This window comes from Anolis sagrei, chromosome 4 (genome assembly GCF_037176765.1).
Source record: "Anolis sagrei isolate rAnoSag1 chromosome 4, rAnoSag1.mat, whole genome shotgun sequence".
NCBI classification, from domain to species: Eukaryota; Metazoa; Chordata; class Lepidosauria; order Squamata; family Dactyloidae; genus Anolis; species Anolis sagrei.
Genome location: NC_090024.1, coordinates 183,283,812 through 183,427,990, shown reverse-complemented (window position 1 = coordinate 183,427,990; position 144,179 = coordinate 183,283,812). Strand labels below are relative to the sequence as shown.

The 144,179-nt window shown below is 40.6% G+C and overlaps 2 protein-coding genes and 1 pseudogene across 5 annotated transcripts; 1 reads left to right on the top strand and 2 right to left on the bottom strand.

The window, feature by feature from the left end:
• Positions 1 to 25,966: 25,966 nt before the first annotated feature.
• KCNA2 (potassium voltage-gated channel subfamily A member 2) lies at positions 25,967 to 41,487 on the bottom strand. The gene is made up of 2 exons (XM_060773272.2): positions 40,720 to 41,487; positions 25,967 to 39,486 (listed from the first exon to the last, which is right to left on the bottom strand). The coding sequence occupies exon 2, from the start codon at positions 39,339 to 39,341 to the stop codon at positions 37,842 to 37,844; it is 1,500 nt and encodes a 499-aa protein (XP_060629255.1). The 5' UTR covers positions 39,342 to 39,486; positions 40,720 to 41,487; the 3' UTR covers positions 25,967 to 37,841.
• A 45,577-nt stretch (positions 41,488 to 87,064) lies between these two features.
• LOC132775234 (5S ribosomal RNA) lies at positions 87,065 to 87,182 on the top strand (annotated as a pseudogene).
• Positions 87,183 to 88,540: 1,358 nt separating this feature from the next.
• On the bottom strand, positions 88,541 to 127,509 carry KCNA3 (potassium voltage-gated channel subfamily A member 3). 4 transcript variants are annotated; one of them, XM_060773274.2, is made up of 4 exons: positions 123,439 to 127,509; positions 116,996 to 117,067; positions 98,832 to 98,911; positions 88,541 to 89,671 (listed from the first exon to the last, which is right to left on the bottom strand). In XM_060773274.2, the coding sequence occupies exon 1, from the start codon at positions 126,999 to 127,001 to the stop codon at positions 125,199 to 125,201; it is 1,803 nt and encodes a 600-aa protein (XP_060629257.2). In that variant the 5' UTR covers positions 127,002 to 127,509; the 3' UTR covers positions 88,541 to 89,671; positions 98,832 to 98,911; positions 116,996 to 117,067; positions 123,439 to 125,198. The 4 variants fall into 4 exon arrangements, with proteins under 4 accessions (XP_060629257.2, XP_060629256.2, XP_060629259.2 ...); XM_060773273.2 differs by lacking the exon at positions 98,832 to 98,911; XM_060773276.2 differs by lacking the exon at positions 98,832 to 98,911 and having other exon boundaries at positions 124,969 to 127,509.
• Between the last annotated feature and the right edge of the window lie 16,670 nt (positions 127,510 to 144,179).

Below are 144,179 nucleotides of genomic sequence, written 5' to 3'. Positions count from 1 at the left end.
TCCTCAGGAGACAGACAGGGTGATTTGGTATGCCCATACCACCAAGAACTTGCCACAATTTATTATGATCCACACATGCTTTAGAATAGTCAATAAAACATGCAAGGGTGGGGTATCAAAAATGTGATATAGGGTAGTATTTCCCACTTCAATTATTTAGAATGAGAATGATTAAAATTAGAGTTTTTAAAGAACTTGCAAATATACAAACAGTCCTAAAACTGGGGATGTAAAGTCTTCAGTCATGGCTCACAAACTGAAATAACCAAATACAGGGTGAGGCAGCATAACTTCCTTTTTTCAAAACTTAATAAAAATTTTATGAATCAGAAATTTCTATTTTTTTATAATGTAGGTGCATACCTAAAATTTTGTTTTATGTAGTTTTGAAGATCAAATTAAGTACGTGACATCCCCCATTCTCCATTCACTGAGTAAACTGATTTCTGGCATTTGTCATGACTCTTGCCAGCATAGCAGGCGTTATGTTGGCAATTTCTTCCTGGTTGTTGGTCTTCAAATCTTGTAGGGTCCTTGGATGGTTCACATAAACACAGGATTTCAAAAACTCCCATAGAAAAAAATCACAAGTAGGTCTCAATGGCAAAAGCGCACTCTTCACTGTTCCAACGCATGATGGCGACTGAACTGTGTCAGGACCAAATGTTATACTCCCTCCTCTCAAACGAGACCACTAGCGCTCCGCTATGTTATCAATAGACTGAATGGCGCACATTTTAAAAAAGGAAGTTATGCTGCCTCACCCTGTACATCAATTTGAAACTGGAAAGCGTAAATTCCTCTGAAAACACATTTAAATGTGTATTTGGATATATTCAAATCTCCAAGAGCTGCATGTTAACAATTGGAGAAGTGTGAATATCATTGGGTTCTAGTCTACACAATCATCCAAGAAGGGTAGATTGCCTTATTTCAAATAGGAATTCAACAAGATTGACAATTTCAAGCACTCTGCAAGACAGTAATCTATTCAGAAAGACACTTGTGAAAACCTGCGGAATGATGCTGTTACCTTGAAATCCTGGAAAGAGTAGTGTACACTAAAGCAGTCAGATCCTTTGATTTATGGGCCATTTGGCTCCGTGCTCTGTTCTTTCTCATGAAGCTGTATAAAATGTGATCGCTATGTAAGACACATTCTTTTTATTAAGTAACTCCTTATGTAGAAGTTAACATGGTTTGCATCCCAAGAGAAACACATCCTTAACCACTGCATGTTATAACTGGCTGATGACAATATATTATGAAGATATCAGAATTGCTGCGGACACATTTTTTGAGAAGTAAGTAATGCCAGTGTTGTCGTTGTGCACCTTCAAGCAATTTCTGACTTCTGGTGACCATATGACAAACTTATAATGGGGCTTTCTTGGCAATGTTTGTTTAGAGAAGGTTTTGCCTTTGTGACTGAGAGAATGTGACTTGCCTGAGGTCATCCAGTAGGTTTCCTTGGCTCAGTGGGGACCTAAACCCTCATCTCCAGAGTTATACTCCAATGCACAAGTCACTACATCACAACATCTCTCAAAAATTTGGTACAATTTGGGATTATCAGGAAAGAGCTGGAAATAACACCAAATGTAATATAGATGTGTTACATTTTGTGTTGTGGATACAAATCTGGAAATACTACTGCATTGAATTGCATTGTATCATAGGCTTTTCTGTAGGACATTTCCAACCTTCATTAGAAATCGTTTTTTCTGTCCTCCATATGCGAAGTTTCTAAATCCACAAAGATGCCCAACCTTCTGTGTTTTCCTAGTTGCCATGCCTCTCTGAATGACTGTGTATATTTGGTGAGTTTCCACTGCAACTTTTGAAAGTGTGACTGGGCACAATGCCATTTTAACAGATGACTGAAAATGGGGGAAGCCAAAAAGCAAAGATGCCAACATTTAATATGTGTGCTGGGGGCATGAATCCCAAAAGAGAGCATTCACATGAATCTGCAGCTCTAGAAGCAAATGTATATCACACCTAGCAGAGGAATTGTATCCACAGGCTGTGACATTTGCATTCTGGTCCATCATTAGAGCACATAGATGCTGAATTCTGTACACGTGAGGTCTCTGGACTGATATAAACTTCCCCCTTCTATGGGGAAGATTGCATTCCAAAATCCTGCTTGTATCATGTTAGCCCTGCTTGGCAAATGTTAGGCAAACATAGGACAAATAATCACTTTTAGCCAGAGGGTTGTTAATGCTTAGAAGTGCAGCAATGCTCAGACAAGTTGGACTGAAAGCTTGGCTATAGAAGTGCTCTTAAGGATTCCAGTTCATCCATTTTCACACATTGAATATATAGAAAAATCCCAACATATTAATGTTATATAATGTGTTGATTTTATGTCTGGAAAATTTAATAGCTATTATAAGCAGAAAAGGGGGGGGGGGAATCCCACCATGTATGTGTTTTACTGCTACTAGAATTGAATAGAAGGTGTGCACTAGAATAGCCCAAGCATTGGATTTTCCCCTTCCTATAATTATTTAAATCTGTTTCCAGACTTTGTCCTGTATTGCAGCGAAGGGTCCTTCCACACAGCCATATAACCCAGAATATCAAGGCAGAAAATCCCACACCACAATATGTGCTTTCAACTGGGTTATCTGAGTCCACACTGCCATATATTCCAGTTCAAAGCAGATAATATGGGATTTTATTCAGCTGTGTGGAAGGGACCAAAGTAACTCCTTATGTAGAAATTAACAAGGTATCACCTTAAAGAAAACAAAAACATTTTATTCTTTTTGAGACCAGAGCAACTTTATCAAAAGGCAAGAAATATACATAGAGGGAAAACTGCAAATACAAGGAGTGAGAAGTGAAGACACAGAAGAAGTAAACACTGTGACCATCTCAAGGTTATTAGAACATATACAAAACAAGTATAATGCTGACCATGTACAACAGCAGGAACAAGAGAAGTCTTTACTCTGGGTTCATGGCATGCGATAATAAAGAAAGGTCTATATTGGACAAAGTAGAAAGTCCAGATGCCAGTGAATGGAGTGAACAGACTTGTCAGTGTTAACACAGTGGCACTGTGAAATTGCATTTCTTGCACATCACTTTTTATGGGAAGGGAGTGTCTCATTTTTCAAGCTGTGACTTTGCATTTTTGTGCTGAGCAGGTGGCAGGACTGTATCGATGAGAGCGAACGGAGGAGGATTCCTGAACATCGCTGACTGCAGTGGCAGCTGCAGTGCAGAGCAACAAATTTAACTCTTTAGGAAAATAACAAAAGGGATTCACAGATCAGAAACGCCGAAACAGCTGCTGTCTGGAGTGTCTTCAGCTGTACTGAATGGGTTAGAAGGCTGTGCTTTGATCTGAACTTCAACATTATTTGGAGATATATATATATATATATATATATATTGCAAAAGATGGGGAGTGAGTGAGAGAGAAGAAGGATGAAAGTGAGGAGGGAAAAATGCAAGGGGTTCATGATGCTTTTTTGCGGCTGGGGTTGTTCTTGGGGAACTATGACTCAAAAGCTGGGTTTGATCCAAGCTGCCCTGACCTGTAGTCAGCTTTAGGAGATCAAAGAAGGAGCAGAAAACAGACATTCAACATGTAACTTGAATGTGCCCTATAGTGAGAGTTATTAATGTTCTACAATTGCAATGTGTTGTTCTTTTATTTAAAATACAGTCCGGATACCACAGAACCTTGTATTTTATATTATAAACAAAAACGATGTCAGATCTCACAAGATTCTTTATTGCTTTTGATTTAGCAGAATGGCACGGTTACTCCAGGTTACATTTCATGCTTCAGAAGGTCTTCTATGGGTTACACATTTCAAAAGGGCTTCTCTTCGATCAAGGATGTCACATTTCAGTACCACGGTCAGCTCAGTTCCTCGCCTCAGAGCTAATAAACCCCAAGCAGTAAAATCATCTGTCACAGTTTTTCTGAGGCTGTGTCACTTTTACTTTCTCTCATGCACACACTGCAGGATGTGCAGCACCCAGTACTGGGGATTATGCCCAGGGTTAAAGGGTTCAATTTTCCATTCGTATGAAATAAGAAAGCACAGATTCTTCAAATGATAGGGCATTACTTCAGGTGAAGCACTGCACTGAAGGGCTAAACAGCAAAGCAGATATGAACTCACCCTTTTCCAAACTTTTTTCAGGTGGTGGGAGGATTGAGGAAGAGATGGTAGCTGATTTTAGCTGGATCATGGCAGCCCAACAAATCACAAGCATTGGATGTTTAATTATATTTTGAAATTTGCCTCTTGTATGATTTTTTAATTGAATACTTTTTTATAAAGTGGGCCAGTTTAGGTCTCAATCCTGAGGGAAAATGTGGGGTATTAACATTGATTAATATGATACCAGTTGTGTGCGTGCATGTGCCTCTATTAACTTGATTAACTTGAGGAAAGCAACAAGGGTTACTAAACCCAAGCACTATGAAAAATGTAAAAACAGGTATGCCAGTGATTAAAACAATTGGAGAGAGGATACTGCATGAAACACAGGGTTTTCTGAGCCTCTAAAAATATATTGTCTGTGCAAGTCCCAAAGAGAGATGATGTAAGATTGCGGGAGAGTGTACTGTGGGTACTTAGTGGTCAGAGCTCTCTAGTTCATTTCTTGCACAGCTTCCTGAAGCTTGGCCACGGATTTGTTTCCTGTTATATTCCACCTCCTCCTTATTGCTATGCTTTTAATAGCTAGCTTCAAGTACATGACTTGCATAAGTAACTGGACATGTGCTGCTTTTCCAAGCATGGAAATACACTGAGTACTGGGGCATGTTGTACCTCTTAGGTTGCTGCTTGAGACGTAGCTTTTAAAGGCATAGAACCTTTGCCAAACTGCAGAAGTAGGGCTGTATCTATTTTGCAAAATTATAGCAGTTCGACATCACATTAACTGTCATGGTGATGTCCTTTGTGGTTTCTTGTGTCACTAACGTTATCTGACACAGAAGGGTAAATATCTCAGAAATCCATAGCATTGAGCCATGGCAAACTGTGGTGCCAAACTGCTATAATTCTGCAGTGTAGACACAGCCTATATCTAGTGATGCATTGATGATTTTGGTTGAAGCCATTTGTGTCCCTAAGGACTGTTTCTTTCTATGTAGCTCATGGCATACTGATCTGCATTTGACAGAGGAGGCTGAAACAAATTATTATTCAGTTTATGTTATTAACTTGGGGTGTGAGGGGGAGCACTCAAGTATCTCCTTTTTTGTTGCTCCCATTGACAGGCTTGTGGCCTATGTGCACAGTGGTGCAGTTCTCCACTTTAAATTTACCAATGAGAACAGGATATACACAAAGCTCAGTATAAGGAAAAAGAATACTCCCATCCAATATTCTTCAGTGCTCATTTTTTTTTGTAAGAAAATAATCTGGGAATTTCTGTGAATTAAACAAATTCCAGTCTCCTGTGGAAGACATGTCCTTAGGAGTGTAGCTATGATATGACAATTGCAGATATGCAGGAATCAAAAAGGAAGCCCAAGGTAGCTAAGGGCAAATAAGCTGCTGATGGCACAGCTTCATACCTTATTCATGGTGAACTGCTGAATAACTTGTAACTCTTCATATTCTATGGATCTCAGGGGCATTTGACTGAAAGTGCATGCCTTCTGCTTTCCACTACTTCAATTAATAGCCTGTGCTTTGAAGCCATGTTTAGTTGTAATAGATCAACAGACTATGGTCCCAGTCCTCTGCATGCTTATCTGGGAACCAGTTTCATTGAACTCAGCTAGACTCAGTATCATTGAACTACATCTGAGTTATGAGCAATCTAATTGTTGGAGCAAGCTCTAAAAGGGACATTGAAGCCTCAAATTGCCAAAAGCTTCTAGAATCCCATGACTGAGAAGCCACACAAAAGGTGGGGTAGACAAAAGGGGGAAAACAACAGACTCTCCCTACAGAGAGTCTTCATAGAGCAGTTGTGGTGAATTGGGCCTTCCAGTTATTTCAGCCGCAAACTCCCAGAAGCCCTGACCAGACAGACTACCATAGTGAGGGAATGTAGACAATGTGGCCCAAAAATTATGAAGGACCAAAAGATCCCTAGCAATGAGGGACATATACTTGTTTCCAATACTGTTTTCCAATAAACTCAAAAGTACTCAAAACCTGGGATAAGATAGGGATAATTGCCACATTAGAACTTATGGTTGGGAACATCCATAAGTTGTGGGCTTGAAGAATGGCCTCCCTATCTGGCAAGGTCTGTCCTTTATGTAGATGTCTTATTATCACTGTCCCAGCTGCAATGGCGAAATGGGGATTTTCTGTGCATAATTGTGCCCCAGTCCTGCAACTGAGCACCTCAGGTCAAAAATGTCAGTTATCTGTCTTTCCTGCTTTGTGGTGGACTTAGTTATCTCTTCTCTGCACCAAATGTGTTTCCAAAAATTAAGGAAGGAAAATAACCGGGGAGAGGAGTCACCCTTCCTTAGTTTTTAAAAAAAAATAAAATAAATTATATACCTTTCAGAATTGGCAACCAAATGAAATGCATCTTTCATTGCTTCATGTCATCCCCATATTAACCATACAACTACAATTTTCAGGATTCCATATGACAGAGCCATGGCAATTAAAATGATGGCATACTGCTATATGTGTGCAGTATGGATACAGCCTTAGATACTTAAGGGCAAGAATGGAGAACAAATCCCATCCATATTATTGTAGTGAGGCTTCCACCATCTTCTACTAGTGGCTATGTGGTACGAAATACAGTCCTACAACTGCAGGGATACACATTCCCCAGATGTGTTCTCCACCTTTCATTATCTTGACATAGTGGTCTCTTACCACTCTGCAGGTAGGTGTAAACCAAGATATAAAACAGCTCTGGACAATAGGCAGCTGAATTGCCCTCTCGGGCCCCCCTATGACCAGTCAAAGCCTAAAGGAAGGCTTTATATAAGATGAGGTCATAGCTCACACACAGTGTGGAGGAGGTGATCTCTAGAAGGCATGCGAGGACGCAGGCAGTTCAGAACAGTGTGTGTCCATCAGCAGCAGATTTCTGCCACTGTAAGTATCGAGGTGGTTCCCTGGACACAGCCATTCGTCTGACTCCCAGAGAAAGGGAGACGTCTATGAACAAAAATCTCACCCACAGATGTGAATTAACCTGGGAAATTAGCATAAAGCAGGACTGCACTTAGTCGAATCTTGGTAGGTTGTTTGAGAGAGCTTTCTGCATAGATAAGAGTCTCGTTTGACTGGGGTGCGGGTGGTTGTCTCCTGGGCATTGAGCGTTGACAGCAAGGAAGGAAGAGCTCAGAGAAGGAAATGCCCAGAAAGTAGGTCACCTACCACAAGCGTAACCAGCCAGCCTGTGCTCTGTAGGGGATCAGCTGTTCTCTGCAATCATGCTTATTGGCCACGAGCAACCACTGTGCATCTTAGGGCCGAAAGGCCTTTTGTGTAAGCTGAGGGAGTCCTTTGTGTTTGCCTGCCAGAATAATTAGCCTGCAAATATCTCTGCCTACTTTAAATTATGTAAATGTGCCAAACTGCCTTATTAGCAGTAAGACATAGATTACTGACTGCCTTTCTGTGGATTTGCATCCTGCATCTGCTTCTGCTAATAGTTGGACTTTTGGCAACAGAATTGTCCTTATACATTTCTTCGTGCAATTGTGGGATGGCAGCTCTATGGCATCCTCGGACAAATTTATATTTTGTATTTCTTATACTATATAGCCCAACAGAGTCAGAGGGAAAGGGAGTGGGGAAAGCTCTTTGTAAACATTCAGAAGGGCTTAATGGTTATATTTATGAGAAGTCAGCAATCAAAATAGTTTTTGCATATGCTTTGAATCACAATTCAACTAAACTATATGCACTATTTCCTGAAGTATCTCCCTATTCCTTTCAAAGTGCTCTGCAATTGAGTGTTACTTTGGAAAAGGGGAAAGCATGTAGCATTAAGGCATCTTATTTTGTCCTATGTGGCTGTATGCTACCATTTCTGTGTCTTACTTAGCCTTGTTGATATTATAAAAGCGGAGGCCCATAGAGAGCAAAAAATTCCTGCAAGGCCACAAGGAAAACTCCTGGCACTGTCCAAGATTGAAACATGGTGTATTTGCTGTGCACAAACATGCATTTTAATTGTTGAAAGATGATCCAGACAGCTGCATTTGTTATTACTGACTCATTAAAATATAGGCTTATGTTCTTGATGCTGGCAATAATGAACTATACATGGTAGTAGAGTCATTGACAGCAAAAGAAAGAATATTCCTAGTGCTGCTATTAGCTATGTCTGGACCTCATGGATTTTCTTGCTTGGTCCCTCTTTCTTGAACCTTAAGTAAACCATATTCCTAAGCAAAAAAATTGGAAGTTGGCTGTATAATACAGCTTTCTCTTAAAATAAGCAAGGCTGGCCATTTCTATAGCGGAGCCTTTGCCATGACCTGTCATCTAAAAGCCATTACTTAATGGATGTATTGAACGTTGACCAGGTTCCATCCTATTAAACTAACTAGTCCTGACAAATGCTGGAAGCGTGAATCTTCCCAAGACTTCATAATCACATTGGTATGGCACTGCCCCAAGGTCCCTCCATCTTTGGCAGGGTGTTTCTGACAGCATCAGTCCAGGAGTAAAAAATCAAAACTAGTGACCATGTTTTCCTGCTGGCTAATATTTGTTGAATTCCTTTCTCTGCCTGTAGCTAACTGTATGCATATTCTCACAACCCATTGCTTAGCAGAGACACATTAAAGGTTGGTCTGGGAATGTACTCTTGTATTTTAGACCACAGTAATGATTCCTCAAGAGCTATTCTCATTTTTGTTTTCACATAGAGATGTTGCCAAACCTAGCATTTCCTGACTCAGAAGTAAAAGTCTTGGGGACTCATAATATTTTTCTCAAATATAATGCTAGCATTATAAAGCCATAACTCTATCCCAGATGTCAGGAGTCCTAGGGAAAGCCACATTTCCTAGGTCTACATGGGATTAGTGACCACAGAAAAGATTGACGTAGAGGACTTCCCTACCACTTGCTGGAGTAGGCTTAGTCACAGACTCTGTGATTGCATTGTAAACCCCCACAAAAAAACTTTTGTTATTTAGTAGCAATTATGATAATAAAGGGTGGAGTTAGGCAAGAGTAAGAAGGAAGGAGATAGCTGGAAGATAGAAGTGGGGTTGGCAGAAACTAGACTCTGCTTTATATCTAATCAGTCACAATGGAAGCAGACTATAACAAAACTAGCTTAGTTAAATTGTGTTATTTCCTAGTTAGAGGGAAATTACCTTGATCTCAGTCTGAGTCTGAAGAACCTGAAGGCATCTCATGCCGTTATCTATGTCTAAATTAACTTATGACTGTTATTGTGTGTTGTTTTGGGCAACATAATATATTGACAAGGTGGAATATGTCTAGAGAAGGGGAGTCATCATGTTAAAAAATCTGGAAACCGTGACACTATGAGAGACAGTGTAGGGAACTCTGACTTAGCTTGGAGAAGAGATGCCTGGTTGGCAAAATGATAGTCATCTTTTAATATCTGAGGGAATGCCATGTAGAAGATGGAAAGAGCTTTTTTCAGTTGCCCCACAGTCAAGAACAGGAACCAATGGATTCAAAATTGCAAGAAAAGAAATTTAATCTAAGCACTAAGAAGAGTTTCTTGGTGGTTAAGACCTAAAGACTTAACCCAGGCCCTTAAATGAAAGGCTGAATGTAACCAACCACTTATCACAGTTGCATACAATTTTATATTCTTTCCACAACTCATGGGCCTGTTCTTTTCTCTGTCCTCATTGTATCATCTTGTTTGCAGCAACCTTTGGACATATGTAATTCATTCACACTCTGATTTGTATGAAGGTCCTTCTGGTCTCCATCCAAGGAAATATGGAATATGTATGTGTATATTTATATATGCAGGAAGAACAAAGACTATGTGTGGATGCAGGCAGTAGTATTTAACTATTACTCCAGTTCTTGTAAAATAGACAAAGTAGATATATATGGAAGCTAAGGCGAGCTACAAAACATAATGCAGACCTCCTGGCCTGTTACCCAAGCAGAACTGGTGAAAGACGCATATATGCAAATAATCTGAATTATTTTGTGTTAATGAGCAGTAGTGTAGCCCCAAAATGAAATCTTCCGTCATTCCCCTTATTACTATTATTTCAGCAAATTCGATATTGAAAATCAGTCAAAACTAGATCTCTTCTATATGCTGTGTTCACATTAATCATAAACTGAAATATTATCGTGATAACTTTGCCTCGATTCTTCAACAACTTTGGATTTTTCAACAACACTACTTCTAAATGTCCAAATGAAATTGAGAGGACAAAATTCTTATTTGGTGGGGAAATAAGAATTTTTTTGTTCTCCCACCCCACCCAAAGTACACAACTTGTCAATAGGATAACCTACTGAATTGTTTGTAGAATCTTTTTTATTATAATTATTGTTTTTAACTTGTATTTTGCTTTCATCTATCTTTTGAGTCAACTATACCGGGAGGAGGATGCAGTATAAATCAATGCATAAATACATGTGTGGCCTTTGGTCAATGTTCAACAGACCCAGTGCCTAAAGACATCTACTTAGAACGTGGTTCCCAACCTGTGGCTTGTGCACCACCAATAGTCCACAAGAATGAAAATATGGTCTGCAGGCTCACCATTACTACACTGTTGCCTTGAAACCACGTGGCAACAAAAGTGACTGGTCTGGCAAAACCCTCTTATAGTGGCAACAGGGATGTCAGGAGAGGAAAGACTGCCTGCCCCTGAAATATTACTACTACCATATCAGATCTGGATTATTCAATATGGTTTTCTGTGGGCGAGCAGATGGTGACTACTGGATGGTATATGTTCTGCATCAGAAACTAGAGCTGATGTGGTGTATCTAATGCAATTTTCTAAATCAGCACCCCAAATAACCAAAACGAATCTAAAGTTGACCAAAAACTGATTCACAACCCCTTTGGTCCTAATGTTGGAGAGTGGTCTCTGGTCAAAGTGGTCCCTGGCCAAGTGGTCCCTGGTCAAAAAAAAGGTTGGGAACCACTGGCTTAGAATGAGCATGTAGAAGAGTCCTTTAAAGCCAGCTGCATATTTGCAACAAAAAGCTGGCCAAGGCTGATGCAGCAAGTGGTATTCTATTTCACCCTTAAGTGCTTTTTGACTTTTAGCCCAATATATAACATTTCTTAGTTCTTCAATGTTTTTGTTTAGGGTGGGGATAGGGTGTGGATTAAATTGGTGCAGTAGAGTGCATATAGGGGAGAAGGAACCAGATTATATTTCCAGGAATATTCCAATAATGCACAGTTATGAATTATCTCCAGTAGTACACATTTGTCAACATAAGATGGGTGGAAGCTTTTGGAAAATGAACTAGATTTTTAGGAACACTGGACACTAATTCAAAGCAGGTAAAACAATTTTCCATCAACCACAATACAATTTTCTCTGATTGTGAGATGTTACCTGAAAATGTCAGGCAGAGGTTTTTCCTATCAGCACCATAGGAGATGTCCATATAAAGGCTTCTTCAGGCATAGCATATGGTTAACTATTGTGTTCTGGACCCCAATCCTTTTTTGGAGATTCACCAAAAATGTTCATAGCTACTTGGCTAATTCCAATTAGATCCAAAGATCTCCACCACTAATTAAGACTGGTAGTCTTCACTACTTAGCAATAACAAGGTATGGCTCTGATGAGGCCAGCGTGAATTCCATAGAATGCATTGCTCAGATGTAATTTAGCAATGGCCATTTATTGTAATATTTCTACCTAGAGAATAAAAAGTCAACATCCCTTGACACACAGAAGAAAGAACTGAGATGACTGTGGCTGCTATCCTTGAAACTGCACTGGGATGGTGGTGGTGGTGGTATATCCATATTTATGCTTCACTATACCTATTTATGCTTCAAAAAACATGGGATGAGACAAGATCATTGATATTTATTGTCTCTGGTTATCTGAACATCAAAATAATATTGGACTGCAAATTACATTTGTGAGGACACTGGATTTGTTCCAGCCACTAGTTCCTGGATCAGAGAATGCAAGATTTCTCTTTGCATGCCAACTCTAGCTAGACATTTGGTGCCTTCTTCCTGTAACATCCTGTTTGTCAGAGACTGGGGAGAGAAATACATGAACTTGCTAGACAATGTGTGAACTACTCTTCTATATATCTTGACTAAATTAGAGGGTAGACAGCATTGCATATTATCTCTCTCATCCCTCTCTTTGACTTGTTTGTTATTGTTATGGCAATAACTTCAAAAAAAGGGCTAAAAATGTCTAGGGTACATGCTTTGAAATCTATAACCTATGTCAGAAGTCCACATAGCCCAGTTCTCTCCCTTTTACTTTATCCTCCTTGGTTTTGGACCCAGGACAAAAATATGTGTTGTTAACATCACTTTGTTTTAGTCATCAGAAAGACAAAATATGTTTCATGCCATAGTGAGGACAACTGTGACCAGGACTGTCCATATTTACAGTATATGTTGGAGTTGTATTACTTAAGAGCAGGATTTAGAATTTAGCACACAACAAGGCATCCCCAAAATGTTTGTAATTATTGAAGTTTGTAAGGTTGGGCTTCCATACACTCATGTTAAAGTAGCCTAACATATTTTGAAAATTAAGCCAAAAATGCACACATTTGCATAACTTGCCCAGTCTATTCTGCAATTACATTTCAGCTGTTCTTGCTGCAGAATGTATGTAATCCAAATAAATTTTTGAAGTTCAAATATATTCTTTTTCCTATCCTGGACAAACTCCAGAGGGGTTTGTCCAAATGCATCCCCCTCTATGAACCGTCATGGAGATTAAGATCCTCTGGGAAGGCCCTGTTCTCCATCCCACCACTGTCACAGGAGCGATTGGTGGGGACGAGAGAGAGGGCCTTCTCAGTGATTGCCCCTTGGCTATGGAACTCCCTTCCTAGTGAGATTAGATCAGCCCCCCCCCCCCCCGTCCTTCAGAAGGATGGTAAAAACTTGGCTGTGGGGCCAAGCTTTTGGGACAGTGCACTAAGGCAGCAATGGAAAACCTTACAATGCCAATTAGATTCAATGTGGGTAATCAAGATGGTTTAAACAATGGATTTTAATGTTAAGATAAATGTTTTAAATGTTTATGTATGTGTATAATCTATTTATATCCTGGTATTGGATGTTTGCCGTGCCTATGTTGTGCTCTGCCCTGAGTACCCTTCAGAGTGAGAAAGGCACAATATAAATGTTTTAAATCAATAATTAAATAAATAAGTATCCATTGATCCAGGAAACCTAGGGCGCTTCCAAACAGGGCCCAAATCTGCACCAAAATGAGTTTTAAAAACCCTCATTGGAGCGGATCTGGGTCCACACACACTTCGCGAAAGTCTGGGCTTTCCCAGAGGAGTGTCTAGATGCTCTCCTGGTAACTACCAGAAGGGCACTCAGACACCCAACCACCCCTCCCCCCCCCAAAAAAAACCCCAGCTTTAAAATAAAATAAAACTTACCGGGTCACAATTATGACTCTCTGGAAGGCCTCTTGCTCATAGAAATATCATGCCAGGAGGTGGGAGGGAGAGTGATTTTCCCCCTTGTTTGGATGCCTCAGGTAAAAGCCCAACTGGTCCCACATTTTGGGACCTGTCTGGATGCCCCCCTAGTCTTTATGAAACCTTATACAATAGTAAGATACTAGTTCTGATGTAACAGACCAATGAACAATATGTCAAACTTTGTACCCACATATTCACTCCTTCCTCAGCACTTCTTTTATATGGTGCAATTGAAATGCAATTGAAAATTCCTGAGATTTACATTGGACTTAGAAACTGTGATTTAATCTTATACATTGGTTTCATAATAATCATTTGTAATCTAAAAGTCAGCTACAATGTCATGGTCCGTGTGTAATAAGAAACTGTGGTTTAATTTACATTAGAGGTGTGTGTTTTTTTTTTAGTTTGTGTGCATGAGAAAGGGAAATGGGAAGAAAGAAACTGCATTACCTAGCTACAACACTCCTTCATCGTGTCTGGAATGGATCACAGTGTACACTCCAGTACAGAACACACCCACCTTCTTATATTCTCTGTGTTCACATTTCTACAAAGTAAATTTCCTTTTTTCTATAGCCCATGTCATACACTTAATATATTCATCATCTAAATTCAATATACTCACCATGTAGGTTCCACAAAAGCCTATGGTCCAGAATCAGATACACAAAAATTCTTAGAAGACAACATATTTTATTGTTTAAAACAAAACCAAAAGTATGGGGATAGAGGAAGATTATAATAAAGTTAATACATTAGAGAATCAAGGAAATGTTATGGTGGGGACAAAAATGAGACTCCTATTGCAGTTTCTCAAATATAGACAAAAATCAGATCTCTGGAGCATATTTGATGTATGAAGTTGCTGACCTTGTATTCCTCCCTTAAGACATTTAATTTGTAAAATTTTCTATATGTATAACATTCTTACATTGACAAAAAGTTGATCAAAAAGACTTTCAAGAGCAGGACTAACAAAATACTCCATGTTTCTTTTTCCTGTCTTTTTAGTACATGCAGAGATAAAGCTTCTTTCCCCATTGCTTCCCATGGCCCTGTTGTTGGATCCCTTCCCTACATGCAATATGCCATTCTTCAAGTGGGTGGGTGAGATGAGCGATGAAAGTGTTAATGGCAAAAGTCTGGTTTTTCAAAGTCCTAGTTCACAAGTGATTTAATGATGCTTGTGTTAGGAATCAAAAGCTGTTAGGCTCAAAAAAATAACCCTCACTTGGGGGTGATTCCACAAAAATATAGCAGAGTGCCAGAAGCACAGTTCATTACCAGCAGAAGCTTAGGTGTAGAGATCAAGGATTGGTTTCCATTCAGCAGGATGGAGCAGGATTGCAGATACACAACTTCATAGGTTCTAAAAATAATATGTTTATTAAAGTCAAAAGAAATCCATTCTGGATAGGAAAGATTCTTGGAGCTAACCAGCTTCACTGAGCTATCTTCTAAGGAAGGAAACAGGAAAAATAGCAAAATGGTATCCACGAATCTACATCTTGCCTGGAGAATGGCAAGATGCATCCTCACTCTAGGAAAACAAAGGCAAGAAAGAGACCAAAATGGAGAAATGACCACATGGCATTACCAGGGCAGTAAAAATACCTTTAAAGATGAAATTATGTCTTCCCTGAAGATATCACATTGCTAAGTATTCAAAGGGGAAGAGATAGTGGCATGCAGGATGAGTAAGACAACCCTCCTTCTAAGCCCCTTCTTGAGATAAGCATGCATAGGGAATGTAGAGGAAGGAATCCCTTATTCTAATTTATCTAGGCTAACTACTCATTCAGGGCTGGAGACTTGTGCAGCTTGAACTTCCATTTTCTTTGTCGGAGACAGTGTATTAAGAAGAGTGAATCAGATGATTTCTGTAAGTTCATACTGAGCTTTAATCAGAAATGAGTTTCCCTGTGGTGACACAATAGCAAATATGGGAAATATGATTCTTGTATCTGTAGGGAATATGTTCCAAGTCCCTTCTCCCATCCTGTGGAGACCTGAAATTGTGAATAATAGCACACCCTATAGTTTGACTACTTGGGCAAGAGACATACCATACACTGGAGAACCTAGAAAGGTCCACCAAAAATTACAAGAGAATATAACTTTTGGAGAGTGAGTAACCAGAACCGTGAATATTGAATCAATGGATAAAGGGATTTTACCCTATATTAAGAGCAAAACAACCCAGACATGCCTATTACAGGACCATGACCAAGAAGGAAAATGCTCCAGAAAGCAAATTGTATATTTATATATCAAGCACTGAAAGCCAACCTATGTTGAGCTTTCATTATGGAGATCCAAAGACATCCCTTAAGACATATCTTAAAATATGATGGAAAGGAAACACAAACTGGCTGACAGAAAGACACGAACATTGGACAACAGCTCTAGAATATTGCTTTTTCTAACAATGAGATTGTAAAAGAATGGCACCTGTTTATCAGTTCAGAACTGGAAGAAAAACACCAACAATTTTATTTTCAAACTAGAAAGAGGTTTTCCTTTCTTTCCATCAAAAGAAGATTAAAGTGGAATAAAATGACAGCATTTCTCCAATACGATCATCGCCTCTGAAGCTTTGATCTTCAAGGAATTCCATTAGGCAAGTGCTGAGCTCATTGCAACAGTGCAGAGGTCACAAGGCACAAATCTTAGTGTTCAGCATCTGTAAATAGACTGGATTTTGAAAAGCATTGGTGGCAAACATTCCCCCCCCCCCCACACCCCCGGCCTCATATCATGCAATTTAATGTGCCATTGGCTCCAAACAAGAATCTTATTCAATCTAAACAGAAACAATATTGGAGCAAAGTTAATCCAGAGCTTGCTATTAACGTTCCCAGATTCCCCCAGCCAATATAGGAAGTCTCTATGCCAGCTGGGCAAATCTGGGAAATATAGTCCAAATAAAATAACATTTCCAAGTTTTGCATTAGTTTGATGCTACACAATGGACAGAGCTCTCTGCATGAAACTGACCTTGGGATCAGGTATCTACACTGGTATAGCAGAATACATTGCATTGGCTTTGTGCTAACATTGGATTTGAGATCTATGTACACAGAGTAGTGTGCTGACTAATGCAACAGCCCATAGATTAGCATTAAAGTTTTAAAAGTTGGTCATGGTACCAACTGTACACCGCCCCGAGTTGCTTGCAGGCTAAGAGGGGCGGTATATAAATATAGTAAATAAATCTATATATACTGTATAATAAAAGTCAAAGTTTGTATGTGACGTAGGGCAGAGGTAGGTAGGATGTAGGGCGGACGTGTTTGGCAGCTTTCTGATTGGCTGCCGCTGTGGTGCTTTTTGCATATGGTCTCTGATTGGCCAGCTTCAATAGGAGCCCCTGGTGGAGAAGAGGGTTCATGGCAGAAACGGGGCATGACAGAAGGAAATTTGCATATGGTCTCTGATTGGCCAGCCTCAAATGCAAGATTCCGAGAAGAGAAAGAGAGGAAAGGAAAGGCCGGGGGCTGGGTCAGAACACTACCAATACAGACCGAAATAGGCACACAGAGCCCCCATGACCCACTCTACATCCTACTGCAGTTTGGAAGAGGATGAACCATGGATGATGGGACTTGCAGTACCACCACTCACATTCTGAGACCGCTACTAACCTTATCCAATGACTGATCAGGACCAAACTTTGCACATAGACCTCTCATGACCCACTTTACGTCCTGGTGTGGTTTGGCCGGGGATGGATCGTGGATTATGGGAGTTGCAGTACCGTTGCTCAATTCTTCAGACCACTGCAACCCTCATCCAATTACCAATAAATACCAAACTTGGCACACTGAGTCTCCATGACGCACTCTACATCCAGGGCAGTTTGAAGGAGGATGCACCATGGACGATGGGACTTGCAATACCTGCACTCCCTTCCTAAGACCATTACAACTGCCAACGATGATGGATCAGGAACACAATTTACACATAGACCCAGCATGACCCACTCTACATCCTGGTGCAGTTTGGAAGAATTTAACAATGGATGATGGGACTTGCAGTCACTTCACTCACTTCCTGAGACCACTGAGACCCTCGCCAATGACTCATCAAGACTAAACTTGGCACATGGAGCTTCAATGACCCACTCTACATCCTGGAGCAGTTTGGAGGTCAACAGACCATGGATGATGGGACTTCAAGTACCTCCACTACCCAAGACTGCTGCAAAACTCATCTAATGACCAATCAAGACCAAAGTTGGCACACAGAGCCCCCATGACCCACTCTACATCCTGTTGCAGTTTTGGAGAAGGGTGGACCATGGATGATGGAATTTCTAGTACCTTCACTCACATTCTGAGACCTCTGCAAACCTCATCCAATGACGGATCAACACCAAACTTGGCACATAGACCTCTCATGACCCACGTTACGTCCTGGTGTTGTTTGGAAAACTTTGGAGATGGATGATGGGACTTGCAGTACCTTTGCTCACTTCCTGAGACCACTGAGACCCTCGCCAATGACTAATCAAGACTACACTTGGCACATGGAGATCCAATGACCCACTCTACATCCTGGTGCAGTTTGGAGGAGGACAGACCATGGATGATGGGACTTCAAGTACCTCCACTCCCTTCCGAAGATTGCTGCAACCCTCTTCTAATGACCAATCAAGACCACACTTGGCACACAGAGCCCCCATGATCCATTCTACATCCTGCTGCAGTTTGAAAGGGGATGGACTTTGGATGATGGGACTTGCAGTACCTTCACTCACTTACTGACACCACTGACACCCTCATCTAATGACTGATAAAGACCAAACTTGGCACACAGAGCCCCCATGACCCACTCTATATCCTGCTGCTGTTTGTAGGAGGATGGCCCATGGATGATGGGACTTCAAGTACCTTCACTCACTTCCTGAAAATAATGCAGCCATTATCCAAAGACCAATAAAGACCAAACTTGGCATACAGAACCGCCATTACCCACTTTCTCTAATAACCCGGGCAACACCGGGTCCCCAAGCTAGTAAATAAATAAAATCCAAGGAATGTCAAATTCATTGTTACAACTACCTTCCACAGCTGTACCTCATATTCTACCTTTAATGGTTATGTTCAAGAGCAACTTTCAGTTGGTGCCTCATATCCTATCCAAATATTGGAATAGCCTTATTTGCACAAATTCCATCTTATACATTGTTGGGTATCTTCAAGTCGTGTCCAATGTATGGCAACCCTAAACTGAGTTTATGATGATGTTGTCTTAGCAAGATTTATTCAGAAGTGGTTTTGCCTTTGCCTTCTTTGAGGCTGAGATAGTGTGAATACGTTTCTATGGATAAACAGGAATCTGAACCCTGGTTTCCAGAGTTGCAGTCCAAAACTCCACTACACTGTGCGGCATATATACCCAGTTATAAAAGCACTGAGAAGCCAGCTCCTTACACTTAATGTTTGATCAACTCTCACATATTCACACAAGGGTGTATTCTTTCATGGCAGGGAGTTGAACTGGACGGCCCTTGTGGTCTCTTCCAACTCTGATTCTATTATAGTACTCGCTGTACCTGCCACACGTTGCTGTGGCCAACTTTCCCTTCCTCTTTCTCTCCTTTCTTTCTCTCCTTCCTTCCCTTTTTTCTTCCCTTCTCTCCTTCCTTCCTTTTCTTCCTCTTCCCTTCCTTCCCCCATTTTCGTTCCCTTCCTCTTTTCCCCCTTTCTTCCTTATCTACCTATTCTTGGACTGCAACTCCCAGCATTCCTCCTGATCAATCTACCTACCTACCTATCTATCTCTATCTAATCTATCTGGAGGATTGCTTGGAGTTGCAGTCTACGAGTAGGAAATTGGAAATATGCAGGATTTGGAATGCTCCCAAAGAGATCCAAGGAGAAGAAAACTTGCATCTTGAAAGCTGTGCATTTGGATCATCCTCCTCTCCTAAAGGGTCTGGTCTAGGGGATGCTGGGAGCTATAGTCTGGAAGAGAGTTTGGATATGCTATTGTGTGCTTTGTTTGCCGGGGGAGTCATTTTTGTGCATGCGCTGTAGTGTCTTTTTGCTTTTGGGGGCTTTTAAATTCCCTTCTGCTGTGTTTTTCAGTGTTTTTATGAGTGATGGTCACTCATTGGCCTGATAGGTGTATTGTGTCCAAATTTGGTGTCAATTCGTCCAGTGGCTTTTTGAGTGATGTTAATCCCAAAAACTAACATTGCATTCTTATTTATAGAGATAACCAGCTTAAGAGTGCTATATTTTAGAAATATTTCAGATGGCACCTCACCATTCAGTAATTCCTTGCTGTTTTTTGTAGTAAGTTATAGCAACCATTATACCCGCAGAGCAACTCTGAGTTAGCTCAGAAGTAAATCCCATAGTGTTAATGGGGCCTATTCAGGGACAAATGAATTTAGGAATGCAGCTGGAAAGTCAATATGAACTTCAGGTCCTAAAAATTATTCTTGGCTGTAAAGTGACCAGCAATTTTCAGATTTACACAAAGAAGTCTACTACTAGACTTGAAATTCCTTAGTATTCTCACATGGGGGAACCAGCTTTTCTCAGACTGGTGCCTTTCAGATATGTTTGATTACAGTTTCTATAATCCCATAGCCATTATAGGATTATGTCGTCAAAGGCTTTCATGATCGGAATCACTGGGTTGCTGTGAGTTTTCCAGGCTGTATGGCCATATCCCAGAAGCATTCTCTTCTGATGTTTCACCCACATCTATGGCAGGCATCCTCAGAGGTTGTGTGGTCTGTTGATGCCTGCCATAGATGTGGGCAAAACATCAGAAGAGAATGCTTCTGGAACATGGCCATGCAGCCAGGAAAATTCACAGCAACACATTATAGGATTGTGGAAATGTTGGTACTAACTAGCTGGGGGGGCAGCATGTTGAAGAACGCTGAAGTATATTCACTGTCCTACTGCCATTCCAGCCTTCCTTTGCTGAAACTCTGGTAAAATTACTACATAGTCAATTCACACTATACAATTACAGGGGGCGATTTCACTTAGCTGCATCCTATGGAATTTCAGGGAATGCAGTTTAAGGGGGCTGTTTTGCATTATTATCCAAATAGTTCCAGTGCCCAACCAAACTGTAAACCTCAGGATTCCATAGGAAGCAGCTCTTGAAGTTAAGGTGGAACCATAGTGCTACCATCAGTGTGGAAGGACACCAGGGCAGTTTTTTGGTACAATTGTTCAATGGTTCTTTGTGTTTTTAAATGACACTAAACAGAGACATTGGGCACCATTGGTCCTTTGCTTCTCCCCTATCCTCCATTTTACGTTATTTGTGCAAGGGGAGTAATAAGTTCCTGCAACGTGATTTCTAAGAAATTACTTCAATCACCTGATCCTTCTCTAATAAGACTAAAAAATAACCACCACCATTGTCGGATTCTTTGAACTTTGCTGCTATCCCATACCTTTTCAGATAGAATCCTTGGAACCATTTTGTTGTGAAAAGATAGGCCCTCACCTGTCCTACTCCTGTGTATGTTACTAAGAAGTTGAATTCAATGTGATCGGGATCCCAAATCTTCCTACAAGATCTGTTCTGTAGGAAGCAATAGTATGTTGCCATGTATTTACAAGAGACTGAAAACAACAGGAAGCACTTTTGTTCAGAAAGATATTATAGCTCATCATAGCACTGCTATTGATTTGTTTGTACAGCATCAAGAACAATACATCATTTATTCAATAACCAGCTATTATTCTTTCAGGAAGCCTCTGTTGAAAATAGCCCCCCTGTTGCATTTCTCCCTGCCCCCATGTTTTGTTTTGATCCATTATTTTTATTCATTTCTAGGACACTCTATCATATAATTATATTCCAAGGACAATAAAAAGCAAATGCAAACTATTTACAGTGCAATCGAGACTTGGAGCGTATTGCCAGGTACATGAGCACAGGACTGCAGCATAAACAATATAAAAGGGGTAAATAATCTCAACAATAATTCAACCTGGCAGCATTAAAAATAATCTTGGCTCAAAAATTAAATAGACAGGAAAATAAAAAGGGTTTTAACAGCAGTTATGAGAAGAAAAGCAAAATAGGAACTGAGCAAATATCTGTGACAAAATAATGTCCTAAGCACGTCCCACAGCTGAGAAAGTACTCTCCACATTTGTCTCTTATCTGAAGGGAAAGATGCTCAGACAGCATCCTTCCACAAAGTTCCAGTATATTGACATCCTGGAGTTGAACCTGCAAAAAAATACTTTAGGTTGGAGATTCCTAGTTTAATTACAACTAGAGTAAGTAAAGAACAAGCACAATCAACATTTCTAAGACAGATACTTGGTGTTGACATTAAGACCACCGCTGCTGCAGTCAGAGCAGAGCTAGAAATATATTCTATCGAAGGACTTGCCAAAATCAGGGCCTTTAATTACTGGTTTAAAATAAAAAATCTCAAAAATAATAGACTTCCAACATTGTGCTTTTTTAGAACAATCAAATGGTCAAAATCAAGCTTCCTGGTCAGAACAATTAACAAGGTTCCTCTGCACCTGTGGATTACAAATTGCCTCCTTAGGCCAGAATAGGGATGCTGAAAAAAGGACAGTAATGCAAAGGATCCTAGATATTGAAGCCCAGAAAGATATAGCCATCTTGTCAAACACAGGATCCTTGAAGTGATTAGGACACTTTAGACATAATTTCCAGGGTGTGCTGTACCTAAAAGCTGATATGCCAAGACATCTAAGAATTGCTTTTACCAGGACAAGATTTGAACAAATTGAGTTGATAAGGCCAACTGGCTAATCAATAAAATTGTTCGTTCTTTTGTTCGTTCCTACAACTAGAGTACATATATTGCACCAGTTGGACTAATTTTTCTGTTGACTCACAATGCATCAATTTTTTAAAAATCTACTCTAGATCACATTAACAAGTAGAACTTTGGCCTTGTACTAAAATACCCAGATTTACCCATCCCGGTTTGATTATTGTTTGCACTCAAAAGCTTTTTGGAGAAGTAGTTTTTTCAACTCTGATGTAGATATAATCATTCCTTCAAGTACCTTGATGCCAGGCCTGATAGATAAGCCCCAACATTTTTTGAATTGCACTCAGAAACAGATCAGGTAGCACCAGATATTTTTTTTTAAATGATGTGACATATGGTCTCTCACCCGCTACTCCTAGAGAGAAGCTTTCCTTCTGTGTTTTGAAGTAATTTCTTTTTATAGTCTTCAAAAGCAACCCACATGTACAGTAGATAGATTGGAATCATTTCATCTGAAGGCTACCAAACCATGGAGAATATGGCTTGTTGGTTTCTTCTGTCCAGAGAAGGGTATACACATTTCAATTGAAAGACCTCCATGGTCTCTGAGTCATTAGTAAGACTTCAGTGACACAGAACCTTCCCTTTTCAGTGATGGCAGTTTCTCACAGAATACCCTTTTCACAGAAGCCTGTCTGGTCCCTGTATTGTTGTTTTGGGAGGTTAAGAGACCTTTCAGGTCTCCTAGGCATTTTAGTCTTCCAGGTGAGTGAAGGTGCAGCACAAAAAATAAATACAATCAGCAAGGAAAACTAAATAAATAATAATGAAAAAATGGGCTTTCACTGGAGCACCAGAGAAATTAATGTAGTCAAAGCTACGGCTTGGGTTTCCTGTAAAACTGGTTGAATATCCCTTATGCAGGAATCTTAAATTTGAAATACTCTAAAATTGAAAATTATGCACATGGATGGCTGAGATCGTGATATCTTTGCTTTTTGAACGTTAAGTGTACACAAACTTTGTCTCATGCACCAAATTATGAAAAATATTGTATATATGTGTATATAAAACATGTGAAACATAAATGAATATAGACTTGGAACCCATCTCCAAGATATCTAATTGTGTGTTTGTGTGTGTGATATATATATGCAAGTATTAAAAAAATCCAAAACCCATGTTGTCTCAATCGGTTCTGATAAGGGATGCTCAAACTATAGGGCAAATCACTTAAAAACTTGACCTTTGAGAACAAGGTAAATGAACTGATATAGGTCATTCGCCTCTTTGTGAAACTTAGGTACAAGGTAAGACTGAGGCACTTGGGCTGTATTTGCTTCTTAAGTCCCGTCCTTACAGTTAGCAATGATAAATGTTGCCCTTTGTACTATATTTTGAAGAGGGATGCTCTCCATCTGTTATTTATATTTGTTTGTTTGTTTGTTTGTTTGTTTGTTTGTTTATTCTCTGGGGATTTACTATGTGCCAGATTTTGGGCTTTTCCCTGGCAGCCTTATAGAAGGAGACTGCCAGGATTTTAAGAATATATGCTGTCAACCTTAAGAATTATAATAATGGCCTACGCAGTTTCACTTATAGAGGCTGAAGAAGACCTCAGAAGTTGGCATACACACATTCACAAGTTCCCTGTATTAAGTATTAATTATGTTTGTCACATATATTTTAATGATTAGGGTCTCAATATGGGGTCTCTAATGGGATGACAATTCCCATCATCCTGTGCAACCTTTACAGTGGGCATACTAATGAATGATGATGGGGGTTGTAGTCTAATGGTGGATTGTGTGGGGCAAGTTTTAAATCCACAAGTTGTAAGGTAGCTTGGAGGTTTCCTGTGTTCAACTCCAGATGCTACCGTGAGGCTCCCAGGTATCTGAATTTCATTACTGTGGAATCTTTGCTGAAATGCATGTGAAAATCTGTAATAACCATGGACAGGACGTTATCAATATTCTGAAAGCCAAGTATTATTCAATCCAGAGCTTCCTTTAGATATTTTACACTGTATTTTTTTCCTTCTTGTTTTTAGGCAAATCAAGACAAAACTGAGAGGGAAAATTGTTGCTTCTGATTTTCACAACTTTATCTGAGAATGTTCTGGACCTTTTCAATTTCTCTCTGCCCAATTCTTGCATATTATATTGAAGATTAAGAGTGAGTATCATGTACATGTTTGAGAGTTGCACTAAACGTATAGACCAGGATTTGAATCCCTGCTCAGTCATGGAAATCCACCTTGGGCAAGTCATACCCTGGCACTCTTAGGGAAAGGCAAACCTCCTCTAAATAAAATTTTCCAATAAACTCTTTTATAGGATTGCCATAAGTGAGAGTTCACTTGAAGGCACACAACAACAATAACAATGATACACTGAAGTTGCTGGGTGGAATCCATTCTGCAGATACATCTTTCAACAGAACTAGAAAGTCAACAGTCAGGGGTATCGGTGGTGGGGGAGACAGAGTAAAAAGGCCTTGTCATGCTTTGGGCATCCAAACATGACACTTTGTTTAAACCTGCTTTATGTGCAGAGGGGTTCAGTTGTGATTTTATGGATCCAACTATATTCAACTCTATCCACATTTTTAAAGTTAAATGAGATACGTTTCTCTGAGTTAACAAGAGATAATCCCGTCTTACCTGACACTCCGTGAAAAGAAAGGTAGTTCAAGATGCTGCTGCATTTAGAATCAAGTGCCACTGTAAGTCCAGTAATGTTCTCAAAACAAGTTAGTAAACTTACGCAGTTCAACTTGTGACCCTCCAGATATGGTTGGACTGCAATTCCTATCCACCCTTTGTGACAGTGCCAATGGTAAAAGATCACCCTCAGTGATGATGCAACAGAGCTTTGGAGAGGAGAGGGACTTCACTGAGGGTGATCCAGGGAACAGAGAGCATCTTGCAAGAGTAAGGGGGCTTTCACATCATCGGGGGAGGGGAGGGGGTTTAGAGCAGAGAGGCTAGGGAGGCACTTTCCATGCCAAACCATGTCAGCATGGTTGGCCTATATGTCCAGTTCCCTACCAATGAGGTAGGTTTTGCAACCATGTATGACCAAGATGCCGTGCCAAACTGGCATTTTTAATGCCGATCCATCCTGCATTTTCTGCCAGTGTGGAAGGGCCTTAAAACTCACAAGGACAGAGTAGAATGGTTATTCTGAAGGAGCCAACATTTCAATAGCCTTTCCCCCCATCTTACTTTTATTTAAAGCTCAGATGTGCTTTTTGTGGACTACAACTTCCACAATCTCAAATTAGCGTGACCAATTTTATTGTGCCACAATTAGAAATATTGGGGACCCCTCTTTTTCTTCACATGGGCAGCATTGTTCACATTCTCTATCTGAGGTCTTGGCACCATTACATTTGTAATGAATTCTGGAGAGGGGGTGGAAACACTTTGGGACTGTTACAGGCCACTTATGAGAAGAATATAATCATCTCTATTGCTTCTAGCAACTAGCAACAGAAATATTTCACAGCAAACAGAATGTCACAGAGTGGTTGGATAATACTGTTTAAAACAAAAATGTTGTTGTAGGAGGAGATACCAAGAGGTGTATTTCCAGTGTACAATAAGAATTTGACTTCATCAGCTGTCAAAAGTTTATTCCTCTTTTGTTTTCACACACAATGTATGTCAAAATGAATTCTCAGTAATATGCCAGTTTAATTTTAACGCGTGTTGGTATTTACAAAATTGGTGGTACTCTATGAAGAATTGAGTATGTACACATATGAGCAACCAGACAGCAAGTCCCCATTTGGGAATGGACAATGTATATTTGTATGTACACGTATACACAAATAACTATCCCTATATACAGACAATTCATCTTATTGACAGGAAATAGCTCAGCTCTTAGTGTCCAGTCGATGCTGAGCATTCCTGAAAATTGTCATTAACAATGAACTATACACATTGTGCAATTTTGATACAGCTGGTGTCTAAATGTTCATCAAGCAACACATGGTTAAAAGATTTGACATTCCCATGAGTTCTCTTTCTTTCATGTCCTCTCACCATTATTGGTCCCATTCTTCTAGTCACCATGGAAACAAAAGATTCAGTTCCATGGCATCTTTATTATGAGTCCTTCTTGGATTTCCTTTTCTTATTGATTATCTCAAATTAGGCAAACACACGCTTATTTGATCCAAGATCCTCTTTTCTTTTGCATTTCAAGCAATAATTAGTAATATGACTTTGGAGGACATCTGCAATGTCTCAGGTAACGGGGAAGCAGGTGCAGCTGGCTAATTACATTCCTCGCACTCAGTAGAAAACAGCCTTACAAATCTTGAAATAATACACACAATTTCATTACATATTTACACATACACATAGATTTTGGAATTAAATGCTTAATAGCACAACATTAGACATCTCATAGAAACCGAAATGTACCCGAGAAGATCAATGAGAACTAAGGGATTCATTTGCCAGCTCTCACCTTAAGGTCTTCAATTGGCCAAATTATTGGGGACTAGTGTCAGTCAGGATAATGTCTTCCAAACCTAAGCTGTGCCTTGAACTATGTTTTAAGTTCATGATCCTCCTCATGAGTAGCAGAAACTTTGAAAGAGAAAATGAGGGGCAGGTGTTGATGCTTGCTACTTTGAAATTTACTTTGTTGTTTTGGAGTGCCTTCAAATCTTTGCAGGTTTCTGGTGACCCTAAGACAAACCTATCATGGGGGTTTCTTGGCAAGCTTTCTTTGAGAGAGTTTTGCCTTTGATTTCCTCTGAGTCTGAGAGAGTGAGGCATGTCCAGGGTCACCCAATGGGTTTCCATAGCTGAGCAAGGCTTCAACCCCTGGCCTCCAGAGTTGTACTCCAATGCTTAAACCATACACCACTCTTAGGACATTAGAGTAGAAGCTCCAAACAGATGGAGAAGTATGCAAAGCATTGCAGAGGGAAAAAATCTTACAGTTTGGGTGGAAAGGGATATGAGGACTCAAAGTACATGTGCTTTGTCAAAACTATTTGAGGATCCTACTGCGCAGGACCCTGAGTGAGGTCAGCCAGCCATAAAAGGCTCTTTGGGGTTTTGTGCTTAAAAGAGGTCCTCATCCTTTGGCTCCAGAGTTTGGGAATGTAAAACTCCCCAGAATGCAATTCCCAGAAATGCCATTCTTGGCTGGGGGATTCTGAGATTAGAGTTTGAAGAAGTAACTTTCCCAAGCTCTGTGAGTAATAGAGAATCATATAAAAGACTAGGCGATGGGCTTTGTTGTAGATGGGAAGAGAAAAGTCTTGTGACACTTTCAAGACTAACACCTTCTTGGTGGCATATGCTTTCTTTGGGCTGCTGCCCACTTGGGTAGATACATGTGACAAAGTGGGCTCTAGCCCAAGAACACTAATGCCACAATACATTTGGTAAACATCATTCTGCAAGAGAAGCAGGAAAGGACTCTAGAAACTGGAGAGGAAAACAGGAAGAAGTATGTCAGTTGTGAAAGTGGACTTGTCCTTTGGGGAGAACCAGGCGTCATCCTACAGCCTGGCTACTTGAATTTACCATCTTTCTAGAGTGCTAGAAACAAACTATCTCTTCCCTTTCTAACCTCAAGAAGGATGGAATATTAAAAATTGTGCTTGGAGTCAATGTGTTACTACTCTCTGAAAAATCACCTTGAACTTAGAGTAAATGCGCCTTTGTTTGTGACTCCTATCATTTTTCTTTCCCTTAAGATTGGGCAGTTGCCCCTGAAATATGTACCGGTATTAAGCTTTACTAAAAAATAGGTGCCCTACCCAGGTATGATGGGACTGCTACATCCATCAGCCCTGGGCTGAGGGGCAATGGGGACTATAGTTCAACACCAATTGGAGAATCACACATTCCCCACCACTTCCTCTTTTGCAAAGCATTCACTGAATGTTGGGGAACCCTGAACATAAACCTAACTAGAGGCCACATTCTCAACAATAAGCCTCACTAGTAGAATAGAAACAAACAACGGTAAGGTGCTTCTTTTGATATGCAAGATAAGAAAATGATAAGCAGCTTAAATTTGAAAGGTGTACTGCAAACAAACAAATGCCTTAGCTCATGATTTGGCTTCACCTGCATAGTAACATAAATAATAGGGGATGGGACCAAAACTGCAGACTTCAGATCCAGATCAGAGTTCACAAATGCCCCTAAGGGAGGATTTTGTTTCACTTATATGAGAAAAAGGAGAAGAGGGAGATCAGTACGTTTCTTCTGTGTTGGAGAATGGTTTGGGGGAGAATCACATTACAGATAGCTTGACCTTGCAAAAATGATTGGATCTGTAGTGAGATTTGGACCCTCCACTATTATATTGCAAGCTCCAAGGAAAGGAGATTTCAGCAGTAAATTCAGTAGCTGAGCCACGAACAATCTGCTTACAAAGCGTGATCCTCCTTCAAATAGTTCTTCCAGTTCTATCTTTCACCTTTCTTCTCTGGGTTTATATGCACAATATCTTCATATTTACACACCCTCATGCTGCATGCTCTTAACACCCATTCTGGGTATAGCACAGTGTTATGAAGTTTATAGAAACAATGCAAAAGATAGCTGCAGAAATATGTACATCTATAGACATTATTCTAACAGCTGCAATGATGTCATGGAAGTTGACTAGGTCTTCATCTTCCTCCCCTAAGAATGCATACTTTGTTCACATTTTTGGTGATTATTGTATAATTCACTGCTATTCACAATAGTTGTACATTTGTGTTTCAAATAAACAGCAGCAACAAATCTGGTGGAAGAACTGTATTCTTGCAAGCATGCACTATAGTAAATCCAATGCTGGAAAAATACAGTATTTTAACATTAAGCTAACAATTGGGGACAAAATATGCCATATTTACTACTAGGAAAAGACAGACTTGAAAGTCCTTCCTTGAAATGGTGTGTTACAGTTTAATTTCCTGTTCTACTTGGAAAATATAAGTCCTTCCTGTATCTAAAATCAACGCAAATCAAACTGAATGTTGAAAATAAGAACATTTTGTTGTTGTCCTACAGGATAAATTCATGGAGTTAACTGGTTGTATATCCCACTTTTACAAACCACCCTGTCAATGGGTATAACCAGAATCTCAACCTAGAGCCCTCATTCATCCTTATTTGGGTGATATAGAATAGAATCCAGTGAAAAGTCTTTTCACCTGATGCCCGCATTGTCCATCTCCTAGTCTAATTATTAATCCAAAACATCGCTATCTATCAAATAAGACTCAGTTTTAAGGCTTTTTCCAATGATAGCAGGTGGATCCCATATCAATAGGATGGTGGATCCACTGTGAGTTTTGTCTGAACTGTAAAGGGCCTATCCATAGGAGATAAGGTCCAGCACTTCAGATAGCTCAGATGAAATCCCACCATGGATTTGCCATCACACTGATATGGAGGCCGCCAGCCATTACTGGCCTTTTCGAGGATTTCACATTATAATCCACACTATAGTTTCATGGTTGTACAGAAATGAGTAGACAACATGAATATTTTCTACTGCTTAAGAGTAATGCACCATTGTGAACTACCTTCATCATTCTTGCTAATGCCAGAGGAGCCTGAATATTTTTGCTTATGTTAGAGAAGCACTGAATATTTTGTCTATCTGATATATTGGCCTATGAAGAACAGGGTTTAGGCTTGCTTGCCAATTGCAGTCATGATTTTAGGGTCACAAGCTAGGAACATAGCCCTGGTCAATGCATGAGCTGCAATGAGACAGCAGAATGGGCCTGATAAAGTGAAGGGGGTGCATGTTTTATTTTTATTTTTTTTAAAGCCAAAGCAAATCACCACATCAGAGAGCTGCAGCACACCACCCCAGTCTATTCTAGTGCAAAGTGATTGTCATATCAAAAATGGGATCTTCTAGCTGCCATTTGAAATGGTGCAAACCATTATTTCACCACTTCAATGTTCTTTCTCCTTTCACTCTCAATGTGAGCCAAGCACCACTGTGCATATGCATAAAACCACATCACTGACACAGAAGAGAGAGGTTTCAAGAGACTCCCAATGTAGAGGTGCCAAAGTGATGAGAGGAAAAAATGAAGAAGAAAAAACCTAAAGTGAAGAAAGCTGAAAAACAGTTTTGTGATGTGATTGTGGATAAATGATAGAGAATGCTCAGTGAATGGGTAGGAAATGGAGTACAATGGATAAGGGCAGAAATGGCCAACTGAAGCAATGAACAGGAGCATTCCAAACTAAAATATTTTGTTGCAGGTCTCCCTTGATCTTTTCTCATCCTGTTGCATGTATAACCAAAGACAAGATAAAAGAGGATTCAGGCACACTCATATTATGCTTGGCCCGGGATTTAGCCAAGCATTGTCCAGTAGTGTTTCCTAAATAGACATTGTGGGAAACTCAGCTATAGACATTGTGGGAAACCAAGAGGAAAGAAGAATGACACTGAGCACACACTGCGTGCCCTGAGTAGGAACCATCAAATTCTTAGGGCTGGGGACAGGAGAGGCATTTTACAGGAATCGGATGTTATAAGAACTAATACATTTTCTTGTAACAGATCCAAGATAAGCAGCCCTTTTACACTACATAGCTATAACGCCATGATTCTATTTTTAATTGCCATGGCTACCTCTTATGGAATCATGGGATTTGTAGTTTGGTGAAGCACTAAAACTCTCTGGCTGAGAATTCTAAATGGCCCTGAACCTTCAATCCAAGAATGATGTAGGAGTTAAAGTGGAAACATAGTGTAGTGCAAAAGAGCCCTAAGTTAGTATAGCAACAACTAAATTATATACCTTTCAACAGCCAACACTGTTTTACCGCCTTCCTTTTCCTTTCCTGTTTTAAAATCACTCTCCTATCATTTCACCCACTTATTGCTTCCTGAGCTGTTTTTGCAAAAGATGGAGTAATATACACAAAGCCACTTCTCCAAATTATAATCAACCTGTTTGCTTTAGCAGAATTTGGGGGAGAGATGTTATTGTAGTATATCTGGTTTGCACATGCATAATTCCTGCTTAATTTTTGAACTGCCTGAGAAGATCTTCTGAACTGAGGCCATCTTCTATGTTGCACAGTGCTCCTCTTGCTTGGGAAGATAGTCAGCATCCTCCCCAATAGCCCCAATGATGCTTCCCCACATTTGTCTGAAGCATCCAGGCAGGATGATGCAAGAGGTTTTTGAGGCGCTTGTTTATCCAAGGCTAAGCTCATAGAGTACTCCTTTCATGCTCATCGGGGATATTTGCTACAAGTGTGCCCTTGACCCATGAATAGCTTCTCCACAATCTCATCAAGCAACACCTACTAAAATGTTCGTGGATTGCAATCTGAACACAGCACAGGCAAATCTCACAAGATGAAGGTGTGAGGAAGCCCCTGCCTTAAACCTGCAGATCTTGTCATCCTTATTTCAGCATTCATCATAATGCTCCTGTCTTACCATCTGCTCCTTCCCACCTGCTGTGGGCTGCAGCTTCAGCTCTGCACCACAACGCTCTGCAAAGGTATACATGGTTAAGAAGAGAGCTCTAGCCCTATTCTTGGGCGAGGCCAGATTCGTCAGTTAGTTGTGCTGCTGGCTTCCAGCTGCTGCGATAACAGTTCAGGTTACCTACACAGTGTCTGGGCTGCAATATGATAGGCAAAACAATAGCACATTAAATTTAATGTACAATTAAATGTGCCCATTTGACCTTGGTACGAGAGAAGGGTGCAACTTTTTTTAGTATCTCCTGCTTATTCTTGGCTTCCTCTCTCCCTCTGCCCTAAGATGTTCACAATGGCTCAGTCCTAAAACACCATACGAGTTATTACAACTAACATAGCTCAGTGGTGATGATGACAGGATTGTGCTGTTTTTATTATGCAATGCCTACACTGATGCACTGTTATCAAAATTCCAGCATATAAAATTAAACTATGTTTGATATTCATAACCTGAATTTATATTTATGTTTCCTAGTTTCAAGGTGGCCATTTGTTGTTTTTTGAAGCGTGCAAATACAGTGGGCCCTCCTCATTCACTGAGTATGCAGGACCCTCACGAAAATGAGAAGACTTCAAATAAAACAAACCCCTTTATAACATGACAGACTCTATGGACTCTTCTACAAGAGATTCATAGAGAGAACACCTCTCTCAGTCCATAGGTCCTCAGCATGATTCTATGTACAACTTCTGCTAGAAATCGCCCATACAATCACAATGAAGTACCTACAAATGCCTAGAGGAATGTTCTCTCTAGGAATCTCTGGCAGAAGTTGACTATGGAATCATGCTGGAGGACCATGGGATTCCTTGAGAGAACATATTAATCTGCAAAACCGAAACCTGTAAATGTGTTTAGGCTGACTGAATAGTGAAGGCCTACAAAGTAGATAGATCTCATCTAGGTCATCTGCTAGGGCTTCCTCTTAATTGATTTGATAGGCTATAGTAGAGAAAATAGGGATATCGAGCAGCCCAGCCTTACAATCCATGAGACTACGGACAGCCTTTTCTTGTCATTTTAACCTCTCCAGAAGGTGCAGATATTCCTAAAGTTCTGACCAGTAATGGTCCTTTTGCAAAGTCACTAGCCAGAACCCAGATCAAGTGAGATACAGTTTAACCAACTGCAAGTGACTGCCAGCCACCATCAATGGGATGGAATAGGCAGTAGATCAACAGCTGTAAGAACACATCTAAACCATCATGAAATGCAAAGCTGTATAGCTATGTTGGGTTCTATGTCAGGAGAAAAGCAGGATAAAAATAAAATAAATTCAAGCTGCAATTCATCTCCTGCCAACCTTTTAGTTAGTTAGTTAGTTAGTTAGTTCTCCACTTCCAGGTTTCACTTCTCTTTCCTCTCTTCAAGCTGCTCTTTTTCCGAGATACTGTTCATTCATTTGGTGGAAAATAAAGCTGACACTGAACTCACATTGTTGCACTTTGGCACCAATTCACCCTGAATATTCCTAACTTGCCTTGAGAGATAATTAAAAACTATCAGATCATGGTCTATGAAAGATAACTCTAATCCAAGGGTGAAGTGTTCCTTCACTGAAGAAAACATGGATGACAAGTTGGTTTTACTGTAAATTACCACCACGTTAGCCTTGACCTATGGCAACCTTAGGCATGAAAGACCTTTCACATCAATAGCCTACTCAGGTCCAGCAATCTCAGAGCTCTGGATTCCTTAACTGTCCATCCACATGTAATGCAAACTCCCAATTTCTCCTACTGCTTCCTATTTTACCTAGCACCATAAATCTTCCTAATAAGTCATATTACCTCATTATATGACCAAATACATAAATGAGTATCAATCTGTAAAAAGGTAGGATTAAAAGTTCAAACTCTACCATTTTAAGAGGAAGATAAAGGTGGGCATGAAAACAAGTGTGGTCTGGAATCATGAAAAGGTAGTGGTGGCAGAAAAGCAAGTGAAATTCAATGAAATGTAGTATTTGATGTTGGTAGGATACAGCTAAATGTAATGGTAAAAACAAGCACTTTATACCTCTCTCTACAGTGTTTGGTTTCATGCTCACAATTCAGTAATGAACCTGGGCCTAACAATAATTATCCCCAGTCACTATGGAAAGCCAGTAGGTTTATGTCTGGTCCCCTTGCTCCCTGGGGGCCCTGTGGATTTTGCTCCATAATTACATCAAGACTGAATCCGGGGGAAGTCCCTGAAGAAACATCCGGTCTCCCGACCCTCCTCCAGTGCATTTTTGCATAGACTGATTTGCCCTAATCTACAGGACAGGCAGTCTGTCCTGCCTAAATCTTTAAACAAGTATATTTCTTCCTTTATATTGATGGAGGGGCGGAGAGGACAGAATATTTTTAGCCATGGCTTAAGGCAATAGGAAGGATTATTCCATCCCTGCTCACTGCAATGAAAGATATTCCAAAATTAGCCTTTTAAATTCATAGCATACTTGAAGAGAAAGTAATTAGAGATGTAATGTCAAGCTATTCCTTTGTCAGCATTCTACAAGAAGGGTACAAGGCACTATGAGGTTGGCGAACCGAAATCCTGCAATGCAAGCTCCAGGACTATTAATAGAGTTTTAAGGGTACTAAAGCCCCTTCAAATCATATATGGTTAGAAAGGCCATCACAGTGGGCTTGCTTGTTTTTTTCTTTATACATGTCAGTGTTGTTTGATGCTTTTTGAATCTTTATAGCACACATTGCAGTTACTGTTAAAGGCAAGAAGATAAGTTCTTTCCTTGGCATGAGTGGGCAGCAAGCACGTAATCTAAGAAATTTAGGAGTTTAAGTACAATAATTTAACATTAGGATTGTAAATCCACTTTCATGGGAATTAGGGCATAAAAAGCCAATGAAAGTGGAAAAAACACTATCTTTAAAACCTGAGATAATACCTCTCTAGGTCATCCAGTTGACTTTATATTCAACCTCTCTGGAAGCTGACCATAAAATTATCCTGCCAACCTAGAGATATCTAGAGAGGTGTTCTCTCTAAGAATTCTTAGGTCTTCCAGCATGTTTCTATGGACAGCTTTTGGCAGAAACTGGTCAGAGAATCACCCTGGAGAACCAAGAGATTCCTAGAGAAAAACATGTTAATCAAATCCATGAATTATCAAATCTGCAAATGGAGGACCAACTGTATATGTTCTATGCTCCAGCAAAGGACTGGACAAAAGACCTGGACAAAGTACTAGTTTGGCACATAGATGTCTTAACATCTTCTTACACTGAGATTGTTGTGGTATTCATTTCCCTCTTGATGGAAACACTTATTTCATTTGGAACCAACATACACATCCAGGATGGCTTGCTAAACTCAATGGATTTGTATAGAGTTCACCATATGGTCAAGTAGGATAGTGATCACTTCAGCATGTATCTGCCTTGCAACTCAATCTGTATCCTTCCTCACTCCCACCTTGTCCCGCAGAGCTGCTAAAAGTGAGCCAAATGTAGCACAATAAGGAAAGGACAGAGCTAGATGCTAATAAGTTGGCTTTATGATCAAACCCACTCTGAAGCCATGCTTTCCCAAGTTCTGAATTCAGTGTAAAGCCATCTGTTAAGGGTGCTTTGATGGTGTCTTCCTACATGGTTAGGGGTTGGACTGGATGGCCCTTGTGGTCTCTTCCATCCCTATCATTCTGTGAAAACATCTCAGCACACATTCTTACTTTTGTATGGTGAATTGTTGACCCTAACTGGATTCTTCCACCATGAGGCAAAATGAGCACTAGTAAGCAAGATGCCCAAAGGGATGCTTACAGGATCCAGCTTATTGTTTGTCATGGTGAATTTGAATTGTACTCCCTTATCAGCAGAGTTTCTTACTACTCTAGAGTCTATACTATGTACGATATAATTTAAAAAATACATAGGCAATAAACTGGATCCAAATTTAGCCATATGCAAATAAGCTGGCAGCAACAGACTTCTTTGCCTTTCTTTCTCAAGGCAACACTTCCAGCCTTCTTAAAAGGCTGCAAAAGTGCAACTGATGAGAAAAATGGATTTTGGTCACAGAGTTTTTCTTGTTTATTTCAAATGCAACTTTCTTGTGATATTGGTAGCAAAATGGACCTCTCCTGACCCTGGAGAGTTGAAGCTACAGCAGTGAAAGTCTGCCAACCCCAGGGCAACAATTTGTAAAATCTGTCTATTGCTATAGTCCACTTGCTCAAAAACAAATTCTGCTGCCATATAACACTCTGTTAACTGCAGGGAACATATGGACCTCTGGACTTTGTTGGACAATTCTGCCTAGTGCTCTAGCTAGCATATCTGGTAGTGAGAGAATGACCAGAACTGCAGTCCACCAAAATCTGGAATGTGTTCACCTCTCATCTAGAAGGACATGTGAACTCTCTTTAGTCTAAGAACATTGGGTTCACCACATGACAAAGATACCAACAGAAACCTAAACTCCTAAGCCATGCATTGCACTTATTCACATAAAGTCAACTCTTCAGCTGCTGTTGACAGCTGACAGAGCTCTATTAAGACCTATTTTCAAAGGACAAAATTGCCCACACCTGAATAAATTACTTTGGGCTGGCATTATTGCATAATCCCATGCACTTCCAGAAGCAACATTAAATATTTGAAGCCAGATAAGGTCCAGGTCAATACAGGTTCAGATAAACTCATCAACACTCTGTAACTTCTCATCTTAGTTGCAAATTTCAACTAGTCTACATTTTTAAGTAGCATGAGTAACCTCTGTGGTCTCTGTGAGCTTATATATTTGTATATCAAATATTTGCATAACATTTGCTTGACATTATCATTCGAAGATCCTTTAATCACAAACATGCCCAAATATTTCACTTTCACTGGGTCAGCTGTAAATCTCAGATAATGATACCAACTATTAATTAATTACCAGTTATACCCAACATGCAGAAGACAAGTGGGCACTTTTCATTTCATCCTCGTCAATGTGTACATTCATGCAAGCAAACACTTGCCTTACTTATCAAATTTGTGTTCAGCATACATCATTCCCAAGCCTATTGTTTTTCCCTCCCTCTTATATGTTCATTACTCTCCTTCAAGCCACTGGAGAATCTAGAAATACTACAAATAGATACACTCTATGGTCTACTTAAGAAAATAGATAGATATATATTTGTATTAAATATTAAGTTCCATGCAACAAATATCCATGCAGCTGTACTGTAATACTGGTTAAATTTCATTGCAGTATAAATATATTCTAGGCCACAGCTTAGTTGCTCCAGCATTTGAAACAAGATGCTTTTCAGTTCTGAATATGTCAGTGACCCCCAAACCAGCAAAGAATGCATGTGTTATTATAAAAAAAATGTCTCCAGGCTCTTGATGTATCTCTACCAAAGCAACAAAAAATGTCCTACTAAACAGTGCCTCCCGCGAGCCTTACACTGACATGCTGCAGTGGATGAATCCAATGCAGCATTTTTGGTTCAGAAGCATGACCCTGCACAGCATATTCTCCCTTTGGCATTTCTGATCTGGAAATCTGAACCTTAAAGTAATTTGGACGGATGTTCCATTAATTAAACTATGCATGACCTTTTGTATAATTCCTGAAGCTTGAAAGCTAGAAGTATAGTTGCATACTATTTCCTGGGGATATATTTTTGCATGGATTGAGTTCTGTATTACATGATACATATCTTGTTTGCACTTGTTCATTATTGTGGTTTACATGGGGAGATGGTTGCTCTTGTTTTTCTCCAGTGCCTTTCATTTGATAATGTGACATGGTTTTGTCTTAAATGCTCCATATACTCAAAAATCTGTGTTGGAAAAGAAAAAGTTGCATGAAAGCTTTTTGAGCATCAAATGTTAAAAAGAGTCACTTACACAACTATTGCTTTCCATGCATAACCAGTACATATTGTAGAACATATTGTATTAGCTACAATGCAAGGTATTATGCAACGTTTGCAATTGTTCCATTTTTTAAATATATGTTATTAGGGTTGTCTTGCTTTTACCCCCTCATCACCTAGACATCAGTTAGCATTTTGGTTATATTAACATAGTTTGTGTTAGCTAGGGTGCAATTGGCTGTTTTCAAGTTCTCCTCTCTAAAGTCCTCATTGCTATTATTCACACCTTCTTGTATCTCCATGTAATCAGACTTACTAATAGTGGAGGCACTTCTGCTTTTCTTTAGGTCAGGGGAAGAAGGGATCTTTGGGCAGCTGGTAACTTGCAAGTACTGAGCTTGCTCCTCTCCCTCTGTCTCACGGTGATAGAAGTAGTTGAAATTGGACACTATAACCGGCACTGGTAAGGCAATTGTTAATACACCTGCAATGGCACACAAAGAGCCAACTATTTTTCCACCTATGGTTGTGGGGACCATGTCTCCATAGCCAACTGTTGTCATGGAAACCACGGCCCACCAAAAAGCATCAGGGATGCTGGGGAACTGAGATTCGCTCTCATCAGCCTCTGCAAAGTAGACAGCACTGGAGAACAGGATGACACCAATGAAAAGGAAGAATATCAAAAGGCCTAGCTCCCTCATGCTGGCCTTAAGGGTTTGCCCCAGAATCTGCAATCCCTTGGAGTGTCTGGAAAGTTTGAAGATCCTGAACACCCTCACCAGACGGATCACTCGAAGGATGGCGAGAGACATTGCTTGCTGGCCTTGTTGGCCATCTTCTGGTTTATCAGCCAGTTCTGTTCCGAGGGTAATGAAATAGGGAATGATGGCCACAATGTCAATAATGTTCATAATATTGGTAAAAAACCCAGCTTTGCTTGGGCAGGCAAAGAATCTCACCAGGAATTCAAAGGAAAACCAAATGATGCAAAGAGTCTCAACTATAAAGAAGGGATCTGTGAATGTGGTTGGCTGATGAGACCCCATTGTGCTGTTGGGGTAAAGGCTTGAGCTGCTACTGCTGCTATGCATGTCTTCATTCTCATCCCGGAACACAGGCAAAGTTTCCAGGCAGAAGCTTACAATTGAAATTAAAATGACCATGACAGAGACAATTGCTATAATCCTGGCAGGTCCAGAGCTTTCTGGGTACTCAAAGAGAAGCCACACTTGTCTTTGAAACTCATTCTCTGGTAAAGGCCGTTCTTCTTCCTTGATGTAACCTTCATCCTCCCGGAACATCTCCATAGCTTCTTCTCCAAGTTCATAAAACCTAATCTCTTCTGAGAAGATGTCCAAGGGCACATTGACAGGCCTCCTTAACCTGCCACCTGATTGGTAGTAGTACAAAATAGCATCAAAACTGGGTCTGTTACGATCAAAGAAATACTCATTCCGGAGAGGGTCAAAATATCTCATTCTTTTTTTAGGGTCTCCTAACAAGGTATCTGGAAACTGAGCAAGTGTCTTCAGCTGTGTTTCAAATCGCAGTCCAGAGATGTTAATGACCACCCTCTCACAACATTCATGGTCAGTTTCTGGGTTGTAGGTGTCCTGAGGGTGACCAGGCAAAGCTGCTGCTTCATCTGTGGGGTCTCCAGTAGCAACGGTCATATTTAGGCCTTTAATCTAAATGTTCCTGAATTTCTGGCGGTGGGATGAGGTTCACAGGGATTCTAATATCTGCTGGGAGGGTATGCACATGGGCTCTGAAGTGGCTCATGAAAGCGTGGAAAGGAGATCAAAAAAGCCTGCCCACCTGAAAAAAAGGAATAAATAATGTGAGCATTTCCCCATACTTTCTTAGCAATGTGTACAGACACACAAGCAGACATTGCTTTGGTTGATTTTAATTCCCCCTACTTAGTGTGGCCTTTTAAAAAATTCTCTGGTCTCCCTACGTCACACCATTTACAAAATATTTAAAGATGCAAGAAGAAATGTTGAAATCACTTGCAATCAGCACATCCCAACATGTTTTCCCCAACAACCAAGTGAAAGAAAGAACTTCAAAGACTTTGTTATGCATTAAGGCATTAAGATCTCCTCATGCAACACCTGGGACTCCTGCATTCACCTCTAGGAATACCCCAAGGGTTCGGTTATAGAGTTAAGCATCAAACACTCTGTTGCATCAAACAGAACTTGCACACTTGAGGTGATGCTTTCTTGATTCAATCTTTGGGATGATTCGTCCAGTCTGGCTGTCCCCGTTCCCCCCCCCCCCCCAATTGCCATTCCCACTCTGAGCTGTTTTTAAGTTTGCAAGTATTGTCACCATAGCTCTCTTCTCTTGCTGCATTTCTGCGCTGAAGCACCTCTCCTACAGTTGCCTAAAGAATAATAGCAAGTGAAAAACAACTCGCATTACCTGACAGAGGATAACACTGTATTTCACGCGTCAATTATCTGACCTTAGAGAAAACACAGAGACTGGTTTCCAAGATTCCCATAAGTTTGTTGGACAACATGGTGAGTCATGAAGGAAGAAAGAACGAAAGAAAGAAAGAAAGAAAGAAAGAAAGAAAGAAAGAAAGAAAGAAAGAAAGATCTTGAATGAGGAGGTTATATCTACTAACAGGGTGGGGAATGGACAGAGGCTGTTGTAGTCTCTTCTTCAGGGCAGTCTGTGACCTGAAAGGCTTCTGTATGATAGTAGGAAGATGCCATACTCAGCAAAAACCTGATGTCCCCAATGTCCTCAAGAGGTGTGACGTTGCCTGGAAAAGCAGCCTTAAGATAGAACTGGAAAGGCTTTACAACAACATCTGCAAAGACCCAGTTTTCAAATGCAGTCTTTCCCTCACTGAGCTCCATTGCAGACTCTAGCTATACTGTGTGAAATGAGCAAAGCATTTGTGGCAGCATGAAAACAGAGCCTCATCCTTCTCCATTCTCTCTGTCACACACATGCACACACACATGCATGCACAAAACACATGCACACAGTGTTATATATTGTTTCAAGGTAGAGAAGCAGTAATCTACACACCCTTCCTCCTTTGTGTTGTTCACGCAGCCCGGCTGGCGCAGGCTCCTCCGCAGTGTGGTCTCCCTCTCCCCTGGTCTTCCTTCTCAGCAAAAGAAGCTGCCTGCCACACAGAGCTCACCCAGCTGCAGCTGGGTCCACATCAAAGAGGCACTGGACTCCATTCTGTGTGCAGGACATATCCTGAAAACCCTTGGTCCTATGCACCTGAAGCATCCCCCATGTGGGTTCAAGGGCTCAGCCAGAAATCTCCCCTGAGATCCCCAGCATCTCAACACAATGCTGCATTGCCAGCTGTCCAGCCTCTGGCTTGGTCTAAGTGGAGGCTTGGTCCCCTGATAGCCACGGGAGGCTATTCAGTTCTCTTCTTGGGTGTCTTGTTTTTCCCCTCTTCTTGTTGCTAAGCCCAACCAAAGATTTTTTCCTTCCCCAAGAGAGACTCCCTGGCATCCCATCCTCAGCAGCAGACAGCCGCCTTCCTTACCCACTCACAGTCAGGATTCAAGAACTAAAGGAGGGGAGGCAAGTGAAATACCATCTTTTAGTCTGAGTGCCTAATACAGAGATTTTTCTAAGCACCTGACCTGTTATCCTTCTCCATGCCCTACACCAACACCATCCTTTCAGGCTAGGTTTCAAAGGCTCCTTTCACTGGATTTTCCTTCTGTTGCCTGATTCCTAGCCTCCCTTCTCCTTATGCATTAGAAAAATAGTACAACCCTGTCAAAGCTTGCAGCCTTCAACTGCTATACTTAACCCCTGGTTTACCAAAGCAAAATCATACAAGGTTATCATATGGTCCTTTCTCTCCTCCTCCCCCCTCCCCCCTCCTCCCTCCTCCTCCTTTGAATTGCTAAGAGAATCCATCCCCCTTGGGCTCTGAGGGTTTTTAAGGCAATATTTCTGAATGCAAAATGGGAAGTGTCGTTTACAACCATCCCTATGTGCACAAAATGGAACAAAACAAAATAAACCTGATTTTTAGACGTATGTTTCCTTGGCTTAATAGAGAACAATTTCACAATGTTTCATTAGCCAAAAGGAGGAATGGCTAGAATCTTCAGGCAGGTTAATTATTATTTTCTCTGCGACATAAATTTCCACATCTTCATAATTATGGAAATGTTTATCACATAATGTTCACAGTGCCATCTCAGTTTAACATCTATCATGCACTTTCCTCCCTCTCCTGCCTATACTATATTTCAGTATTTCATGCAGTCTTGCCTTAGTGGATGGAAAGAAAAAAATGTTTGGTGCTTCATGCAAAGGGAATTGGATAATAAAGATTTATTGGGGTCCTTATAGGAGGTGATGAAGCACATCAGGTAAATGCATGCAAAGGGGAACCTGGCTCAAGCCATAACTAGTGCAGGCATGAGGCATTCCACATGCTACAGGGTGTTTAGTATAATTTCCAAAAGGGCATGCATGAAGGAAAAGGCCATGTTGGATTTACCCTTTTCAATCTAAATATGAAGGATCCATTTTCACAGTTTGTGACAAACCTCTATTTAATTTGGGGGGGGGGGGGGTAGAAGGTGAGAAGCTTCCTACAATTGGTTCTGCAGCTAGGCATGCAGGGAATACATAACAAGCTTTCAGTGCTGTGGTGCCCCTCCTTACCTGCAGATACAGGAAGCTAAGCTTAAAGGGGACAGAGCTTAGAGACAAAAAGGAAATGGAGAAAGAACTCCACAATTCTTCATAACAAGCTAATGAACTAGAAAAGCTTGGGTGTTCTTTCCCCCCCAGGAAGGAATCTCTTAGGAATAATTCAGCAAGAAATCTGGTGATCTATTGAGAACTGCTGATGTTGGTTTTACTGAAACACCCGTCTCTTATATTATGTTGTTGAAAGCTATCCATTAACATGGTAAAAGCATAGAAGTGATAGCATTTAATGGGAAAGGTCTATACCTACGGTTGGCAGATCAGTAACATCCCATACCACAATGTCAAGGCAAGAGCAAGTCCTTATGATGTCACAGGGCAAGGCTATCAAGGGTTAAGTGGGGATGAGGATTGCTTCTGGGAAATCCAGGTAAAACCTGGCTAACCTGATAATATTGCAACCTAGAATAATGGCACTCTCCACTTGATGGAGACATTTCCAGGACAAAGCCAGGACGGAGCACTTCACACGATAAAGCTACTTCTGGCTGGGCCCCATCCTGGAAGTATCCTAGGATGGAGCCCAGAGAACACAGGAGGCTTCCTGTGTTCTCATTACTTAGAATGGGACCAGCATGGGGGAAAGCTGGACAGTAACACTTTCCCCCGTGTGATGGGGAAAGGACCAATGCAGACAAAGTGGGGTGATGATTTCTCCCGCTGCCCCATGGATTCACCATGCTGATCAGTGAACCCCCCACTCTTGCCTGTGTTTGGGACCTCACTGTGATGAGGTCCCTAGTGCCTTTCTTCCAATCCTGGTGGTCTTTTTTGTGGCATTCCAATGTTGCCCAGGCAAAATACAAATATGAAGACATTTAAGATCAGCTTGTGTGCCTTGGTGCCAGCTAGAAATGCATGGGGATGGGCCTTGGGACACTCTAATGGCTGCAAGGACTTCCCAAAAAAAGCCCCAATTGAATAAAGCAAAAACAAGCAGAGATGTCCTGGTTTCAAAAACTAGTTTAAAGAGAAATAGCGACTGGACCTAGAAGAAACAATTTACCTTTTTATCAGAAAAGCTGCAGTCTATGGCTCAATCGATATATAATCCCATATCTGATCCCAGGTCATCTGCTTTGAACTGGATTATATGAGTCTACATTGCCATATTATCAAGTTTAAAGGTCAAAGCAGATAATCTGGGATCGGAAATTGGATTATATGACAGTGTAGAGGGGGCCTAAGAGCCCTAGGAATAAGATAAACAGCCTTAAGGGAAGCACATGTGGGCCCAGGTTCATAACCAGTGTATCCTACATGGTAAATTTCAAATTTATCAGATCCTAGAAAAAAAACTATTATTAGTATTGTGATCTTTGAGTCTTCATGAAATTGCCCTGTCTCCATTTTGGGATTTTATAGGGAGTGCAGACACTAACAGGCATTTCCACATGGAGGGTTCTCTGTGCTAACAATTGGATAATACTGTGTAAATATTCAAACTGAATACATTTTTCATTCTAATAAACAAAGTGGGGAGTGTTGTCTTCATCCTCTTATTACTCTTTCCCCCATTTGCTAAACAGGCTGATTTTCCTTTTTATAGAGTACACAATCTCCATTTGTGTAAATAAGTGGCATTCAGAAACCTTTTATTTTTTCCACATTTTTCATGACTCAATATTTAACTAAGGGAGACCCATTTGGGACTGGGACCCACCCCTGGTCTATGCCTGCAAAATCATTCATCCCGGCTTCACCCCATCAGTGCCACACCTTCTCCAAATTAACCTCTACTCCAGATGTATCAATAGCCACATATTTCCCATGCTTAAATTTCAAAGCATACAGAAAGGTGCCTTTTATTTTTCTCCCCAACACGCACAACCCTATGGACAAATAGCCTTTATTGCTTTCATCTACCTTGTGCTCTCATTGGCTGCTTCCATTATCCAATCTCCTTTCCCGTTGCATGTCCCAAGGCAAGATCATGAGAAAAGGAGGGAGCTTTAAATGTCCCCCAGCACATCCACATGCACATATATATTGAAAAGAGAAAGAAAAGGATAAATATTTCTAACTTTTTCTCCATAGGACCATTAGTCATGAAATCAATAGTCAGGGGATACATTAGGCTATCCCTTCACTATTGATCTCATGGTTGGGCATCTCATGCTGTCGGATGCCTTTAGCTATTTGACTATGAAATAGTAAACATTTAATAAACTATACATACCTCAGCAAGCACAGAATCTCATACCCTAGGAAATGGGAGGTGGGCACAGTTTTTCCTAAAACTGCAGAGTTAAAAGGCAAGTTTTTAAAATTCCATATTAACACCCAAAAGAAGCACTTTCACTGCGAAACCAGATGTGCATTGAATGTTCCAAAAACAGTGGAAATGAGATGAATAGAATTTTGTTCATCTGTATAGACAACCCCTGAGATTGCTTGATGTTTCCCACTGAAAACCTGTCTTAAAAAGGGGGGGGGGCAGCCAGGAAGGGACAGCTCTGTCATGTCTCCTGCAACATCACTTGGGAGCCCCTCAAAATATACAATATAATAATCTATAAAAATAATAGCATCGTAATGTAATAATGCTGCTATATTGTATGTAATAATGTTGTAATATAATATATTGTCTATTGCATGTATATGCTACAACTTATGCTATGGTAAAATATATAATACTAATAGTATAGTGCACTGATAGTGTATTATATATATTGTGGTATAATAATGCAGTTCAATACAATAATATATAATCTTGTTATAATGGTATAATATATATTACATATAATATTACTAGTAATATTTCAGTAATAATGTGTTATTATTTTTGATGTAGGTGTGGCTTGGTTTTTGGGATTTGGGGAGTCGGTTATTTTTGTCTTTGTTCAACTTCTCATGGCATTTAGTGTTTGCTGATTATTATTATTATTATCTTCCCATCTCTGTCTTTATTTATTGCCACATTTAAGAAATATTGACAAAAAGATGGAATAGTTGCACCATAGTGGTAGGAGGAAACAGGAGACCCATCCATCTGGAAACACTCTTGATTTTCTTGGAAATTAAAGCTATAGGTGGGAATTTTAAAAGAAACAGATCTGCCATTTCATCAATTTATTCATCACTTTGATAACAAAGAGTGTTATATGTGTCCAATGCTGTTATATTTTTGTATTATTTTTATTTCTGTGGTGAATCTTTAAATATTCTGATTATGTTTCATCTTTAGGTGGTATTAGCTTTTTTATATAGAAATATCCGAATAGATCTCAAAAGTGCTTCTTTGGGGTTTTGATGGAATCATGTGCTGTGGATCTCTGCTAAAGCTCCAAAATGTGAGGCTCCTTCTACACTGCCATATAATCTAGAACTTGAAGACCTGGCTGTTCCGATGTGCCTTTCCAGAATAAGAATCTCCAATAACAAGTCCCAGAAGCACTTTATTAGAACTAAGATTGCTGCACACCGCATGCTGCACTTACCCTATAATCCTTACATATCACCTGTCACATCAGCACTTTTAACCTTGTACCCATTACTCTGGCCCGGCCCAGTTTTATAGTGTCTTGATGTATTGTTTATAGCTTGTTGTTTAATATTGCTTTAACTGTTTTTAATTTGCTTTAGGTGTTGTATTGTTATGTTGTGTTTTGAGGCCTTGGCCTTTGTAAGCCGCATCGAGTCCTTCGGGAGATGCTAGCGGGGTACAAATAAAGTTTATTATTATTATTATTATTATTATTATTATTATTATTATTACCAAAGCAGATAATCAACATTATCTGCTTTGAAATGGATTATATGAACCTACGTGACCATATATTCCAGTTCAAAGCAGATAATCTGGATTTTATATGGCACTGTAGAAAAGGCCTTAGAAAGTTCTGCTTTTTCTTTGAACTGCAACTCCCAGAATTTCCCAGTAGGTATGACCTTTTGCTTGATGGAATCTGAAAAATACCCCCCCCCCCCCCAAGCCGTGATCTCCAGTAGCTTCTTAAAGCATTTTTTAAATAAAAATATCTCAGTTGCTTCATTCAGGATTTAGTATTTGAAACAATAAAAGTACAAGTCCCACTATGACTGGGTCCAGAATGAGCACGGGACATGGAAAAGGGGTGATTTGGCCCAGCACCACCGTGCAGCAACTTTGGCCCACCACAGCTGACATCTACCTCCTTGCACACACTTATTTGTTCTGGGTGTGAATAACACAGATGGCCCGGCATAGCATTTATCTGAAGATGTGGAGAAATTAAAATGGTTGTTAAGTTAGAATTGACAGGTCTGGGCTATTCTAGGCTCTGAGATTTCAGCCAAAACCTGAGACATAGTGATGTCATAGAAGGCAGGTACTGATGATTTTACATTCTTACTATGCCATTAAGCAGGAGACAGTAAACCTCCCTGCAGATGCATAGACCATCCCATTCAAATATATAACATGAGGTCGAGCAACTGCAGAAAATATGCACACATCCAATTTTCAAAGCAACATTCTTGCCCAGAGATTCCTCCCCTGAGGATCAGAGAATATGCAGAACTAGAGCCTGTAAAATGGCCACCTTAAATTCTGTGGAGAAACATTGCTGTCAATTTTTGTTATTATCACTTGGTAAACCTTGAAATTTTATTTTTTTACAAGCACAATTTCTCCTCTGCCTTCCTCAATCAAGAATGCCTAAGGTGAGTGACTCCTGAAAGCCATTTTTGTGGCACTCCTTAGACTAGGAATGATAAAACAGAACCTAGGAATAGGGTTATAGAAGAAAAAAAACTGCCTCAACTGTGAATCCAAAGTCCAAACTAGGGACAGGAATACAAGGGAAGCAGCAAATAAAAATTGTATCAGGAGTGCCAACCAAAGGATCAAGACCTGCATCAATATCTGGCATATTTGAGACCCTAAGATGAATCTTTCATGGGGGGTTAATGCCAAGTTTTGTTTGGATAAATTTTTGCCTTTGTCTTAACCTTCCTCTAAGTTTTAGATAATTGTAACTTGCCCAAAGTCACCCAGTGGGTTCCCATGGCCAAGTGGAGATTGAAATAGAGTTGTAGTGAAATGCTCCAGAGATGTCTCCAGACTGGCAGTCAAACATCTTAAACCACTACACCACACTGGCAGACAGACATGTTTCCACTACTGAATTTCTTCCCAGTATTCCAAAAATCTGAAGATTCTTATACTGGAGATGTCTCACCAACATCTGTCTCCCCAGCTGTTCCATTCTGAGTCCAACTAGAATGTAATCCCATTAGGTTAAGGGGAGTGATTCTCTATATATCATCTCATGGCAACAAAGATACATGTCAAAACCCTTTCTGAATAGTATCAAGGAAAGAATTGTGAAGATGCTAAGCATAGGGTTCCCCATGGCTGTACACCAGGTATCCTCAAACTGTAGTCCTCCAGCTGTTCGTGTCTCCAGCTCCCAGAAACCCTAGCTTGTCCAATGGTCAGAAAGCTTGTCCAATGGTCAGAAATTCTGGGAGTTGGAGGCCCAAACGGCTGGAGGGGGGCACAATTTGAGCATACCTGGTGTACACTAACCGCAAGGTAGCAGATGCATCTCCAAACTGTCTATCATGGAATCAGCAGAAGTACAGAACCCAATCTGAAACAAGAGGGTTAACAATAGCCAGGGGCCATTGCACACTATACATTTCAGTTACTATGATTCCACTGTCATGGAAACATTCTATAAACTCCTGGATTTTTGCAGTTTTGAGAAAGATATTTTGAAGTATTTACCGAATTATATACCCCAGGATTCTATAGGATATGCCATAGCAATTGGGATCATAGTGCTATGAGTGGCCAATTTAAAAAGGCCCCGTTATAACTGCTGAATTTAGGCTGCCAAGGATAATATGGAGGTGACCAGTTTTCATGCTTCAAGGATAACTGGTCATGCCTCAGTGGTACAGTGGAATTCAGAAGGCCCTGGGTTCAAGCCATACTATCACTAGTCAAAACAGTTAGGTTGCAGGAGATGGGAAATGCTAGAGAAGCTGGGTATCCTTTCAGAGCAGAGCTTGGGGACATTTCTTGTTTAGACTATTGTTCTCAAACATCCCAGAAAGCATGAAATTTGCCATATTGGTAGGAGATTCTGAAAACTATAGTTCAAAAAGGAACATCCCCAACCTTCTAACATCTGGATAACAGTAGTTAGAGGAACCAAAATGTTTGTCAAATTCCTCTTGGCATAGCAGTGGAAGCTATATAGAAAAATATACTTCATTGAATGAGGATGGTAACATATTTCCTAGGAGGGAGGGAGAGAAAAGGAGGAACACATTTAGTGAATGGGCAAAGGAGCTCAGTGGGGAAGGAAAAGAGTCAGAGGGGTCTGTCTGAACAGTAAATTGTTCTTTAGGTGTCTCACGTGTGTGTAAAAGAGATCCTTTATGTGAGTATAAATCAGTGGTTCCCAACCTTTTTTTGACCAGGGACCACTTTGACCAGGGACCACTCTCCTACATTAGTACCAAAAGGGTTACAAATCGGTTTTTGGTCAACTTTATTGTTTGGTTATTTGGGGTGCTGATTCCGAAAATTGCATTAGATAGACTACATCATTTCTAGTTCCTGATACAGAACATATGCTATCCAGTAGTCACCATCTGCTCGCCCACAGAAAACCATATTTAATAAGCCTTGGCACTGTAAGAGGGTTTCGCTCTTGTTGCAATGTTGTTGTAACGGTGAGGTCACAGACCATATTTTAGTTCTTGCAGATCACTAGTGATCCACAGACCATAGGTTGGGAACCACTGGTATAGACAATAATGGTCACAATCCTGTTACTGACAAAACAGATGTAAGTTGTGCCATACACGTGGAGTGACTTTTTGGATAATGCGGAATTGATGTATCCAGTTAATAGTGGAAACAGTGGTATTCTGCATACCAAACCATCACAAATGCACAATAATAGCCCTAGTCAATGTGCCTTGCCCACTGCTTCTGTGCATTCATCATTGTGTAATGTGATGACAACTATGCATACTCACAATTTCTCATCATTGTGCTGCAATATGGGGATTGTATAGCAGAAGTGTTTACATTATGCTCAGATGGTGTAAGACTTCAGCAAACATTTCCTAATATTTCTGTGTCTTAGAATGTGATGCACAGAGAAGGGATATTACACAGTGGACCTTGGAATTCTCTTGCTTCTTCCTCTGTCTATATATGGGATGTATATGTGAAGAAAGTCACAAGTCCCCACCACATGTAATGACAATCTAAGAAAATTGTGAAATGATTAAAGGGGAGAACATCTTTCTGTCCACCCTCACTTCCATCCCTTCTATTTTCTCTTCCCAAAATATCCCTTCTCTCTGACCTCCTTTTTCACTCTTTTTCTGGTTTCTCCTTCCTCACCTTCCTTACCCTCTTTGTTCTGCCTATTCTATCCCATTCTCCAAAATTCACAATTTTCAGCCACCATTTTGATCTGTTCCTATGGAATTGTGTACCTGTTTATTTTTTAAAAAATCATGATGGATGAATGGGGTGAGTAATAAGAATAGCTGATGAACATACTAAAAGGAACTAGGTGGGAACTAGGAAATGTACCCAAGCAATGTATTGTCGAAGGCTTTCATGGTCGGAATCACTGGGTTGTTGTAGGTTTTTTGGGCTGTATGGCCATGTTCTAGAAACAGTCTCTCCTGATGTTTCACCTGCATCTATGGCAGGCATCCTCAGAGGTTATGAGGATGGCAGGCATCCTCACAAGCTCTGAGGATGCCTACTATAGATGCAGGTGAAATGTCAGGAGAGAATGCTTCTAGAACATGGCCATACAGCCCAAAAACCTATAACAACCCACTGTACCCAGGCAAATGCCTTGATTTACACAGTGCTTGGAAATACTGCATTTGAAGTAATAATGTTATTCGTAATGGGCAATTATCCCAACAATACTCTCAGTTCATCTCAGCAGGAGTAGCCCTGTTGAATCAATGATGAGTCAAAACAAAGATAAATCCCATTGGTCTAACTGAGATTAACCAGTAGGAACCAGATTTATGACTACTAGTTTTAGACAGACTTTAGTATGATGGCTAATCATTGTTTTCTGCTTGAAAATGATGAGGGGGTGGTAAATTGAGCAATTTTTGTCATACTGTATTTTCAGGCTTTTTTATAAAAAAAATCAACAGCAGCAAAAATTCATCATGACTATGTTATAACTGAGTAATCCCATGAAAAATTGGTGGCAAACAGCCATTTATTTCTTTAAAAGTAATGCTAGTGCTAGCATGTTAGCTTTGCTCTTGATTTTTCTTTAGTTTGCTGTTTGGTGGATTAGCACACTGTGAAAAGTTTGAGGTTCCATTCAGTGCAAAACTAGGGCAGAGAAAGAGGATTCATTAAACTTGCCCACCACTTTTCTCTCTTTTTTTACATTTTAACACAGTTGCAACTGGGCAGGAATTGTAATGGATTAGTGATTAAAGAAATGGTGCAGTTTTAAAGTGATGAGTTTGCTCCCAATAAAAGTTAAAAAAAACTTAGTGATTTTTTAAAAAATGTGTACAGATACAGCAATTAACATATTAGAATTTTATGTAGATTCGTGTTGTTTCAACAAGGGACCAAACCTTTTAAGTGCAAGCAATAACCTTAGTGAGAAATATGATAAAAAGACTGAGAAAGAGGCTGGGGTAGTAACAGTCTTACATCATCATGATCATCATCATTGTTGTGCATTCCTACATGGCAGAATGGGGTTGAACTGGATGGACCTTGTGGTCTCATCGAACTCCATGATTCAATCATCATCATCATCATCCCTGTCAATATTTCAGATGGATTGAATCATCCAAGGAAGCCTCAATCCTCAGTCTGCAAGATCTGATCATGATTATCGGAAGTATCTCATTACCTACTTTTATTTAGGTGATCCCTCGTTTTCCAAGTATGATGGCCTTCCAAGTGGAGCATCTTGGTAGTGAAGCCTGTTCTCGATCGGCATGTTCTTCCACAGTGAGGGCATCGGTTTCCAGGTGTAAGGTGATCCCGGTTAGAGTTGGCTTGACGTGCCTTCCTCTTGACACATTTCTCCCTTTTACCCTCCATTCATGCCCCTTCAAATTGCGCAGCACTGCTGGTCACACCTCATCTCCAGTTAGAGCACTCAAGGGCCAGGGCTTCCCAGTTCTCAGTGTCTATAACACAGTTTTAAAATCTATTTTGAATCTCTTTTCCAGTCCACTAACATTCCGTTTTCCATTCTTGATTTGCGAATAGAGTAACTGCTTTGGGAGATGGTGATTGGGAATTGACAATGTGGCCAGTCCAGTGGAGTTGATGGTGTAAGAGCATCACTTCAGTACTGGTGGTCTTTGCTTCTTCCAGTATACTGACATTTGTCTGCCTGTCTTCCCAAGAGATTTGCAGGATTTTTCAGAGGCAACACTGATGGAATTCTTCCAGGAGTTGTGTATGACATCTTTGGACAGTCCACGGTTCGCAGATGTATAGCAGGGTTGGGAGGACAAGCCCTTGGTATCACTACAGATATCCCAGTCCTCAAACACTCTTCATTTGGAAAAATGCTGCACTCACAGTGCTCAGACGGTGTTGTATTCCAGTGTCAATGTTGACTTTTCTGGAGAGGTGGCTGCCGAGGTAGTGAAAATGGTCAATATTTTCTAATGTTACACCATTAAGCTGTATTTTTGGCATTGGAGAGGGGTTGGTGGTGCCTGCTGAAAGAGCACTTCGGTTTTCTCGTTATAGAGACTTAATAAATCAAAGCCAACTTGATCGCAAATGACATCATCCCATTGTCTTATTCCATTTTCTCTAAAAACCATCTTCTTTTCTCTTTTAGGCATCTTGAGAGCAAACTGACAGATTCACATTTTTACTCCAACACAGGGGGTACTGCTGAGAACCACAGTTACTGTAGTCTCTGCATGAAATTATTGCAAAGGCAGCATTAGCCATGCACTTTACACGCTGGTGCCATTATATTTCTCAGCAGAGTTTCTGCTGCTCCATAAAAGTATGAAAATATTTGAAAGTACTTCCTATGTTTTTGTTTTTTGTTTTTTTGTATCAGGAGCGACTTGAGAAACTGTAAACTGCTTCTTGTGTGAGAGTATTGGCTGTCTGCAAGGACATTGCCCAGGGAATGCCCGGATGTTTGATCTTTTACCATCCTTGTGGGAGGCTTCTCTCATGTCCCCCCATGGGGAGTTGGAGCTGAAAAAAGAAGCTCAACCTGCTCTCCCCAGATTCAAATTGTTGACCTTTCGGTCAGCAGTCCTGCCTGCACAAGGGTTTAAGCCATTGTGCCACCAGGGTCTCCACTTTCTAATAATAATAATAATAATAATAATAATAATAATAATAATAATATAGGATAATAATAATAATAATAATAATAATAATAATAATGAGGGGGTACAAAATGTTTGGTGCATTTAATACACCTGGCAAGCCTGATTTCAGGAATTTGTTTTTTTTTGGGGGGGGGGTTGCTTCATTTATACCCCCACCTTTCTCACCCCCATAGGGGGACTCAAGACGGCTTACAGCTCCGGCAAGATTCAATGCCATTTAAAGGGTAAAGGTTTTCCCCTGACATTAAGTCCAGTCATGTCTTGACTCTGGGGGTTGGTGTTCATCTACATTTCTAAGCCAAAGAGACGGCGTTGTTCATTGACACCTCCAAGGTCATGTGGCCGGCATGACTGCATGGAGTGCTGTTACATTCCCGCCGGAGCAATAGCTATTGATCTACTCACATTTGCATACTTTTGAACTGCTAGGTTGGCAGAAGCTGTGGCTGACAGCAGCAGCTCACACCGCTCTCCGGATCCGAACCTGTGACCTTTCGGTCCACAAGTTAAGCAGCTCAGTGGTTTAACCCACTGCACCACTGAGGGCTCCATTTAAAACATAACCATAAAATATGTCCCATCAACTAAAACAATTAAACCATCAAGCAAATAAATGCATATAATACTAACAGATTAAAACACATAAAGTGCATGCTACCATTCATCCATAATCCTTGCTCATAATCCTTATTTAGACTTGTGTTGAAACCGTAATAGCTTATTCTTCAAATGCTTGAGTACAAAACCATGTCTTTTAACTTTTTTTCGGAAAATCGGAAGAGATGGGGCTTGCCTGATGTCATTGGGGAGGGAATTCCACAGCCCGGAGGCTACCACTGAGAAGGCCCTGTCTCTCGTTCCCACCAATCACACTTGCAAAGGGGGTGGGACTGAGAGCAGGGCCTCCCCATCTGATCTTAAAGCTCTTGTTGGCTCATAGGAGGAGATGCATTTGGAATGCAGTATCCTTTGTGTGTGTGTTTGTTTAGGTATGGTTGCACTAAAACATCTGCTCCGGTCTGCTTGTTTATGTATACCAGACCTCAGGTACGCTTTAAGAAGAAAAAGAAGGTGCATGGTTATGAATCAATGAACCAATTTGCAGCTTATATTTGCTCTTTATACTCTTGTTTTTTCAGTTCACATTAATAGTTGACTCACATAATCAGAAGTGTAAGTTATGATCCCGAAATTCATGGTGAAAGTGCTGTCTTAAAATGTAACTGCCATGGGCTTCCACAGCCACATGAATCAGCCTGGGGCCATTGTATGCCAAATTAGCTCGGGAGACTCCGCAAAGTCTCTTTGTGTGTACTGCTGCCCTCTACTGGAATTGAAAGGTATCTACATAGAAATCACTCAATGAATTCTGTTGTTTACAATACATAACTTGCCCAACGGGGTTCCAAAAGCGATCTCATCTCTAAGAATGGCATCTAGCAAACCTAATTTCTTGGTTTTTTTAAAATAAAAAGCACCTTCAAAATTTTACTCTCTTTTTTAGAAGAGACTCATATGAAACTGTATTATTATTATTATTAATATTAATATTATTATTCTCTGCTTTTTCTCTCTAAGAAAGAGACTCAAAGTAGCTTACAGTAAACAAATCCCTTAAAGTAGTTAGTTGTTTAACACAGAGAAATAGAAAGAACCCGAGAAATGAATGCGAACATAATGAATGATGAAACTTCAAGATTAGAATCATAGAATCATTGAGTTGGAAGAGACCTCTTGGGCCATCCAGTCCAACCCCCTGCCAAGAAGTAGGAAAATCACATTCAAAGCACCCCTGTCAGGTGGCCATCCAGCCTCTGTTTAAAAGTCTCCAAAGAAGGAGCCTCCACCACACTCCGAGGCAGAGAGTTCCACTGCTGAACAGCTCTCACAGTCAGGAAGTTCTTCCTCATGTTCAGATGGAATCTCCTTTCTTGTAATTTGAAGCCATTGTTCCGCATCCTAGTTTCCAGGGAAGCAGAAAACAATCTTCCTCCCTCCTCTCTATGACTTCCCCTCACATATTTATACATGGCCCTCATCATGTTTCCTCTCAGCCTTCTCTTCTGCAGGGTAAACATGCCCAGCTTTTTCAGCCGCTCCTCATAGGGCTTGTTCTCCAGACCCTTGATCATTTTATTTGTCCTCCTCTGGACACATTCCAGCTTGTCTACATCTCCCTTCAATTGCGGTGCCCAGAATTGGACACAATATTCCAGGTGTGGTCTGACCAAGGCAGAATAGAGGTGTAGCATGACCACCCAAAGATGGACAAACCAACAATGCTTTTAAGAGGGAAAAACAAGAGAAATTTTTAAAGAAATGTGGAGATAGTGATTACATGAAGAAAAAATGTGGTCCAGGATTAAATTTAAGCTTTAGCTAAAAACAGTAGCTGTGCTTACATGTAAAAGTAATACTCTAGTAGAAATAATGTTTTGGTGTAATAAATGTTTATTTTTTTATATAATTACAGAGGAGAAAGAACTTATATATAGTTACAATCTGCCCCGTTGGAAGTAACCCATAACCCTTGGTGGATGATCCCCATAGAGAACTAGATAGGGGGAGTGTGTCCCTACTGGTTCTCCTGGACATCTCAGCAGCTTCCAATACCACCAGCCATTGTATCCTTCTGGGTTGGCTCTCTGGAATAGGTCTTTGGGTTGGCTCTCTGGAATAGATCCTCCTTCCTGGAGGATTGTACCCAGATGGTGATGCTGGGGGACACCTGCTCGGATCCCTGGCCTTTGACCTGTGGGGTCCCGCAAGGTTCTATTCTTTCCTCCATGCTTTTCAATATCTACATGAAACCGCTGGGTGAAGTCATCCAGAGTTTTGGAGTTGGGTGCCATCTCTATGCAGATGACACTCAACTCTACTACTCTTTTCCACCCCAAACCAAGACAGCTCCCCGGATCCTGGATCAGTGTCTGGCAGCTGTGCTGAGCTGGATGAGGGCAAACAAACTGAGACTTAATCCAGACAAGACAGAGGTCCTCCTGGTCAGTTGCAAGGCCAATCAGGGTATAGGATGGCAACCTGTGCTTGACAGGTTACACTCCCCCTGAGGACATAGGTCTGCAGTCTGGGTGTCCTTTTAGACACATCGTTGTTGCTTGAAGCTCAGGTGATAGCAGTGGCTGGGAGGGCCTTTAAACAGTTAAAACTTGTGAGCCAGCTGCAATTCAAAAAGCCTGACTTGGCTATGGTGGCCCATGCCTTAGTTACATCCAGAATGGACTACTGTAATGCACTCTACCTGGGGTTGCCTTTGGAAACTGCAGATAGTACAAAGGTCAGCTGCCAGATTACTAACTGGAGGTAGCTATGGGGAACATACTATGCCCTTATTCAAGCAACTCCATTGCCTTCCAATAATTTTCTGGGCTCAATTCAAGGTGCAGGTTATTACCTACAAAGCACTTTGGGTTCAACCTATCTTTGGGACCGCATCTCTTTCTATGAACTGGCACAGGCTTTGTGATTGGCAGGAGAGGCCCTTCTCTTGGTTCCAACACCATGTCAACCACGGTTGGTGGGGACGAGAGAGAGGGTCTTTTCTGTAGTGGTTCCCCAGCTCTGGAATACCCTCCCAAAAGAGATTGGTTTAGCCCCCATCCTTGACTCCTTCCGATCCAACCTGGATTTTTAAGCAAGCTTTTGGCCTCAAGTAGGCTGAAATGGGCACATATGAGGTTGAAACCTTGGCACTTTAGTTGTGATTTGAAGGCAGCTATAATCATCATCATCATCATCATCATCTGTATTTATACCTCGCCACCATCTCCCCAAAGGGGACTCGGGGCAACTAACATGAGGCCAAGCCCAACATTACAGTACAGCAAATTAAAATACAAGAAGCAAAACTACCAGATGGTCTGCGTTTTAAACTGTCTATTTTTGTCTTTATTTTATTTGATGTGTTAATAGTGGTTGTTTTTATAACTTTTATGTGATATTTTATACTCTTGTACCATCTATGTTATATACTACACTTATAGTGCCTTGTAAGTTGCCCCGAGTCCGTTTTAGGAGATGGTGGCAGGATATAAATAAAGTATATTATTATTGTTATTATTTAATGTTTGTTAGTTTAGCTTAGTGTAGTTATTGCAGATGTAGTGTGTTAACTATAGTGTTTGCATACCCATGCAATTTTGTAGCAGTGGTATTGTTTTGCCTGTGCCCAATTCTTTTGCTATTTTTATTCCTTTAATGAAGTTTTATTTGAAAAATTATACTAAGAAAAATTAATTGAAAAAAACTCTGTGTCATTAGTCATTGAGTAATCGAAAGGTGGACCACTAAAATAAAGTTTATTTTCTGCTGGCTTTGAGGTTGGCAACTTTTTCTTCTTGGCATGGCTTTTTTCTTTTGAAATCAAACACTTGAATTTTTTTTCTGTATGTTAGTGGGTTAAAGTGTTTTTTCCCCCTTATACAGCAGTTAAAGGTACAGGAAATCAGAGACCATTTCCAGAGACCATTTCTTTTACTTAAGAGTTGCTTCAGCTAGCTGATCCATGTGATGCAATAGTAACTATAAATCTGCCTTTACAGGAATCGTTCCTGAAATATTCATGTTGTGGAAGAAAACACTGTATCATCAGGAGAAATGTTGGTTAGCCTTTACAGGAATTTCAGTTGCCTTTATAGGAATCATTTCAGAGATATTCATGTTGTGGAAGCATGCACTGTATCATCAGGAAAAATTCTGGTGATAACTTAAATTTTAAAAAATCTGAGAATGTGCAAACTATAGGTAAGAAGGAGGTCATATCATAAGGACAATCTGAGGAGACTCTTTGGCTGGCTATCTCAGCATTTATTCTCAATTCTAAGAGGAGTTGCAGCAAAGCATCTAAACAAAACAATATACTTACAGGAAAGGAAATGCTTCTTTAATTTGTCTAGGTAGGTAAGGAAAAAAGCAAAGGCTGAGTATGTGCGTGTACTAACATTACACAAGGAGAATTGATAGTCTCCAAACCAGGTAGGCACTGCCACCCTGAGTAGCAGCATGACAATAGGGCGTTGAAATAGCTCCTTTCCTGAACTTTTGGAGCTATCCAAAGTGCTGAAACTATTTCAAGTCTAAGAAGCAGCACTTTAGTGACCTCCTTTAACGTATGCTCTAAAACTCAGAGTGAATTCACTCCCCCAACAACATGGAAGCCACCAGTCTTCTGAACAGCACCATTAATCAAGGCAATCATGTTAAAAACAATTAAGATGGCCTCTAGTTTGGTACATATTTCTGAAAAACAAGTTTTATATCTGTTGCTCACATGCATCTGTATAGTGCTGATCCTATCCCAGGCAAATTTGGGATAACAAACTGGGCATCTCAACTAGAATTGATGCTCATCATGTTGGGCTTTATGTGTTTAGCATCTGCCTAAAGAATGACAACCTAATCATCAAAGGGCATCCCCCCCCCCCACACACACACACACACACACACGTGTGTGGAAATTTTTGGGTACTGTTTTTATTTATTTTTAATCCTGCTTTAAACCCACCAGATGGTAGCCCTGCTTCAAGATTTGACTTACCTGCTGATAAAGCAGAAAATAGCTGAGAGATGCTTACCTTGGGGGCATATGATACATAACAGCAGACTAAAGGTTGGAACTGAGCATGCAGGTCAAGAGATAGCACTAGATCAAAGGCTAGACTTTCTCCTAAGGTTCCCTCCTGCTCATGGAAAGCTAACACGTTGCCCCTATCAGATTCTGCTCCCCCTTATTCATCTTCAGCATGTTCTCCTATTTTCTCTTGGCATTCCTTTTGCAATTTTGAAAAAAAAACCTATTTATTTTAAGGAAACCACTGTTTTCAGTGTAAATGTGTTTAATTAGAAATGCTTCCTTGATGTAAATGTGTCTGTGAATAGGGATGGTTTTTTAAAATGCAATTTTTCTTGCCCAGACTTGAATAGCCACAAGTGATGCAAAACACTCAACAGAATAAACATATGAAAGTGCCATATGGAAGCTACATAATATAACACAGCAATGCTTCCTGGTCCCATAGATGGAAAACTATTAAGTGAGTGAATAAGCTTTTCTGCTGTATCCAAATGACTTCAGAAATCTGATTTCTGGAATGGAGAGATTCACACTTCTCTACAGTTCAAAACACACAGGGGCTTAAATCAAATTATTCATTCCAGCTAGAAGGGAACCACTGGATGAATGGGATGTACATAGCTATTGGTTTATGGTTTCCATTGATTCTGGCTGGGATTATGAATTAGACTAAGGGGCTTAAGCACATGAGAAACCTGTTCACTCATGTGGCATTCACAATATGTAAGCTATGTGACTCAGTGCAGTCTTTTCTTGATAATCATGTGTTGTCATTCGAATATATAAGGGAAATGTGTGTGTGTGTGTGTGTGTGTGTGTACATTAGTCAGCTTATTTCTAGTATTTATATTCCGCCCTGAAGGGGACCCAGGGCAGATCACAGAACATATATGCAGCAAACATGCAATGCCATTTATACACTGACAAGACAGACATAGATATATATAGTTTTTTCGCGATGTGCGGGGCTGGATGAATGCAAAGCTGGGGTGAAAATTACTGGAAGAAACATTAACAACCTCAGATATGCAGATGACACCACTCTGATGGCCGAAAGCGAGGAGGAGCTGAGGAGCCTTCTAATCAAGGTGAAAGAAGAAAGCGCAAAAGCCGGGTTGCAGCTAAATGTCAAAAAAACCAAGATTATGGCAACAAGAATGATAGACAACTGGAAAATAGAGGGAGAAACCGTGGAGGCCGTGACAGACTTTGTATTTCTAGGTGCAAAGATTACTGCAGATGCAGACTGTAGCCAGGAAATCAGAAGACGCTTACTTCTTGGGAGGAGAGCAATGTCCAGTCTCGATAAAATAGTAAAGAGTAGAGACATCCGACTGGCAACAAAGATCCGCCTAGTCAAAGCCATGGTATTCCCTGTAGTCACCTACGGATGCGAGAGCTGGACCTTAGGGAAGGCTGAGCGAAGGAAGATCGATGCTTTTGAGCTGTGGTGTTGGAGGAAAGTGCTGAGAGTGCCTTGGACTGCGAGAAGATCCAACCAGTCCATCCTCCAGGAAATAAAGCCCGACTGCTCACTGGAGGGAAAGATACTAGAGACAAAGTTGAAGTACTTTGGCCACATCATGAGGAGACAGGAAAGCCTAGAGAAGACAATTATGCTGGGGAAAGTGGAAGGCAAAAGGAAGAGGGGCCGACCAAGGGCAAGATGGATGGATGGCATCCTTGAAGTGACTGGACTGACCTTGAGGGAGCTGAGGGTGGTAACGGCCGACAGGGAGCTCTGGCGTGGGCTGGTCCATGAGGTCACAAAGAGTCGGAGACGACTGAACGAATGAACAACAACAAATTTCTTTATCTCCCCACTTTAAGTGGTACCTATTTATCTACTTATATTTTGCTTTCAAACTGCTAGGTAGGCAGAAGCTGGGCTAAAGGATAGGAGCTCACCCTGACTTGGGTTTCGAACTGTCAATCTTTCGATACGTGGAACCACAAGTACTGGTTCTATGGATATGGGGATTGTACTGTATAGAGAGGACAACCCAATCCCATTTAGCACATTAGAAGATGGTATTATTTTACATCTCAAAAGTATTATTTTATATCCAAAGCATAAAGTAATTCTTTTTAAACTACAAGTCTGCAAATTCCCCAGTCTGTAGACACATTGGTTGTGGGAATTTTTCTCCAAAGAGGTTATTTTTACAAACTCTGTTTATACAGTATTAAGTTTGTTGAGTTGCCTATCTAGTACAGGCATGGTCAAACTTGGGCCCTCCAGAGGTTTTGGACTTCAACTCTCACCATTCCTAACAGCCTCTGTCCCTTTCCTTTTCCCTCTCAGTTGCTTAAGCTTAATGGAAAGGGACTGAGGCTGTTAGGAATGGTGGGAGTTGAAGTCCAAAACTCCTGGAGGGCCCAAGTTTGACCATGCCTGATGTAGCTTCTGTCTAACTCAGGCTGGCAGCAACTCTCTGGAATCTCAGATAGTGTTCAGGCATCTTCTACCCGACTCTTCTGGGAGCAAAACATGAGTGTGAAAATAGCATTTTCTACATCCAAAGCATATGTTGTGTCACTGAGTTACAGACCTTTCTCTAGAACAGTATTAAGTTGGTTTCTGTTTAAGTTAACCTCCAGGCATCTAACAATGAAGATTAAGCCAACGTTTTGCCTTGCTAAATGCTTCCATTTTTCACACATTCCTTATAGTGGCAGTGTGTGTACATGTTTTATGAGGTTTTGTGGCAGGGGAAGGAGGGGGCAGTGCTATACAAAATGTATGGCTATACATAATCTTTTTTTGCATGTGTGTCTGTGTCTCTGTGTGTCATAAGCATTCTGTTTAAATCAGTATCTAGCAGATGGTCCTCATATTTAAAAAAAATCTCATCTAATTTGAATATATAAATAAATGGTTAAGAATAGCAACAACCTATCTAATTTTAGCAGAAAATACTTAACTCTTCACCTAACCATATGCCACATTGAATTAAGTCATTAATCCAAACAAGAACATCATTATATTCCCTGTGAAATGTAAGTGCAATGTTTCATTAGAATACCCAAATATTAACATCCAGCTCAGGGAGAGAGATCTACAGAATTGTTTACCAAATGACATTGGGCTTGATAATGACCATCATAGGGCCAAATCTAATATTTATCTTATCTAGAGGAGACCCAGTGAAATTAGGTGTACAATGCCCATTCATTTCATTGGGTCTTCTCCAAGACAGCACTGGATTTAGCCCTATGCTTGCAATTTGTTATCTGAATACCCAATTGCAAATGTACAGAGAAGAAAAATTTGTTGTCGATGGCTTTCATGGCCGAAATCACGGGGTTGCTGTGAGTTTTCTGGGCTGTATGATCACATTCCAGAAGCATTCTCTCCTGACATTTCACCCACATCTACAGCAAGTATCCTCAGAGGTGATGCGGTAAGTTGGAAACTAGGCAAGTGAGGTTTATATATCTGTGGAATGTCCACGATGGGAGAAAGAACTCTTGACTGCTTGAGGCAAGTGTGACTGTTGCAACTGCCATCCTTGATTGCAATGGAACGGCTTTGCTGATTCAAAGCCTGGCTGAGTCCTGCTGGGGAATCCTTTGTTGGGAGGTGTTAGATGGTCCTGGTTGTTTCCTGTCTGGAACTCCCCTGTTTTCTGAGTGTTGTTCTTTATTTATTGTCCTGATTTTAAAGGTCAGACGGGAAACAATCAGGGCCAGCTAACACCTCACTACAAAGGATTCCCCCAGGAAGGAATAAGTGCTAATCAAGTTGGCCAATTGCAACATTCACACTTGCCTCAAATAGACAAGAGTTCTTCCTCCCACCCTGGACATTCCACAAATATGTAAACCTTACTTGCCTAGTTGTCAACAAACCTCACAACCTCTGAGGATGCTTGCCATAGATGTGGGTGAAATGTCAGGAGAGAATGCTTCTGGAACATGGCCATACAGATCAAAAAACTCACAGCTGAGCAACTGCCAAATGTATTCCAGACATTGAATCATCATATATCTTCCTCCTGATCAAAAGCTATAATGACTGAATCTTGATTGTGGGAATCTTTTTCTTGTACTCATATGCAACCCAGAAGAAGAATTCATGACTGGAATATAATGTTGTTATGTTGTCTCCATTTATTTCTTTGAACTGGATTGTGCTCAATGTGAATAGTCAATGTGGTTCCTTCAGATTGTGGTCAGACTTGACAATCAACAATTTTTTCAAAAAACCATAAGACTCACCTGCAATTCTATGATGCACCCTGTTTTTAGAGATTTTATACAGGGGGAAATGTGTCTTAGAATTGAAGATATATAGTATTAACCTTTAAATAGAAAGGTGATACATCTCACCACAGTGGGGAAGGCTGGGACCAGATGACCTATGTATGTACCTGCAACTCGCTCATGGTTGCTTATCTTGAAACTGAACTTGCAGCAGACAGCCTACATGCCAAGGACACCTTGAAGTACAAGAGCACCTTCTGAAAATGAGGACACATGGCCACCTTTACTACAGGTCTATCATTCTTGTGCCTGCTGCAAATTGTTCAGAATCCATTCCTCCGTGGTTTTACTAGACATGCTGTACAGGAACTTCTGGGCTATACAACATCAATAATTATGTTTACGGCTTCGTTTCTCTTGGCATTTTTCCATTTCATTTGTTTAGAGTTTCATCTCCACTCCTCCCCTTTTCCCATTCCCCGTGGGAAATGTTTGTTGTCATGGTAACTTCCTTCCCCCCCCCTTCCTATTTTCATACTTTTATTTTTGATCTATTTATAGCTGTTGTAGTTGCCCCCTAACCCTGCTCTGTAGTGATGGTAAGATCAAGCCAAGGCAAAGACTGTTTTTTTCTCACTGTTATTAGCCAATTGCCTTGAGGAAATGGAGTCCTCCCATGATTTGCTATGTAGTTGATCTTAAAGAAATCCTCTCTAAATGTTTGTTTCCTTTCAGGAAGAGTTTAGATGGATTAGTCTGATCTTTCTGGGGGAGGTGTGCATAATTCTAACTCTATCACAGCCGAGGCCTCGGAGTATTAATATTTCACTCTGGTTCTTACCTGCGATCGTGAGCCTGTTGTCAGCTAACTTCAGTTTCACTGTAAGGTGGAAACTGAAATATTATCTCCCTGTTTGCGAGACCAGGTTGCATTTGTTAATGGAAGAAGATAACCATGTAGAGACCTTTTCTATGATGCCTGGGACTAAAAGCACTGCAGAAGTGGCATCATTGTGTAAAATGTTATTCAGGTGCAAAGCTAGTATTTGGTGCCAGATTCCACCTCAGAAGGTCTCGGTTGCACCCACTTCATCCACATCCACTTCACCTCAGCTGCATCCACTTCAATCTTTCTCAGTCTGGCATGTATTGGACTACAGTTCCCATTACCCACAGCTAGTACTAGTTATGCTGGCTGATGAGCTGATGTTGTGAATGATTAATGTTGTGACCCAACAGGATTGGAAGTTCTCGTGTTGTCTCTCCTGTTTCTGCCATGACATGTTGCAGACTTAACTGGAACAAAGGGGCAAGTGCAGGGCAAAGGCAACCAGTGGTTCCATGACTTCAGTTCTGGAATATGAGATTTGTACAGATTTACAGGAACATCCATGACACTGACCTCGTCTGGGCAATAGGACCCAGTACCTTGGATAAGTAAAGGTTTCCCCTTGACATTAAGTCTAGCCAAGTTCAACTCTGGAGGGTGGTGCTCATCTCCATTTCTAAGTCAAAGAGCTGGTGTTGTCCGTAGACACTTCCAAGGTCATGTGGCCGGCAAGACTGCATGGAGCGCCGTTATCTTCCTGCTCAAGCAGAACCTACTAATCTACTTACATTTGCAGGTTTTCAAACTGCTAGATAGGCAGAAGCTGGGGCTAACAATGGGAGCTCACCCCATCCTGTGGATTTGAACCACTGACCTTCTGGCCAATAAGTTCTGCAGCTTAGTGGTTTAACCCACTGTACCACTGTGGCCCCTTACCTTGGATAGCTCCGGTAAATGTAGGAATATGGCTTGTAAAGGCCAGCATATTTTCACCTCCTCATAGCATTTGGTGCCCACATCTGGTGTAGTTTTTTATTGCTGCTGAGCAACTTCCAAATGTATTCCAGACCTTGAAACACCATACACCTTCCTCCTATAAGAAGCTGAAAACTATTATTACTGAATCTTGATTGTGGGAACGTTTTTCTTGCACTCATATGTGCAATTAAGTGTATACACATTGAGTTCCATGACTAAGTCTCCCACTGAGCTATTTAAGGTATAGCAGGCAACTGCTACATTGCTATCTGTGGACTGTACGGCCACAATTTTGACATTTTCCTATTAACATTTGGGAATCGGTACTTGATCATAACCAACACATTCTTTTCCAACCCCATGGCAAAGCCGTGTGCTTTAAAGTAGTTGAAGATCTAGAGCTGGCTCCAGAGGCAGCTTTCTATGCCTGTTCTTGCAGAAAGGGCTAAACTTAAAGGGGGAGAAGGTGGGGTATAAATATAGGAAATAAATAAATAAATAAATAAATAAATAAATAAATAAACTGGGAGAACAGGGTGAAGAAAAGATTCAGTAAAATAGCAATATAGAGGATTACTTGATATTAGTTTTGATTACTCTTCCACTCATATCAATCCTGCAAGTCTTCAATTTGGCATTAGGGCTAGCAGGATTTGCACTCATGTATCCTAATAGAGCCCAAATGATGAATTAGGAGGTGCCCAGATCTGAATTTCAGTTGGGTCATGATTTCAATTGATCGGCTTAAGTCACTGTTTCTCAACCTCCCTAATGCCGCAACCCTTCATGTTATGGAGACCCAACTATAAAATTATTTTCGTTGCTACTTCATAACTGTCATTTTGCTACTGTTATAAATCGTAATGTAAATATCTGATATGCAGGATGTATTTTCATTCACTGGACCAAATTTGGCACAAATACCCAATACGCCCAAGTATGAATAGTGGTGCGGTTGGAGAGGATTGATTTTGTCATTTGGGAATTGTAGTTGCAGGGATTTATACAATCAAAGTGTATTCTGAACTTCACTAGCGATGGAATTCAACCAAACTTGGCACACAGAACTCCCATGACCAACAGAAAATACTAAAAGGGTTTTGGTGGGCATTGATCTTGAGCTTGGGGGTTGTCATTCACCTACATCCAGAGAGCACTATGGACTCAAACAATGATGAATCTGGACCAAACGTGGTACGAATACTGAATATGCTCAAATGTGAACACTGGTGGAGTTTGGGGAAAATAGAGCTTGACATTTGTGAGTTGTAGTTGCTGGTATTTATAGTTCACCTACAATCAAAAAGCATTCTGAACTCCACAAACGATAGAATTGAACCAAACTCTGACACCCCCCATGACCCCTTCAGGGATCCCGACCCCCCAGGTTGAGAAACATTGGCTTAGGCAAGTCCTTCCCACTTCTGCCTCAGTCTATCATCTGTAACATGAGAAAATAATTATACTGACTTACCTTATAGGGTGGTGGTAAGGACCGAAACCAGATAATGAGTGAAGCACTGAATACCTGGGAGTGTATACAAATGCAGAAGAGGAAGAGAATGAATCTTGTCTTCTGGGTGCCAAGCAGAAAGTGCCACCACAGCTGAAACATGCAAGAAGAGCCCTCCATCTAAGAGCATTCCCTAAAACAACCTTGAGTGTCTGAAAATAAATGATAGATAAGTTCCAGCCTCCTACAGAGGTTTATATTTCACTCATAAGCAACAAACCAAAGTAGAAGTGAAAATGCCATGGTTAACTTTACATAGGAAAAAGAGAAACATTGGCATTCACACCATCCTACCTTGCATAGGTAAGGTTAAGAAGAAGAAGAAGAAGGAATGAGAAGCCCTGGCTCTCAGTTCTTTGCAACACTCTCCACAGGCGTTAGGTTTTCCAAACACTGAGACAGCATTGTATCAAATAAGAGTAATCAATAGTGTTTATATTTCAGGGATATCTGTTACAGCTGAGTTAATGTAATGAAGTTGCTTGTGAATGTACAGAGGGAGTTGTGTGTTTGACCCACTCAAGATAGTGTATGGTTGCTAATTAGTGACACTTTGGTTCATCTGTTTCAGTTGAGGTAAGGGTTTGAACTCCACCGAAAGTACAATTTGCTCCCATGAGGGAGCCTACTGGAAACAGATGGTCTCCTGGGGATAAAGGAGCTTTCCTGTTGCATTTTGCACTAACACTCAGCATCTGAGAACTGCCATTCAGAGTAAATTTTCCGAACACTGAACATAGAGTAGCACAGGTAAGGGGAAAAGAGAATAAACAGGAGGCTAAACACATTGGAAAACAACTCTGCAATTTCAGTGATTGGTTGGTTGGTTGATCCTACCTATATGTTTTGGCATCGGGAAAAGACAGCAAATTATGGGCAGATGTTAATATACTTTTTTTAACCTGGAAGAATGGAAGAAAGGTGCCTGCGATATTTCCTGCTGAAATAATTGGGTTGAAATTGCAGGAGGTGGCGCAATGGGTTAAACCCTTGTGCTGGCAAGATTGCGTTCTCTTCTCTTAGGCGATACCTCATAGTCCAAGGATGATGGTCCTCCAAGTTATGTGTCTTGGCGTGAATATGTAGGTGGCTGTGAAGCCCTATTCTTGACCTTCATGTTCTCCCACAAGGAGGGCCTTGGTTTCCAGGTGAAAGGCAGTCCTGGTTGGGGTTGGCTTGATGCACCTTCCTCTTGGCACATTTCTCTCTTTCACCCTCTATTTGTGCCTCTTCAAATTCTACAGCACTGCTGGTCATAGCTGACCTCCAGCTAGAGCACTCAAGGGCCAGGGCTTCCCAGTTTTCGATGTCTATGCCACAGTTTTTAAGACTGGCTTTGAACCCATCTTTAAGTCTCTTTTTCCTGTCCGCCAACATTCAATTTCCCATTCCTGAATTCAGAATAGAGTAACTACTTTGGGAGACAGTGATCGGGCATTTGGACAACATGGCCAGTCCAGTGGAGTTGATGGCGGAGGACCATCGCTTCAATGCTGGTCTTTGCTTCTTCCAATACACTGATGTTTGTCATCCTGTCTTCCCAAGAGATTTGCAGGATCTTTCAGAGGCAACACTGATGGAATCATTCCAGGAGTTTCATGTGACGTCTATAGACACTCCACGTTTCACAGGCATATAGCAGGGTTGGGGAGGTCAAGAGCTTTATAAACAACCCTATTGATGTCCTGCTCCTCAAACACTCTGTGCTTCATTTGGAAGAATGCTGCACTCACAGAGCTCAGGTGGTGTTGTATTTCAGTGTCAATGTTGACTTTTGTGGAGAGGTGACTGACCAAAAGGTCAGTGGTTCGAATCCAGGGAGCGGGGTGAGCTCCTGTCAGCTCCAGCTTCCCATGCAGGCACATGAGAGAAGCTTCCCACAGGATGGTAAAACATCCAGGCATCTCCTGGGCAACGTCCTTGCAGACAACCAATTCTTTCACAGCAGAAGCGACTTGCAGTTTCTCAAGTTGCCACTGACATAAAAAAGGGGGGGAGGGGAGAATGATCATTTCTGCTCTGTGTCAGGCAGGAAAATCCCTTTGGGCCTCCCTTTGGATATGCTATGCTAAGGATACATACACACAGCACATATCTGCATAACCATAAAATAACATCGGGTTTTTGCTGGGTTTTGACACAATTAAGAATTTGGAGTGACAGGTCAGGACAAGTGTTTCTGTGTCCCATTGAAACCAGACATAGCAGTATGAACTGACGGGAATATACTGGTTGAGGTGACCTTGTAACAATTACAGAGGCTGCAACGCATTTGCTCACTGAAAACTCACATATCTGATTTCATCCTGTTATGGGGAGTTCCCACATCTCCCCATACTCAGAGATTAAAAATAACGTTGGGATGAGCAAACTTCAAGAAGCAAAATTAGCTCCTCTCTTCTGCTGTTAGCTGTGGCCTTGAAGGTTGTTTTTCAGTTAAAACAAATAAGGAAACTACATTTCAAAGCAGATAAAACAAGTCTTCCCCACATTTACAGTCCTATATAAGCAAAGGGATTTTGATCTTCAAGAGGGATATGACAAGATGTTCATTTACTTAGCATTCCTAATCACATCCCTTAGGGAAGACACGTCTGAATGCATATTTGCATTTAGCCGCAAGGCGTCAGATTTGCATATTAAAAATGTGATTGTCAGTGCTGGCACTGACAATTTAGTTGCCTGGAGCTTCCACCTCAAAAAGTCCATACTACTGCCAAAACTTTTTAAAGTCTGACATTATTACCCAGATATCCGTTGCTGCCTTCTTCTAGGTGTGTGTGTATGTGTGTATGGCAACTCCATGAATTTCATAGGGATTTCTTAAGCAAAGAATACTCAGAAGTGGTTTTGCTGATTGCTTCCTCTGAAATATGGTATTTGTTCACATTTCTCATCCAATTATTAACTAAAGCTAACCCTGCTCGCCTTCAAGGCCAGATGGGATCTGACTGCTTTAGTGTATTATTGTTAGATGGGGGAGATACAGCCTTTAGATGCCACTTTGGGGATCCTTAAAAGCTCCCCCAAATAGCACTTTCAAAACAATTCACCTTTATTTTCACCTGAAACCACAGAAAGGCCCTCCAAACATGTAAACATAGCATATACACCCCCGTCAAAGCATATATACCCCTGTAACCAAATATCTCCATTTTCATCTGTATCCTTCCCTCTCCATAGGAAGTATATGGATAAGACAGTGTAACTTCTGGTAGCCATTTGCTAAGGATGCTCTGAGGTGCTGGAATGGAGTGAAGAAGAATTGGACCCCACCTTTTGCAGTCACCCGACCAGATCAATGTGGTTGAGATTTAGAAACTATGAAAGAAGTGGATTCAGCAGTGAAGAACTAGAATGATACAGTTCCATTCTTGCTAAGGTTGAAATAATTTTTCTGTGAGGCTGCTCTGACTACATATAAATAAAAGCCAAGATAAAGAGTTTTGTGGCACCATAAAGACTTAATAAGCTTTATTAGTCATAAGTTTTTGTGGACTCCAGCCCACTTGCATGTGATGGAATGAGTCCATGAAAGCTTTTGCCAAGTAAGACTTGTTGGTTTTGAAAGGACCACAGGGCTCTTCGATATCAAGAAAACTTTATATACTGCCCTATCTCCCCGAGAGGACTCGGGGCAGTTTCCAACATAGGGCAAAACATTCAGTTGCCAAGTGACACAAAAGCCATACAAAAATGAAACATTATAAAACATAAACATAATCCTATTAAAACAATCGCAAATATTTAAAATCCAGTTTCAGTTTTACTCCATCAGATGGGATTCAAAATACCAATGGCCAGAATTACAAAGTGGACCTAGTCAGCTATGAAAGGGCTAGGCAAGGGCTAATGCAACAAAGTAGTACAGTAGCAATTCCTGCTCCCATTGATAAGATTGGGGCTATCTGTGACAAAGATCACCCATGGCTCAAGTCAGCTTCACCTATTGAGATGGTCATCATACCCAAGTATCCACTGTGTACACTGGACTAACCCTATTGTGCTATCCAGGGCTCACCAATAAGCCCATCGAGGATTCATTACATATGCCACATCACATTCTTTCCAATAAGGCCCCTTCAGAAAGACAGACCATTAAACGGACAAACACTTCAAATGATGCAATGACAGTTTATGCAATTTCCTGCCATATGAAAAGCCAATCAGCTAAGACAGCCAATGGAGACCTGAGCCCCTCTGGAAGCGGATCCTTGCTGGACTGTTTTTCAAGGAGCATGAGCAGGTTTCTTGAATAGCTGTCAAGCAAAATAAAAATGCCCACAATTTTGGTATGTCAGTACTTTGGAGTGCTTATCTCTGCTTTTGCCTTCTACCCATATATGTCTAATTTAGTCTTCTGTGAGACATGCCGGGTTTCCGGACCCATGGTTCTTGTGGATGCTGAAAAACCACGTATTACCTTAAAACAGTTAAGGTTTTGTGTGGTTTCAGCATCCACAAGAACCATGGGTTCAGAATCACTTTAAAGTTGTGACCCCAAATTTCAATCATGTGCTGTATGGTTTCAGTGAATTATTGCTTCAGTAAATCTCCAAATAACAGCTCAGCCACACCTTTAATTTCTTAAAAATCCTTGATGAAATTTATACGAGGAAGAATTCATTTGAAGACATCTTGAAGCAATCTATATAAATAAAAATGTAATGTTCGTTTGAGGGATTAACATAACTCAAAAACCACTGGATGAATTGACACCAGATTTGGACACAATAGGTATCAGGCCAACAAGTGACCATTACACATAAAAACACTGAAAAACACAGTGGAAGAGACTTAAAAAACCAAAAAAAACATTACAACACATGTACAAAACCACATATATACACACACCCAACACATATACACAGACTGGACCGCAGCAACGTGTGACTGGGGATGGCTAGTCATATTGATAAAAACCACAAACAAATAACCCATGCCAGTTCTCCTTTAAGGACCTGGGTTTAAGAAGGGACTTCTCACACCTTATATGTGTCTGCTATTGACAGACATTGTCCACCCATATGTTTGCCTTCAGGGAAATATTGGACCAAAAAAAAAGAAGAAGAAGAAGCACACACCATGTTGTTTGAGTTTGTAAATACTCCTTTGTAGAATATAGTTCACAGACTGCATCCAAATAGTATGCTAATGGCTGGAATGTCAGAAAGCTATAATTTAAAAAAGTAACCCTTTCAAGGTACAGTGGATATAGCGCTGGAGGAGATGGTCTGTTGCTATGCTAGATAGACTTTTGGTCAAATCTACTAGGACTTTTCTTATCTCCTTATGCAGAAGTGGGGAACTTCCCTTCGTCTACTTTCTTGCTTGGGAAAGTATTAGCATATGTTTCATATCACAGTTTCTAGAAGATTAAAAGTTTTTATTTAAAAAAGCAAGTATTGCTTTGCAAGCATTGATTTAAAAATAGCTTATAAAACATTCATTAAAATACCTAACACAACAGAAAAAATGTAAAATATTTAACATGGACCCATTTATTAGATAGCTCTGGGCAAAATCCAACTTAAATTAATCACTTCCAGATCTTTTTTTTTTTTTACTATAATGGGAAAGTTAAACACTCTCTGCAAGTGATGCTAATGGGGCCAAACAGCCAAGGCAATCTCTCTCTGTGTGTATGTGTGTCACATTGTGGAGAAATTATCAATAAACCAAGCTGGTTTATGACAACTAGGGGAGAAAATGCAATAGCTACCTCCCATAGATAACTGATTGTGGGTATCTATTTTGTGGTGGGGATGGGTTGGTGGGATACTCATCCTCGTTTTGTTTATAAAGTGTTTTCCTCCCATTGTTGAATGAAATGAATAAAGATATACCAGCTCCAGAACTGGCGTTCATTCTCGAGCCTTTGGCAGCTTTTTATGAAAGCAAGAAGGGCTCTGAATGAGATCACACTTTGACATGTAACTTTGACAGGGATATTCCTACTTAGCCCTCTGTCATCCCACTTTTTGAACTGCATTTAAAATGTCCCAGTTCCTCACTCTTCCTCCCATTTTTCCCACTTGATCCTCAGAATATTTCCATTGCAGAAAACCGATTTCAATCACGAAAGTTATTTGTACTCAGTTAATTTAGCAAGGGGAAGAGAACAGGGGGGAATTGAAACTTTTTCCTTCATGTAGACTCAGGCAAAAGTAAACTGCTGCTGCTTCTTCATTAATAGTTTTTGACATCTTGTCACACTCTGATGTTGCTTGGCCACACATGTTCCTGTTTTTAGCTCTGAAAGATTAGAGGAAGTGCATTCCAAATCTGCTCCTTTCATGCCTCAGGAATGCCCCATTCTTAGCCCTGGCATCCACAGAGCACCACAGCAGGGAAGGAATTCCTGCCATGGCAGTACATAATCTCAAAAACAAAGTCTACAATGTGCTGTTGAAGCCTTTCATGCCAGAATCACTGGGTTGCTGTGAGTTTTCTGGGCTGTATGGCCATGTTCCCGAAGCATTCTTGCCTGATATTTCACCCACATCTAGATGTGGATGAAATGTCAGGAGAGAATGCTTCAGGGACATAGCCATACAGCCCAGAAACATCACAGCAATCCAGTGATTATGGTCATGAAAGCCTTCAACAATCTATATGTGGGTGAAATGTCAGGAGAGAATGCTTCTGGAACGTGGCTATACAGCCCAGAAAATTCACAGCAATTCAAAGTCTACAACATTCATGTGCTGCCCTTTTTTGACAGCTTTTATTTGCCTCCTCTTAGGCTTGAATCTGCTTGGTGGCTGCAATCTGGTAATGGTTGCACTTCCTAGACTGGAGGTGAAGGAAGGCAGAAAAACATCTCCAGTAGTTTTCTCCTTCAAGTCCCCAGCCTTTCTCCTCTAACCAGCAAACCTATATCAGCATACTGTGTCAGAAGGATTCCAGCCACAAGGTTCCTATGTTTGGTTGGATTATTCCCTAAAATTCCGGGGCATAATATTTATTTAATGCATCAAATTTCATTCACTTGTGATACTGCAAGGATTTTTCCTTATTCTACAAAATTATCATGTAGTCGACGGTTAGTCTGAGAAATTTTTCAGCTGGGTAATTCTGACTCATGAATTCAACCTTAGCCATTCAAATTACTTTACTCATCAATAATATACAATTCACAGAAGCAGACACTTCCACAAGAGGATATAGTATTGCCAGCTACTTACAGTAAAATTGGATTGTGTTACTGCCTTGCTCCCATATACCCACTTCTAATCATTATGACATCTGACATTGTTGAAAATAAGAGTTAGTACTGAAAGCTTGCTATAAAGCAGGGGTGGTCACAATGCAGTCCTTAGGGCAAAGTACAACCCCCAAAGATCCCCAGAAGCCGCCCTCTTAAAGTCCTAGACACTCCAGTTTCACCAATTTTGCACTGTTTTTCAAACAACGTTTCACCTAAAAACTGGCCTCAAACACCCTAAACTGGATACAAATGCTGTGGTTTATCCCCTCCCACCTAGAGCTCACAGGGTTCCCATCAATCCATCCCCACAACAAAATAAATGACCACAATCAGTCAAAACAGTGGTCAAAACTAATATAACATCACTTCTACTGCACTGAAAATGAGGGAGAAATGGCTCCATCCTGGTCTGCATTGTTTTTCTAGTACAGGTACAGGTCCAGGAGTTGCAAACATATGACTTTCAAATGTCTCATAGTTACAAATGGGGGCGAGACAACAGGAAATGAGAGATGTCTACCCCTTGGAAAGGAAATTCACTCCTAAGAGTTTTCATGAGGAAAAGGTGTCTCCACTGAAGCTTTATCACGATTCCTTGTTTCCACAAAAAACAAAATTTTTAAAATCCAATTATCTTATCCAATTATCTTATCAAGTGTGGTGAAATCTTCTGAACAATGAGCCATGGTGGCCAATAGGTTAAATCCTTGTGGCAGCTGAACTGCTGACCTGAAGGTTGTCTGTTTGAATCTGCAAGATGGGGTGAGCTCCCATCTGTCAGCTCCAGCTTCCCATGCAGGAACATGAGAGAAGCTTCCCACAGGATGGTAACACATCAGGACATTCCCTGAGCAATGTCTCTGCAGATGGCCAGTTATCTCACACTAGAAATGACTTGCAGTTTCTCAAGTCACTTCTGACACAACGAAAGAAATCTTCTGATCAGGAGCACAGACAGCAAAACAAACACCCTTCCCTATGCTATCCAACATGCACACACACACACACATATCTGGAGTTCCACTTAAAAATGTACCTGTTCCAGCTTACAAACATATTCAACTTATGAACAAACCTGCAGAACCGATCTCGTTGGTAACTTGGGGAATGCCTGTACTCATGTAATCTCTTTGAACCAGAAAGCAAATACTGGTGATGTTCATCATTGTGATGATACATTTCATAAAATGCTCTTTCCACCATGGCATAACCTCCAACAGTTGCAGTTTGGCAGCAACTATATGCACCTAATAGCCACTTACAACAAATAGCAATTGGCATCTAAAAATGCAATACCCAGTTATGTGAATCTGATTCTGATCCTATTTGTGCTATTATACATCAGGTATTAGCACCAGCTTCTGCCAACCTAGCAGTTCGAAAACATGCAAATGTGAGTAGATCAATAGGTACCGCTCCAGCGGGAAGGTAACGGCATTCCATGCAGTCATGCTGGCCACATGACCTTGGGGGTGTCTATGGACAACACCGGCTCTTCATCTTAGAAATTGAGATGAGCACCAAGCCCCAGTCAGACACGACTGGACTTAATGTCAGGGGAAAACCTTTACCTTTACTATTATATGACTATCAACCTCATCAGAAGGGCTAAATTGACCATTGGATGATGGTTCCAGTTCATTTGTGCCACAGAGCCCTCTGGCTCCCATCCCACAATGTCAAACTACTTCCAATGGGGCTCCATGGCACAAATGAAATAGGAACATCATACGCCGCTTCCACCAAAACAGAACGGGAGGCTTCTCAAGTTGCTCCCATCCCACAATGTCAAACTACTTCCAATGGGGTTCCATGGCACAAATGAAATAGGAACATCATACACCGCGTCCACCAAAACAGAACGGGAGGCTTCTCAAGTTGCATTAGAATCAATGGAGGAAAGCAAGGTGGTAGATGCTTCCCCCCGAGTGATGGGGTAAGGAGGAAGTCGGGCAATGCAGGGTGTGGGGTGATGGATTCCCCACACACACACCCCACTGGGCCCTGATGAATTTGGCGCGATGTGTGGCGAATCTCATAGGTAATGTGATAAAGTCATATGAAACTGCAGTACACTTACAAATCTAGTAAGTGCCAGATAAGAATTTTAGTTAATTAATGAATTCATTAATTAACATTGTAACATAGCCTTCTCCATGGTAATATAACCCTTTTGGATTCTTGTTTTGACCCATTAGGTGTGGAAACTCTAAGAAAGATGTGATGGATGAGTTCAGAAAGAAAAGGATACCTAGAAAGGCGAGGAGCTGCAGAGATGCTAGAAAGGCGAGGATCTAACAGAGGAGCTGTTAGTCTTCCTTTCACCTTGAGTAACATAGCAGGATTTAAAATTATATATTTAGAAGGGGACAAAAGGATAAATTTCTTATAGTGGAATTGCTGTTATTCATTCCCACGTGTTTCATATCTTTTATTTAGGGTTTTAAGATTTGCAACCAAATATTGCAATACAAATGAGCAGCGATTGCAGAAGAGTCCTGTGATCAAGTCCTGCTCTAGAACCTCAAAGATGTTTGGTTCTTGAGCTGGTCATTGAACGTAATACAGTGAACTTGAACTTGAACATAGATGGAACTTTAAGTTGTAGTATTGTTAAAATATAGGCTAGAATCCTGTATGATACTTGTGTGTTACCATACATAATGAATGCTGGTGTACCCCAAATCCCCTATCAACAGGTCAAGGGGTGAGAGCATCCATTCCCTTGTTACTTAAGAAGTGGAGATTGCTGTTTCCATCACCTCCCATGAGCGATTTCCAGCATGACAGACAAAACAGAAGTCCTGTTGCAATTCCCCTCACAGAGATTGGAGATTGTTCACATGAAAAGGGACAGGAACAGCAGATAGCTACATCCTGAATGACACATGAAGGGACCCACATCGATTGCAGAAGTTGCTCCCCAGTAAGTGCAAGTTGGGGAATTTTTTCAGTCCCTATGTAGGCTCTAAATAAGGTTATGCTATGGTACAGAATTCCAGAGATATGTTGGGACTGAAACTGGGATTGCACTGATTAAGCATCCCTCATCCAAAATGTTGAGATCAAACATTTCTTGGATTTTTTTTCACATTTTGGAATACCTGCATTTGAATATATGTACACAACAAGATATCTTAGAGACAGTGCCCAAATCAACGATGCTGGGGAAAATGGAAGGAAAAAGGAAGAGGGGCTGACCAAGGGCAAGATGGATGGATGGCATCCAGTGACTGGATTGACCTTGAAGGAGCTGGGGGTGCTGATGGCCAACAGGGAGCTCTGGTGTGGGCTGGTCCATGAGGTCATGAAGAGTCGGAGACGACTGAACAAATGAACAACAAAGTGCCCAAATCTAAACACAAGAGAGATACCTGGACCCTTTAAAAGCAGGTGCAAAAGTGGGGCAGCAGAATTTTATCTAGGGCTGGCCCTTCCAAACTGGTGGTCATGCGAAAAAGTAAATAGTTATTGAAAAAAGATACATAAAGAATGCCAAATAATACTAAGAACAGAATGGACAATGAAACCTGAACATTACCTACTGGGGACATTTGACTTTGAACAATTTGCTGATAGCAATAAAGAAAAGATATTTACTTACCTGATCATGGCAGCAAAAATGGTTTATGCAAAAGCTTGGAAACTAGACATTATGCCAGCCAAGGAACTTTGGATAGACAAGATATTAGAAATAAAGGGTATGGATAGACTTACATTTTTGTTAAGGAAGAATACTGGCAAAAGCATAAAAATGATGGATTGGTCAATTTTTGAAGAATATATGAGGTTACAACACCAACTATAGGACAAGAAGGGAAAGAAATGGGCATACTAAAATAGATTATCATTGGGAAAGGAAAACTTGATAGAATGGGAAAACTGACAGACTTGAACGTAAGGAAGAAGAACAGAAGCCATTCAAAACCTTTTTTTTCTTCACACTCTTCTTTCCCCTTCATTTTCTTTTTTCATTTGCCTACGTTTCTTCAATCATAATGTTCTCCCACTTTAAATGTTCTTTCTCCTACACTTTATTTTTATCTCTTTTTTTACTTTTTTTACTTTGTTCATAATAATAAAAATTATTTTACAAACTGGTACAGTTGGCGGTTAGGTTATAGATACGCTTGAGATGCTGCTCTCAGAAGGCAGGCTGGGGCAGAGGGCATTGTTCAACATACAGTACAAGCAGATTAAGCCACAATAGAAAACCAAGGAAGCCCAAGTGCATATCTGGAACAACTGGGTACTGCAAATCTTGACCACGTACCTCTTACTTGCTGTTGGTGGTTGCACTGCCATTAAAAATGAGCTGTCTCAAAATCATGGCACTTCTTAGTGGCCATTTAAGAGGTGTCTAATGCAGCAGGCATTCTCCATATCTAGAGATTTTCTCTCAGTTACAACAATGTGCCACCCCCACCAAACCAATAGTATGTCCATTGACTCTAAATCAAGGCTCTGCCTATTTCCAGTTTTCCCTTTAATTATCTATATGAGTCTCAGGACGCTTCTGTCTCACAGAATGGTAATATTCTCCAAAGTACTGCTGACATTTTGTCTATAGACAGCAGTGAGAGCAGTGTAATGATTTCTTCAGGGAAACTTGAAAACTGAAGAAGAAAGATAAGAGACCCAGGAAGTTTTTGACTACATTAACCTTAAGAAACCTGAGAAGTTTAGTGGATAAGACAATTGTCACATAATTGCTAGTATTTCAGCCTCCTGAATGATATATCTTCATATTTTGCTGAGGTTTTTGCAAATCAGGTAAAGGGCACAACTACATAAATAATTTCAAAACTGTATTATTGAGAAAGTGTAGAGTAATTGGTTGAAGATCTTAATTTGGGAAGTCTACGTTCTAATACCCACTAAATGATGTACCTCATGGGGTCTTCATCTATACTGCCATATAATGCAGAAACTAACCTTTAATGCAAGTTCCAACTGCATTATATGACTGTGTAGATGGGACATGGGGGACCTTGGGCCGCTCCTTCTATGTATATAGAAGAGTGGTATCCAAAGGTAATTTTTCTTCCATTCTCAGGTACATATGGGTTACAGCTCTCTTTTCTTTCAAAACCTCTAGTCACTTCCAGTTTTTTTTCCCCAAAACTGCTTCTTAGTATTTATTTACTTGTATCTTATCTTTATTTATTTATTTTGTTTTGCAGTGTTCTCACAATATGCAACCCAAAGTAGCTTAAACAGGGTGCAGGAAGATGAGAAAACCAAGCTCCCTGAAGATCTCTGGAGGTTCATGTGAGGCAATATGTGTGTGTGTGTGTGTTTGGGGGTTTTTTTACCAGTAAAGGGGGGCTGGATAGTGAAGAGAGCTGATGGGGGAGAATCAACTCATTTGAAATATGGTGCTGGAGTAGAGTTCTACATATATTGAGTGAAGTTTGAAAAGTTAAATGAATACGTGTTAGAGCAAATCAACCCTGAACTCTCCCTAGAAGCCAAGATGATGAATCTGAAACTGTTGTACTTTTTATGTGTCAGGAGTGACTTGAGAAACTGCAAGTCACGTCTGGTATGAGAGAATTAGCTGTCTGCAAGGATGTTGCCCAGGGGATGCCCAGATGTTTTGATGTTTTACCATCCTTGTGGGAGGCTTCTCTCATGTCCCTCGAACCTCCGACCTGTAGGTCTTCAGTCTTGCCAGCACAAGAGTTTAACCCATTACACCACCGGGGGCTCCTTTGTACTTTGGACATTATATAACAAGATGTGATTCATCATAAAAAAATTAAAAAACAATGGCCAGAATTCACAAATCCAGTTACAAATGCATAACACTATGTAACACAATTTTTGTTCTTGGGCTATAAATGTCATGTCCTAATTGGTTCTATTATAAAAACATGGGAAACGTTTACTAAACTGCTGAAACTTAGTTTTTGCTAAACATCCTCCAGCACATTTTGCTATAGTTTTTCAATGAATACCTCTTCAAGTCTCGACCAATTCATCATAGTTTGTGGTAGTAACTAAAACTTTCTGGAGTATGGCAACTACTTTCAAGTATAATTAAACAGAAATAACACTTTCAAACCAGTAACTTTTTTTTCAAATTTTGTTACACAGTGTAATGGATTAATGACTTGTTTGTATTCATAAATTAAATTCCTATATATTCATGACTTTATGTCATGGCCAGCAGTTTGTCTGGTGCAGTTGCTATTTGGAACATGTCTTCAGTGGAGGTGGACTCTTCTGAGTGCTGGGGCAAACCTGGAAGGGGTTTACCCAGGTTCATTTGAAAGAAATGAACTTTTAGCTTTTCTTCTATGGAAATGGTATGCAGATTCTCAAACTGCTCCTCCAGATGTTTTGGACTTCAACTCCCAAAATTCCTAACAGATGGCAAGCTGGCTGGGATTTTTAGAAGCTGAAGTCTAAAACACCTGGAGGATCAAAATTTGAGAAACACTGGCAGGATTTCACTGAACATCTGCTCTATGTCTACTACTCCGCTGTTTTTTTCACCTCATCCATCCCTACTCTCTAGCTTGAGGAAAAGTTCTAGCTGTGTAGCATTTGTGGTTGATCCTATCACCCAGCTGTGGATGTTTTGCTTTTGTATTTTTTTTAACAGCATGACTTCTTTGTTTTGCATTTTAATTCTCAACAGTCTGTGCTTTCAGGCTTCTGGTCACAAATCCATCAAGATAGAAACCTTGGTTTTAAGCAGATTTAGAATCATTAATTCAATAGGATTAATCCAGGGCACATGAACTTTTGGATTGTTTTTCATAGCATTAGCATTCATAAATATATATATTTTCAAGTGTGTACCATAGATGTCAATGAAATTTGCTACCATGTCCAGTCTGCATACACTCTGGTTAAATTGTTATTGGGTCAATTGTGTGCATATTTATTCAGAAGCAAGTCCTACGGGACTTCAGAAAGAGCTATTCCAGGTGAATGTGGATATAAGGTTGTGGTTTAGGGTCAGATCCAACACTTAGCAGTGGAACAGCAGGATCTAGATGGAGTAGGAGGGATCTCCTTGCAATAACTCAAAATAATTCAACAACATTATTGAACTCTCTGGGTCCCTTTCTGTGAAGGGGAGAAGGGGAAGTGGAGGCAAAGTTTATCTAGAATTGCACCAGGCGAGGAGAATTGGATCAAGGCCTATAGCCCTGGGAAAGGGGGTATATTAATCCTTCCCCACATGCCTTGTACTTGAGCAAATGCCCTTTGTCTCTGGCAGTTTTTTTCCTGCAGCAGAAAAGAGGAAAGATTATGCAGCTGCTACCATTAGTAATTAGCAGCTAAAGGAGGTGACTTTTAACTAGGAAAATGGCTCAAGAAAAAGATTTAATCTCTTTTCACTTGTGGTGCTGCAGGTCAAATCCAGTTATTTTGATTCTAGCTAAATCCTTCTATCATTATGCAGTTTCAGAGCCCTGGGACTTCCTCCCAGTGAAAGCTTGACTGAACTCTTCTACACAGACTTTTGAGACATGTGTGAGAGGCTCTCCTCTTTGGAGAAGACTTTGTAAGCAGCGTTGGTGTGACAAGCATTCTGTTCATGGCAATTTTCCTGATCAAGTGAAATTATATAACAGTTTTGGAGTGCAAGGTTTTTACTCAGTTTGCAGCAATTTAGAGAAGCTGAGAAAAAAATGAAGACATTAGGAGGAGAAACTGGGATATTTTAAAAGTAATCAAATAAAATGGCCCAGTAAAAGATTAATCAGGGCAGTTGGGGGGTGGGGTGGAGTATGTCAGCAGTGGAGTTGTACTTACTTACCAGTAATTGACCACAGTAGAAGAAACAGTGAACCCTCCATATACATGAATTTAGCCTCCATTTTAATTTCTCATATTTCCTCCAGTGTAATGTTCTTTACAAAATGTTCTTTGCAGTGTTGGAAATTAGTAGAATACATAACATATTTATTCTTTCTCTTTGCAGAGTTTATGGAAAAGTTACTTTTTTCCCCTACAACTCCCAGAACGCACTGGCTAACTTGGACAGCTGTAATTTGGGGGATGATGGCTGTTGTCAAATATTGTTAAGCTAAACTGTGATGTATGTGATGTTGTTTGTTTGGCTCCCCTCATCCCAATATCTTTACTCAGTAAATTATATCCAAGTGCTCCGGTTTACCCATTTTGAGGCAGACAGATTAAGGAGCCAATCGACGGACATTAAAATTACTGCAGTGAAATTAAATGGTTTTAAATCTATGGATGTTGCCTGAAATGGATAGAAAGTCTGTAGCTCTGTGCAGAAATATTTGATCTGGGATTCTTATCTGACTGTGTTTGTTCCAGTATGAGATTTGTCTTAGGAATCCTCTTCCAAGTTCATATCCTTTTGAGCTTTGGCTTGTATCTTGTATCCTGCTGTGCAGTGCTTTGAAAGTAACTGATAAAGTTGAATGCACAGCATGTGAACCTCAGCTGTACGCAGGCATCACCATTACTTGCTAGAAAAGCTGATTATTTCCTGTTCCCTGCCCTGTACAAAATGGAAAGTGTCATTTTAATGTTCCAATAGTGACAAAAACTGGTTCCCCATTGAAAACAGCAGTTTTTACACAGCCGCACAAAGATTTTCTCTCTTTACATAAAGCAAAAATCCATTGTCCTGTCAATGACAATGCTCAGGTATAACTTTTGCTGTTGTTTCTGGAATTGAATAGCAAAATTCAATCTACACTGACCCTTAGGAAAAACGGCTGAGACGGCACAGCTAAAAATTGATGTAAAGCTTTTAAAGTAATGCATTATAAAACTTCGGAAGACTTCGAATCAAATGCCACTGAAAGAACCGATGCTTCCTTGCAGATTTCAAGGTCATCTTTAGAGTATGTTCTGTATTCTTGGCAACGAGTATGTTCTGTATTCTTGGCAATGAAAGGAAAGACTGGATAGAATGGCATTTGAGAGTAGGACCTGGCAGGTGTTACCGCTGTACGTCAATCTGTACCTACCAGCACTGCTCACTCATTACAAGAAACAGAATGGTTTGATAGTAGATCAAATTAGAACTGAAAATAGTAACCAGCTGTTTAAGTATCCATTAGGGGTGGTTGAATCTGTCAGTCTTGGGTTGCTTTGTTCATTCAAATTTATAAAATGTTTAGTTTGCTCCTTTTCCTTTTCCATTTTTGGTAGCTTAGCAAAAACAAAGCAAAAACAAATTCTCACACATGTGAATCCAATAAATCCACCCAGCACTGTTATTTCTCACTCAGAGAGGACAATATTGTGTACTTGTCCGGCATATAGCTATGAGAGGTTAAAAACTTATCAGAAAGAAAAAGAAAGAAAAGGGAACACTAATTTAGCACCACACACACACATTCGTTACAATACCCAGGGATAGAAAAACAGAGCAAAGCACTCAAAACCATCTTCATAAATGGATGAATCTCAGGGTGGTTCCAGACAGCCCTTTATCCCAAAAGCATCCGCATTTAAAAAACGCGGATTTTTGGGGCGCTGTCCGCACCTGCCCCAGAAAGCATGCACTTTCTGGGGTGGGTTGCCAAACATACTCTCGGGACTAGCCTGAGTGAATGCGTGGAGGCTCTATCCCTCTCCCCCCAAGCATCAAGACCCCTTAGAAAACGAAGAAAAACTTATGTAGCCTCCATTAGAAGCCCCGGTGGGCTGTCCCAGCGCATAGAAATGACACGCCAGGAGAATGAGGGAGGAGCAATTTTCCTCCTTCCTCCCCTCCCGCTCTCCTGGTGCATCATTTCTACGCAATGGCAGGGCCCACTGGGGCTTCTAATGGAGGCTACATAAGTTTTTCTTAGTTTCCTAAGGGATTTAGGGGTTTGGGAGGAGCGGGGTGGGTATTCCCACAGATTACCTGGCTTATTTATCCTGGTAAACTGTGGGAATGGGGTCTGGACTGTAGATACTGGAAATAGTTCATTTATCCTGTGCCTTCCAAGAAGGCGCAGAATAAATCCACTATCAAATTAATTTCCTGGGTTTTCCTGGTTTGCAGCAAATTAATGCTGGACTGTCCAGAACGTTGTCTAGACAATCCCTCCGTTATTGCAGGAGTTCCCACAATAAAGGCCCTGTCTGGACGGGCCGTAAATTCTGCTTTCTCCCAAATTCAATTTTTCTCAAAATAAAAAACCCCTCTAAAGTTCTTGCTGAACTGTTTATGAATAAATCAACTAATTTCAGTATGTTCTTATTTTAAAATAAGCCTAAGGAAATACTAATACATCCATATTTCTCAGGGAGTACATGACTTTTGCATATAACACTTGTACACATAAATGTCTGTTCTACACATTGTCCTGAATATAGATGAGAGGAGGCTGATAAGATTGTCAGATCACAGCATATGACCCTGAGCCCCAGTTTTAATGAGTAATCCTCAGGACGGTGGAAGATGGAAGTTGTAAAATCTCCAGTTTTATGGGATGCAACTCTGAGCAAGAGGAAAGGGCTACATAGAAATAATAATCTCACCCAGGAGAGCACCACCTTGCTCCTATGTGAAGGCTTTATTCATTTATTGGTGCAACTTGCCAATCCTCTCCAGAGGCTTTATGTATTTAGTTAGCTTCCTCCTTCCCTCTCAGTCCTGGTGGCATTAGGACTCCATCCTCCATGCTGCTCTGCATCCACTTTCTACCAAGAAGCATGTAGGCTTGATCAAATAGTCCTCATCTCTATTAAGCAAGAAGAAATATTCTGTGTATTTCACCTAGATATGGGAGCAGTTCCTTTAGTTAAGAATTCTCTTTCATTTCCACTCAGAAACATGTGTGTGTGTGTGTGTGTGTGTATGTTTGAATGACAAGCTGCCAGCAACTGTGTTTGATACTTAATATATAATGCTTACTGACATCTTCAGAAGCCATCTCTATGGGGGCATCTAAGCTGTAGATTTAATGTAGTTTGGCACCATTTTAATTGCCATTGCTCGGTGCTCATATGGTAGTTTGTTGAAGCACCAGCACTCTTTGGCAGAGAAGGCTAAACCACAGCTTTTATTATTCCATAGCATTGAACCATGGCAGTTAAAATTGTGTCGAGCTGTATTAATTCTACAATGTAGATGCATCCTTAAGCTTAAGTTAGGGTCTAGAAACATCATGATCTGGGAAAATCCTGAACTGGCAATCTTAGAGAGATAACAGGGCCAGACAGTACTGTGAACCCCCTTTTCTGTGCCTGTTCTGTGAGGCTTATATTGCTCTACACTTGGAGTTGCAAGCTACACACATGAGGGACCTCATCACATGGAGGTTCCTAACATGGGTAACAGTGGGGGGATTCCCTTGGTAGTATGGCAGATCCGTGGGGCAGCGTGAGTAACCATCACCCTGTGCCCGCATCACTGCTTTCCTCATAACATGTGGGAAGGCATCACTATCCAGCTTCCCCCCATGCTGTCCTATTGCATGTTCTATGCATTGCATGTTCTATGCAATGAGAACATGGGAAATCTCCCATGTTCTCAAGGCTCTGTCCTAGGATGTTTCCAGAATGGAACCCCACCAGAAGTAGCCCTGCATTATGTGATGAGCTCTGGTGAGCTCTGTCCTAGAGGTGTCCTACGATGGAAGTGGAGCCCAAGGTGATGAGGTCCAAGGATACATATCAGCTGTTTTCTTCATTGTGTTTATCATTACGTAAGACCTTAAATAAAAGTGTCAAAGGAAACATTTAAAGGTATATTCTGAGTCATATTCATGACTTTCACAAGCCACAAAAATTAATCAAAATAAATTTCTCAGATTTCCTACTGATGTCATCATGTTTATTATTTTTAATGGTATAGAAAATAATACTGATGAATATGCACAGAGAAGTTAGATATCTGTCTAAGGAACAAAACACCCATTCAAAACCATGTCACTAGCATTTAACTTTGGCAAAGAAAATAACTTTGTGAACATCCAACTTTTAGAATTTGCTTTAGCAGATTTTGAAAGTAACATGATCAACCTCAACCCATGATGCCATTTCATCTTATTATTCTTGTGGGACTTTTTAGATGTTTTAAATCATGAAATGCAATTCTACTACAAATGTATTACAGGGATTCAAAGGAAGGAAGGGTTTCCCTGCAGCTATCATGTTTATTCATTGGCGGTTACTATGTGTTAAGTGCCCTATTATTTAGGGCTTCCTCCTCCTTGGATTGATGACAGTATTAATTTGGGTTTAGTTTTGAACCTGGTTTACTTATATTCGAATTTATACATATATTCAAAGCATGGTAATCTGAGCACTTTGGAAAGCTGCTGTACTTTCAATTGATGGAGTGTCCGCTAGTAGCCAAATTAACTTTAACACAGTTTTGGACAAAGAAAATCTGCAATCCTTCAGTTCAGACTATCAAGTAAATGTTGGATTGAGGATCATTTAGATACGTCTAAAACACATTTGGCATCACATGAGATATAATTCTGAGAATCTGGATTTATTTAGCAACAATTTTCTATGTGCTGATTATCAGCTAGTTTTAGGCAACAGACTTTCTTTCTTTCTTTCTTTCTTTCTTTCTTTCTTTCTTTCTTGGAACAGTTATGTTTAGCAAATGGGAGTATGTATTTGCCTAGGAGACAAAATATTATTTATTGGTATTGGGAGTGTACTAATTTTAGCAACACTCCTGTAGAGCTATTAGTTGGCAGCACAGATTTCTTCTCCCCCTTTCCCCTTTCCATACCACTTGTGATGCTTCTACACTTCCCCCCCCCCCCCCAAGTTTCGTTAGTTACAAATTTTCTCTTGTCTGGTTCTTTCCTCTTTTGAAGATGATATTGCCCAGTACTATAAGCAGAATGTGTCTGTCTCAGTGCACGAGACTGTGCCTTTTAAAGCCTTCCCTCCTACACACTATGCACTAAAGCAATCCTGACTTCTCTACCTATGAGGTCAAGATAGAGCATAACACTACAACCACTAAATGAATGGAGCTATGGTAAATTGTTTGGAAAAACAAAATATAATTTGCAAAAGCATAGACAAAAAAGGCAATGGTTAAACAAGGGATATGTCTCAGTAATACAATACCAGGTGCTTAAATAGACATTATGGCTTCTTTAGACAAAGTAATGAAGAAAATAATGTTACTCTGGTTGGGAAATACACACTTCTTATTACTTCAGACTGTAATTTAGTCTTCCTGGCTCTGCATTAATGGGTATTTCAGAAGCAATTTCTATTATGCAAACCTCATCTGCATTCACTGAATTTAGAAAGTGGAAGGGCTCTCCTTCCACCTCTTCTTGTTTATTCGTTCAGTTGCTTCCAACTTTTTGTGACCTCATGGACCAGCCCATGCCAGAGCTCCCTGTCGAGTGTTGCCACTCCCAGCTCCTTCAAGGTCAAGCCAGTCATTTCACCTTGCCCTTGGTCGGCCCCTCTTCCTTTTTCCTTCCATTTTTCCCAGCATCATTATCTTCTCCAAGCTTTCCCATCTTCTCATTATGTGACCAAAATACTTCATTTTTGCCTTTAATCTCCTTTACTTCAATGAGCAGTTGGGCATTATTTCCTGGAGTACAGACTGGTTTGATCTTCTTGTGGTCCGAGGCACTCTTAGAATTTTCCTCCAATGCCACAGTTGAAAAGTATCTATCTTCCTTTGCTCAGCCTTCCTTATGGTCCAGCTCTCGCATTTATAGGTTACTATGGGGAACACCACTGCTTTAACTATGCAGACCTTTGCTAATGTCGTATTTCTGCTCCTATTCTGCTAACTATTTCATCGAGATTCGTCATTGCTCTCCTCCCAAGAAGTAAACATCTGATTTCCTGGCTGCAGTTCACATCTGCAGTAATTTCATGACTAGAAATATAAAGTCTGTCACTGCCTCCATGTTTTCTCCCTCTGTTTGCCAGGTATCAATCAGTCTGGTTGCCATAATCTTGGTTTTTTTAATGTTTAACTGCAACCCAGCTTTTGCACTTTCTTTTTTCACCTTGCACTTTCTTCTTATAAGCTCCTTAGCTCCTCCTCACTTTCAGCCATCAAAGTGGTATCATCTGCATATCTAAGATGCCTATGACCATACCACCCTGAAGATGCCCGATCTCATCTGATCTTGAAAGCTAAGCAGGGCCGGGCCTGGTTAGTACTTCGATGGGAGACCGCCTGGAATACCGGGTGCTGTAAGCATATATAAGATTGTTAATGTTTCTTCCAGCAAGTTTAACTCCAATCTTGGATTCAACAAGCCCTGCAAATCAAATGATGCAAGTTGAATAGGTAGGTGAGAGTATACAACTGTGCCACACTCCTTTCCCAATCTTGAACCAGTCTGTTGTTTCATAGCCTGTTCCTACCTTTGCTACTTGACCATTATACAGATTCCTTGAGAGACAGACAAGGTGACATGATATCCCCATATCACCAAGAACCTGCCACTTCTAATGCTCCCAGATTTCCTCACCACTTCTTCAATCTCTTTTCTTAACACAGAAAACATGAAGCAGAAAAAAGGACAGAAGAGTTGCACAATGCCTCATGTTTGGTAGTATATAGTGCTGCCTGGAAGCAACCAAGGACAATACGATGTTTAGGACTGTAATCTGAAAAACGTTTTGAATACCTAATGCTAAAACTAAACAAGTAATTCTCATTGTTGTTGTTGTTGCTGTTGCTGTTGTTGTTACTATTCCTTTTAGCCACTCTACCGATTTCAAGAGAGTGGCTAATCTCTGTCTTATCTCTGTTTCTCTGTGCTGCCAAAACAGAGCACCATGGAGACCATCATTTGACACAAGGCCACTTCTGGTGGTTGGTCATGGGACTCCATTGTAGCAGTGCTGAGAAACAGATGGAAGACTGTGCTTTCAGAAGGAAGGTAGGGAGAAGCCTGATAGAACTGGGGAAAGCATGTGGGGTGGCTGCCATCCCTGAAGACACTGATGGTAGGGAATGAAAGACGATGGTTCCCTCAGCTTTCCCTGCATTCATGTGATGAGATCCTAGATTGGAGCACAGCTCAATTGACTATGGCTTTATGTACACACTGACAACATTCCATAATTGCCGTGAAACTCCCTTATCGCTACTGCAACGTCAGGCTCCCTATGATCCTCCAAAGCAGCTCATGAGACTTGGGCTCTGATGCAATCACATACACTTGATCTTTTCCAGCTTGCTGATTAGCCTGTGACTGTTAATCAGCCCATTTAGATTACTGCTTATTGCAGTATTATACAGTAATATAGGGGTAATTAAAGAAAGATGGCTGCAATTCCATGCTGATTCTCTGAGAATAAGTTCCATTGAATTCAGTGGAGCTAACTTTTTTGCAGGACCACTCTGATGATATCCTTCAAAAGGGAAAATACCTATTTCCAAGAAACAACTGATTGAAGCTATACCTAGCTTTTTATATATGCTTTATAACAACAATTCCCAAAATGTGCTCTGTGGAAACCTAGGATTCCACAAAAGCATCTTAGAGGTTCTACAGATAATCTTAAAGTATCAAAATTTAAGATGATTTAAAAAAAAATAAAACCACATGAGGCCAACTCTTTATTCACAGTTGCCGTCACAGCTATTTTGTGCTACAACTATTTCTCTCAGGGAGGTAGCTACTGGCTACATGTTTCAACCTCTTACAATAATGAGTCACACGTTGATTTTTTCAGATCAATTCCAATTTTTTGTAATTTTTTTCTTCCTTGTGCAGTTGTTGAGATAAAGGACATTTGAGATATTGTTCACAAAATATCTGAATTAAATTTACAACTAGATTAGAGAGGAAATTTGGAGATGAATAGTTATTAGTGTAAAATAATGCCAAACTGGGAGCATTCTAGAATCCCAGGTTATATATATATATATATATATATATAGAGAGAGAGAGAGAGAGAGAGAGAGAGAGCTTTTTTCCCTAGTGTTGGCACTGAAATTAATGTGAGTCTTAGAACTAAAAAATATATATATATTTTCTGAAGGCTTCCAAGACCAAAAAAAAAAATTGGGAACTTTAAATATTTTCCATATTTAAATCAATGCTGCAAACAAGGCACACCTTTTGAAGTTTTTCAAAGATATTTGGGGAATCATTTAAATAACTAATATTTCTTTGTATACAAAGACTAAAACAAGCAAGGTACCATTTTAAAAACAACACACATGTAACCAGGGGGGCGGGGGCGGAGTGTGTTATTAAAAACAGAACAGAGAACAATTATTAATTTCTTGTTACAGCCCAAAATAAGCTGGTGCAAAAGAAAACAGATGGGATGTTTTACAGTTGACACATTTGGTAGGTTTATTAGCAGCTCAATGTATGTTTAATTTCTAGTCACTGAAGCTTGCATGAGAGGTTTTATGAAGGCAAGAACATTGTCCAAACAGTTAAACCCCACTTTCCCAGTTTGGATCTTGCTCACAATATTGCATTTCATTTTCTCTTGGTGACACAAACACGTTCAGTTCTACATAATGCACTTGTTAGAAAAGACAGAAAGGCAAGAACTTGTTTTACCACCACAAGTTAAAATACCGAGACACAAGAGGGCAGATTGTCCTTCAGTTCAGAGCATGATAAGTTACTTCTTTCTGTTATCTGTGATGGATCCTTTGATAAATACTTAAGAAGCTGATTGGAGTTCTGTTGCACTTACTGAGACATCTTCTGTTATCTGTTGAGCAAAATAAATTACAGCATTTACTGCATATTCAAGCACTGAATGATGGATGACATATTTTGAAAGGAAAAAAATGGAATCCCTCTTACACAATTGTTGTGTTCAAGAACATTTGCATCCTCATGCCCTAAAATGACAACTGAAAATTGGAACATCTAAATTTGGCATTCTGCTACATAATATTTGTCATTCACGGGGCTAAACAGGTTAATGTGTACCATTCATTTGACAGGGCTAATAATTCCATATGGACAATCAGTTATGGCTTGAATTCACAATTCAAGTTTGGTGTACATTGCATTGCTCTGGTACTGAATGGGAAATGATATTTTGCTTTGGTATTCATCACCCATATTGGTGTCAAATATATTGTCCAAATACATTTTTAAGTTCATGCTTCCAGGGGAAAGGGTGTTTGATTTTATGCAAAATGCAAACAAAGTATTACAGTTGGACAAAATATGACCAATCACAGAAGGTAAAGTAGCCAACAATAGCTTCTTTAACTATACCTTATGTGGCATCATTTATAAGAATGCAAGAGATGCAAACTGAAACATTTATTCTTTAGAGAAATTAGTTTCTCTTTGCCCTTTGGCATCCCTTCATACTAACACTGATTATTTATGTACCATTTGTTAATCTCCTCTTCCCCTTTCTAACCTCACATGCTCAATGTGCAATCACCATCTCTTTATGTGTACACATACAGACACTATTATGAAGAAATGAAGTTCTCGCTATCACATTCTTCCTGGCATTTGTTTACTGTGAGAAGACATGAGATCCCTGGATATTTCAGAATACCATATCTCATACTACAGTCATCATATATCACTTCTGTACAGATTTGCCATTGCCTAAAGATTTGAATAGGAAAGGAGCCCTCACAAGCTATACACATAGAGGGCTATTGGTGCCACCAAGTCTACACCTTGGGACCCCTTGGTTAGTGGACAGAAATGGGTGCCTACTGGGGGTTTCCTCATGTCTCCCTCCTCTTTCCCTTCTGCAGATAAATAATAAGTAAAACCTGTCTATCAGGCATTGGTGAACAACTGAACATAAGCATCTCTATCACCTGTACTACCAAGGCATCAATCTCTTATATATTTTACCACTTTTAGCAGCACTGAGTAGGATGTAATTCTTTGAGAAATTTCTTCTTGCAAGCAGCAATAAGTAATTTCAGCAATTTTCTTCCCACTACTTGCAACGTGGAACTTATTCTGTTGTTTTCTGCAGGAATCAGATTTTCTGCACAAGAAACGGCCTTTTAAGTGTGGAAAATAATATTTCCATTTATCGATATTAATTCCTGCACAGAAAATGCTGATTCCACCAAAGAAAATGCTGTAACGGTGGATTTATTCAACATAAAAGTGGCATATAGTTGATGTGCATAGAAATCAGTATTTTCTGCACAAGAGTTTATCTTTTTGGATTGAAATATTATTTTCTAAGCAGAAAATACAGCTTCATAAGCACAAAATGCTAATTTCAGCACAAAATGACCAGGTGCATATTTTGCACAGAATGAGTCCAAATTGTGAAAATTGTCATCAGGCCAGAATTCTTTTCATCATTCTTTCTCAAAACACAAAAACATGTTTTTCACCCATTTCACCAATATTCTTTCCATCTCTAGTTAAACGTGATATTTTTAACTGATATTCAGATCTTAGTAACATAATTGCTTTTAAGATGTCAAAGTTTCACATTCTAACTTATTATGCTAGGAACCACCTTGTTCAAACCTCTTAATAGTTATACCAGTAGTATCGGGTGTCATTAGATTCTTTATGGAAGAAACTTATGATATATTTCTGTTATTGCATACATATATAATGGATTTTTTGTAATCTATACTTCGTTCGTTTCTGACAGTAATAGTTATAAGTAACTATGATGTGAACTTGCTCATTCCAGAGACTTCCCATCTTTCTATTTGAGAAAAGAGAATCTTGTGTCCCAACAGGAGAGTATGTGTGAGGGATGACTCAGTAGGTTGTAGTAAGGAAGCTTTTATTCTAAAGGAAGAAAATTACATCACACTGAGAAATAATCATCTTTCTTCTCTGGGTTCTGCTAGAAATTATAAGACATGCATAAGCACATTTAAAACTGACAAGCAACCATGGAAACAGAAATTCCTGATACTAGAGCCTCTGATCACACTAGGATGCCTCTTTGAACCTATTTGGGAATCAGTTCTGAAGGAGATGAGCTCTACACTCAACCATTTCCCCTAGCAGAACACCCAAGGCCTTTCATTCTACCCCATGATAACACTATGACACCACCCCATTTTCCACATCTACGTCCCATGGAATCAAAGAATTTGTAGTCTGGTGAGGCATAAGAGCTCTCTGGCTGTGAATTCTAAATGCACCTTCTTAAACTTCAAATCCCATGATTCTTAGGATGTTGCCCTGGCAGTTAAAGTGCAATAATAGTGCTGCTATAACTGTGGAATGTGACAGGACCCCAGTTCTCTAGTTCTCAGCTTATGTAATGATTGGGGTCTTGCCCATTCAAAATCTTTTGCTCTGAAAGTTGCAGTTTTAACCCTACAACACCTTGCTGGGAAGGCATCTCTTGAGTGATCCATATGCTTTGAATGAAATTTTCCTGCTTCTTGGCAGGGGGTTGGACTGGATGGCCCATGAGGTCTCTTCCAACTCTATGCTTCTATGATTCTATATATCAAGCCACCTGCTAACTCTTTGCCTTAACCATTTACTTACTACACTGAGTCAACAGGCTGCTTGCATCAGTCATCCATTTTTGGAATTGTGAGTGCACATAATAAAGAACATAACAAGATTAAGGATAATGGCAGCAGTGTCAAAATCAATATATATGACCAGACGTGCTAGTCAAAAATGGATTGTGCTGAGAGAAGAGCATTAATGTCTCCAATGTTCATGTTCTGGGTACAGTATGTACTATTCCAGCAAGGTCCTTTGAGAACTATTGAATAAAACAATCAAGTAGAATGAAATCCTCAGCTGAGATGCAAAAAGACCAAAAGAAGACTTTTAACTCTCATTCTGCAATGAATACAAATAAATGACCCATATAGATGCTTCCCAAATAATTGTGTTTTTGTGTTTTTAATTCTTCCCCTCCTCTATACTCAATGCTGATTCCTCCAACTTTAATCAACCACACTAGCAACTCTCCTTTACCCTGTCCCTTTTTAAAAAGAATAATAATAACAACCCAGGAACTATTTTATTTTCCAGTTCTACTTTAAAATCTTAATCTATGAATTTGCTGATTTTTATCTAGGCCTCCTTTCCAACAATCTCATTTCTCCCCAACCAAACGGAAGCCATCTCTTCAATACAAAAAAAAAACCCAGAGGTTTAGCACAGCTGGTAAATCATCATCAATTATAAGATCTATCAACCAAAAGGTTGCAAGTTTGAAGCCTCGGGTTGGCGTGAGCAGCCAACTGTCATCCTAGCTCATTGTTTGCCTAAGCAATTCAAAAACAGCTTTAGTTGTGATTAGAGAAATTAGTTACTGCTAAAAGTGGGGGAGGTGTTTTATGACACCATAAAGAAAGAAAATAAGAAAATGCTGGGCAACCAAAATGAAGGAGAAAGTCCTAACGGCTCTTCGTCCTTGAGGATAGAGCAACAGCACCCCCTGGACTTGAGCCCAACCTTCCATGGCACCTCCTTCTGTTCTGTCTGGCTGTGTATTGTCTATACTAAGCAGCACTGAATGTTTGCCATGTATGTGTAGTGTGATCCGCCCTAAGTCTCCTTTGAGGTGAGAAGGATGGAATATAAATAAAGTGTTGTTGTTGTTATTATTATTATTATTATTATTATTATTATTATTATTATTCCTCTACCTACAATAACCCACTTCAGATAGTAAAGAAATTTTAAAAATAAATTAGAAGGATGTGAGGGCGATCTGGATGCGACATCTGTCATCCCATTGGTTGCCAGGGTTGATTCGGCTGATCTGGCTGGCTAGGAAAGTATCCCCTTCCTCCCTCACCACTTCATGTGCATCCCTCCCAAAGCTGCATGCTCGGTGGAAGGGGACGACATCCCAGATATAGAAGGAGTGTACCAAGGTCTCCAGTTTTTGGTCCTGGGTATACGATAGCTGCGCTCCCCTGCTAGAGCTTCCCAAGTAATTGAACTTTAGAATTTCTCTCAACTTTCTTCTTCAAGTATTTGCCCACCCCCATAAAACTAACAAAAAACAAAATAACATAGCAATGTTAAGCCAAGAACATTACTTTAGACAAGAACAAGTAGAGTCACCATTTTACTCCCATGGAACACAATTCTTGGTGCTTTAGCACAGTAAATATGAATGCCTAAAGGAGAAACATGATGGAGAAATGGAAATAAGCAACAAGTCAAAGGTGACAGCTGCCTTCTTTACTGACAACTTGTTTATTGTATATATAAATTAGGAGTCTTGTGTCTTTAACAGATGTATAGATGAGGAAATTACTTGAAGTAAGTATGTTCCATTCTGGGCATCTCATTTGAAGGAAAATATAGACAAGTTTAGAGTATGTTCATAGAAGGGCAACAAAGATGAAAACAGGCATGGAAAACAGAACATATGAGGACTGGTTGAAGGAGTTGGAAATGTTTAGCTCAGAGAAGAGAAGACTGAAGGATATGATTGTACTCTTTACATGCTCAACGAATGCCACAGCTGTCCCAAGGTGCATTTACAGAGTAGAGATACTGCAGTTTGACACCACTTTCACTGCCATGGCTCCATATGTTGGAATCCTGGGACTTGCTGTTTAGTGAGGTATAACCCACTCTTGAGCAGAGAACAGTAAAGACACCATGATTTCATAACATCGACCTATGGCAGTTAAAGTGGTAGCAAACTGCATTAATTATACAGTGAAAATGTGCTCTCAGAGAGTAGAACTAGATCTAACAGTTTTAAGTTACAGGGAGGTAGATTTTAATGGAACACTAGAATGAACTTCTTGACAATGACTTTTGGGATGCATCCTGAATTTATTGAATTCAGCTTTTCTGAAATCCAAGGCACAGGTTTTTACTATACTCACATTTCAGTTTCTATAAGACCCTGAATTCCTGAATATAGTAAAGGAAAGTTTTCCCCTTGACATTAAGTCTAATTGTGTCTGACCATTTCTAAGCTGAAGAGCTGGCGTTGTCCATAGACACCTCCAAGGTCATGGGGCCAGCATGACTGCATGGAGCGGTTACCTTCCTGCCAAGGCGGTACCTATTGATCTACTCACATTTGCATGTTTTCAAAATGCTAGGTTGGCAGAAGATGGGGCTAACAGCAGGAGCTCACCTGCTCCTGGATTCAAACCGCCAACCTTTCGGTCAGCAAGTTCAGCAGCTCAGTGGTTTAACCTGCTGTGCCAACAGGGTTATATTCAGATATCCTGAATATATATCTTCTGCTTCAAAACTTTGCATGATGTACAAGAACCCTAATACCAAAAGGCTTTCAGACCTGAGTTGGCAGAACGTACCTTTCGGTAATACATGGATGGGTAATCTGGACATCACTGTATATCATATCTTGTGATCATGACCGTTGGTCAGAAATTATGGGAATTGTAAGCAAAACAACTGAAGGCAGTAGCTAGATTGCATTTGTACTGGAAGAATTCTGGCTATGTGTTTGAAGGGTATATCATAAATTCACAGAATTGGAAGAGAGTGCTCGAATTATCTTCCAGTGCATAAATCCATGGCCAAAGTATCCCTGAAAGATCTACAAAGCAGGAGAGAAGGGAGGATAAAAACATTCAGGGGAAAAAATGTCCCCCCAATAAATATTTTAGAATGTGGTTAAATTTAGGTCCTCACAAGTTATTTCTAAATACTGTATCATACTTTTAGTGCCAATTTTGCTGGAAAGTTGGAGTATAAATAAAGTGGTTGCAAAGAGAGAGAAGAAAACGACAACATACAGTATATGATTGTTGCAAACCCTAGCCTTGTTATCTTTAACTCAGTTCTTTTTTATGGGAATGACTCTTATGGAAGCTTAGAGGAAACAAAACAATTTTGTCTGCTTGACTAATGTAGATGTTATTTTGTTTTTATTGAATCTTTTTTATTATACCTAACAAATTTTATTATACCTAATAAACCAAGGAGACTGCCTACAGATCAACATTTAGTAGCTCCATAAAAATGAATTTTTAAAAGGGAAATTAGTTTGTAACAGTTGTTTGATGGATCCAAACTCTTAATATCCGAAATAAAATGTCTTGCCAGACATAATGATACAATTGCATCATATCCAGTATATATCCAGTATATAATACATTTCATGATCCTAATTATAACAACGTTATTTTCAATTTGTAAAGGATCCTTACCTAGTTTTATGGTTTTTCTGAACACTTCTATTCCCTCATCATCAAAAGTTTTTCAGTTTCTCTCCACAGTGCCCCATGGTTTCAAATTTCCAGAAATTTTACATCCATAATGGCCATCCAACCTCAATTTAAAAGCTGTAATGAAACTACTTTAGAAAAAAAAATCCACTTAAAATCTGGTTTCTGCCTCCTTCAGAATTCTGGGGTTTGTAGTTTAGTGAGGCTGATTTTTTCTCCAGTGTAATTAAGTCAAAAGAGAGCGCACCACTTTCCATTTTGGATTACACCTCTCAACTGCCCTCACCAGCATGGCCAGCAGTCAGAGATTATGGATACCATAATCCAAAACATTGGGAAGGTTGTAGATTGCAGAGCCCTATAGTGTTCATGCTTGGGCTGTGTGGTAGAAGAAAACCAGGTGTGTTTTTTTAATGAGAGAGAATGTTAACTCGGCTCTAATACTGAATAGAAAAAATGTGGATAGTTTCCTAATTCTAAGTATATAATCTCTTTTTGTCATATTTGCATGTGACTCCAGCTGGTGCATATGCAAGAGGCAGTAGGCAGACTTGGCTTCAAGGCCCAGTGTATTCCATAGACCTATTCTTGTTGATGTTTTAAACCTGTCTCCAGATGGCTGTCAAGCCAGAACTGGAGTCGGGCCAGGCATACCAAAAACTAAAGAACATATATAATACAAACAAGAAACCCATATTGAAGGAATCATCCTGAAAGCCAATAATTCAATTCAGTGAGGGAATAGATAGGAGAAAAAGGACAGAGTAAGTGGTAACATTCCCAAGAGTTGGAGTTTTTGGACAAAGCTGAGTAAAGAGATCTATTACAGTGGGGCAGGGCATTCAAGTTAAAAAAAAGCAAACCTATAATCTTGGTCTGTCCACTATTCTCTTAGGGGAAGAGCCATGCTATATCATTCATTTGCAGAGCCTGTGTTCTGACAACAAAAAATGCCAGGTCCAATCCTTGGCATCTCCGTGCATTGGAGGAAATGAGTAATTTGAAACTTTTATTTAGATGAAAAAGCTGTTAGAGAATTCTCCCCAAATAGCATCCAAAAATACAAACAAGATACTTTTAATTGAGCAGTCAGCTCACAGTAAGCAGAAGGTTAAGTGTTGTGACTGCAAAAGAATTATTGAGCTTAGGAGGCAAAGATGCAGAGTTCAATCCTTAAAGTTTCAAAAGGTTTACTTAAAAAAATAAGAACTACATTTCTTGATAGAAAAGAATTGGGTCTAAGCATCTCTCTAACTCCATTATTTTTAAATTTTTAATAGGAGGGAAAAAACCTCCTAATGCTACATTTCTTCAAACACAAAGAATAGAGAGAGGTCTGCATGCAAAGATGGAAAAAGCAGAAGAAAGAACACAAGGTTTCAGTTAGAAAGTGGGAAGAGTAAGAGAGAGAGAGAGAGAATGATAGATACATTAACAGACATTCAGGAGCGGGGGGGGGGGGGGATTCCCTCAGCCTAGCCTAAAGATATCTAATTGTTCCTTATTGAGGACTGCAGACTTGAGCACTGTGAGGTTGACTTACAACAAAAGCAACCCCAGAACCCCAGTCTGATATGTGCTTCCAGCATAAATCTAGCCCATGATTACTTTACCCTTACAAATACTTGTTATCGGGTTAAAAGCATGAATAATATCATGTACAATTTGGCTCTCAATTCTGGGCTAAGTGAACAACCTGACTTTAAGGTTTTTTACAACTGACAGCCCTGGAAGTGAGGTGAAGGGGGTGCACATCTGTGTATGAGGCAGACAAGAGAAAACAACGTGATAATGTCTTCTTCAATCCCATCCAGATATTTTGATCTTTAACATGTGGTAAGAACTAAAATGCCGGGTTTGAGAAATACAAAGATGACTGAAACTTGTACAGTTGAGAATGCAAAACAGTTTCATTAAGAATATGGAAAAGGCAAACTGCCAGGAGGAAAACAAAGTTAAAACTTAATCTAGATTATAGGTAGATGCAAATGGGTTGGCAAGCCGATAGCCAGGGAGGTGAAGAGGTTATGGGTTCAACTGCCCCCTCCCAAAAATTTTCAGGTTAATTCCTCTACTCCCAGTTTACTCATGACTTTTAACTGGTTAACCAAATCCTCATGCTAAGGCTAAGAGAAGCAAAAAATAGAATTCCTAGAGAATTGCAAGCAGTATCTCAACCAAATTTTGATAATTTATTCACATTATCATTATCTACCTTTCCACCAATTTACATTGCTATAGCAGCAATAGCAGAGATAATGGAAGTGACCTATTTTTGAAGTTGTGGATGTTTGATCAACATTTTTGACATGAAGATGACATAATCCACTGAAACTGATATCAGAATCGGACTCCCTGGGTTAACCCCATAAGAAAAACTTAAATTTAAATGCAATACAACAACAATAATTTCTTATAAATTAAATACAATTTATAAAAACAATAATAATTTGTGCTTGCTTTAACAGCTTATACTTTAATTTCTCCTAAACTATCAGCTATTTTTTAATAAGTAGGTATCAGATTAAATATATGTTATGTAGTTTTTAAAAATGTAATAATATGTGTGGGTCATAGATCTTGATTTTTAAATATTCCAGTTTAAAGTAAAAAATATATGTATAAGAAATCTTTTAAAATGCTGTATCTCTGATTCTAGTCAACAGTTTTGTGAAATTTGAACCCAGTTATAGATTTTATTATGTAATTTCATTTGTTTTTACCCATGTAATAATCTTTAATAATCTGAAATATTATTAAAAATACCTGAAAGTAGTCATGTCACTGCTCTCTTGTTCTTTCCCATTTCAGAGCTCTCTCTTACATCGGCCTTCTTGCTCCTCCCCCTGGGGTATAAAAGGAAGCCATGAAAGCAGCTATGAGTTGCTCTTTTGATACTTAAAGCCCTGTTAGTTACTGTTAGTGTTTCCTGTCATCCACTTGACATGAGAAGATACCTAAAGGTCTATCAAAGAAATGGAACATTTTTGAGTTCATGGTCAAAAAAGAAAAACCAAAGATTGAAGATCAAGAAGGCAGCAGGTTGAGAACCATTGCAGCAGTAGGTACTAACGAAGACCCCAGAACATGCACACCTAGGTTGAAAGTGAAAACTGAGGAAACTATGGAAACTGAGGTGTTTCCACCACTGTGTCATCTAATCCAAGTCCTACCAAAGAAACCATGGAACAGGAACAAAGACAAGAAATGGTGTCATTGTTAGACATTTGACTTTATATGATCAAGACTGTTTCTGATGACCAAAGGAAAGCTCACTAAGTGCAAAATACACAGACTCTATGTATTTTCTGAGGGTAAGTAGAGGCATCAAGGTTTTCAACCCAAATGGTTCAACAGAGTTCCCTGGTTAGCCACTCATTTCATCTACAAAGTGCACTCTGTAAATAGTGTGTTGCATTTGGATGAGAAGTTGAGGCTAAAGGTGATAATCAGAAACTTGGTACATTGGTTTCTAAAGCATTTGTGCAATGGAAAGATATAATAGAAGTCTTTAATAAACAATGAACTAATAGATATTTGTGGTGACAAGATAGTCAAAAAAGTGTTGAAAGATTAAATGAATCACAGTATTTCTCTGTTCTGGCAGATGAAACGTTGGATGTGAGGACCTCAGAATAGTTATCCCTCTCAGTAAGGCATGTTGATGTTGAAGCTGCAGGAATAAGAGAAGACTTTACAGGCTTTGTGAAGATAAGTGATATGACAGGTGGAGGACTTGCAGGCATTATTTTAAACACACTGGAAAAATTGAACTGAACTTGCAACACTTGTGTGGACTGGGTTACGATGGAGCTACTGATATGAGTGGTCATATTAGTGGTGCACAGGCAATTAGATCACAGAAGGATCCAATGGCTGTCTACATCCACTGCAGCACTCACTCACTAAATCTAGCCTTAGTAAAAATTTACAGCATTCCACCATTTCTTCAGAGCATCATCCATCAGACTGAAACTGCTGAAGAAGAAAACAAGACTGTTTCCTTGAATCAAGAGCAAACAACTTGTTGTCACTTTGTGAAACCTGCTGGGTTGAGCAACATGATGCAGTTTTACATTTTGTTGAACTGTACAGTGTGGTTGAACCTCTGCAGTTAATATAAAATTAATTATATATAAAATATAGAATGAGTCATAGAATGTAAAGTATTTTGTGTTATGGACCTACTCTTCATAATACACTAAAAAAATGTTTCTAGTTACGAACCTGCAAGTGTAGTGGGACACAGCATACGTGTTAACTATCCTAATTCATAACCAAGACTCACAGGAGTCTCTGGAATGTCTACAGGAGCCAAGGATATATACTTAGTAAAATATAGTTGGCCTTAGTAAGCACTAATAGCTTTCTATTTTGATTTTTTTATAAAGAGTTTGCAAAAGAAAATAGCTCATAGTTGAACTCTTCCCCTGATGTGTCTAAATGCTCTCCCTTCTCTGCCCAAGAAATATTGGAATACTGTATACAGTGTACCCTATGTACTCACTGGAAGTGGATTCCAGGGCACCCATGGATATTAAAACCCGGGGATGTCCTAGTTCCATTATATACAATGGCATAATAAAATCCCATACCTACCTACATATACCTACAATATCCCATACCTACAATAGCAAAATCAAAGTTTGCTTATGGGGATTTAAAAAAATATTTTAAAAGTTAAGAATGGTTGAATCTGTAGATATGAAGGACCATTTGGAAAGCAGTGTCATTACATATGCATATCCATATATTGGAGGGGCTAATTGTAAAAGCCAGATCTTTCCCTTTGTAATTGGTGATGACAGCAGCAGGGTAATATAGATTAATTACTCAATCTGTCTGCAGATCCAGAACAAAGAACCGTATTTTCTTTGCAGAACTCAAAGCCTCTTCAGGCCCTACCATTCTCTAATAGAAATATTTGCTCTTAATGTTCAAGTAAAGAGCTATCATTAATTCATATTATGTGAATTCAAATATGTGTACAAAACCAAGTAATGGAATATTTAAATTTGATTTATTAACATGAAAACAGTTATTTCAATTCTAGATTTCTGAACTTCCTCAAAAACTTGCTTTAGTTCTCTCTCCCCCCACCCCACCCCCACCCCCACCCCAGATACCCTGATGGTTTTGCAAAGTTCCTTCACATACATCTTGTAAAAAAGAGAGAGCTTATTTCAGATATAGGTATATAGATTGGTTCAGCCAATCATACCTCAAACATGAATGTAAAATCTTATGAAGATGATGGGAAACAAAATGTCAAATCAGATATTTCAACAGAATCAGTCAAAATAGGAGCCATAAAATAATCACCATATCATCAGGGATTGAAACAATATTTGCAATTATTTTTGGCTGGAAAATTGGTTTCCTCTGATGCTCAGGAAACATGCCAGGAAGTATTTACCATTACCTTATATTCACACATCACAAAGTGTATCAAGAAATTATTCTGCACAGAAATACACACATACAGGGATACTGTGAATACATAATGAAACAAAAATAGTACATAAGAAATATTTCATAACAAAAAATGGTGTCTATTTTTGTGCAAAATTCCAGTTTTTGTGAATATTTCTGTATGTGATTTTCCTGTGGAAAATCTTTGTCTGTACTGGATTATTATTCATATTAGTGGGATTTGCATGGGAAATAGCAATCTTTCACACACACAAAATACATAGTTACTGGGGAATCATGTTTTTGCCATGAAAGTGAACAATTCTCAAGCAAAGAAAAACCTCCTTCATGTAGTTCTTAACAGAGGAATTTCCCCAAACATATCAGGATGAGTGAATACCAGACAACAACTTTGCAGAACTCATGTTCTTCAAAGTGACAAGAAAACTATGAAATTTAACATATTTGTATATTAACATCCATATATCTCAAAATAGTCAAGCCATTATGCTTTAATGCAGTGGTTTCCAACCTGTGGTCTGTGGACCACCAGTGATCTGCAAGAACAAAAATATGGTCCGCAGCCTCACCATTACTACACGGTTGTTTAATAATCATGTGGCAACAAGAGCTACTGGTCTCACAAAACTCTCTTATAGTGCCGAGGCAACGGGGATGTCAGGAGGGGAGAGGCTGACTACCCAAAAGATTACTACTACCACATCAGCTCTAGAATATTAAATATGGTTTTCTGTGGGTAAGCAATGGTGACTACTGGATGGCATATGTTCTGTATCAGAATCTAGAGATGATATGGTCTATCCAATGTAATTTTCTGAATCAACACCCCAAATAACCAAACCAAATCTAAAGTTGACCAAAAACTGATTTGTAACCCTTTCAGTACTAATGTTGGAGAGTGATCCCTGGTCAAAAAAAGGTTGGGAACCACTGCTGTAGGGGTTTGAGCACTGGACCGGGACTCCAGAAGACCAGAGGTCATGTTTCTGTTTTGCCTCAGAAACACATTGCATGACCCTTGTGCAAGTCACATTCTTTCAGCCTCAGACACAAGCAATAGCAAGCCCCCTCTGAACAAATCTTGCCAGGAAAATCCCTTGATAGTGTTGTCTTGGGGTAGCCACAAGTCTGAAATGATTTGAAGGCACATAACAACAACAACAACAACAACAACAACTTGTAAGGTAGAAACTGTAGTAGAATCTTCAACAGCTAGCATAGAAAGCTAATTTTTCAGAAGTAAGCCCCTTTGTCCTAAATGAGGCATTACTCGAACTGAATACAACTTGCAGCTTTTAGGTCTGTACTTCTAAAAGTGATCTGATCTAAAAACAATGACCACTGACGTGATGGCCAACCTTAAGCTGTCCAACTAAAAACGTTCTCCACTATCTTCAGCTCTGCAATAGAACAACAGATGCCCAAAAGAGGGCAGGAATCAGTGTTGGTTTTTGTATCAAGTGAACAACAATGCCAATCTGAGTCTTACATTGAAAAGGAACTATCCAAGGTGCTGAACCTTTTAAGAGCCAACATTCAACACCACAGATGGCTGCTTTAAAGTTAAAATACATACATCCTGCGTGGATTTACTGCCCCAATGGCATGGCAGTGGTGCAATTAGTTATTCCCTTGTGACAAAAGGACCAAAAACCAACAGGTCGGAGGTTTGAATCCAGGGAGAGCATGGATGAGCTCCCTCTGTCAGCTCCAGTTCCCCATGCGGGGACATGAGAGACGCCTCCCACAAGGATGGTAAAACATCAAAACATCCAGGCATCCCCTGGGCAACATCCTTGCAGACAGCCAATTCTCTCACACCAGAAACTACTTGCAGTTTCTCAAGTCACCCCTAACATGGAAAAAAATGATGGGATCCTTGATGAAATCTTTAAAAAGGGAGGACCTGAGCTGACACAACAACTCCACCAGCTCATAGAAAAAGTGTGGGTGACCGAGAAAATCCCAGCAGGTTTCAAGGATGCCATCATCATCACCCTCTTCAAAAAAAAAAAAAGGGAAAGAACAGACTACGGAAACTATCAAGGTATATCCTTTCTAACCTCCGCTGGGAAAATCCTCACAAGAATCCCTATACCCTTCTCAGAAGACACCCTCCCAGAATCCAAGAATGGTTTCCGCCCCTCCAGGGGACAGTGGACATGATCTTCGCTGCACGACAGTTCCTAGAAAAATGCAGGGAACAAAATAAACCCCTGTACATGGCATTCATTGATCTTGCAAAGGCATTTGACACAGTGAATCACAGCACTCTCTGGACTATCCTCCAGAAAACTGGGTGCCCTAACTAATTTGTGAACATCCTGCAGCTCCTCCATGGTGACTTGATGGCAACAGTCTTTGACAGCAATGGCTCCCAAAGTGACCCATTTAAGGTGGAATCAGGTGTCAAACAGGGATGTGTTATTACCCCAACCTTATTTTCCATCTTCATTGCTATGATACTTCATCTTGTTGATGGGAAGCTTCCCACCAGAGTAGAAATCATCTATCGGACAGATGGCAAGCTATATAACCTCAGCAGACTGAAAGCCAAAACCAAGGTTACAACAACATCTGTTATAAAACTCCAGTATACTGATGACAACGTCACCTGTGCGCATTCAGAAGAAGACCTACAAGCTACTCTAAACATCTTTGTAGAAGCTTACGAGAAGCTCGGCCTGTCATTAAACATCGAGAAAACCAAAGTGCTCTTCCAGCAGTCACCAGCCAACCACTCTCCAATGCCGGAGATACAGCTTAATGGTGTAACATTAGAAAATGTTGACCATTTCCACTACCTTGGCAGCCATCTCTCCATAAAAGTCAACATTGACACCGAAATACAACACCGCCTGAGCTCTGCGAGTGCAGCATTTTTCTGAATGAAGCAGAAAGTGTTTGAGGACTGGGACATCCGTAGGGATACCAAGGTGCTTGTTTATAAAGCTATTGTCCTCCCAACCCCGCTATACGCTTGCGAGACATGGACAGTCTACAGATGTTACATGCGACTCCTGGAACTATTTCATCAGTGCTGCCTCCAAAAAATCCTGTAAATCTCTTGGGAAGACAAGCAGACAAATGTCAGCATGCTGTAAGAAGCAAAGACCACCAGCATTGAAACTATGGTCCTCCGTCATCAACTCTGCTGGACCGGCCACATTGTTTGGATGCCTGACCACCGTCTCCCAAAGCAGTTGCTCTACTCTGAAATCAAGAATGGAAAATGGAATGTTGGTGGCCAGGAAAAGAGATTTAAAGATGGACTCAAAGCCAACCTTAAAATCTCTGGCATAGACGCTGAAACTGGGTAGCCCTGGCCCTTGAGCGCTCCAGCTGGAGGCCAGCTGTGACCAGCAGTGCTGTAGAATTTGAAGAGGCACAAATGGAGGGCAAAAGAGAGAAGCGTGCCAAGAGGAAGGCACATCAAGCCAACCCTGACCAGGACAGCCTTCCACCTGGAAACTGATGCCCTCACTGTGGGAGAAGATGCAGATCAAGAATAGGGCTCCATAGTCACCTACGAACCCACCGCCAGGACACTACACTTGGAGGACCATCATCCTCGGACTATGAGGGATCACCTAAGTAAGTAAAGTGACATGGAAAAAAATGGGAATCACCAGCCACCAGAAGAATTAATTATTTTTGGATCTTGCCATATCAATCCCACATCATCCCAATACAAAGAGCTCAACATAATAGTATTTAAATGTTACTTGTCAAACTCGTAACTCTGAAGTCAAGCAAGAAAGAAGAATGTTTCAAGGCAATATTCTCTGTCTGATCATGTGCTTTTCATAAATTAATGTTTTGATCATAGTCACCACATATGTTGTCATGTTAAGGAGACCCTAAGTGGATACACCTTGACATTGCTTTGCTTACTGAATTAATTAATGCTAGTTAATTACAAGCTTTCCATGGACTGCAGTACCATCTTTAGTCACTAAACAAGAGGCTAGTGAGAGACTAGAGAGAAAAGCAAGTGAGAAAGCAAAACAATGGACAGAAATTAAAAATAGAAGGGTGGTGTGGTAGGGTGGGAATAATGGGTTCTACTCCTTGTGAAGCTGCGTACCTCTGCTAGAATAGACTGGACAGAGGGTTAATCCAAAATGACAACAATACATGCAACAAAAAATGTTAGCATATGCTAGATTTAAACCAGGGAGGACTTAGTCCAATAGAACCTAATGTCTCTGATATCAATGGGATGGTAAATTCTCTTTCTGCTTTTTAATCTAAACTTTACAGGAGTTAGCCATGGCTGCTCCTTTAAAGTTCAGACTAAAAGCCATAATTGATTCTTCACTTGACTAAGACCACACCACAAGCCTCTCCTGCCTGTGAGCAAACATCTACACAACTGTAAACCAAGGCCCCATTGACTCTGACCCTTTAATGAACTTTCGAACTGGAATCGAAGAAAGTGGTGCTGCTGTCCAAATGATTACACAGGAAATCCTGGCAGCAGTTTGAGACCTGGATGGTAATTAGACAAACCACAAAGCATTGATACACATTAGATATTTATTTCACATGCTTTTGTGGGAGTTGTCTGACTGCCATAGTTTAAAGCTAGCTATAAACTGCATTAAATGGTCAGTGTAGATGGGGGTCAAGTCATTACATCTCAGGATTGTCACTAATATAAATAAAAGATACAGTTTATGCTACCTCTGAATTACTTCCAAGAAATGGAGAGTCAGAAGGTAAGAATGCTTTTTCTAGCTATTTCCTGTAGATAAGATGGTTAAACTAGAACACAAGTAGAAGTATAAAAATAATAAATTGGTTCTAACTGTTGGATTGTTTAAAAAATAATACCACTGTACTAAAAGTAGGAAACATGTGCCACATATAACACATAATAAACAAATACTGAATCTGATATAATTTTCAAATTGTTTAGGAAAGCAATACCAGTGTACTAACAATAGGAAATGTGTCAAATGTTCCTTGTATTTCCGTTTATAGATCTTTCTGTCTTGCTGAACATTTCAGAATAGTGAGGTAAAAACAAGTGAGAAACATAGCCACATTGAGCCAGGCTGGCAAGCTAAATGTGAACACTTTCCACAGTTCAGGCTTTTACAAGACGAGTTACATTTATGTGAGCATGTCTCAGTTCATGAAAAAAAAGATGAAATTATGAAGACCGGAGGGGATTTTTCATGCATGACTATTCTGCATTGTGTTACTTCAGGGCTTGCTGTGAACCAACCATCTAAGGACTATATGTAAATGGCTATTTGCAAAAGGTCTCATAAAAATCTGTAAATTCAGTGAAGGAGCATGTTACTCACTGAAGCCTAAAACCAAATAGTCGAAGTAGAATTAAGGGATTTTTAAAAGAGGTCAATGACCATTGTGCAAACCTTTATTTTGGCATCAGTATTATTAAGCCCATTGGGCAGCTCAAGCCTCTGCATGTTCACTCAGAAGTAAGTATGAGTGAAATCTATGGACCTCACTGTCAGGTAAATATGCATGGGATTATAGCTGGAGGGGAAAATGGGGAAAGAACAGTGCTACTGCTCAGATTTAATAGCTAAAATGATCCAATTTGTTTCTGTGTCAAAGTTAGAATGCAAATCTACTTCCCAATATTCTTATTTCATTGGACCATAAAAGAAAAGCAGAAGCCCTGCATTTAAACAAAAGGATAGGTAGCATCCTAAGATCACTTTTCTGCCAGGACTGACCATGGACTATCAAAATGCCATCCAAAAGGCCTAAGTTTTATGTACTTTTCTGGGGGAAATGTCCATGAATTTAATCAGATCCTCAAATCCATGCCTCAAAAAAAAACCAGGGCATTACAGCTTCATAAACTGTGGGCCCTGACCCCAAATGGGGTCCCCTTAGCTCAGTGTTGGGGTCCTAAAATTTGGTAACAGTGAAAGTTTTCTGAATGTCACCTACTGGCCATTTTTCTACCTCATCACGAAAGTGGTAGTCCCGGCGGTGCCTGTCCAGGGGAATGAGGAATCGCCCCATGCCTCACATCACCCAACTCACCAGTGTCCCTATCCCATGGGGGGAAGTAACTGCCACCCAACTTCCTCCCGTTGGACCAAGGCAACACAGGAAGCCTCCCATGTTGCTGCCGTGGTGGAATATGCCACTTCACCTTCCTTTTTGCAATGGAGCCCCATCTGAAGTTGTAGTGCATTGAGAGATGGAGCCGGCGGTCTCTGTGGTAAAAGGGGAGGCAAAGCGGCGCATGCTTCTGGGAGTAGAAGTCCAAAACACCTATCCTAGAGTTCAGGAATTACTGGTCTAGGGTAAAATCATAGAGTTGGAAAAGACCACAATGGCTATCCAGTCCAACCCCCTGCCATGCAGGAATACATAATCAAAGCATTCTCAAGAAATGGCCCTTCAGCCTTGTTTAAAATCCTCCAGAAAAGAAACTACAGCAGTTCTGAGGCAGCATATTGCCCTGCAAACAGCTCTCACCATCAAGAAGTTCTTCCAAAGGTTTAGGTGGAATCTCTTTTCTCGAATTTGAATAAATTGTTCCATTGTGTCCTCATCTCCAGACCAGCAGAAAACAAGCTTTCCCCACCCTCAATGCGACACATTTTCAGAAATGAAAATCTGACAATAATGCCCCTTTTGAGCCTCAGACTATCATGTCACTTCTCAGCCAGCTCCCTCGGCCATTCCTCATAGCATTTGGCTTTCAAAAGTTTGAACATTTTGGTCGCCCTTCTCTGTAAATGTTCCAGTTTGTCAATATCTTTTTTAAATTGCAGTGCTCAGAACTGGACACAGTACTCCAGATGAGATTTGAACAAAGCAGAATAGAATGAGGCTTTGACTTCCCTAGATCTAAACACAATACTCCTACTGATGTAGCCTAGAATTGTATTGGCTTTTTAGGTGCCGTGTCACACTGTTGACTTGTGTTTAGCTTGTGGACTATTAAGACTCCCAGATCCCTTTTGTGTGTACTGTTTTCAAATCAGGTGTCACCCATGCTATATCTGTGCATTTAATTTGTATTGCCTAAGTATAATATCATACATTTCTCCCTGTTGAAATATACAGCAATACACTTTTGCAATACAAATGAAATTCACAGATCTAGGATGGGTGACACTTGGCTTGAAAATAGTACATGTGAAAGGGATCTGCAAGTCTTAATAGACCACAAGCTAAATATGAGTCAACAGATATATATACACACAGAGATACACACACAGGATCATGTAAAAATGCCTTGGGCTGAAAGGGGTCGTGAATGAGTGGAAAAGTTTAAGAAACACTATACTCGATAATAACTTCATCAGACTTGTTGAAAAGGTGCTCCTTCAAGTAATAAAAATACCTGTTATAACACATAAGTATTCTCATCACATTCTTCATTAGCATTCTTTGCTTTGCCATAGTTCATTGGAAGGTAAATATGGAGTTAATCTACATATCTGATTGCAAAGACAGGGGTCTCTTGGGAAATCCTGTAGTTGAAAGAAAAAGTGTGTTCATCATAGGAATAGATATTCCCCATGGTTTCTAATTTGATCCTAACTGCATTTTCATCACCCTGTACAGGCTGACAAGCACCCTTAAAGAACCTGTTTCTGCCCATTCTCCAGCACAGAATGGCATCAGCTTGGAGATGTGACTATCAGCTATCAGGTTGCACAGTAAACAGTGAGCAAGAAAACTCAAGGCAGAAAGTAAAAGCTTTGCTAGTTACAATGCCCCCTACTATTCCACTCTGTTTTATCAATGGGAATCATTAATACTGGATGTAAAAAGCAGTGCACAATGGATTATATTTATAATAAGCAAACAATATACAGTGCTCCCTCGCTACTTCGTGGTTTGCTTACTGCAGACTCACTGTTTCACGGTTTTCCCTGTGTGGCCCCCGAGGCGAGCCCAGCACCCCCACATCCATCCATCTCCTCCTCCTCCTCCTCCTCACCTTCCATCCCTCCCTCCTTGCCTTCCATCTGCCACTATGGTGCCAGCAGCCTCCTCAGTGGTCAAAGAAGTTCCCACCAGTGGGGTCACCAGCCAATGGGAGGCAGATCCTGCTCTCCCTCAATTGGCTGGGCTGGCCAACCTTCAAAGGAGCTGCAGAAGGCAGATGTTTTGGCCTTCAACTAACAGCTGGTAAACCGGCTGGGATTTCTGAGAGTTGTAGGCCAAAACACCTGGGGACCCACAGGTTGAGAACCACTTATTTAAGTACAAGTCCTTTTTTAAAGGCCGAGTATCAAGATGCCATGTTTATGAACAATTTTTAAAAGCTTAATAGGACAACATCTATAGCAGAATTATTCTTACAGACCCAAGCTAGAACAATACAATGGGAAAGGGAGTGATGATAAGGTTCAGTTAACCAGCCTACTTTTCCTAGCCTTATCTGTTGTGGAAGTAAAACCTTGTAATAGCCCTTCTTTCTTTATTGCTCTGTAGGAAAGTCAGAATTCCACTCCAGCCTTCAGCAATTGCACAATAAAAAATCAACGTTTAGATAGTCTACTGCATTATCTCCTATATAACTCATCTCTAGATTCTCAGTGTGACCCTGTTGGACCTCCTTCATCCTGATGCTTGCACATAATCATAAGCAGTGCCAGCATTGCAATAATAATTGTAGAAAAATGCTAATGTATCAACTCACAGACATGCATGCGTCATCCTCTGGAAACTCAGTTTTCATGTACTAGCCATGCCTCTCACTAGCCATGCCCACAATTTTTCCATGCATGGAAGGACCTCATCTAAGTGTTGTCTGAACAAGCCTGAAGGGTTCATAAACTGAAGACAGGATACATTTCAAAAGCAACAAATAAATGAGCATGCATTGACAGTCAAATTACTTTATAATGCTATCTAAACCACTATCTATACAGCTGCACAGCATTCACATATAATTTAAAAAACAAGCAGAGCTCAGACTTAACTAATTAAAATCAGCAATGTACCCTAATACAAATGTATAAGTCTAGAAATTTTGTCAAAAATTAACTTCAAAACCTGGATCAATTTATCCAGGGGTCAACGTAAGTACTATATATAACTCTTATTTTTAAAAGGGACCATCCCTTCTCTGAGCAGAATAGTGAATGACAAGTGCTTAGTCCAGCCCAGAAGAATCTAAGTACTCAAAGTACTTTTGGTCTTTTTGAATACTAGATGGAAAAATATAGCAGCTGGGGCTGCTAGCCTCAAAAGCAGGAATGGCCCTTTCGCCTCACAGCAAAATGATCCCTGGTTTATCCATGGGTCATATTAAAACTCATAATTTTGGTACCAAACCTGCCCTCAATTTACACAAGAAATCCATGTACGAGCATACACATGCTTGTAAATAGTTCCTCATGGTGGTGATGACTGCCAAATGGATTGCTTAGGAAATCAATAAAACAGAAGTCCTTATTATACCTGTTTCTCCACAATGAGACTGAGGCTTCTGCAATTACTTGTTATTGGGGACATGACCTGTTCCCATTCTCTGATAGTAGTGTCTAACAATTCAGAGTCAATGCCTGTAAAGGCATCACTATAAACAAAAGACCAGTGAAGCACAGTCAAAACACAGAGTCTGAGAAAAGATCAGTGTCAAAATCAGCAGACTCCTACCAGGGAGCTAGGTAAATCAGCTGTGGCAGAGACAAAGTCAAATAACAATCCAAAGTCTCACTTAGCCAGTTTAAAATTAGGTATATCCCACAAATACTCCAAGTTTTAAATGCTTGTAACCTTGAATGCTGTTCAAGGTTACAAGTAGAAAGATCATGAGGCAGTAGAAGATCAGTAGCTTGTACAAATTAAAGGGGGCTTTCCAAGGTGCTGAACCTATATTAGAGCTACAGTTTAGCCTCTGTCAGCTTCTTCAATACTTGACTAAAATCTGAAATAGACACTGCAGTGCCACTGACTTAGATTTAGGAATACTGTAGTTCTCAGCAACTAGACCGAACCACCTCTGAGGCTTTTATGGGTGAATTGCCCAAACCCCATGCAAAAGTCATCCAAAAATACTCCTGCAGTAGATCTCCTTGGGACTTACACATATGAAAAGAGGTAAGATACATGTGACATGTGTAAATGTAGGGTCTCAGATTTGGGAGGGCTTCAAGGGTCCCAAGGTCTGCATGCAACCCACATGCTGAACCTTCTTCCTGCTTTAGATGGTCTTCTGACTCATCTCCACAAAAATCTTTTGTGGAGCCATAACTGTTTCTGAACCCAAAACAACAAATAAACCCAAGACTCAGATGACCCAAAGTGTTACAATATCTTTTCCAAGCACACTCTTCCCTGAAATGTTGGTTTTGATTATGCCTTGTGGCTCTCCAGAGGTACCAAAAGTAGCCAGCGCACTACCTGCACTCTGGAGTACACCCATCACTGCTTAAAGTGACCTCTTACTTCCATAGAATCCCTTACTTCTGAGGAATATTTGTAGCTGGGCACTTCTTCTGGAAGTCCTCTTTCTGTTGGTAGGTTGAATAACTCACAAGGGTTTCTGCAACATCCCCTATGTTGGTAAATGTAGTACATGTGTAGGAAGTAGTTTGCCGTGATTGCTATGACATTTCACAATGTCCCTCAACTTAGCCAAGTGATATGGCTGTGACCTTCCTCAAGCCACAAGGAGAGGCAAGTAAGAAATATTGTTGTTGTTGTCAGGACAAGCTTTACAGAGTATGTAAAGGAGCTGGGCATACAACTGCTACAATCAGGAAAGTAGAACTCTGCTTAACTAAGAACCAAGACCATGAATCACCCTCTAGATATCAATACATCCAAATAGCCACACTTCCCAAAGTTCTCCACATTTGGCAATTTCATATATTGATAAAATAAATTATCTAATCTTTGTCTGCTGCCTTATTGCTTTTCCTATATTAGGATTTGCACACTGATCTCACGGCAGCAACATCAATCCTTCCACACCAAGTTTCTGTTCTAATGAAACAGATCAGTACAAATTGCAGGGGATGGTTCTTCAATGTGCCTGGCAACCTCCTCAATTACACAAGATTTTCTTTTTATGAAAGAATACTAGAGAAGGTTTACCATTGCTTTTGTAGCCTACAACAACTGCTATTCCTTGGTTGTATTCCACTAAATACTAACAAGGGCTGATCCTGTTTAACTTCCAAGAGCATATGGGAGCTAATATCTTCATAATTTTGAGGGAATAAGTATGGCTATGCACCTTACAAAATACATGGACAAAGGAAACCTTGAACTTGAATTTCCAATGTTCAAGTTTTCCTGATTTTTTTTTTGTGTGTTAGATCTTGCCTTTCTTTCTTGCAAGGGACTTGTACTTACATGATTCCCGCGCTTTATCATTCCTTAAGAACCTTCTCACTTTGCCACTCTGACCACTTGTGCCAAAATCCCTACTAAGCTAGAGCTTCACTTAGCCTGAAACCCTCGAGCTCAAAAAACACTTGACAAGAGGATCTTGTTGCTCTTATCCTGCCAGCTAGATATCTTTGCTAAGGTCAGTTACCCCAACTCTGTTGCAGACATAGTCATAATTTTTGCAGTCCTCAGTTTCAGATAGGCTCAAGTGTGATCCAAAGAAAGGTGCCTTTTCTAGGGATCAATTCCCCACAAATTGTAACCTTCTAATATCCTTCTGCTTTTCTGGGATGACTGAGAGTGACTAGGGAAAATGAGAGTTCTATTTTGAAATCACCTTTCATTTGGAAGCCCAGCCAATTAGTGCAGCCTTTCCCCCTGATAATCCAGTGAAACAGATCGTGGATAGCCTCCTTTTTAGTTAATACCACTCCCTTCCCCTACTTTTCCCTTAGTCCCTGCACCATTTGTACTTGTCAACCCGCTCCAAAGAAAACCAGTAGGATAGACAGTGAGCAGATCAAAATAAACAGCCAAAAGAGGTGAGACACACAAGGCACCTAGTCCAGAATGACTGGGCATGTCTTAGAAGTAGCCTTCACAATAGAATACTAGGGGAAATCCTGTTACATGCCCAATCACCCTATGAAGTAAGGCTGGTGTAGACACATAAACAGGTATTCTCTGCAGCAACACTCTAGAAGAGGCTGTATGGCCATCTGCCGGGGGTACTTTGACTGTGCTTTTCCTGCATGTCAGGTGGTTGGACTAGATGGCCTATGTGGTCTCTCCCAACTCTATTTTCTAAGGTTTGATGGCTCTGGAAACCATTCCCAAATGAGGTCAGTATGTCACCACTCCTCAGTTTCCAGGAGGTCATGATGATTCTGCTACTTTGCTTAGCCTTTGGTTCTTACAAGTAGAGATCTCTGCTCTGGATGCCTTTTTAAAACAGTGTTCATTATCTGGTTTTAAAACAATTTTGGAGTGTTTCTAATAGTTTTCAAAGTTACATATTTAATGTTTTAGGGGTTTGTAACCATAGTGCATCACTTAAGGGACCACAGTGAATTGAGAAACAATCTCCTTGTGGAGAGAAAAAATGGGGTATAAAGAAACATAATAAACACAACAATAATAAGCAAATACCTTAATTGAAATAAGTAACATCCCCACCCTCTTCTTCCACCACAGTGCTCCAATCTGAGGACTAGCTCACTCATGCAGTGGCAGTCAGTGACTATGATTACCATGTAGCAGTGAATCAATTCCAGATTTCAGTCTGAGTTTTTCTTTTAGCTTTTAAAGGCACTATCCAATGTACTGAATCTATTCTGGGGATGGGGTTTTGTACCTAGAATGGCTTCTTTATTCCAGATCAAAACCCAGAGTGAATTCACCACACTAATGAAATGGAAGACACTAATCCTGAATGTCTAAATCCCTTTCCACATTGTGAATGCCTTGCTCACCCCCTCTGTTTCTGAACTCAGCTTTCAAACTTCTTTCCCCTTCTCCTCCCAGACCCGAGCATGCAACCTTCTGAAACTGAATTCCATTCCAATGTGATTTGTGCAAGGACTGCAACCATGGTCTGTATCCTAGAAACCTCCCATTCTTGCAATACACATTCTTCTTTGAGCCACTTTACTCCACTTTACCATTTTGTAAATCTAGTTAGTATACTCAGCATTCTTTTGAATAGTATGAGTTAACTAATTTCCATTAAAGGTTTTACAATAAGTTTGTTATTCCTTGATGCAATTATTTTGAATGTTGATTCTTCTATTTTCGATAAAGAGTCAGTGTGCTTTAGTAATTTGAGTTCTGGGCTAAGACTCTAGGACAGTGGTTCCCAACCTGTGGGGCCCCAGGTGTTTTGGCCTACAACTCCAAGAAATCTCAGCCAGTTTACCAGCTGCTAGAATTTCTGGGAGTTGAAGGCCAAAACATCTGGGGACTCACAGGTCGAGAACCACTGCTTTCGGAGATCAGGGTGTATCTACACTGTAGAATTAATGTGGGTTGGCACCACTCCTGTAGTTTGAATCCATTGCTCTATGTCCTAGTCTCTGGAATGGCAGAAAACATACTTGCTTCCTCCTCCATATGATATCCTTTTAAATCCTCAAACATGTCTATCATGTCACCTCTTAACTTTCTGTTCTCCAGGCTAAACATGCCCAGCTCCCTAAGTCGCATTAAACAGGGCATGATTTACAGACCTATTACCATTTAGTCACCCTCCTCTGGACACATTCCAGAGGCTTTTGGCATACTTGACAAGAAACTCCTATGACATGGCTGCCATAGGATGAATTGCCTTGAAGGCACAATCACAACAAGAAGTATTCAACACAATTCTCAAGAAAAAAACTATATGAGTTACTGGATTCAATCTTCCTAGACATACTACAGATAAGGTTCAGATATCTATCATACAGATGTATTGCAGTGATTGTTGAATTAAGATGATTGAGATTATAATTTCATTGGGGGCACATGTTGGAATAGCTCACAACCCCAAAATATACAGGAGAGCTCCCCCTGTATTTGTGTCATCCCCATTTGCTCCAAAAACCCCAAAGGCCACAATCATAATGTTAGCATATTTTCCATGTAGTCCTGGTGAACTGAAGGTTTTCATGGGAAATAACAGGAATATAACTGAACACGAGAAGCTAGAAGGGGCTGGATTACATCTCCCAAAACATTTCCATAAGCAGGACCATGGCCCATGCTGGCTGAGAGATTCTGGGAGTTAGAGACTTCAAAGAGTAACTATTCCAAACTCTGGAAAGAAATATGCCTAGAATGAGGGAGCTAATTCATGATGTACATAGATCAATAGCTTTTTTGCCTGGCCCATTCATAACCAAGAGTGTTCCTTATTTTGCCAGGCTCATTTCATCCCATCACTTGGACAGTCACTCTAGATTATTGGTCCAGCAAATCTTCCAATCAATTCCCACTTCACACAGTCTAGCTGACAGGTTTTCTATCACAATAGCAATACTAATCCCTTCAACATTGCAAGTAGGAGCAGGATGCATATCCTTAACCCCAACAGGGCACTGCCATAAAAAAAAAACACTGTTTGCAAGGCAAACAGTGCACGTGCATTTCAAAGGGATAGCTGAGGATAGGAACAATTGGAGGGCAAAAATTCCTTTCCTGCAAACCATGACAAGAAAACAAACATAGCTGAAAGATACCTTTATGTCATAGCTTTTATTAAATAATACCAGTGGCAGTGTGAATTCTAGCAGCAACTACTGGCTTTCATTTTTTCCAGAGTTTCTGTGCCTCTATAGCAGCAGGAGAGACAGTAAGGCAATAGAGGCAGGGGGTCCTCAACACTGCACCTCCATGCTGCTTGGGGCTGAGCTTATTAAACTGCTGTCTGTCATGCCCTATAGAAAGGAATAGGAACCTTGGAGTATGGATATTAAAATTCCACTGAGGCACAATTGGTTTCCCACAGATCACTGCATGTTGTAGGGTTTGCTTGTGGTCTGCATGGTACTGTGGATGGAAACAACCTTGAATCTGTGAAAACTGAATGGCTGTCTAGTTGCCTATGAAAAGACAAGTGCAGTACAGGGTAATGATAAACAATGGGGGGTTGAATCAGCTTATAGATACAGTGAACAGATGAATGGGTAAAAGTGAAGCAGAGTGCTCTTCCATTCTGCATGCCTCAGCCTAGTTCCCCATACCACATTCAGTTTTTCCTGAAGTGCATTTCAGGAAATAGGAGCCCCCTGTAGCACAGTGGGTTAAACCGCTAAGCTGCTGAACTTGCTTACCGAAAGGTCGCATGTTCAAATCTGGAGAGTGGCGTGAACTCCCACTGTTAGCCCAAGCTTCTGCCAACCTAGCAGTTCAAAAACATGCTAATGTCAGTTAGATCAATTGGTGGGAAGGTAGCGATGCTCCATGCAGTCATGCTGGCCACATGCCCTTGGAGATGTCTACGGGCAATACCAGCCCTTCAGCTTAGAAATGGAGATGAGCACCAACCCCCAGAGTCAGACACATAATGTCAGGGGGAAAGCTTTACCCCTTATCTTATGGCAAGTAATGACAAGATAGACATGTTGTCTTGAGCATGAAAATGTAGTCACAGCAATAATACTCACCTGTCCACTACAGGGCCTGCAATATTTGTCCAGAGTTTTGGCTTGTTCTGCTGCATGAGCTTTAGTTCTGATCTAGGAAAAGAAGAATACAATTGAAATTATTATTATCTCAACAGCAGATATAGATGCCTGCAGTTGACCAGCAAAGGCAGATATGCTTCCCATTGCTTTTACTGCCATATTTTGAAAAAAATTGGGGGTCAACAGATTTCTTCTTTCCCCACACAATACATACATATATCCCACCCACCACTGTTTGAAATACACAGGAAGAGACCACGTGGGCCATCCAGTCCAACCCCCTGCCAAAAAGCAGGAATAACTTGGGTGAATGAGTATTAAGATGGTCATTTTCCACTATTTCAGAGGAGAGTAGGAGATAATCTGTGGCCACACTGTTGTACATTCTCTTTTCTTTTGCAGCAAGAGGAAAAAAGTAGAGGAATCCTATAGCAAGGCCTACTTTCTTCCTCTCTAGTGGACTTTCCTATCTTGCTTACCTCCCTGGAATGTTTGTCCTTGTTGTTCCAGTTGCACTTATTGAGTTGATATTTGCCCCTGGAATCCTGAGTCAGGGAAACTCTGGAAGGGTTCTGAGAAGATATGTGTTCTTCATCAACCCTCCTTTCTTTCTTTATCAGCTCTTATTTTGGGGTGGTTGTTGCTTCTACAAACAGCTTAAATTGTGCCACCACTTGCATAGCATTTTTTGGCCCCAAAAGCAACATCCGAAGTGGAGTACAATTATAATAATTACGTAATATTGTCACATTTACTCCTTGTTCTCTAAAGGTGAGTGACAGAACCCTCTGCTATCATTTTGCTATGTGACAACATTAAAAACCCAACTTCCCAAATTGTATGAAATATGCAACAGGCTTTCTTGATTGTTATTTTCCTTTTTATGGAAATGCACCTGTGTGATATGACTATTTTGGAGCAGCATGGGGAAAGAGGTAATGTTTAACTATTTCCCTCGAGCCATTTTGCTAATCGGAAGTGGCCGAAGCTCTCTTCTCTGACAACCGATAACCTGGAGATGGTGGCTTTGGTTACAAACATGGTGCAATGGAGAAGAATTCAATATCCTGTTGTCCCTGCTCCTGATTTTAAGAAATTGAGAGTTTCTTGCAATTGCATTCCACGAAAAAGAACACTACAGAACACACATATTGGGAGATCCTATCACACATTTTCTGTGTAATGTATTTTTACCCTTTACAGAATCATAGAATCAAAGAATCGGAAGAGACCTCATGGGCCATCCAGTCCAACCCCCTGCCAAGAAGCAGGAATATTGCATTCAAATCACCCCTGACAGATGGCCATCCAGCCCCTGTTTAAAAGCTTCCAAAGAAGGAGCCTCCACCACACTCCGGGGCAGAGAGTTCCACTGCTGAACAGTCTCACTGTCGGGAAGTTCTTCCTCATGTTCAGATGGAATCTCCTTTACTTATATACTTATACTGCTACTCTGTCATGGACTGCTAAACAGTATTCCTATTTTCAAGCACAGTTATAAGAGTGGAATGGAAAAATGAGGAAAGCAGTTCAAATCACAAATTGATCCAATTGGAAGAAACACAAAGGGTCATCTAGTCCAGTCCAACCAATACTAGGAGATTATCTGGACTTCTCAATTTAGTTCAGCTTTCCCCACTAATTGTATGGACAATTCTCAACATAACTCACAATTTTACATATTGGCTGCGGCTGATGGAAACTATAGTCCAAAACACTTGATAACAATCACACTACATTCTAATGGGCGTTTATATGCTATTTGTTTTAATTAGAACACGTTACACATCATCAGATCACAGATAACCCAAGTAAGTATAAGACTCCACATAAGTCTGCATCTCTTCCTAACTCCAATGCCTCCCCCCCCCCTTGCACCAGAGATAGTATCTCCCTCACATAAGGTTATCATTATATTATCTGCATTTTTCCTATTAATATAACATTGTGCTCTACTAATATGAAAAGCAAGCAATCCAATTCCATCATCAGTTAGCCTGAACAAAGTTGTCCTCTAGAAAATTAGTAAAGAAAATTTCTTCTCTAGGAGGTCCTTTGGGTTGATGGCTAGATCACCTAAACTTACTGAAAAGCACCCCCAGTGATGCAATGGGTTAAACCCTTGTGTCAGCAGGATTGCTGACTGAAAGGTTGACCGAATCCAAGGAGCAGGATGAGCTCCAGTCTGTCAGCTCCAGCTCCCCATGCGGAAACATGAGAGAAGCTCCCACAGGATGGTAAAACATCCTGGCATCCCCTGGGCAACATCCTTGCAGACTGCCAATTCTCTCACACTAGAAGTGACTTGCAGTTTGTTTATTTATTTATTTGTTTGATTGTTTATAGTATTTATATTCCACCCTTCTCACCCCACAAGGGACTCAGGGTGGATTACAATGTACACATATATGTCAAACATTCAATGCCAAAGACACACAACAGATATAAACAAACAGTCAGAGGCTATTTAACTTTTTCTGGCTGCCAAGGGAGCTGTCGCTTTCATCATCCATCTGCAACACTGATGAAGTACTTCAGCATTCCCCGTATGCTTTTGCTGGAGTGCTTTGCGTGAGTCTTTTTTATGGCCTCATAAATTTTGTTAAATTAGCCTCCCCACACATAGGTGGTACCTAATTTTCGTACTTGACAGATGCAACTGTCTTTCGGGTTGCAAAGGTTGACAACAAGCTACACAATTGGTTGGAAGCTCACTCCAACCCGGGCTGGCTTCGAACTCATGACCTTGCAGTCAGAAGTGATCTTAATGCAGCTGACACTCAGACAGCTGCGCCACAGTCACGGTTTCTCAAGTTGTTCCTGACACATAAATACCCTGAAAGATACACTTGGGCTGGTTTGGTGTTCCTTGGTGGTGATTTACAATCAAACTTATCCTACTGTATTATTTATTAAAATCTAAGGCCTGAATGCACTTGCTAGTTCTGATTAGACTCTGGTCTTTAATTACTTATCCAGGATGCTGCATTTGTTTTGGTGAGAGAGGCCAGCACCTTGGATAGCTCCTTACAGTCTGGAATTTTTTTTTAAAAAAAAGTCAGAATAAATGTACCACCACAGTGACAGAAGCTGCCAGTCTTCAGCTGAATGGTATGAACTACCCCTAGTTCTTCTGAAGAAAGCCTTTTCCCTATCTTACAATACATATGATGCCAATCTCATGACTCATGCATATAGAATGTACAGATTTACGATGTTCTAGCCAGTGATGGAGAAAAATTAAGCAATATTATTTTCAGAGTTTCATAGAATTAGAAGAGACCCCATGGGCCATCCAGTCCAACCCCCTGCCAAGAAGATTTAGGATTTTTAAAATCCCTTGATATGGTTTTTTAAAAATCCCTTAATACAGTGGTTCTCAACCTGTGGGTCCCCAGGTGTTTTGGCCTACAACTCCCAGAAATCCCAGCCAGTTGAGAACCACTTCCTTAATATATATCAGTAGTTCCCAACCTTTGGGCCTCCAGATGTTTTGGAATTCAGTTCCCATAGTTCCTAACAGCTGGTAAGCTGGCTGGGATTTCTGGGAGTTGAAGTCCAAAACACCTGGAGGCCCAAAGGCTGGGAATCACTGTATCAAATTCTGGACACTACAATTGAAGGGAGATGTTGACAAGCTGGAATGTGTCCAGAGGAGGGTGACTAAAATGATCAAGGGTCTAGAGAACAAGACCTATGAGGAGCGGCTTAAAGAGCTGGGAATATTTAGCCTGAAAAAAGAGAAGGATGAGAGGAGACATGATAGCCATGCATAAATATGTGAGAGGAAGTCAGAAGGAGGAGGGAGCAGGCTTGTTTTATGCTGCCCCAGAGGCTAGGACATGGAACAATGGCTTCAAATGACAAGAAAGGAGATTCCATCTGAACATTAGGAAGAACTTCCTGACTGTGAGAGCTGTTCAGCAATGGAACTCTCTGCCCCGGGGTATGGTGGAGGCTCCTTTTTTGGAGGCTTTTAAACAGAGGCTGGATGGCCATCTGTCGGGGGTGCTTTGAATGCGATTTTCCTGCTTCTTGGCAGGTGGTTGGACTAGATGGCCCATGAGGTCTCTTCCAACTCTATGATTCTATGATTCTATATGGTAGACCAGCCATCCCTAGGAAAACAGCTGCTATTTATCATAATGGCCTGGTTCCAAAGCACAGGACATGAGAAACATTTTCCAGAATCAAGAAAAATTTCAAAAATTATTTTGACTGATGAGACCAGCAACAAAATGTTGCATTTTAGTATGTTTCTGTTTAGAGTACCAATCAGAATGCCATGACTTTTTACAGGTTATTGTCTTCTATCCACTTCAACAGGCATGTAGCCGGGGGGGGGGGGGGGTGCTGAAGCCCCCCAAGCCCCCCCCCCCACCGAAATTCTCATGGTGGTCTGCGAGAAGGCCTTACTGGTACATTATTTAAACTGTTATGTTTATTCATATCATGATCTGATCACCATGCTCAATATATCCCATATGCATGGGGATATTGGGGTAACAATACAAAAGGTTTGCTAGGGTAGACCCTCTTTCACTCAGACTCAGCCCCCCCCCCCCCCCGAATCAAACTCAGCTCCCCCCGAAACAAAATCCTGACTATGGGCCTGCACTTCAATTTTTCCATATTTAAACCCAAGAAACAGCATTGTTTTCACTTGCTTAGCAAAAGGGATGAAAGCAATAAGGAGATTTCCTTCCTTAAAAGCAGGGGTTTGAACTCTGGTCTCCAGAATCGTCAAACCACTATACCACACTGGTTCTCACAATGGTGCTATTTTTTAGCTAAATAAACAACTCTCAAACAGCAAGAAACAAGAATGCATTATGGGATGATGTGGAAGAAGTAGAATCTGCCAGTGGGAAAATCCAAATAGGGATGCTAATATCTTGAAATGCGCCCAAAGCAACACCTTGGCCAGTGAGTTCTTGCTTTATGATAACATTCCACAGGCATTGAACAGTCTGAACAAAAAAAAATGAAAAAGAAGACTTCCATGACATTTCCTCATCATTCACCATTTCCAGCCAAACTCACAACAGGATGAAATTTGCAGGCAAGCAAGCTACGATGACCATTTCGCTGGCACAGCTCTCTACCCCACAGACAGTAATTAGCCCAGTTCCCAGCTGGTGGAAATTACAAGATTTGATTGCAGCTCTACATAAGTGCCCCAAATAGCTGAGGACTCAGCCAAGTAATTTATCTCAGGGTGCTAGAACTGATTGAAAATGCAAAGCAGATACAGATCCTGAATGGGATCAAGAGAGATCACTGCATGCAGACTGCAATTCTAAACAAAAGGCATCAGTGTATTGTCAAAGGCTTTCATGGTTGGAATCACTGGGTTGTTGTGAGTTTTCCGGGCTGTATGGCCATGTTCCAGAAGCACTCTCTTCTGATGTTTCGCCTGCATCTATGACAGGCATCCTCAGAGGTTGTGAGGTCTATTGGAAATTGTAAAGTTAAAGGTAAAGGTTTTCCCCTGACATTAAGTCCAATCGTGTCCGACTCTGGGGGTTGGTGCTCATCTCCATATCTAAGCAAAAGAGCTGGTGTTATCCGTAGACACCTCCAAGGTCATGTGGCTGGCATAACTGCATGGAGTGTCATTACCTTCCCGGCAGAGCGGTACCTATTGATCTACTCACATTTGCATGTTTTCAAACTGCTAGGTTGGCAGAAACTGGGGCTGACCTCGGAAGCACACACCGCTCCCCAGATTTGAACCTGCGACCTTTCGGTCAACAAGTTTTGCAGTGGTTTAAACCACTGCACCACCCCATTTTCCTAGTTTCCAACAGACCTCACAACCTCTGAGGAGGCCTGCCATAGATACAGGTGAAACGTCAGGAGAGAATGCTTCTGGAACATGGCCATACAACCTGGAAAACTCAAAATAACTCAAAAGGCATCAAACCATATGCTGATGAGTTGAATCTCAGATCACTGCGGTGAAGTAATGAACCTTTCCCCTTTCCATCACTACTACATATTTTAAAACATACTGATTCTATGAAGTCTGCCTTTATCTGTCGATCACTTCGCTTTTCAAATATTTACATATTCTCACAGATGTAGTCAGTCTACCTTGTTGAATCGTAACATCACGGCTGGTATGGTTCACTAACCTGCAACGCTTAAGGTCTGGCTGATTTTGAAAGGAAATAGCAAGTAACTTTACTCTGAATCTAAAATAAAAACCAGGAGTGAATGTCATTATAAATATGATGGAAAAGCAAGTTAAAATGCTTTAAAACAAAAAAAGAAATTTAAATTCCACATGGTTGCATGTCAAATGTTTCAACAGACACCTCATAGAGGTTGGGTTTAAAATCAGTGATGGTCTCATGTTGCTGATACATCCATACATATCTTAGGAAGAGCAATGCTTCCTACAGTAGCAAACAGCTCACCTGTGTCTTCCCTGATACTCTACAGCCTCAGGTGTGTAGATGGCAGAAGATGAGCATATATTCCCAGATGGTTTAAGTTCTTCTCAGCCCCATACTTTGTGGCTCATTGGTGTTTATTTCCCTAGATTGGCATCCTCTTAAAACGTTTTGGGTCTTCTTCTTCTCCTTCAGTGCCACACATGCCTTGAAATGAATGGTCCTGTTGCATAAAACTAGGTCATGCACCATGAATTAATAAAGGTTTCGTCCTGAAGGAAGCTGGGGATGGTGCCATCTTTGATTTGCCTAGGTGGTGATGTGGTACAATGAGTAAGGATTCATTCCCAGTCTCAAATATTGGGGTATCAAATAGTAAAAGAGATTCAGGAACCTGAAGTTGCTGGTGTTTTTTGTGGAACAGGTGTTTTTTTTTTCTATCGAAACATGAGGAACGACTGATATTCTTCCTCATCTTCGTGTTTTGGCTGGCACCAGGACACCGAGAATATTGCACGTCCAAAAATGATGCACACCGAATAGCACTCAGTAGTTTCCACACTTAAATCTCTCTGGGATTACTGCCGCGCGTATGTAAGTGTGTGAGTGTGTGATTTATCGGAGCAGAGGCTTTTCTGTGGAACCACAGAAGTTGGAACCATCTGGAATGGTTGCTATGGAAACAGCACAGGAGTGGGGGAGGGAGAGACCGGATGCCATGGCAACCTCTGGGAGTTTCCCAGGAAACCAAATTGCTATGGAAACTGCATCACTCAAGTCCAAATTAGTAACTTCCGCTGCAAGGCGGGTGCATTTGCCACTTTAATCTTCTTGCGATAGATGCAACCGCTTATCTTGCATGCATTGGCAATGGATGGAAACATCCCTTTTGTTACTAGGGTTTCCAGTGGAGGCTGCAGTCTCTGCCAAGAGCCCATTGGAGATTTACTAGGAGCGGAGCAATTCACGATACGCGGAGTGCTAAACACTCAGGGCACGTTCCGGACAATCCACTGTCCATTGTACTATGGGGAGAGAGATCTTCCACTATACCATGCAGGTAAACTTTCAGGCTCAGGAAAGCAATTATTTGGTCTTGTGGCCCAAAGATACCCCAAACCACAATGGAGGTTTTTGTTCTTGTTCCATCTAAATGATTACACAAATGACCTGGGCGGATGGCACACAGACTCTAACCTGACATAAAGAAACCTGGACTGCACTCTCACATACCACACATTAGATGTTTCAACAATAGGCATCATTGTAGAACAGGATGGCAGAGATGCGCTGTGGCATTAAAATCATCACGTATATTTTTTTTCTTCACTGTCGGCAAGATGGTGACGTTCACTTTGCTGTCACTTCCTAACTTTCAGTCCAACAAGTGCAGCCAGGCAAGGAACATAAAATCAGCAACAGAACTGTTCTTTGCAAAATCAGACAACAAAGCACGTTCCCTGACAACAACAACAAAAAAAATCCCCAAAGCCCCGCATCAAACAGCGCAGAACAAAAACCTGTTCCTGGAGGAAGCGGCACGCACGTACGTACGTCTTTGAATCCTCTTATCTGTCTCCTTTCTTCACATCTGCTTGGTTCGTTTACCTTCCCCAAATCCCCATCTTCGGAAGGAAGGACGAGAAAAGTACACACATGAAACAAGAGCACAAAGACGGATGGTGGTGCATGTTCCTCACAACAACGATTATGCAGACCCTCTTGTATATATGTGTGTGTGTGTTTATATATATTTATATATTTATATCGCCTTGAAGGGTCTCTTAAACATCTGTGAAGATCTTTTTAATATTCACACAGTTGGGATTGTTTACGGCCGTGCAGTTGCCCGTCTTAAAGGCAGCCTGTTTGAATGCACTGTTGCTGATGCCTCCCTCTTCAATCACCATGTACTCGGACTTGCTGATCGTGGAATTGCTGCGAGCTTTTCTCAGCTCCTCGGTGGAGGAGAGATGCTGGCAGCTTCCTACATGCATGTACTGGGCTTGTTCTTCACCTTCTGTTTCCCGGTGATAGAAGTAATTGAAGTTGGAGACAATCACAGGCACAGGCAAGGCAATGGTCAGCACCCCAGCTATGGCACAGAGAGACCCAACTATTTTGCCCCCAATTGTGATCGGGTGCATGTCCCCATAACCCACGGTAGTCATGGTCACTACAGCCCACCAAAAGGCATCAGGGATACTACTGAAACTCGAGTTAGGATCATCAGCCTCCGCAAAGTAGACCGCGCTAGAAAAAAGGATAACTCCAATGAAGAGGAAGAAAATGAGCAAGCCCAGCTCTCGCATGCTGGCCTTGAGGGTCTGCCCCAAGATCTGCAGCCCCTTGGAGTGCCGAGAGAGCTTGAATATACGGAAGACTCTAACTAGCCGGATGACTCTGAGGATGGCAAGGGACATGGCTTGCTGGCCATTCCCTTGCCGCTCGGCCAGCTCAGTCCCCAAAGTGATGAAATAAGGTATAATGGCCACAATGTCAATGATGTTCATAATGTTCTTGGAGAAGGTGGGCTTGCTGGGACAGGCAAAGAAGCGGACAAGCAGCTCAAAGGAGAACCAGATAATGCACAGCGTCTCCACCACGAAAAAGGGATCAGTGAAAGAGGACACTATGGAGGTTGCAGGGGAAGAAGAATTCGTGAAAACGTCTGCCATGAAGGGGCCCACGCCCGTTCCAAACGTCCCTGCAATGGTATCATAGTCACGGTCATCTCTGAACTCGGGCAAGGTCTCCAGGCAGAAAATGACAATGGAGATGAGGATCACTAAGACCGAGACAATGGCGATGCCCCGCGCCGGTCCAGAACTTTCCGGGTACTCAAAGAGAAGCCACACCTGGCGCTGGAACTCCTTCTCGGGCAGAGGCCGCTGCTCCTCACGGATGAAGCCCTCATCTTCCCGAAATTTCTCCATGGCCTCCTCACCCAACTGGTAAAAGCGGATCTCTTCAGAGAAGATGTCGATAGGCACGTTCACCGGTCGCCGGATGCGGCCGCCGGACTGGTAGTAGTAGAGGATGGCGTCGAAGCTGGGCCGGTTGCGGTCGAAGAAGTACTCGTTGCGCAGGGGGTCGAAGTAGCGCATCCTCTTGCGGGGGTCGCCCAGGAGGGTCTCGGGGAACTGGGCTAGCGTCTTGAGCTGGGTCTCGAAGCGCAGACCGGAGATGTTAATGACCACCCGCTCGCAGCATTCGTGCTCACCTCCTCCTCCGCTGCCCAACATGAGGTGGTGGCCGGCGGGGGGCAGGGCGTGGACCCCCGGGTGCTCGTAGCGCTCGCCTCCCAGCAGGGCCTGGGGGTGCTGGGTGTCGTCCAGGAGGGGGTCCTCTCCCCCCACCACCGTCATGCCCCCCTCCAGCTCCTCTGCCGCCTCCTCTGCCTCCTCTTCTTCCTCTTCCCCCTCCTCCTGCCCTTCCTGCTGGAGGGCGCCCTCGGGGAAGGGCTGCTCACTGTAGCCCAGGTTGTGGTGGCTGCTGGCCCCGACGACGCCGTTCCCGCCGCCCCGGGGCTGCCTGCCAGAGGACGGGGCGGCCGGCGAGCGCAGGAGGCTCCGCTGCTCGTCCATCCACGGGGCGCGGCGGGAGCCGAGGGGAGACGCGCTCTCCCCAGACGGCTCCGCCCGGCTCTGCCACCGCCGTCGCGCGGAGGAGTCCGCCCTCGCCGCTCACGGGCTCCTCCCGCCGGAGCCACACGGAGACAGCCAAGCAGCAGCCAGCCAGCCAGCCAGCCAGGCGGGGAAGGAAAGAAGGAAGGAAGGGGCTTCTTCACCCGCACGCCGCAGCTGATGATGATGAAGGGGAACCGCCTGTTGTTGTCGCCGCCGCCGCCGCCGCCGCCGCCACTACTGGAGAAGGACAGCGAGAGAGAGAGCCAGGCGGGAGGAAGAGAAGGAAGAGGAAGAGGAAGAGGAAGGGGGAAAGAGAAGAGGAAGGAACAGAGCAGAAGCCCCCCAGGGCACAGGCGACCACGCGGACGGGGAGGCAGCGCTCCAGAATCCTCCGCTAGAGTCCCTGCCTCGCCAGACGCGTTTCTGGCGAGGATTTGAGCCAACAGAGAAGAGGAGGTCGCAGCCAACTAGAAAGGATAAGGAGCTCAGCCAACTAGAGAAGATTAGGGTCCTAACCTACTACAGAAGATGAGGATCTTGGCCAGCTAGAGAAGATTAGCATCCCAACCAACTAGAGAAGATGAGGATCTCAGCCAACTAGAGTAGATTAGGACCTCAAACAACTAGAGAAGGTAAAGATCTTGGCCAACTAGAGAAGATTAGGATCCCAAACAACTAGAGAAGGTGGGGATCTTAGCCAGCTAGATAAGATTAGGATCCCAACTAACTAGAGAAGATGAGGATCTCAGCCAACTAGAGTAGATTAGGACCCCAAACAACTAGAGAAGATGAGGATCTTGACCAACTAGAGTAGATTAGGATCCCAAACTACTACAGAATATGAGGATCTTGGTGCGCTAGATAAGATTGGGATCCCAACCAACTAGAGAAGATGAGGATCTCAGCCAACTAGAGTAGATTAGGACCTCAAACAACTAGAGAAGGTAAAGATCTTGGCCAACTAGAGAAGATTAGGATCCCAAACAACTAGAGAAGGTGGGGATCTTAGCCAGCTAGATAAGATTAGGATCCCAACTAACTAGAGAAGATGAGGATCTCAGCCAACTAGAGTAGATTAGGACCCCAAACAACTAGAGAAGATGAGGATCTTGACCAACTAGAGTAGATTAGGATCCCAAACTACTACAGAATATGAGGATCTTGGTGCGCTAGATAAGATTGGGATCCCAACCAACTAGAGAAGGTGAGGATCTCGGCTAACTAGAGAATATGATTATCCCGACTTACTAGAGAAGACAAGGACCTTGGCCAACTAGAGAAGATTAGGATTTTTTTAATTATTTATTAATTACCATATTTATACCCCACCCTTCTCACCCCAAAGGGGACTCAAAGCGGATTTACACATAGGCAACAATTCAATGGCATAAAAGCCACATACAATTAAAATAAATAATTACATTAAAACAAATAATTAAAACATCAAAATATTACACCAACTATTAAAACCATGTAATCCATGATCATAATTCAAAGTCATTCCAGTACTCATTGCACATATTTCATATCCATTTCTTGCACCATGATTATTATTCAAAGGCTCGGTCCCATAGCCATGTATTCACTTTCTTCCTGAAGGCCAGGAGGGAGGGAGCTAATCTAATATCACTGGAAAGGGAGTTCCACAGCCAAGGGGCCACCACTGACAAGGCCCTGTCTCTCATCCCCATCAACCACACCTGTGAAGGAGGTGGGACCGAGAGCAGGGCCTCCCTAGAAGATCTTAATCTCCACAATGGTTCATAGAGGGAGATACGGGTAAGCTGGGCTGGATCCCAACCAACTACAGAAGATGAGGATCTTGGCCAACTAGAGAAGAAAAGGATTCCAACCAACCATAGAAAAGGAGCATCTCAACTAATGAGAGAAGCAGATCTCAGCCAACTAGAGAAGATTAAGATCCCAACCAAATAGAAAAGTTGAGATTTCCACCATCTAGAGAAGAAAAGGATTCCAACCAACTATAGAAGAGAAGCATCTCAACCAGAGAAGATGAGGATGCAGAACTACAATTATATGGGTCCCTGTAAAGGAATGAAGCTCATATTTCAAGCCTGAACCTCTAGCATTCTTTTGGTACACTCTACAATAAGAAACAATCACTTTAAGCAAAAAAAGAAAAAAAAGAAGAAGCTTTAGGTGGAGGAGGGTCCTGTCCTCTTTTCATGCTACACTAGGGGTGTCACATAAATTAAGGAGTTGTCTTCTTCTCAAAAGTTCTTCATCCTCTTTTTCAAGGGCTGATCAACAGGGCTGTAATTCACACCAGCATTTGGCAGGAATGTGTTTTTGCAAACTGTTGCCTGGTCAATAATATGTTTGTTGTTTATTTGTTCAGTCACTTCCAACTCTTTGTGAGCTCACGGACCAGCCCACCCCAGAGCTCTCTGTCGGCTGTTGCCACCCCCAGCTCCTTCAAGGTCAAACCGGTCACTTCAAGTATGACATCCATCCATCTTGCCCTTGGCTGGCCACTCTTCCTTTTTCCCCAGCATCAATTATTATTATTATTAATTATTATTAATATTTATTAATATTAATATTTTGTGTCAATAATAATAATAATAATAATAATAATAATAATAATAATAATAAGCTTTATTTGTACTCCACCTCATCTCCCTAGAGGGACTCAGGGCAGCTTACAACCAGACAAAAAACATAGGTAGTATGTTAAAAAAATAATCATGTATTAGTTAATAAAAACAAAATAGCACAACAATATATGCATAAATAAACAACCAGTTAGAAACACTGTAAAATCCTATAAAATATTATATAGTGCAATTGAAAGCCATTCCTATCATTAGAGGATCCAGATCAGTGTTATAATAGCCGTTTAGTGAAACAAATGTCCACCAAGGAAGGCAAAAAGCAGCCCAGGAGGTTTCTGCCCCACTTTATTTCAATCCAAGTTTTGGTGGGTTGCAGTTCCTGAGCTTTTCCTGCACTGGAGGCTTCAAGATGCTTGACAAAAGTGTGAGCTGGCTCTGTCCTTAGGAAATCGAAGGGTGAAGAATGAATGCAGTTGGACACCACTTTCACTGCCCTGGATCAATGTTATGGAATCAAGGGAACTGTAGTCTTACACAGCCTTCAACCCCTTCTGACCACTATGGCAGTTAAAGTGGTGTCAAACTGTATTCATTCTACCATGTAGATCAGGCATGGGCAAACTTTGGCCCTCTGGGTGTTTTGGACTTCACCTTCCACAATTCCTGGTGTACATAATACCAAACTATCCACTAGAAACTTTAAGAGTTCAGTGAGCCGAAATTTAATTGAAGCTGTACACACGAAAACCATTGGTATTAATAAATAAATGAACAGATTCAAAGTGTGTGCAAGAATTCATATCTGAAGTGGCTAAAATATTTTAAACATGGGCCACAATTCAGAGACTGATCACTTTTTGCATGTTAGAAGTCCCCAGTTCCATTCTTCATATATCCAGATGGAGCTAGGACAGAGCTCCCACTTCCACAAACAGCTATTGTTCCCACTGAGCAGGAGACACCCATGTCTTTCCCTCTGCTGACATTGCAGGTTATAGTGAGTGCCATGAATATGTAGCCCAAACCCTGCCAGTGTCCTCCATAAACACCATACTGCCCCCCACCCAAGTGAAGGCTCTCATGCAGGGACAATTTCATCCTAGATGTTCTGTTTTTCGTCCACATCCCATGGTTCCTATCTCTCTCCATTGCTGTGGAATTTGCATGATCCCACCCACTGCCTCTCCATTAACCCTTTCCTACCCTTTGCTATGGCACACAACAAACAGAGGAATTGATCAGCAACTGAACAAGAAGTTTGGGGAAAATTCACCATGATTTACAGGAGTTGTACTTGACCTACATCCAGAGAGCACTGTTAACCCAACTAACGATGGATCTGGATCAAACTTGCAATGGGTAATAGGAGTTGCAGTACCTTCACTGATGCTGTGATCCCCACCGACAACTGACTGGGACCAAACTTGGCACAGAGAAGCCCCATGACCAACTGAACATACTGCAGGGGTTTGGGGGAATGGGTATTGATTTTGGGAATTGTAGTTCACTTGCATCCAGAAAGCACTGAACCCAGTCAACATCAGATCTGGACCAAACTTTGCACACAGACTCAACATGGCCCACTGTGCATACAAGCCTGGTTTGGAAGTGATTGACCTTGGATCTGAGAGTTGTAGTTCACCTTTATCCAGAGAGGGCTGAATCCAGCCAACAATGGATCTGGACAAACATGATACACAGACCCAACATGGCCAACTGTGAATACTGTCAGGGTTTGGGGGTGATTTCCCTGGGGATCTGGGAATTGTAGTTCACCCTTATCCAGAGAGCACTGAACCTAGCCACTGACGGATCTGGACCATCCCAAAACAAACAATGTCTTCTTCTAATAACCCAGGCACTGCCATATCCCCGAGCTAATAATATATAAATGAAATATTTTCATGAGATATGTTGTTACCAATGCATTTTGTTATTACAATTTATGTATGTATCCAGATCTCTCAGAAAAGATTGATTTCACTTCTGGTTTGCTAATAAAACTGAATGGCTATGTCATGAAATCATGCATGTCTACAAAGCATGTCACCAACAGGAAATGTTGGGAAAGCTCTACTCTGGAATCTTAGTAATATATGGAGCCAGGGCAAGTACATAATTCTGAATTAGTTAGACAATTCATATGATTGTATGCACACACTGCAGCTGCAGCTGTGGCAAATGTTCTTTTAACAGCAATGAGCTTCTCTTGAGAAATTTTGGTCGCACGCATACAATATGCATGCATAATATCAAATATATATGCGTGAACCTCTTTACTTCATGTCGTGGGAAACAGGGCTCATATGCAAGTGAGTATTTTTATTCTACATTCTCTAATTCCTCTCCCTCCCCATGTTTTTGTATAGTGGAATATTTCAGTGGTTGTTAAAAATAATTTTACACAAAACACTTCCTCCACTGTCATCCCTCCTCCACAGTACTGCTTTGCACATTTTCAATAATTGCAAAAAGATGCCAGGAGGAGTGGAGAAAGCACAACGACAACACAAGAAATAAGAGCAAGTTGCATATGAGTCAGCAGTGTGATGTGGCTGCAAAAAGGGCTAATGTGATTTTAGACTGCATTAATTGAGCTAAAGCTTCAAAATGACAGGAAATATTTTGCTTTATTTCCCCTTAGTCAGAGCTCAGTATTTTGTCTCTTTGTAGATTCTGCTCTTTAAAAAAGATGCAAATAGACTGGAATTCAGAAGAGGACGGTGAACTTTCGAAAATAAACCTGTATCAAAATATTTATATCCTATCCTTTATCAACAGGTCTCTGGGTGACTTACAAAAAAACCCCAAATTAAACCATCTAAAATGTAAGGCAATAACAGGTTTAAACATTCCAAAATCATATTAAACTACTGACATTTTAAAGAAAAATTAAAGCAGGAGAAAACACTGGGGACCCTTCCACACAGTCCTATATTCCAGAATATCAGGGCAGAAAATCCTCAGATAATGCAGTTCAAAGCAGATATTGTGGGATATTCTGCCTTAATATTCTGGGATATAGTGCTCTGTGGAAGGTCCATGAAAGATGGAAGTAATTACACAGAGAAATGTGATGCCTAGTGCAAGTGATGCACAACGTGTGGCCTTCCAGGTATTTGGGATTACAACTCCCAGAAGCACTACCCAGAGTGACCAAAGGTCAGGAATTCTGGGAGCTAAAGTTGAAAAAACCTGGAAGGCCACAGGTTGTACACCACTAACCTAGGGCCCTTCCACAGAGTCCTACATCCCAGAATCTCAAGGCAGAAAATCCCACATTATCTGCTTTGAACTGGAATATGTGGCAATGTGGACACAGATAACCTAGATCAAAGCAGATACTTAGTAACATAGTTACAAGATTTGTGGATATGATGCCTGACTGTAAAATGCCATTTAAACTTTCCCCAGCCTCAAAGACACAAGTCCTCTGTTGGGTTGCAATTCTCATTATTTGCAGTCCACATGCAGATAACCAAAAGTGATGAGAATTATTGTTCAATAACACCTGGAGACCCAAATTCGGAAAAACTAAATAGCAGCAACCCACTACATCAAAACGTTATTGTTGGCCCTCTGTGACTATGGATTCTCTGTGGATTCAACAGCCTTTTGTAGGCAACTATAAGGTTGCTTTGGTCCTTGATGAAAATAAATTTGACACTCCTGGTCTACAAGATCCCTTCCAACTCTTGATTCTGTGAGTTAGGGAACAACAGCAAGTAGCAAGATGCATTTCTTTAGGGGTGATCTTTGTTTCTCATCTTAAATTTTTGGAAATGGGGAGTTAAAAGAAACTGTGAAGGATAGGATATGTGACTAGGAACTGTTTCCTCCAACTTTTGTTGCTCCTAGCAGAACATTGTTTCACCCCATGGTGATCCTGAGCCCTTTGGGAGACATCCTGTTAACAGCAGATAAACATTTAAATCAGGTTAAGGAGACCAGCACTATTCCTCATGTTGCCCATTAGGCAGAAATGTGTTTTCGCAAACTGTTGCCTGGTCAATGCAATGACCTGGTTGCTTTTATAGTACTTACTACTTAGGCAATGAATTAAAGTCACAATCTGTCCTTTAATTGGGGTGTCCTACTTTCTTATATACTGAATATGAACATTGCGTTATTGCTTTTCCTGCAATCTCATTTTTAGTTTTTTAGATTGCATACTCACTCATTGGGATAGAGGTCATTGTCTATCTTTCTCTTAAGCTGTAATCGTATACAGTTATTTGAGCAAAGTAAGGACTTACCTTTAACTGTAATTGAAAAGGGAGGTGCAGCAATCAGGGTGATGGTGTTAATGTTGCACATCAACAAGGCAGAATCACGAAAATGTAATTCTTGCACCATGTTTGTGACATAAACATGGCAAAATGAATAATTTGTCTAGCCTTTAGAGCCAATGGGACTACTGATGGCATTGAAAAACTATATTTCATAGTACTTTTGGAGATCATCGCAAGGCTGTAACAGTAAACATAATACTTTCCCACTGAACAATGAGATTTGACGACTGAACAAGATCACCTTTTACTCCCCTCTCAAATTACACCTGGTTATTTATCTGGATGACTCCTCTGACATTGATGGGAGCAGACTAGCTAAATCCCATTCATCATTTTATGTAGAAAGTTACAACTCAGTACAAGGAGAGCCATTTTAATATTCTAAAAGTATGATTACAGTGTGGGATTATGCTGGCTAAACAATGTTAATTCATATTTCAGCATAATGGAGATCATGTTAAAGGACTATTACAATAGCAACAAAGGATATGCAGTAAGTCTGCTATTCTCTTGTTACATGTCGTTATTCTATCATAAGATAAAAGATCATGTTTGCAGAGCAATTTAATCACATTGCAAAGCAAAGCAGTGTAATCCGCAGCATTACACTGGTTAGAAAGTCCATAGGAATGAATGAACACCTCATATAATAAAGACCGAAGGACATTATGTTGACCTTGAAGCAAGCTTTTAAAACATTTATCCTGGTGTCTTTTGGATATGGCCACAACATCAGTGCCGAGTCACTAGGAATGTCATTCACAGTATTCTCATGGGAGACTAATCAAAACGTGTACTTTTTTTTCTCTAAAGGACTGGTTTGAGTGATTAATTCACAGCAGTTGAATTATTTTGTATTTCTACTTTGGAGGATGTGTGAAATCCACCCAATTATGGAAAAAACCATGACCACAAAATGATTTTTAAAAGAAAATACAGCATCTCTGAGCCATCTAGATCATTTCCATAGAATTAAGGAGAGCTGGTACATTGATATTCTTTTCACACTTTCGAAGATGTATAGCCACACAGTTCCTTCTTTGACATCACTAGTCAAAGAAAAAAAACATTCATGCCGGGCTTGTATGTGAATGGCCTATTAATGCTGAGGGAAGAAGGGAATTCTACATGTTCACTTAGACCTGTCTATTGCAGACAAGGATATCTCAACCAAAAGTGATTCTGGGGAAAGCATGAAGAACATTCAAAATATGAAGCAACTGCAACAAAACTCCATGGCACACATATGTTGCTACCAATACCTTAGAAAGGAGGTATGTGTCCTAGTTCCTTATACATTACACCAACTTGCTCTAATCTCTAGGCAGCCATGCTTAACTGCAAATGATTAAATGCACTTTCAGTGTCCTTTGTGTTCTTATCAAGGACATTCAGATGGCATATAAGAATACACCATGAATAGAGCTACTACCTTCTGCATGAAAAGCAAGAGAATACTGGGTTTTATCCATTTTTTTCCAAAAATGGTCTAGTAAGCTTCACTGAACATTATAATATAATTCTGAATCATCCCATCTTGGCTTTCAAAAATATGATTACTAAAAAAAATGGGAAGCACCTGATTTTAAAGGATGCACTGGGACTTGTTAGACACCCCACATCCCGGTAGTGGCCTTATCAGGAAACAGATTTGAGCTCAAGACATTGTGACCATGAAAGTGACAGCACAATTCTATCTTCCGATTTTCACTGCTTGGAAAAGAACATGAGTGTTATTAAATCTGGAGGAACTCCAAGCTCTGTGGCATAATGATATAGTACCACAGTAAGTTAAAGTGAACACAAATATGCATCATAATTTCAGTAGAGCCAAAGACATCCTGAACAAATGTAGAATAGGAGAGGAGACAAACTCATTCAACAGTTTGATGTATTTGTTAAATATATCAATGCAACGGTCAAGAGGCTGAACAATTCAGCACCATACGCTAGGTTCACACCTCCAGGAACAGAGGCACTAAACCAGTGCCTCCTGTCCCAGCTATATATCACAAAAGAATACGATAGTAGAGATTCCCATATCTGTTCAGCCCTGGAAGCATTCAGAGATCTTTCCCCAAGCCCCCTCACCCCCAGGCCTGGAACCCTAACTCTATCCCTGGCTTTGTAAACTCATGAAGTTCTTCCTAGATTCATTGTGGTGGAGGTTCCTTCTTTGGAAGTTTTTAAACAGAGGCTGGATGGCCATCTATCGGAGGTGCTTTGATTGTGATTTTCCTGCTTCTTGGCAAGAGGTTGGACTGGATGGCCCATGAAGTCTCTTCCAACTCTATGATTCTATAATTTATTCCTATTGTCTAAGTGTTCTGTATTATGCAGTAGGTATAGCGAAGGTATGTTCCAACAACCTGGGGTATTCCCACCAACTGCCCCCAATTATGAAAAACAATGGAGTAGGCAGCATTTGCCTCAGGCACACTCACACACAAGATGGGGGACAAAAGGCACACAACAAGGCTTGGCCCAAGGCGAGGCCATGAGGGAATCAGAGCACACGCACACCCCCACTCACACAGAGCCAGTCAGTGGAAAGCTACCACTGTATGTTTTTATTTTTGCCTTTGTTCCTTCCAAGTATTGATTAAAGATTTCTTCCTTCTGCTGCCACTAATTTATTATTTCATTAGGCCACCTCATTTACTGGGATATTCATAGAGCCACACAAAGATTTCAGTTGGAATAAAACAGGGAAATGTTTCTTTTAAACAATCGATAAGCTTAATGGTTGCAGATAACTTGTCAGGCTTTTCTTCAATACAGAGGATGGTACTTATATTTTTGAGTTTCTTTAAACAAAGTTCCACATATAGAAATTCAAACAGGAATCCTTTTAAACCTTTTGAATTTTCCCTTCTTTCCTACACAGCACTCTAAAACACTATAGAGGCCTATTAACAATTATTCCTCAAAGAGGTATCTTTCCTAGTACAAAGCCGTTCCCAATTCTCTTCCTTCCTCCCTACACAACTCCTCGTCCTCCTTCTTCACCCCCAGTTCCCTAACTGATCTTAAAATGGCTGCTTTCTTCTTCCCTTTGCCTCTGGTTCTATAAAAGATCTCACGGAGTTAAACACTATTCTAAATCACGTCGCTACCACCACTGTAAAGAATTAAGGGCTACCTTATTATGAATCTCACCACTTGCCACCAGTATAACATAACAAGGTAATCCCCCTTTATGATCTATATTGTGGTAAAGATATGATGGTAGAGGTGTGCACACTGGTAGAGTGAACACTGCTTCAGTCTTCTTTTGGTTTATTGCTGCCACCATCCAAGCTGCCTTAGGATTTTAAAATGAATTTCTGAGGTAACCTTTTTCCTTCCCTGCCAACACAGCTCTCCCTTGGCTCCCAAAAATGACTGTGATATTAGGATGTTAAAGAAACTAGAATTATCCCACAGGAATGAATGAGTCCCAGACTAACCTAACTCAGGCTGTCTTCAGAGCAATTAGATAACTCTAACTAGAGTCCTTTACAGCTAATCTACTCCATCCAGAGAGCAAACTACTTGTGTTGTCACCCACAAGTAATCAGGAGACTATTTGACCCTTCTGGCGAATTATGCAGCCTTGCCTGACCCAAACGCTCTCTATCAGAAAAACCTAGTCTCAAAAGTACCTCTTCTTTCTTCAGTTCCCAAATCCCAACTCCTCTTCTCTCTTAGAAGCTGAAACTTTTTCCCTCCCAAGACTTGGCTCCTCCCATCTGCTCTAGCCAATCCCAGGGGACCTCCAGCTCCTCCCATCTTCTAACGTTCCCCTCTTAAGATGTCTGCTTCCCTGGCTTACACTCCCAACATGGAGGTTTGCCTTACTGTTATCCCAGGCTTCTACTCCGGCCTACTAGGTAAGAGTCATACAGGCTCCATCCATCTCCAGCTACTGAGCTTTTCCCTCCAATTCTATCAGCCAATAAGGCTGCACGTCTGCCTTGGAGACTGCCTGATTGTTCCACCCTTGAGCTCTTGCTTAGCTTCAGCAAGCTGGGCCTGGCTTCTGCCTTTTAAACCAACTCTTTACACACCAACCCTTCAGGGTAGGCCAATCCATTACAGTAGGCTTAGAAATAAAGAGAAATGTTTTAAATATAATAAAAATGTAAGATTGTCTGAACTGAACTAAATGAAGGGAGGAGTGGAATGCTAGTATTTATAAGACAAATAACCTTCTGGATGTTGCTAGAATAGCCAGGGAAGCTCTATCATGTGCATAAGGAATTTTCTTAAATCTTCCATGAAGAAGCTGCATGGATTTGAGATGTCAGGATGTGATATAACAACTTCCTTTGGTGGGTAGGTGTTTGAAGATAACCCGTGACTATAAATATTTGCAGAAATTTTAGCAAATAGATTAAAATTGATCCCAGCTAAGATCTTACATGAAGATCAGGCAGGCTTCCATCCAAGCTGGTAGTTAAAATCAAAACATGAGAACGGTTCTAAACATACTAGAGGTTGCTGAATGAGACCCTAATAAAAAAAGTTGCGCTTTTATTTCTAGATGTCGATAAAGCCTTTTATAAGTTTTTTCGGGAGTATTTGCTCATTATGGGGTGGGCGAGCAATTTAAAAGAGTGATTAGTACTATTTACTCAAAACAAAAAGCCAAATTAAGGATAAATGGCAAAATGTCAAACTATTTAGAGATACAAAAAGGAATGAAATAAGGGTGCCCTCTGTCACCTCTACTATTTATATGGATGTTAGAAATATTAAACATTAGGATTAGGGAAGACAGCCAAATTAAAGGGGTGAAAATAAAAGGGCAAGAATTCAAAGTCAAGGCAAATGCTGATGATATGGTATGCATTATAGAAGATCCAATAAAAAGCATTAAAAGCCTGATGGAAACTATCGATAAGTATGGAAATGTGGGAGGATTTAAAATAAAAAGAAATCCATATCTTTAACTAAAAAATTATCAAAAAGTAATACTGAATAATTGAATAATGTATCAGCTTTTACGATAGCTTCAACAGCAAAATATCTAGGATTATGGATAACCAATAAAAACAACAAGTTATAGCAAAACAATTATGAAAATTGTGAAAGGAGATTTTAAAAGATTTGGAAAGATGGCAAAGAATTCAACTAACTTGGACGGGAAGGATAACTGTAATTAAAAAATGATGATCTTACCTAAAATGTTGTTTTTATTCCAAAATGTATCACTCATTAAAGGAGTGAAGATTTTTGAACAATGGAGGAAGGATTTGATCAAATTTATATGGAATGGGGAAAAAAGTTATAAATGTTTATAGAAACCTAACAGATGCCAAAGATAGAGGGGGCTTAGCGCTGCCAGACTTTAGGTATTACTATGAAGCTATAGGCTTCAGCTGGTTAAAGGAGTGGGTAAGATTAAAAATTCAAGCTTTACTCAACTTAGAGGTATATAATCTAAGATTTGGTTGGCATGGATATTTATGGTATGAAAAAGATAAGATTAATAAAGACTTCTATAGACACCCCATATGAGCTAACCTTTTAGTGATCTGGAAGATATATAAGGTGGGAATGGAACAAAAAACCCTTTATGGCTGGGCCCTTTGGAAGTAGCGCTAAACCCAATATTTAATGAGAAAACGAGAATTTATAGAGAATACTTAATTAAAGAAAAAGAGCATTAGAAATTAAAAGAAAGGGAAGAGTTAGGGATAAATTACTAGTTTCATTATGATCAATTATATAATAGATTTTAAAAAGATAATAAGATAGGATTTGCTAAATGAAAATTGGAATTGGAGAATATTTTGGTGAAGGGGAGTAAGGAACTAATCTCCAGAATATAGAGGCACAGATTAGAGTATAATTTAGAAGATAATTGAATAAAATAGTGATGATCGTGTGGGTTAAAGATTTAGGGGAAAATATTAAGTTGGTTAATTGGGAATATTTATGGGAAAGAGGATTTAAATTTTCAATAGTGGGATCTATTAGAAAGAAAATGTATAAAATGTTTTATAGATGTTATATAAAACCTGAGACAATAGCTAAAATAGTTAAATCTCATGGGGGGGGGGGGATATTGGGGGTGTAAATTACAGAAAGGTGCCTTCTTCCATGTTTGGTGGACTTGTTGGTACAAACTTTTTTGGGGAAAGTGATTAAAGAAACAAATAAAGTGACCACTAAAAGGGTTAGGGAAAATCCAGAAATATGCCTCTTAGGGTTATTTGGGGGAAAACCAGTAAAGAAGATGCAGAAATCTGTCAATACGGTTTAGTTGCTGTGAGAATAATAAAAACAAAATCTTGGGAAAGGGAAAAAGAGTTACTTTTAAAAGTCTGGAGAGAGAAATTATTAGTTTATCCAAATGGCTAAGCTCTCCAGTGGCATTCAGGGAGGAAGCAATGAAGACTTTGCTAGGAATTGGAGGCTTGCATTTTGACATCTAGACAGAAAGACAAAAATAGACTTGAAAGTAGTCGCAAGGGGAATTTATTATTGCAAGATAAGGGTAGGTAACTAAGATATTAGTTTCACACTGAGTGGTGTTGAAAGTCATGGGTGGTGGTTCACGGGTAGGAGAGGAGGTGGGGGTTTGGGGGAATGGCATATCTGTATTATGTGTACTCAATTCTCTTTAGATGTTTTTTCTTCCATTCTGTATGCCATTATCACACTTAATTTTTTTTTAAAAATCAGAAGATAATCCATGCTCCCCCTTCCTTTGCATTAGAGCCATGCAAATAGTTGGCATGTTGTTTTATTTTTAAATCTATTTTAAATTTGATTTTCTAGATTTTTCATGGAACTCCTATAATGCTTTTGTTGAATCGTAGGATTCTGTGGAACCAAGTTTGGGAACCGCTAGTTGATTGTATCAAAGTAAAACGTACACACCTGTGTGCATCAGGGTTCAACATCTCACTACCGTCCCTAGCCTCAGCAGCCATGTTTTAGAATAGGATCCCAACCTACTATAGAAGATTTTTTTTTGTCGTGTCAGAAGCGACTTGAGAAACTGCAAGTCGCTTCTGGTGTGAGAGAATTGGCCGTCTGCAAGGACATTGCCCAGGGGACACCCGGATGATTTGATGTTTTTATCATCCTTGTGGGAGGCTTCTCTCATTTCACCGCATGAGGAGCTGGAGCTGATAGAGGGAGCTCATCTGCCTCTCCCTGGATTTGAACCTGCGACCTGTCAGTCTTCAGTCCTGCCGGCACAGGGGTTTAACCCACTGCGCCACCGGGGGCTCCTACTATAGAAGATAAGGATGCAGAACTATATATATATGGGTCCTGGCAAAGGAATGAGGCTCATGTATTATGCCATCTGCTTGGGGCTATAGCATTTTCTACAACCAGAAGTAATCACTGTTGACAGAAGGAATAACTTTTTGGGGGGGAAAACAGCTTTAAGATGAAAATGTAGAGGTACAGAAGGGTCCTATTCTCCTCTCATATAGCACTTCAAATCAATGGAGTCTAGGGACTGTCATATAACACTGAAGTTGTCATCTTGTCTAACTTCTTCATCCCCGGTGGCGCAATGGGTTAAACCCTTGTGCTGACAGGACTACTGACCAAAAGGTTGGCAGTTCAAATCCAGAGAGCGGAATGAGCTCCTGTCTGTCAGCTCCAGCTTCTTATGCAGGGACATGAGAGAAGCCTCCCACAGGGTGGTAAAACATCCAGGCATTCTCTAGGCAACGTCCTTGCAGACAGCCAATTCTCTCACACCGGAAGCGACTTGAAGTTTCTCAAGTAGTTCCTGACATGAAAAAATCCTCTGATTCAAGGACAGATCAGTGGGACTTAATTCTAAACTCAATTTAGAGTTAAGTGGGGGGAAAAGATAATATTCTGGAGGGCCAGAGTTCATCAAGTGCTGGAGATAATGACTCAAATGTCATAGAGAAAACTAGGTAAATAATGCAAGAATTCAAATGTGGGAGGAAGAAAAATATTAAATGTACAGCTAGGGAGAATGACCCATGGTCTTAGGTGTTGCTACACTATTATACAGACCATGGAGGTAAACAAGATAAATTTGAACTTTTAGCACAACAAAGCAAATATGTCATAATCGAATCACTGAAATCTAATGGGATTAAGTCTCATGACTGGAATGTAGTTATAGGGGCCTATAACCTATTTCAGACTAAACAGGTTTTCGCCTCTATAACTACATTCCAGTCATGAAGAAGAGGACCATTTTATGTCAATACTGCTTACTAGGCCTGGGTAACAACGGAAAAATTTGTTTCTAAAATCGATTTGTATTTGGGGGGTTTTTTTGTTTCGATATTTAAAATAATTACAAAATTTTCCCTTAAAAAAGTTCGATATTTACGAAATTTTGTAAATGGTAAAAAATTAATGAATCGATTTCCGAAACAATAACGAATCGATTCGTTAATGGCGGACGCGACCGCGAAATACGCTAAAAAACCTCCAAAAACTTCTGAAGCTTCCCTCTCCCTCTGTTGTTGACTGTTGGTGTGATATTATAATTTTTTTTCACTAATTAAACCATAAAACTGGCCCAGACATGCGGAAATAATAACGAAACGACCTCAAAACAATAACGAAATGAACACAATAACGAAATACGAAGCATTTACAAAATGTATTTAAAAATTCATTTTTTTAAATAATTGCTCCAGAATGGTTCGTTATCGTTTTGTAATTGAAAAAATTAACGAATTATTAACGAATTATGAATTAACGAAACGAAACCGCCCAGGCCTACTGCTTACACAAATTAAGATATCCATGACTTAAATCCTGGAAGCTAGGTTAAGACTATCTAGGTAAAAATTAAGGTGGGAAAACAAAGATGTCATTGTAGGGATCTACTAGAGACCCCCCCCCCCCCCAAAAGCTAGACTGAGGACTTGAATAATGCCTTCTTGGAACAGATAACCACACATTCAGAAAAGAGAAATGTGGCTATTATGTCAGAGAAAAATGAAATATAGAAGAAATGAAATACAAAGACATAGAATGGGTGGCACCTGGCTTAAAAACAATACATGAGAAAGAGATCTAGCAGTCTTAGATCACTAGCTGAACAATAGTCAGCAATGGGATGTGGCAGCTTAAAAAGCCAATGCTATTTTAGGCTGCATCAATCGGAGTATACTGTCTGGATCAGGTATCCTCAAACTGCGGCTGTTTTGGCCTCCAACTGACAGAAACCCTAATTAATGAGCTTGTTCAATTGTCAGGAATTCTGGGAGTTGAAGGCCCAAACAGCTGGAGGGCCGCAGTTTGAGGATGCCTGGTCTGGATCAAGGGAAGCAATAGTATCACTGTATTGGTCAGACCTCACCTGGAATACTGTGTCCAGTTCTGGGCATCACAGTTCAAGACTGATATTATCAAGCTGGAATGTGTCCAGAGAAGTGCAATGAAAATGGTGTGGTCTGGAAACCATGCCTATGTAGTGCAACATATATGGATCAACTCTCCGTGTGCATAGCTGACAACTCATTGTACAACTGCAGTTACAATGCATAAAGATAGTCCATAGAGGCAATATGCATTCCCATGTTATTCTGTGTGCCAGATACATGATGCATCTACTCTGCCATCAACTAGAAATGACCATTGTGCATCGACAAAAAAATCACTTTACATACATAGCACAACCTCTACTTGTGTCACTAACAGGATGCCAACCAATGACATAATAGTTTAACAGCCATGCAATTCTCTCTCTTTCCCTATTCTTTCTCTCTCTGGTAAATAAACTATGTGGCAAGCACACATTTTAGCTCCTGCCCTTGTTCTAAAAATAGCTGCCCTATCCACATCACCTGACATCTTTGCCTTATGCTGCAAGGTGAAATAAAGACATGGAGGGCCTTACTGAATGCTGAACATCTTGTGATAAGAATAATCACCACAACAATAGTATTGGTGGGCAACATGTAAGTTGTGTGAAAGAAGCCCTGTCCTTTCATGCTACCATGGTTGAATTTGGCCATGCAGTTGCAATGGAGGTTTGTTTTAAGGAGTCTAAATATGTGCAAATGATCCATCATTTTGCACAGATATATTCAGAACTTCATGCCCCAGTGACATGGCAATGAATGAGACTCTGGCCTCAGGGCTAAAAAAAAACAAGTACATGTCGTTATTCTCGTTCTTTTTTCCTTCCTTCCTTCCTTCCTTCTTTTGTTTGCTTTTATGGTACTTTTTAAGAAAAACAACTCTAGGATTAATAAACTGAATGAAATAAAATGCCCCACCTACACAAAAGCCCTGACAAGATGCATTTTAAAGTAATTTGA

Coding starts and splice junctions, on each gene's coding strand:
- KCNA2 (XM_060773272.2), bottom strand. CDS start 39,341: ATGACCGTTGCTACTGGAGACCCCACAGATGAAGCAGCAGCTTTGCCT.
- KCNA3 (XM_060773274.2), bottom strand. CDS start 127,001: ATGGACGAGCAGCGGAGCCTCCTGCGCTCGCCGGCCGCCCCGTCCTCT.